Source organism: Pseudonaja textilis, chromosome Z (genome assembly GCF_049901715.1).
Source record: "Pseudonaja textilis isolate UNSWEBS1 chromosome Z, rPseTex1.2, whole genome shotgun sequence".
Lineage (NCBI taxonomy): Eukaryota > Metazoa > Chordata > Lepidosauria > Squamata > Elapidae > Pseudonaja > Pseudonaja textilis.
Window position 1 is genome coordinate 132097950 of NC_142008.1, and position 139344 is coordinate 132237293.

A 139344-nucleotide genomic window follows, 5' to 3' on the forward strand; every position below is an offset into this window, starting at 1 on the left:
GTTTTGAAGATGTCCGTAAGGTGAGATGTTTGTATGAGCCTAACTAATCGGTGTATTTACTTTGCATATTTTTTCTTTCACTTCCCGTGCGGACGGTGCAGGATTTGCAATGCATAGCAAATCACCGTTATTCTGAGGTACAGAGGTGGCACATCTGCAGGATCTCTACCGTTTCCCCTTATGAATGTGCCTGTTCCTTTATTAGAAGTGGGGAATGCCACTTGTGGGAAGGAATAAAAGAAAGAAAAATAATTTGAACGACTTAGATTTACTAGACCGCTCACGGGCTTGCAATCTGAAGCTGCAGCCGCCTCAATTTGGCTGGGTTGAATTTCCTGAAAGCACAGAAGACATGATTTAATTTCTCCCTCTGCAGTCACCAATGTATTTACTGGAGAATAAAGCTTTCTGCGTAGCAGTATCTCCCCCTTCTTTTTCCTCGCAGGCTGCAAGTGGGAGGGGAGAGAGCTACTTCCTTCCCAGGCTCCTTGTCTTGTTGTATAAATTTATGGGGAGAGAGAGGGGGGAAGGAGGGAGAGAGAGAGAGAGAGAGGGAGGGAGGGAGGGGCAGATGCATCTTGGTCTCTCGAGAAATGGGGTGAGGGTGGCCTGGCTATGAGCTAAATGGGAGGTTGCCTCCCTTTCTAGGATGAATCACTCAGAAGTAATTTCCAAGAGTGCTGCTAATGGATTGCAGAACAGGAAAAGAAAAGGGGGAAAAACAATTTTATGGCTGGAACGTTGGCCCAAACTAAGGCAACCAGCTCAGCAGGATGGCATGTCAGCCCAAGGTTGTAGCTGCATACATCACAAAAAAGGAAAAAAAAAACAAATTTCACTTTGAATGGAGGAATAATCCTCTTAATGGGGAATTATTGCAAAAACGTTTCAGCTGGTTAGACTTTGGACTAACCTTGTGAAGTAAATCACTTATTTAGAAACCTCGTAGCAAGGATTCTTGCCTTAGGACAGTGTTTCTCAACTTCAGCAAATTTAAAGTGCATGAACTTCTGGGAGTTGATCCCAGAATTCCCCAGTCAGCACAGTTAGCTGTGGGAATTCTGGGAGTTAAAGTCTACACACCTTAAAATTTGCTAAGGTTGAAAAACACTGCCTTAACTATCATTCTAGTGCTTTGTGATTTCAAACACAAGGGTTCGTAGAAAATTCTAGTTAAAAAAAAAAAAAGAGGAAATGACACAGTTTAAATGAGAAATTATAAGGATATTTTGTAACAATAATCTCAGTTCTTACATTACACCTTCCCCTTTTATTCCAAACTATATGAAATGTTAAAAAAAAACGCTAAAAAATATTGGTGCTGGATACTCTAATCCAGAAAGCAGCTAAGAAACCATAGATTCTCACATAAGAAACATTAAGTCGGAAACAAACAAATCACATTATTACCAAGTGCAGTGTGGGAACCCAAACTCTATTTCATAATGAATGGAATGCCACGACTGAATATTTCTCCTCCATCTCTTGAAAATTATTTTTTTTTTTCTGGTCAATATAAGGCAAAAATCCCCTCTAAGGTTTTTAGCCAAGATATATACTCAGAACATGGTGCCATAGCACCACCTTCTGGCTAGAGTTTCATAATCCATGCTTTTGAATTATTGTGACATGAGCATGCATGCTTGAATTCTTAACATTTTGCATGGAAGTTAAATTGAATTTGTTTGTAGGGTGGTTTTAAAATCATCCCTGAATTGACAGCATTTTCAGAACAAGAGGAAATTTGAGGAGCTTTCCAGCAAGTATGCAGCCTATCCCAAAAGACTTTGTGAACCCCAGAGCTGATAAATCATATGTCAGAGACAATTCACATGGACCAATATGTCTCCCTGTTTCTCGGTATACATATACCAGAACACACTGATCCATTGACCAACCCAGATTGGATCCTGCAGCATTGATCCTCAATTCCTGGCCAATGATAGGAGATATTCAAGAGATGCTTCAGTTCAGCTCTGCCAAGCAGGGCAAATAAATAGGACATGAATTCGTTCAATAGAGAGAGAACTATATCTAAATTTGACTCTTCCTTCTGCCACTGAGTTTTATTACTTGGACAACATTTAAACAAAATATCCAGCTTGCGTATTGACATGGACTAAAATTTTGAATGCTGGGTGATAAAATGTGGACATCAGAAAATAAAAAAAAATGAGGCTCAGGTAAAGTCCAGGATTTGCAAAAAATAAAAATGTTTTAAATTACCAGAGGACTGCATATACTTAATGGCCCTAAAATGACTTCCTGTGGAAGTCTTCAGTAGAGTTGGAAGGGACCTTGGAGTTCTTCTATTCTAACCCTCTGCTTAAGCCGAGGACCTTATGTCATTCTGGACAAATGGCTGCCCAATCTTCTTGAAAACCTCAGTGATGGAGCACCCACTATTTCTGAAGGTAATTCCACTGATTAATTGTTCTCACTGTCAGGAAATTTCTAGGTCAGTTCTCTCTTTGCTAAGTTTCCATCCATTACTTCAGTCTTGCCCTCAAGTGCTTTTGAGAACAGGTTGACCCCCCCGCCTCACACTTCTTTGTAACACTCCCTTAGATACTGGAACACTGCTATCATGTCACCCCGGTCCTTCTCTTCATTAGACTAGACATACCATTCATCAAATGATTTAGCCTCCAGCCCTCTAATCATCCTTGTTGCTCTTCTCTACACTCTTTCTAGAGTCTCAATATCGTTTTTATATTACAGTGATCAAAATTGGATGCGGTATTCCAAGTGTGGTCTTGCCTATGCAGCATAAAGCAGAATTATCACTTCATGTGATCTTGATACTATTCCTCTGTTGCAGAACTGCATTGGCTTTTTGGTACATTGCTGGCTCATATTTAAGTGATTGTCCACTAGGATTCCTAAATCCCTCTTACTGTTACTGCTGTTGAGCCAACTACCACATCTTCTATAACTGTGTATTTTGTTTTTCTTGCCTAAATTTAAAACCAAATCCCCTCATCTAAATCATGTCTGAAGATGTAGAAGAGTATTGGCACCAAGACAGAAACTTGGGGTGCCTCGCTGCATGCTTCCCTCCATGTAAATGCAGTTTCATTGAGAGCTACATGTTGAGTACAGTTTGTTATCCAGTTATGAATCCATCTGGTAGTGATGCCGTCTACCCTTCATTTTTCTATCTTATCAAGAAATAGGTTGTGATCTACTTTGTCTAATGCTTTACTGAAACATAGGTATACTATGTCCAGACTCCAGAGCATTTTTCTGGTTCGCTAATTTAGTCACTTTGTCAAAGAAATACATTATGGTTTGTCTAGCATGATCTGTTTTGACAAACCTATGTTGCTTCTAGTAATATACTTCCTTGTTTCTAGGTGTTCTCAGAACCGTTGCTTGGACAGAAGATGAGAAAAACAGGAAGGTCTGTCAAACCTTTGAAGTAGCAGCACTATTTTTCTGCAGATTTCATTTTGCAAAGTGATTTTTTGCATCATCGTTTCTGTAGCTTATGTAGATAACCCTGTAGTCTCCAAATCAGATAGATTGTGCTGCAATCTTCTGATATGATACAGGAATATATACAGAGCTAAAAATCATCCTTTTTCTTCCTGGATCTGCATTTGAGTTAATTTTTGAGCCTACATTTCCAATGCATATTTAAACTAGTTTCAGACTTCTCAATGAATAGTTCTGTAGCTCTACTATTAAGCTAGAAATTAGAAAATCAGATTTTTGTGGGAAGTCCCTGACAGATACGGGTTTCTCACCTGATCTCCTGGAGATGGTTCATAGTAACCACCGTTGGCTACTTCCAAGTCTGACTTTGCATATGCATAGGAGACAGTAGAAAAAAATAATTAAAAAAAAGCACTTGAATGTTGAAAGCTTGCTCAGAATCAGCAGAATCTGGTCCAACATACTGCATTTGTGTTTACATAGGATTTTTCCCCCCTGAATCTGCAAAGACAGCTGTTTGGCCTCATGGTCTGCAATCACGAATATGGTCGACCATCTCAATGCAAATCTATGAACATAACCATTGTCCAATCTGAACCTAGTTGTTTATCCAGAGATCCTTCACCTGAGGTCAGATTGGTCCTTTAGGAAACCTTTCCAAAGAGCTATAGGGAAGTAATTGACCTGCTCTTGGGTAACAGAGTCCCACCCCCTCAATTCCCCAATGATTTCACACTTTGTTCCTTTACTTTGGGCTTGTAAATCATTAATAAACCCAAGGACAAAATGGGAAACAACTCATGGAAAGGCCTCTATCAGATGTCCTACAACAATTCGCCAAGAGTAAGACTTTTATCAACAGGTAGAACAGCTGTCTTTTGCCAAATAGGAATTCTGTGAATTGTAATCCGGCACATATGGAGAGCACCAGTCCGTAAAATATTCTTCCAATTATTGTATTACTTAGAACTAACACGCATCAGGAGACCTTGCCTTTAAATCTTCCCTCCTATCCTGGCTGATTAACTTTTCCAGCTGTTGATGGTATAGAAGGTCAAAAATAAAATGTCCACAAACGGTATAGCAAGACCGTTTTATTGGCTTACAAGGTTACAAGGCTAAGCAGCACTGAAATAAGGAATGAGTACAGGAACATACCTAGCTGCTCTTCGTGTGATAGGAGATGGTTCCCCATTTTTTCCCCTAGTGACACGTCCATCAAAGCATCAGAATTCTTACATTTTCAGGATGTTTTTCTGCATGGGATCGTGACTTATCAGAACTTGTTCTGGGAAACTGTATTTGCTTATTGCATAGCCTGGTCATGTTGCATTAAATCAGCTCAGCTAATGACCTTCAAATATGCTTGCTATTCCTCCCCTTCTCCTGTGGAGTTCAACAGACTTCCTGAAATCCTTCAGGGCTCTGCTCTGCAGACAGTTTCCAGCCGTTGTTCTGTCCTCTATTTACGTAGATTGCATATGGACAAGGCTATCTTGGCTTACTGCCTCCTCAGATATGCCAGGCTGACTCCCATCATCCTTTTCCATGCTGGCTAGGAATTGTGAGTGCATATCAAGGGCAAGAGATTGTAAGAACTACCTCTGTCATTTTTTTGTACCAATCATTCTCTTATATATATTTTGTTCTCATGCATGGTTTCTATGGCGTCATTGTTCCACCAAACATCCTTTTTCATATGTTCACTATAACTCCACACACTTAACAGAATAATAAAGTTGGAAGGGACTTTGGGGGTTCCAAACCCCTCGTTTGTGAAATGGCATCGGTCTGCAACAGGTCAGAAACAGGTCGCATAGTCAGCTGTCAGAAGGGACAGCCAATCAGAACAAACCTCTCTTCCCACTTAAACAGTGGACCAGAGTGAAAACTTCACAACAGTTTCCAATCCATTACTTCATATCCTGCCTTCAGGTGCTTTGGAAAATAAGTTGACCCCCCTCTTCTTTGCAGCAGCCCATTAGATATTGGATCAATGCCATCATGTCACCATCCAGCCCTTCTTTCCATTAAACTAGACATGCCCAGTTCCTGCAACCCTTCTTCATATGTTTTAGCCTCCAGTATGGCATTCTGTGACAATTCTTATCACCCTTTCCCAAGCAACGTCAATGCTCTTTCCTTATCTCAGTTCCCATTCATCTGTTGAGAAATTAAGCTAGTACTTTTTCATTCTATTGCTGTAATTCTTCTACTTTATCCCTCTTCTTTTCCCCCTTTCCTTCCATTGCTGCTTTTTCTCAGATTTCACTCTTGACAATAGTTGTTTACTAAGATTTTTTTCACCCTTGCACCTTCCCTCCCTTAGTCTTTTGTCATAAACAATCAAATTGATCCTGTTTTTAGCATTATATGGGTAGTCCTTGAATTATGAACATAACTGGGAGTAAAAATTCTATTGTTAGACAAGGTGCTTGTTAAGAGATCCATGCCTGATTTCATAACTTTTTTTTTTGCCCATGGTTGTTAAACAAATCACTACAGTTAAGTGAATTGTAGGGTCATTAAGCAAATCCAGCTTCCCACACTGACTTTGTCAGAAACTGGCTGGGAAGGTCTCAAACGGTGATCAAATGACTCTGGGGTGCTGCAACAGTCAGAAATATACGTTGGTTGCCAAGTATCTGAATTATAATCATGTGGCTGTGGGGATACTACAATGGACATAACAGCAAGGACCAGTCTTAAGTCACTTTTTCAGTGCCTTTGTAAATTTGAACATTTGCTAAATGGAACGGTTGTAAATTGAGGGCTATTTATTCTTTTGCTTGTCTGTGCCAAAACCGTTTTTGTGCTCTGGTTTTCAGTTAGGAGGTGGTGGACGATATGTTTGGAAAACCTCTGTAAAATATTTCTTAATATGACGCCTTCCATAAATTCTGACCAGCAACTTGTGGTAATATAATTTATTTTGCAAGTCCTTGTATAGCTTTGCATAGATCTAGGGACTAAAAAATGCCCCTGGTGGGGGGGCATTTCCGCCTGCTATGGGTGTTTTTGTCCTGTTATGACCTGCAAAGCTTAGGGGACCAAATATGTCGGTGAAAGGTCATAGTATATAGCTGAGCCATTCCCATGGGAATTTCCGCAGATGTATATTCTCATCCTGTTTGTTCTCATCCTATATATCCTGTGGAAATAACATCCTGTTGAGGTCACTTGTTTTCTGTATATGCATTTTGTTCTCAATAAAAGCTGGTACCTGGGTCTACTCAGGGCTGGCATTTGCTCAGACGTTTCCCTGCGTCTCATTTCAAATGTCAGACCACCACAAGTGGTGACCCCGACGTGATAGCTTTGGAAGGCTATCGTTTCCGCATCCTATACTCATCGTCGCGGACGTCGACTGGGCCCTCATCTTCTTCGCTGGACGGAGACAGATTCTTTTCGTGAGTATGGGAGGAGATTTCTCGAAGGCTCAGACAGGGCACATTAGGGAAATGAGAGAGATCACTGGGAATAGGTTTAAGTTTGGAGTTCATAGTAGAGGACATGCAGTAGGAAAGAAAGAAATTGAGGACTTATTACAGTATGTTTGGAAACATATTCCGTGTTATCCAGAGGGAGGTAGTATTAAAGTAGAGTGCTGGAGAAAGATAGGGAAATTTTTGCACGAGGAGCCTCGTGCCCCTTCTTCAATTTTGTTAACCTGGAGGATGGTTATGGATGCATTAGCTACTCATGAACAACCGCTCCTAGCACCCCCTGAAGAAGGTTTGCCGCCTTACCATGCGGTACGTATATTGCCACCGACAGCACCTCCAGATAAATCCAGAGGACTGTCAGGCACTGAAAATACTTTGTCAGAAGAGAAGAGTTTGCCTTTAAGAGTTCAAGTAGATGCAGTTACTGCAGCTATTCAGGATGCAACAAATAGAGGGGAATTATCAGGAGATGATTTGGTAAAATTTGGAGTGAAGATTCAACTTAATCCAGTAGAAATTGGTGTAGATGCTGCTTTAAATCAACAGAGAGATAGAATGCCTGAGGAGGGGTTCGTTCTTCTCCCACAGTTAAATTTCCAAGCCGTGGGGGCTCTCCCTGACGGCGAAGGTGGTGAGAAGACCTTTACTAACATCAAACAAGGGAACAATGAACCCTATGAAAATTTCATTAGTAGATTGAAAGTGGCTATTGAAAGGCAAATTGACAATCAATTTGCCCGGAATGAATTGCTTTTGAAAAGTTAGCGGTAGATCAGGCTAATATAGATCGCAAAAGATCCTTAATCCACTTATTGCGAGTGGAAAGCGAGAGATCACAGATTTGATAAACGCGTGTAGGAAGGTGGGGAGTCAGACTTTTAACATGGAAACTTTAGCTCTGGCTCTCCAGGCAGGAAATGCTAAAAAAGAAACTTTTTTCAATTGTGGGAAGCCTGGACATTTTAAAGCGCAATGTTGGGCTCCTGGGGGGGGGGTCAAAGTCAGCAAAATGAGAGATCAATGGGACAGAGTGTGACCTAAATCAGTATATCAGATGCTCCTAAAGTTTTTACTGATGGAAAAAAAAAAAAGTTTTTGGTGCTTGTGTTTGGAAAGATAAATTTGGAATTTGGCATACAAAAGTGACATCAGAGCAGAAGTCTGCCCAGCAGGCAGAACTTGCTGCTGTAGTTTTGGCTTTTCAAAATTTTCAAAATCAGGATTTTAATCTAACAGTGGATTCTTTGTATGTATATAATTTGTTACCCTTTGTAGCAGGTTCTTATTTGTCTCCTGGAATATCACCCAATATTCTACGTTTGCTTTTGTTGTTGCAAGGATGTTTGGAGCAGCGTGTGAATGTGTGTTTTGTTGCCCATATTCGTAGCCATAGTAATTTACCTGGAATTTTATCACAAGGCAATGCCAAAGCTGACAGTGCTGTAACTTCAGTTCTCCCTGTCCAGCCATGGGACAGCCATAGTTATTTTCATCAAAATGCTAAAGCGTTGGCACATCAATTTAAGCTTACTGCTGCAGAAGCTGCTGCCATAATTCAACAATGTCCAACTTGTTCAAAACAGGGCATGGCTATTCCTATGGGAGTCAACCCCAGGGGTTGAAACCTTCAATGATTTGGCAAATGGATGTTACTCAGTATCCATCATTTGCACCTTGGAAGTATATACATGTGACTGTGGATACTTATTCAGGATTCCTAATGGCTACTCCTCAAAGAGGTGAAGCGGTTAAACATGTCATCAATCATTGCATTAAGACATTTTCAGTTGCTGGTACGCCTCAAACTTTAAAAACAGACAATGGTGCAGCTTATCGGAGCACAGTCTTTGATCAGTTTTGCAAACAGTGGTCCGTGGAACATAAATTTGGAATTCCATACAATTCCACAGGACAGGCTATTGTGGAGCGTTATAATGGCACGCTCAAGAACATGTTAGCTAAATTAAATAAAAAGGAGGGAAGCTCCTGGGGCTTCCGCAATTCAAGATCAATTAAATCTAGCTTTGTATACTTTAAATTTTTAAATTTGTCTGGTAACCCCCTGCGAGTGCGGCCAGCAGGCATTTTTCTTCTCCTTCTACAGATGCAGTGAGGCCTCGAGTGTTGGTGCGATTCCTTCCGGATCCGGCATGGGTTCCCGCTGAACTGATTACGTGGGGACGTGGTTATGCAGCAGTAGAACATCTTGGTCAAATTCGTTGGGTTCCTGGTCGATGTATTCGACCTGATCATTCTGAGCGTCTTCGCAGGTGCCAGTGAGGAGGTTCCTGATTCTCAGGATGGCGTTTCCGTGGTTCCTGATTCTCTTGATGCCGGCAGTCCAGGCGTGGCGCTGTGAAGGCTGGGAAAAGATGACTGCTTATCTGAGGTTATCAACTTGTTTGCAGCAGGTTCCTCTGGGGAATCAGACTAAATTGATCTGCAAACAGCGGCATCCTTTGATTTTCCAGCATATTGGTCCTGGCATAAGGGTCAAGACATTCTTTACTCGGGACCTGATAAGGATATTATATCTTCAGCCTGTGCTACAACTCTGATCCTGTTTAATGTTTCTGTTTCAGACTATGGACAATATAGATGTCAATTGGAGTTACCTAAGTTTCCTTACACAGACTCTCTTTCCATTCGTCTTATGCCTCCACGGACTCTAATACGGAGGCGGAGAGCTGCTATTATCTCAAAAACTAGAGACCTTGGTGATAATTTATGGAAAGAAAATTCCTACATCAAGGACATTCGGATGGCAGCTAAGGGTTTAAATGTAACTAATTGTTGGCTTTGTATGCATATGCCTGGGTCTGGGAAAGGTGGAGTTTTGTTACATGGTGTTCCTTTGAATGAGCGAACCAGTGCTAATTTTGATTATAATGATTTTAAACATTGGCTTTACTGGGGTCCAGACCCCGAAAAGTGGAATCAAACATTGTTCACAACAAAGGTAACTTTCACTACCAAAGCATCGGTTTGTTATTACCGCCCCCTGTAGGGACTCAATCTATTTTGCTAGGAAATACTACGCTCTGTAAGAAGGTGATTCCTTTGGAAGGAGGATGTATGAGATGTGTAAAAAGCATTACTAGTAAGAGCAACTGCATAAATCGGACATCTTCTCGTTATCCAAGGCTTTGAAAGTTTCCCATGACTGTTGTGTAAATCGGACAACCACTAAGAGGCCTGACATTGGTCACGGGGCATATGTTCTCTGTACTTGGATGTGGCTAATGTGGGGTTGGGAAAGTCAGGCCTCCAATAATATCTATCATAAGCATTTAAAATACTTCCCTCTTCCGGATGGGTTATGGTTGCTATGTGGGGGATACTGCTTATCAACAATGGCCAAAGGATTGGTCTGGGGTGTGTACGATTGGGCATGTCATCCCAGTAATATATAAGTTAGACCAACTGCCCAAGGCCGGATTCGTAACAGGAGGGAGGTGGATTCGGGTCTCACCACGGGAGGGTGGTGGTTAACTCAACTTTCCAGGGCGGCATTACCACCTTTGGGGTGGCTATGAATTATCGGGATCTGCATATTTTAAATAATTTCACTGTTGCTATGTTTAATAATACTGTTAAGAGCATTAAGATGTTAAATGAAGAAGTGTCTGAAATTCGCCAAATTACTTTACAAAATCGTTATGCTTTAGACATAATATTAGCTGCTAAAGGAGGAGTTTGTGCTTTAATTCATTCACATTGTTGTATTTTCATACATAATTATGAGCCTAACATTACAAGAACTGTTCACGATATGGAAGACCGCATAGCTGAACACGAAGCAGGAAAAGATGGCTTTGATAAGTCACCTTGGGCTTTGCTATGGGATTGGCTTCTTGACGGCTCATGGTTACGTTCATTGCTTCAATTAGTTGTGACAATTGTTATTATACTTATTATGTTGTGTTGCTGTATTCAATGTATTCCTAATCTATTTCAAATATGTACCTCAGTTTTTCAGCGTACGAGACGAAGTTGCAAGGGAACTGTGTATTATGCCACTAAAACACCCCCTATCTTTGAATAAATAAAAAAGGAGGGAATGTGGTAATATAATTTATTTTGCAAGTCCTTGTATAGCTTTGCATAGATCTAGGGACTAAAAAATGCCCCTGGTGGGGGGGCATTTCCGCCTGCTATGGGTGTTTTTGTCCTGTTATGACCTGCAAAGCTTAGGGGACCAAATATGTCGGTGAAAGGTCATAGTATATAGCTGAGCCATTCCCATGGGAATTTCCGCAGATGTATATTCTCATCCTGTTTGTTCTCATCCTATATATCCTGTGGAAATAACATCCTGTTGAGGTCACTTGTTTTCTGTATATGCATTTTGTTCTCAATAAAAGCTGGTACCTGGGTCTACTCAGGGCTGGCATTTGCTCAGACGTTTTCCCTGCGTCTCATTTCAAATGTCAGACCACCACACAACTTCATCTCCCCAGCTGCTCTGCTGTAACTCATCTCCATCTGTAGATGATTAGGATCACAGTTCAACACATCTAAGTAGCAATCTGGTTGGAAAAGTCTAGCGAAAAATAACGTTTCTTGGCAGCCGGCTGCAATTTTTGAAACTTTCCAATCATGCTTCCCATGCTCCTGTATACAGGTAGTCCTCCACTTACCACCATTCAAAGCACAAAGGCATTGAAAAAAGTTACCATTTTTCACACTCGCAAACGTTGGCGGAACACCACAGTCACATGATTAAAATCCAGACGCTTGGCAGTGGGCTCATATGTCTGATGGTTATGGTGTCCTGGGGTTATGGAATCCTTTTGAGATATCCTTGTTAGGAATCTGTCCACCAATTAGTTGGGTTGGCAATATATAAATCAACAATGTATGTTTGTAGCTTTAAGACAAAATCACTGTATTGATTTATACTATATTCCGATTGGTTGTTTATATTGCAAACTACCATAAGAGGGAACTAGAGATCATAGCTTGCTCTCTCTGACATTCTGTCTCTCTGACATTCTGTATCTCTGACATTCTGTTGCTATCTAAGGTTCTCTGTTGTATTTATGCTGTGCTTATACTTTGATATCTTTGTTTACAGTAAATGACAAAGACAACTGGTCAGAAGACTTTGTAATTGGATATTCTTTGGACTGTTAAACGTATATGACCTGGACCGTTTATTGGACTGTGCTATTTCTTAAAGTAAACTTTAACTCAATTTAGTGTGGCTGTGTGTGGCTGGATAATTATTCATAACTATTCTCATAAACGTTTCCATGTGCATATTCTTGTTACTCAAGGGTTATTCTGTACATATCATAACAATCCTGACAAATAAAATCAAAGAGGAAGCCAGATTCACTTAACAACAGTACTACAAACTTAACAATTGCAATGATTCTCTTAACAACTATAGCAAGAAAGGCTGTAAAATAGGGCAAAATTCACTAAACAAGTGTCTTGCTTAGCAACAGAAATTTGGGGCTCAGTTGTAATTGTAAGTCAAGGACTACTTGTATTTGCAGAAAAGATGCATGCTGGACACAACCTTCTCAATCATAAAGAGTGAGACTTCCAAGTTCCCTTCCAACTCTGTTATTCTGTCTGTTTATTAATTCTGGGGAACTGCAACGTCTCCAAGAGAAAAGATAAAATTTATCCCATGCAATACAGTCTCAACTCTACTGTGTTAAAACCAAAAACAGAAAATCATAAAGGAATGAAGTGAGAAGGATCTGGACGTTGTTCAACTTTCTAGAAATTCATTCTAAACATTTATTTATGAAGAGCTGGAGGAAAATAAAATCAGGGTCGTCTCTGATAAAGGGGAATATTTAAAGCATGTAACATCCTAATTATGATGAAGAGGATATTCACCCTAATCAAACTCGAGGGAAAAACTAGTAGATTGCAGAGAGTGGGAGACTCAAAACCGTAGTGAGCCTACACCAATGTTGCATTCAGAATGGGGCACTCCTGGCCACAGGGAGCCAATTTTTGACTGAGTCCCAGAGGAAAGCCATATTTTATGATCTGGCCAACTGCAATTGGCAGTCAAGAAGAAGAAAAAAATGAACTGATTACTGTCAATTGCCTTTCTATTTTTCCTCTATTCAAAACTACAAGTTATCTACACAAATAGTGTCAATTAAGTGTTTTCTTTAAAAAAAAACATATAAAAGCTTGCACATATGAACTTTGCTTGCTGGGATAGCTGTCATTTCTTACATCCGAGACATCACTCTCTGCTTTTTTCTTTCTTTCTTAAATAAAGCGGCCATTAGCAAGTCCAACTTTTCCAGTGCAAGCATCCATCATTTGTTGTATAGGTAGTTCAGGACTTACAACCATTGGTTCAGCAACTTTTGGAAGTTACAATGGCACTAAAAAAACCATCCACAAATTTACAACCCTTGCAGCATCCCCACAGTCACGAGATCAGAATTCAGGAGCATGGCATCCCGCACCTATTTGCAATGATCGCGTCCTTCCAAGATCATGTGATCATCATTTATGACCTTCCCACAAACCAGTTTCTGATAAATGAAGTCAGTGGGAAGTAGGATTTTCTTAATGACCATATTATGATTCACTTAAGAACTGCAGGGGTTTCCTTAAAAATCATGGCAAAAATAACATAAAATTGGGCATGACTTATTTAATATAAGTACTTTGCAAAATAGACAACTTTGCAGGCAGGAGGTCCAAGGTTCAAACCCTCAGTGATACTCAGAAAATCAGTATTATTCTGTTAAAAATAGTTTGGACTAAACAATCTGATTCCATTCTGCAATTTAATAAACGCATTGGCCAACCATCTCCTACCCATGATTCTGGATGGCCAACAGTTAAAACCAAATAAAAATAAGGAAAAAACCGCAAATATAGAAACAGCATTGTACAGAATATTCTCATGGCATGGTCTTCTTTTAGTTCAACAATGTGTTCTGGAGCACTGTGTCTGTCCAAGTTTGCAATGTTAGCTTTTTGATAAGTAGCGGATTTCCCTGAAAAGCAGTTGGCAGTCAACCCAATTGATATTGCTGATGGAGGGATGTCTGGTGAACTCCTGGCAAAATATGTTTAGATAGAAAGAATGAGGACCAGCCAGTGTTTTCCAGGGTGATTTGAACTCCGCCCCAAAGAAGTTCATTGAGCTAACCCAGGGCTCTCCAAACTTGGCAACCTTTAGATTTGTGCACTTCAACTCCAAAATTCTAGAAGTTGAAGACCATAGATCTTAAATTTGCCAAGCTTGGAGACCTCTGAGCTAATCTAGCAGGGGTAATTATACTCTAAGACAGCTCTCATAGGAAAGTGTTGTCACTTTTTCACACACCAGAATGAAATAAGCTCAGGGGAAATTATGGTTCATTGCTGTCAGGCAGATGTTCAGACTGGATTTGGCATTTTTATCCACCTATCAAGTACTACCTAAAGACCTGGGGTAGGCAGATGTTGGTTTAAGGGTGTTACAGTTGTCATCGCAGGATGTAAGCTGTTCCAAATAAAGCTGCCTTTTGCAATTGACTGGTGATGAAGTTGTCAATGCCAATGGTGCAGTTCGCCCACTTTTCAGGAAAAAAAAAATACAGGTGGCAGAGGAGAGACATTTCAGCATACCAACATAATAAGTTACATTAGCAGGTAGAGGTTTTTGGGGGGCAGGTCACCTTGTGTTAAGGGACACCAGTCAAAAAAAATAAAAATTGGTGACCTCTCCATTTTGGGAAATCCAACCCAATAACTACTTCACTCAGTTGAAGAATAAAATGGGAAAATTGACATAGTATTTACTGTTCTCGTTCTCTCTCTCTCTCTCTCTCTCTCTTTCTCTCTGTGTGTGTGTGTGTAATGTGCATTTATAAATATACACAACAATGCAGAGGATGTGCACTGTAAATCTAATAAATCAATGAAGCCAGCTTCACCTCGGAGACCCATCCTAGTTTTGAAGCACAAGATCACATTTTATATAACAAATTCAGTTTATTATATATAAATCAATCTACATAAGTAAACAGGAAAACATTTTCATATCATTCTTCTCGTAGGATCATTCTTCAACTGCCTTCCTTTTACCATCCTATTGTTCAGTCTGGACCTCAGGGTCCTGAACTAAGGGATAATGGGAACAATATACCAGTCTGGTATTTATATTATTTGATGATGTTACCTAGTCAGGAAACAGAACGTCTGCAAGAAAATGGCCCAGTTCAGAAAATGCCAAGGACTCCACAGTTCACCTCTAAGCTACAAATATTCTCCTCTATTAATACCATCCTGCCATAACTCTTCTAATCCCTCGCTGGGATATGTGAGTACTGTATACAGTCATAGGCTTTGGGAATTATAGATAAATAATTCACCAGCATGGTATGGAAATTGGCTCCAGCTTGTTTGCTATAGGATACCTAATCTGGGGTCATGTTTTTTGTTTTGTTTGCTCTTACGCATTTCTCTGAGTTCATTTGGGTTTACTGAACTCCGTGTTCAATAATGAATTCAATTGCAATCAGTCTGTTCCTTTTTTATTTGCTTGCTGCAGTCCCTTGTGCCCAAGAGGGATATTTTCTAAGCCTAAAGGGTGCTATGGTAGCACACTTCCAAAAAGAAAAAACTGCTAGTCAGGGACTTCATGCTCAAATTTATCTAGCCTCTACTACGGCTCTTAGCATTGTTTTTTAAGGCAGTTTCTCTCAATCTACTATGGTTTATTTAATTTTATTTAAATCCCACCTTTATTATTTTTTTAATAAACAATTCAAGCACGTGAACGTACCCAATGCTCCTTCTTCCTCCTATCTTCCCCACAATAACCTCACTGTAATGTGAGTTGGGCTAAGGGAGAGAGGCTAGCTCAAAGTCATCCAGCTGGCTTTTATGCCTAAGGCGGGACTAGAACTCATAGTCTCTGGTAATTGGCACAAAATTTCCCAACCAGCTTTCATGCCTAAAGAGGGACGAGAACATACAGTCTTCAAATTTCTAGTGCTTTAACCACTAGATCAAACTGGATAAAGGAATATTGCAGATTAATTCCTTTAGGATTACAAGGATATATGCCTTTTCTTGTTGTGGGCTTTAAATGAAACTTTCTTCGTGTTTAAAATCCTCTCTATTTAGAGGATAGTTTGGATGAATTTAACCATATGACTTGTGGAAGAAATGTTTTTTTAAAAAAAATACAGGAGAAATTAAGTTGTGGTTTGGGATGGCTTGAAATAATTTTGATGCTCACTTAATGAGCAACTGATAAAAATAAATAAAACATATACCTAACTATTCATTGTGAAGAATGCCAGCTGTAGCATTTTAATACAACAGCCCTGCCTTATCTTAACCCTTTGGTTGACATCTTTTCTTAGTATTAATCTTCTCATTTCCATTTCTCCCCTTGGACTTCCAGGATGTCTTTCAAGCTTGAACAAGGAGACAGATCTCATTGTTGGATGAGTGACTGGTCAGATGTTCAACAAGCACGTATTTCGGATACAACTCTTTTGGGGAAGAGATGGTATTGCAAGTATGTTGGTTCTGGAAGAAAAAGGAAGAAGAGGAATTATCAAAAAAAGTGGTTGAAAGGCAAATAGGCAAACTTTATCTAAAGTAATACACAAGTAAGTATAGAGGCCCTTTTCCTCAAATTATCTGTCTTTCTATCTTTCTACCTACCTATGGAAGGTAGAAGAAAGTGTGAAATAACAAGTTGGTTAACACACTTCTCAACTCAAATTCTTTGAGAGTAACAAACATTCTAGAGCACAAACCACCAATTAGTGACTGCAATTAATAATGTACATGAGGGTGTAAATGAGCACAGATTTGCTATTTGTAAAACTGTGATTTTTATGTCTGTTATTTTTGTTGGAATGAGGAACCAGGTTTTATATGACAAGAATTTAAAGTTATTTCTTTAAATTGGTTATTCTAGCAGAGTTTCTCAACCTTGACAACTTTAAGATGTATGGACTTCAATTTCTCCAGTGCTCTAGCCAGCATCTACTTATTATTTTAAATAAATAACAATAAATAGAATCTGAACATCTGGCTGACAAACCAAAATAATAATAACCATAAGCAATTAATACCATCATGCTTCCATGTCTGCCTATCTCCAATCCTTCGGAAGAGCTCGATAGGTGGATAAAAATGCTAAATTCAGTCTATAAACATCTGGCTGATTGTGCAATGAACCATAATAAATAATAAAGGTCCTTCCAACCAAATGATCCTCTTCTCCCCTCCATTCCATTCCATGTTATAGATATCCTTGACAATTCATTTAGTGACCTATCAATCTTACAACAGCATTGAAAAAGCAAGTTATGACTGTTTTTCACTCTTATGACTGTTGCAACATCTCCATGGTCACATGATCAAAATTCAGATGCTTGGCAACTGACTCATATTTATGACAACTGCAGTGGCCCAAGGTCACATGATCATCTTTTGAGACCTTCTGATAAGCAGTCAACGGGGAAGCCAGATTCATTTAACAACTGTGTCACTAACTTAGCAGCTTCAATGATTCACTTAGCTACTATGGCAAGAAAGGTCGCAAAATGGGGCAAAATTCACTTAACAACTGTCTCAATTAGCAACAGAAATTTTTGCCCCAATTGTGGCCATAACTCGAGGATTAGCTCTATTCTATTCTATTCTATTCTATTCTATTCTATTCTATTCTATTCTATTCTATTCTATTCTATTCTTTCTCAAATATCCCAATAAAGTTAAGAAGCTGTGATATAGTAATCTGAATGTACTATGTTGATCCCTAATACATCTTATTTTTACTCCTCACCATCATAGCAATCAGGCATCTTCAATACACCATCAAAACAACGGCTTTCAGCTTCATAATTACAGGTCTTATTCTGACTTCGGCAAAAAAACGTGACAGTTTCACCATGGTGAACAAGACCATTTGGGATCTCATAGGGCCAAACTTTGTGTCCATGGTAGATCAACCGGCTCCTTTGGGCAATGACGGGACAGCGAGCTAGGATGGAAAAGAAACAAGTAAAGGGATCATCATCTAGAAAGGCAAACAAAACTTGGAGGTGGAATTTAATGGGTGATTGATAAAATATTCTATATAACAGGAACGGGAGAGGGTGAAAAAGAAAGATACCTCTACAATAAGGCAGTTGGGACCAGCTTCCATTTTTCAGGCAGATGGCTCTGTTAGAACCATCTAGGAAGAAGTCCTTCTGACATAAGTAATAGATTACAGTTCCTACAGGGTATTCAGATTGGTGTACAGCCACCAGTGTTGCCTTTGCAATGTTGGGTGGCCGGGAACAAGTAATAGCTGATGAGAGAAAAAGAAAGTCTTAGATAAGTCTACAAATTAAATGGATGGATTAATTAAAAGTCAATGGAAGACAACTTATATCGATGCATGGAATGTGTTAGGAATATGAGTCACCTAACAGCTATTTGGGTTAGAAATATATAAACCAGGACAAACATTTTAAAACTGTAACTTTAAGAAAATGCAAAACTGTAATTAGGTGTGATTTCTCAAATGGCCATAAGATGGAGCCAGAAACCTGGTTTGTTTAGTCTGAGTCTCAGAAGAGTGTGATAGTATCTCTGTTTCCTTCTGTTGGAAAGTATTGCCGTTGCTCCATTTCTTCTAATTGACTGATATTACTGGATTTAATGTAAGTCTGATACCGAACTGTTTTTGACATTGGAATTTGATATTTGGATTATCCCTGGATGAAAACTGACTGATTTTACCTGTGAATGACTTTTCGATTGCTTATTTTGGACTTTGCTTAAACCTTTCTGGAAGTAAAAACCTACATTTACTGTACAGTGTATCTGTGTGCTCTGTGTGTATTATTCAAACACTCCTCTCAGATACGTCTCCCTGTATGCGCTCATTCTCCTAACGGGGAATTACCTCAACAGAATGATGTATGAAATGTTGATTTAGATGGAAAGATATGTAGAGGGGAGTTATGGCTTAATGGTTAAAAGGATAATAGCAATAGCAAAAGCACTTAGAGCAGTGGTGGTATGCTACTGGTTCGAACTTGTTCAGTTGAACCAATAGTAAAAAAAAGCCTCCCACGATCAGCTGAGGGAAGGAAAAAAAGCTGGACAATCAGCTGAGAGGATAAAGAAGAGAAAAGCGCAGGATTGGCCCTCCCACTCACCGCTGCACTTTTCTCTTCTTTATCCTTTCAGCTGACTGGCGTGGGGAAAGCTGCATTGTGCATTAGGTGCGTACATGATCACTGAACCGGTAGGAACAGGTAGGATCCCACTGCTGACTTACAGTTATATACCTCCCCATAGTGCTTTGCAGCACTCTCTGTGAGTGGTTTACAAATTTCAGCACATTGCCCCCAACAATCTAGATCCTCATTTTACCAACCTCGGAAGGATGGAAGGCTTGAATTGCTCTGGATCGAACTCCTGGCAGTGGGCAGAGTTAGCCTGCAATACTGCATTCTAATCACTGCACTAGCTCTTATAATGAATAGATGAATACATATGAATATATAGATCTCTCAGTATGAAAATGGACAGAAAGAGGCAAATGTTGACAAGTGTTATGTTTTGGATTACAGGTGGTTGATCTAGGTGTATATGCCTGGTCACTCTTATGTAAAGTTTGTGGTAAGACATATTACTACTATGGACATGAAACAGAATATTTCTACCTGACTACATTTAAGAAACCTGAAATAAGTTATAATTATCTTCCTTTGCTGTTGTGTCTTGACTACTTACGATGGCAAGTTGGAGCATTGTCTGACCATTCCTCATTTTCTTGGCATCGAAGTGAATTGGACCCCTGCAACCAATATCTATGCAGCAAGGGAGAGAGAAAAAGAGAAAGTTGGCACTATTAGGGAATAATCGTTCAAACTTTCAATTAAAGGCAGTCCTCTATTTACAACCATTTGTTTAGTGACGGTTCAAAGTTACAATGGCATTGAAAAAAAGTGATTTATGACCAGTTTTCACACTTGCTTAATATTTTAATCTGTATAGTTTTTAATGTTTTACTATTTTAATTATTTTTACTTGTTTTATAACTGGTAAGCTGCCCAGAGTCACACTGCAGTGGAGATTGTTGGCTTAAATATTTAATTAATAAATAAAACACATGAATTCAGTCATGACCACTGCACCATCCCCAAAGTCAGGTGATCAAAATTCAGGCGCTTGGCAACTGGCATGTATTTATGACAGTTGCACTGTCCCAGGTTCATGGGATTACCATCTGGGACCTTCCCAACTGGCTTCTGAAAAGCAAGCTCAATGGGGGAAGCCAGATGATCTTAATGAACATATGATTCACTTAACAACTGCAGTGATCTGCTTAACAACTGTGGCAGAATGTAGGCCACAGTTGTGAGGCTTACTGAGGCAAAACTCATTTAACAACTGCTTCACTTAGTAACATAAATTTTAGGCTCAGTTGTGGTCATAAGTCAAGGACTATCTATGGTGCTTTCCTGGAAAGCAAGTCAAGTAAACAACCAGGAGCCACAAAGACAAAGATTTCACATTCTGAGGTAAATTTTATGGTATGTGAGAATTCTCAAAGGGATGTTAGAAATTCAAATTTAGAAACTGAAAGTGGGCAATCATTATTCCTATTTGCTCATGGGATCTCCGGGGTCTTTCCGCAAGTTGAAAAAAGATATAAAATTGTTTGAGATGATGAAGAGAAGAGTCCAACTCTATTGGTATGCTAATACAAAAGTATTAACAAATGCTTCGTTGTTCCTACTTAGGTCTACTAGTTAGACAGCGTTTCTCAATCTGAAAAACTTTTAAGATGTATGGATTTCAACTTCCAGAATTCCTCAGCCAGCATGCTTCTGAGAGTTGTAGTCCGAACATCTTAAAATTACTGAGGTTGAGAAACACTGAGATAGGAGAAGTGGCAAGTATGCTGCTTAGAATTTTAGGATTGCCCTCACTGAAGAAATAGCGTACTGGACTCACCCAGAGTTGCACGTATATAGCACTTCCTTTCCTATGGTATAAGGACCATTTTCGTGGTAACCATTTTCAATCTCAGGAGGAGATTTGCAAGCATTTGAAAAACTAAGAACATCTGGAAAAGGTCAAGGATATGTAAAGTCAACTAGGTCAACCATTCATTAGCCTTTTGATGAAGATATTGAGGTAATGTCATAAGCTGTGAAAATCACCTTGAGGAACAGCAACCAAGATGACAGTCAGATAAGAGAAATCTGAGTCCAGAGCAGAAATTTAATTTGCAAAGCGGGTCAGATTTGATTCTTCCTATTTTTCTTTTCTTTTTTTGCATAAAGTTTTTTATTGCATTGATATTCATTCTATCATAATATTACTGATACTTGCTTATCCATTTTAACAAGCCTCCCTTTTTTCATTGATCCTTTTCTCATATTTCCATGTTTCTAACTTCTGTTTTTGTCAGCTAACCATTGATAAAATAAGTCCCAAGTCAAAAAGTATTCAGTTTCTTCACTTTCCTTAATTGTAAATGTCAATCTATCCATTTCTGCACATTCTAATATTTTTAAAATCACATATTCCTCTTTTTCTTGAACGTAAAAGCAGGGAGAGGGAAGACACATTCAGACTTGCAAGATTTTGTTCCTGCTACCTCATAATAAAATTAGTATCAGCATTCATATAACTTTAGTTTCCTAGTCAGGATCCTTTCAAAGAGTTGAAGGTGAGGATCAAAGATTGGATAAGGATTTTTAGACAAGACAAGATTATGAGATTGGTTGTATTGAGTAATTATTAATAACTAGGAAATAGTACCTTCACAGCGTGTAGTGACACTCCACTTCCCGTCTCCTTGACAACGGCTGACTGACATTTCTTGTCCATCCAGCATTCTATATCCAGGCTGGCAGGTCACTGTCATGAAATCTCCAAACACGTGGGATTCTTGGGCCAAGTGTGTCACGGCATTATCCACTATCACAGGCCATGGACATCTTAAGGCTTGGATGAACACAGAATGAATGACGCGGGTACAATCAGGAAGGAACTAGTCACTTAGCCCACCAAGGATGGAAGACTAATATAGGAGTGAGCTACTTGGCTACTCTACGACCTGAGCATTCAACTCCCAGAATTCCCGAGTCTCCGAGAAATTCTGGGAGTTGAAGTCCACAAGTCGCCAAGTGGCCATACTTGCCCACCCCGATCTAATGCTTGTTTACTGGTTTGAAAGATAAACTGGAAGATTCCTTATAAGATAAGGAAAGATGTAATGAGAGGAAACACAGAAGGGCTTTTACTTTGGCAGGATGTCCTGCCCTCCTCTCAGAGGCAGGCAATTCTTAACTTACAACCATTTTTTTAGTTACAATGGCACTAAAACAAGTGACTTGTGGTCATATGAGCAAAACTTGGGCACTTGGGAACCTGCATATATTTTTGACAGTTGCAATGCCTTGGAGTCAGGTGATCACCATTTGCGACCTTCTGAGTTAGCTTCCAACAAGAGTGCTGAAGAATACAGATAGTCCTTGACTTACAACCATTTGTTTAGCGATGATCTGACGTTACAACACCGCTGAAACAAATGGCTTATGATTGGCTCAAGGTTGACTCAGCCTTCCATCTTTCCAAGATCAATCAAATGAGGACCCAGATTGTTGGAGGCAATATGCTGATGTTGTAAACTGGTCAGAGAATGCTGTAAAGCACTATGGGGTGGTATATAAACCTTAAGTGCTTTTGCTTATGACTGGTCCTCACACGATCGTCGCAGCATCCTCATGGTCACATGATCAATATCCAGGTGTTTCGTAACCGAAACTCATTTGTGGTTGTTACAGTGTTCTAGGATCATACGATCACAATTTAACACCTTCCCAGCCTGCTTCTGACTGGAGGGGGTGGGGCATTAAAAGAATGGGGCAGGTGTGGGGACGGTTGTGGAGATGGTTGTCCGGCAGAACAATGCCCAGTTTCTCATGTGGGAAAATTAACTGCCAACTAGAAAAAGAATAATATCACTGGGATTATCTGGGAAATGAATGAAGACCGTAAACCAGTATTTCTCAGCCTTAATGACTGTAAGATGTTTAGACTTCAAGTGCCAGAATTCATGGCTGGCTGGAGGATTCTGGGAGTTGAAGCCAACACACCTTAAAGTTGCTAAGTTTGAGAAATACTGTTGCAAACTATTTCAGAATCTTGGGGCCCTAAAAGTAATGTCAGTATATGCTTACCTGGAGAAATGCAACTCAGTCCACATTTACCGTCGCATGCACACTTTCTGGTTTTTGAGCATTGGCGGCGTTCACAGCTCCTCTGACAAACGTGTCCTATACGCACTGCAAAATTCTTTTTCCGTGAAGGACACTTGGTTTCAGTGATATTCCTTGCTGAAGAAAGTCAGAAGAATAAATGTTTATAAGATGCAACTGAAAGAGATTGGAATGGGGCAGCAGGAGGAGGTGAAATCCAAATATATTACACCTGATTTAGAAAAATATTTTGTTTACTTAGAAAAAACCCACACAGAGCATTTACAGCAGCAACAGCAAAAAACAAATTATGAACAAAACCAGATTTTTAAAAATGGCAATAAACACCTGTCTAATGGATAATCTATTTCTAGTTTGGTGCAGTGGTGCTCCCCTAGAGCAGAGGGGTTAAACTCAAGGCCTGCGAGCTGGATCCAGCCCACAAGGTGCTTAGATCTGACCTGCGGAGTCGCCCTGGAAACAGGGAAGGACTGGCCTGCAGTGCCTCGGTCAGTGAAACAGAGCTCCGTTTTTGCTGGCAGAAGCTTGCAGGAGGAGCTGAAAATGGAGATCAGAATCCCATATTTGCTGGCGGAAGCCACCACAGGCGCCCCCAACATGTGATGTCAAGCTGGCCACGCCCACCCTAGCCCCTTGAGGTCCAACACAACCCTTTTGTGGCCCTAAATGAAATTGAGTTTGACAACCCTGACCTAGAGAAAAGGTGACTATGAGTTCTAGTCCCACTTTAGGTATGAAAACTGGCTGGATGACTGTGGGCTCCTTAATCTCTCTCTCAGCCCAATTCACCTCACAGGGTTGTTGTTGTGAGGAAAATAGGAGGAGAAAGGCATATTGGTATGCTATTGCTTTGAGTTGTGTATATGTGGCTATAGATACAGATGTACATACACACACACACACACACACACGTATATAGATACCTATCTGTATAGGTAGTCCTCAGAACCCTTTATTTAGCAATCATTTGAAGTGGCAACAGCTCTGAAAAAAGTGCCTTACAACTGGTTCTCACACTTATGACTGTTGCAACATTCCCATGGTAGCATCATTAAAATTCAGCTTAGCAACTGATAAAAGATACTAAGCTGATAAGAAACCACTTAGCAACTGGTATCTATTTGCAACAGTTGCAGCATCCCAGGGTCATGTGATCATCATTTGGGACCTTCCCAGTCAGGTTCTGACAAATGAAGTCAATTGGGAGGGAGTGGATTCATTTTATAACCATGATTCACTTAATAAACTACAGTGATTCACTTAACAACTGTAGCATAAAAGGCCATAACATTGGGTGTGACTTACTTAAGCCTTGCTTACCAGTGGAAATTGCAATCCCAATAGCAGTTGTAAGTCAAGGATTACCTCTATCTATCTATCTATCTATCTATCTATCTATCTATCTATCTATCTATCTATCTATCATCTCATAACATTTAAGATTGAAACTACAGGGGAAAAGCCAAAGTCCCATGCTGTCCAACATACTAAAAATAATTCTAGATATCTTCCCTTTTCATTGTGAGTTTAGAAAAGAGAGAAGAAAGTATCCCATTTGGCATTTTCCAATCTAGATGAGGCATCCGAGAACGATGGGCATTGTAGTGCATTAGGCCAATAGAACAAAGGCTAAAACAGAAAATTGCCAGGAATTACGCTGTCTATTAGTGTGACTTTGCCCCCAACTGGGCTTTCTGGTGGGAAGCGTGATTTTGCTTTCTCTCTCCATCCTGTGACACATAAGGTAATATTATGTGTTTGGGCTCATTTCCTCTTTGTGTACTTTTTAAATGTCCCTCAGCTGAACCTTTTAAGCTCTGCCTCATTAGCCTGTTGTTAGCTTTGATTCATTCCCCCAGAGCAAGTTCCTGCAGATTTTCCAAGAAGAAAGATGTCAAGCTGAAACTTAATCTAAATTGAAAAGAAAGAAAGCCAAACTCAAATCAAAGCTCATTTTTTTCCCCATAGTCTAGCAGAAGGCATGAAGGTGTGAACAGAACATGAAGGAACAAAAATTGGATTCCTGTGTAATAAATGCTGCTTAAAAGCAAAATGCTGTGGGGTATCGTCTGGACGGTCAGATGTATAAACCGAAAGAGTAAATAAGAATAAATAAGAAAAGCAATAGTAAAAAAAAAAAAACAGCCAGAAACTTCTTCCTCACCTGCTGCATAGTTTAATTTTGTATTGGTGATTTGAATTTATTTTAAGCTTCTTCACTGGTTGAGATGAATGGCCGTACAAATTGAATAAATGAATTAATTTTAAAAAACGATGGAGTGTTAACTCAAGTTCCACGGCAGGTTACGGTTAGTCCTCGATTTACAACCATTTGTTTCTTGACTTTTGTTACAAAAGCACTGAAAAAGGTAACATGACTCTTTTTCACATTTTTGTTGCAACATCCCAATGGTCACATGATCAGGATTCAGATGCTTGTGAACGGGTTCATATTTATTTATTCATATGCATGACGGTTGCAGCGTCCTGGGATCATGTGATCACCTTTTGTGACCTTCTGACAAGCAAAGTCAACGGGGAAGCCAGATTCACTTAACAACGAGGTTACAAACTGAACAACTATGGAAAGAAAGGTTGTAAAATGGGACAAAGCTTACTTAACAACTATCTCATTTGGCAATAAAAATTTTGGGCTCAGTAGGGGTCATAAATTGAGGACTACCTGTAATCATCTTTTTTTTTGAATATTTCCAGACCCCCTTTTCTCAATGTATTTCCCAAGCCCACTATCTGTAAGTAGGCAATAAATTATTTAAAATCCAATACAAAAATGAAGGAAACTTTTTTTTTTAAAGGTCAGAAATAAACAAATATGCTATACACACACACACACACACACACACACACACACACACACGCCCACCCCCACCACAAAAGCTAAAAATTAGTTCAATTCCCTCAGAAGCCAATAGATGTAGTGGACTTTCTCCCTCTTCTAATTCGAAAGGAGACTTTGGTCTTCTCTAAGAGGAAGAGCTAACGTCAAAAATTCTTCCCAGTTTTCTTCTGAGAAAAGGAACCGGAAGAGAGATGACAGGGAAAGGATATCTGCCACTAGATCAAACATACTCCAATTTGGGGAGGAAATTACTTGTCCCAGGCCCCTATTATGGATCTTCCATGAAGAAAGTACAGGTCGTCCCTGACTTACAACCATTCATTTAATGACCGTTCGAAATTATAACGGCACTGAAAAAAGTGGCTTATGACTGGCTTTTGCATTTAAGATATCCCCAGGGTCTTGTGATCAAAATTCAGGTGCTTGGCAACTGGCATGTATTTATGATGGCTGCACTGTCCCAAGGTCACATGATCACCACCTCCAACCTTCCCAGAGGGCTTCTGCCAAGCAAAGTCAATGGAGGAAGCCAGATGGGCTTAACAACCACGATTCATTTAACAACTGCAGCGATTCATCGAACAACCAAAGTCATAAAATGGGGTGTGGCTCACTTAACACTTGCTTTGCTTAGCAATGGAAGTGTTGGGCATAATTAGGACCATAAGGGAAAGGACTACTTGTAAAGAAAAACATGTTTTTCCACCTTGCTCTAAGAAGGTCCTGAATATCTCAGAGACATTTCAACTTTGGGGTCCTCCAAGCTGAATGGTAGAGGTGTTCAGCCAAGTTGTTTCTGAAGAGTTTTCAAGAAGGTGCGCGCACTATCACAGCTCTCAGAGGCCACAAGGGCACCTTCAAGTAAGCTGCAATCCAAGATTGAACATCTACCTTTTTGTTTTTACATAATTCTGATCAGAAGGTACTTGGAACCCAACATGAGTGAGCTACGTATCTTAAGGACAAAAATGCCTAAGTGTTTTGCTGAGGGGAAATGGTGTTGTGGAGTTATTCATTAAAAAGTTGACAACTAGGAATAACCTAGAGGAGATGATTTATGGGGCAAGATTATGAGAGTCTAGCAAACCCCTAAGTAGCCAGGTAGAACGTGTGAAATGTGCTGAAAGCTTTTCTGCTCTGTCAGTTATTAAGAGGGATTGAATATAAAGTAGCTGGCAACTGAAGAATTATTGTGGAGGCAAGGAGAAATCAGCAGGTATGGAAGAAGGACAAAACAGTGTTGCTGGGAAGGAATGGTCTCATCTATTACAACACTAAAATACAGGAACTTTACATTACAATACTTCCTAAAAGTACAGGAAGTCTTTCCCTTATGATACCAACGGAGTCCAAAGTTTCCATTGCTAAGTAAGATAGTTGTGAGTTTTGCCCCGTTTTACAACCTTTCTTGCCACAGTTGTTAAGTGAATCACTGCAAGTTCAATTAGTAACATGGTTGTTAAGTGAATCTGGCTTCCCCATTGACTTTGCACCAGGACACTGCAACCATCATAAATACATGCCAGTTGCCAAGTGTCTTAATTTTGATCTCATGACCACTGGGTTGCTGGCGCAGTTGTAAATGTGAAAAAGGGTCATAAGTCACTTTTTTCAGTGCCGTTGTAACTTTGAATGGTCACTAAATGAGTGGTTATAAGTCAAAAACTACGTGCAGTTTTATCCTTACATGACGTCTTACACCTTTTCTTCAAAGTTCAACTTGTCTGAGAAGTGAAACTGGTCCAACATACAGAACAATTATCAAAGCTTTCTGTTTGAGTATTTTAATTTTGGAAATCCTCATTAATATGGAAAATATATAGTCATATGAGAAGAAAATAATCAATCTACAAGCAAATTAGCTTGAGAACTAAGTTTTCTTGCATTTCCAATGAATTTTATTTTAGAATCCCAAGCCCAAGCTGGTGGGCGTCTCTCTGTTTTTCTTAGTGTTCCCAAACTGAATATCTAGGTCTCTGTGGCCCTAAACAGATCTTGGAAGTATTTGGCTACCAGCTTGCTCCAAAATCTTTGGTAATCATTTAATGACACATATTTTGCAATTTTGGAGCACTCTTGCTAGATGGTTGATGGATTCATATATCATGTTCAACCATCGTTTAATGAAAATTAAGTGCACCACAACTGGCTAGGTTCATACAATATGCTGCCATAAATCATGGTTTATAAACCAGAATGGTTGGGTGTAACACATCAAGCCAAAACCTAAATAAATCACCTTTTGAATTGGCTGGTATGTTCACTCAATCTACTATTACAGAGATTTAAGTAGCGATCATCCTGTCAGGTTTAAATATAATCCAAGGGAATATGTGTGTTGACTTTTGAAAAAAAAAAGACTGGTATTTAAATTGGCTTTATTTTTATATTTCTGGTCTATACCTCCTTCTGTAAACTAAACCACAGTTTGTCAGGATTAGTGTGTGTGTGTATGTGTGTGTGTGTGTGTGTATGTGTGTGTGATGGAAACAATCTCTATCAATACTTGTAAAAAAATACAGGTAGTCCTCAACTTATGATCACAACTCAGCCCTGTTATTAGGTGAGACATTTTGGCCCATTTTATTACCTTTCTTGCTTCAGTTGTTAATGAATAACTTCATTTGATAAGCTAGTAACCCAGTTGTTAAGTGAATCTGCCTTCCCCATTGACTTTGCTTGTCAGAAGGTCGCAAAAGGGGATCACATGACCCTGGGACATAGCAACGGTCATAAGTATGAATAAGCTGCCAAGCACCTGAATTTTGATCACATGATCATGAGGAGGCTGGAAAGGTCGTAACTGTGCAAAAGGGTCATGTCACTTTTTTCAGTGCTGTTGTAACTTTGAAAGGTCACTAAATGAACTATTGTAAGTTAAGGACTACCTGTAGTAGCTCAGATCAGTGTAATTTAACTATCGCCCTTGGGCCTGTACAGCATTTGCAATCCAAGATTGCACACATTTAAACATCCCTCATCTTCATATGCTTGAGCAAAAGAATGTTATTGATTGTGAGCAGGAGGCACAACTGTTGTTCCTGTGCTTTTAACAGCTTTTTAATGCCTAAGAAATTATCATGTCTATATAAAGCAAAATCACCTGCCCTTGCGCACAACCTTAATTTTGAATAAGGTGACAGTTCTTAATAGGATGCTAATAAGAAGTAACACCCATTTTCAAAAATCCCCGAGACTGCACTTTAAATATATCCTATATGGAAGGGAAAAGTGTGGCGGTTAAGAAAGAAAGTAGGTTTTGTTCATTAAGCAGATCTTTTTTCCATTTTCATTTAGAAGAGTCTAGCTGGAGTATACCCAACATGATTTTATTAAATTAAGCTGGGTCAGACCTAATCAGGTCTGTCAGGGAAAATTTAATTACTGTAAATATTAGGGCTAAAGAATTCAAAAATACTTGGGAAGAAGGTCAGTTCCGTATTGCTGCTTAAAGTTCTAAATTGACTGTAAAATAACTCAAGCTCAAACAAAAAATATATTTTTTTAATATACAAGAGGAAAGTTGCTTTACTATCAGTGGCCACCAGGTGGAGAAATATATTCTAAAACTGATAGTTTTATATTAATTTTCAAGAACCCCCACCCCACCCCACACACATATACGTCCTGTACCTATTTGTTAGCTATTTTTGTACTTTCACCCATTTCTTTTTCTCAAAGATTCCATTGCTGTGGAATCTCTGGGCAGTAATGTATTCTGGAGTATTTCTTCATATTTTGCACATTTATAAAGATTTTAAAGATAAGTCATTTGGGGATAAATAAACCAAGCATTGAAACATAATAAAAGTTATTGTGTATAATGTATACCAAACAGATAAATACAATTATTATTATTTTCTCAGTAATTCTATTGATTGAATGTTATTTTATGCAGTTATGAAACTAGATGCACGCTAAGCTGATGATCTGCAGCATGTTCCATTGTTTATTTTGTGTAGCCCCACAAATAAACAGTAGAACCATATCAATTGCACCACCCTATTACTTCATATAGCCACATTCAATCTAGACGAAGTGGCTAAGATATTTTCTGTGATGTTGGTGGAAAATGGCATGCACATAGTCTGATTTTATACACACACACACACACACACACACATTCTGAATACATGATGAAGCTTGTACTTCCCTAAAATAGCTTAAATATTTCTGGATCTTTCTCAAATGCATTAAATCTCTGTAGAAAATCAGTTATTATGTAACTATAACATATAATTACAGATACACACACACATAAATGTAAATGTGATTATGGAAAACACCTTGAGTATATCTGAGGACAAATGAATGCATCGATTTCATATACTGTTAGAAAGTTAAATGAGGCATAAATACCTTCATTTTAGAAATATTTGCATTTTAGAAATTAACCATTGGATGGGCAGAGAAAGAAAACCTGTGAAAGTGTGCAACGTAGAAGTTAAAAAGTACAGAGTGGCAATATTATTCAATGGTTAGAATGTGGCTTTCAGGATCTGGGACAGTTGAGTAGATAAATGTCACTCTGGGAAACTTCAATTTTCTATCTGTAAAATAGCTTGAAGAAAGCTGAACGTCTTTAATAGATTTTTCAGAATAAATGATGACATCCCCCCGTAAGATATTTTTATTCAGGGCAGTTTGCTTTGTGTGTTGTATCCTATTGCAGGGAAAGCATTTTTAAAAAGTATCTAATATCTCAAGTCTTTAATAAAAATATTATTTTTATTTATTTTATTATTTTATGATATATTTATTATTTTATTCATTTCCACCTGGGTGGAAGAAAATAAACAGGTAATTAAACACTTGTCCTTAACTTATCTTCTGGCAGAAGGACCCACAATTGATTTTGCTCCTATGTCCAACTTGAGCTACAAAGTTGATAAGGCAAATCAATGGAAGGTAGCTGTATTTTTCATCTGGCTACCTTTTAAATCAGGTATGCCCAATCTGCAGCCCATGAGCTACATGTGGCCCTGGACAGCTAGCAATGCAGCCTCCCACCCCGCCAGATAATAAAAACATGCCAAAAATAAATGAAGTTTACTGTTTATATACATTAATATACTATATATTTTATATGCGGCCCAAGATAATTCCTCTTCACTCAGTGAGGCTCAGGTAAGCCAAAACACGACAACTAATGCTTTAAACAATCCAGAAGCTTTTACTGTGTCACAGCTGATGCTCCATCAATGCAACTTAAAAATATTTAGGGCTGAATACGGCTCACTTAAGCTTGCAGTCAAGTTAGGATTGGTCAGAGCTGACGCTGATGTTGAAAGAATAACCAGCTCTGCTTTTAAGCCTTGCTTTGTTCAATTCATGGTCTCTTGAATTAAAAACCACAGCTGGCTGGCCTCACTAACGTCACAAAGTGGCTGGGTGCATCATGTCATTCGGATACGGCAATGAAAAGCAGCTCCTGTATTCCTAACCTAGCACCTTGTGTTAAAAATGAGCAATTGTAGACCCCCGCCCCCCAGAAGAGGTAGGAAGGAACTCACCTTCTGAGTTGGAGCCTTCTGAGATATGGCAGGAAAGCAGCAGGAGCAGGAAAGCGAACCCAGACATGGTGTCACAAGACACAATAAATTTCTTGGGAATCCTCAGTGTGGGGGAGGAAGGGGGCACTGCTTTCAGAGGGTATGCAGTGGTCAGGGTCAGCCCTGCGGAAGAAAGGGCTGACGGCCCAAGATTCCTGGGTGCCGTAGGGATTGATCTGGAATTCTCTTCTGAAGGGTGAAGAGCAGAAGGAGTCTCTGCCTCATAGGCTTAGGATAACTGCATAAAACCCATCTCCTTTGGAACTATATATCCATTTCTTCAGCCCTGCAGCCAAGTTATTCATTAATATGGCCCCTAGAGTGCCCTGCCAAAGGGCAGGATGGCTTCCACATTTGTCACCGGGAACTCTGAACTTAAAAACAGGGATCAGGAGATGAGGATGGACCCAGGACTTCTCCAACTTCTCCATTCATCGGATTCACCCCCCCACCCCCTCGACCCCATCATTTACCCAGGAAGAGGCCTAGGGAACAAACTCAGAACTTCCTGACCTGCCTGGTTGACGGTTGTTGTTGTTTTCCACAACATGCCATTTCCCTGCCCAGTCTTTCCTAATTCTGCTTCTTCTGCAACCCCATCCGGGTGATACTCTCTCCCCACCCGCTCAACCACTTTGCTTTAGTTGCACCTATTGATTTGTCTTTCAACATGCTCTGAAGAGACGGGCATTTGTTTTTTTGAGTGCGTGGGGTCTATTAACAGGAGAAGGCTGGGAACCCGGGTTCTCGAAGGAGATGCAATAAAAAGGGAATTTAGAAAGAGGTGTGTGTGCGGTGTGCGTGCGGGTGTCCTCCTGGCTCCTTGGAGAAAGACAACCGTTGTGCTTCCACTTTAAACTCTTAACTCCTCCTTCCTAGCTTCAGCCTCCCCCTCCAAACCTCCCTGAGGAAGAAAGAGAGGCAGCTCAGCCACAACCTGTTTCTCTCGCGCGCGCTCCGAACCTGTCCCTGCTGCTCCGCGTCTTCCTCCGTTTTCTCCCATCCCTTCTTCTCTTTTTCTTTCCCTTCCTTTCCTTCTGCTCCACTCTCTCCACTTCTTTGCTCTTCAACCCAATTGCTCTCTTCATCTCCCATCCCTTCCTCCGCATCTCTGGGTTTTCCCCTCCATCCTTTCTGCTACCCCCTTCTTTGCAAACTCTCTCTCTCTGCCAAGCATCCATTCATCTTCCGTCCGACCTCTTTCCTTGACCTTCACCGAGCCACATCTCCCGCTTCCCTTCTTTGGGTGGTGGGTCTTTTCTCTCCTCTTCCCCGCCGTCTGTTTCTCCGGCACCACTTTGCCTTTGCGGGTTAGAGAACGGGTGCTTCCCCCAGGGGGCAGCATGGCGCTCCTAAGCTCCCCCACCGAGACCGAGTGCTTAACCAAGCCGCTTTTCTGCCGCAAGGGGGCGCTCCGCCAGAAGGTTATCCACGAGGTGAAGAGCCATAAGTTTACCGCTCGCTTCTTCAAACAGCCGACCTTCTGCAGCCATTGCACAGACTTCATCTGGTGAGAGAAACCTCAGCGTCTAAATCCCTCCCTCCCACCCCCATTTGCCTTGACCCTTGTGGCCCGTTTCCTACTACCCAGCCTCATGTTCTACAGTCCTGTTAGCGATTCGGATCTTATGCCTTTGAAAAAGCTATCTTTTTTAAATTCCGTGCCAGATGCTGAAAAAGTGCAGAAGTGAGCAATAGATGCAGAATTTAGCAGGCTGGCTGTCCTATTATTATTTGTAGATCTATTTTTGAATGTATACATGCCTTCCTCTGCACATCTTAAGTAAGTTTCTACTCCTCTTTAGGGAGGTCCAACCTTACTGAAATCTCTAAATCAGAAGAAGGTTTGGCTTTTTGTTTGAGGTGGCTTGTGATTTTTTATTTTTTTGTGTGTCAATCAGTTAAAAGCCTGAATAAAAAAAAATGCAAGAAAATGCAGAATTTGGTCAGGTCACAGATTTTACTGATCCTTGCTGAGAATTTACAAAATGTCAGCTCAGAAGGATTTACTTGCTGCCCATGTTGAATTAAACCAGTGGTTTCTATGAGTGCTTCCAGTAATACAGGTCCTAGCACTCTTAAGCCAAAATATATTGAATGGTGATACCACCTTTCCATCTTTACAAGATTTTCTATATGGATAATGGATAATATAGAAAAACATGAGAGATTTACAAGAGGAAAAAAAACATTCTTAACTGGCTTGTAAAATTCTATAAGGCAAGATGTTTACACTTAAGGTACATTTTGCTGATATGGGAACTTTCTGTATTAATGTGTTGCCTTTAATGATCTTGTCAAGCCTAAGTTAATGGCTTCATGCCTGTATGTATCCTTCCTTCCTTCTTTCCTCTATGTTTTTCTGCAGCTCATAGATTTTTGAGGTGCAACCTGATAGTTTAAATTTATAATTCTGCTGCTTTAATTCTACCACATTTAACCTCCTTAGTTTTGCCTCTTGAGACTTCTGTTCTTCAAGCCATAATTTCATATTTCCATTTCTGTTCCAGTCCACAATTCTACTTCATTGACTCAATAATCCTATTTATTTGTTCTTCATTCTGATAGTCACCTAAACTGTGATACATTTGGCCCACTTTCTCTCCTGTAGTCTGTGGCTCTACCTAATTGTAGTTGATCCCATCTATGATTTCATCTTAAAGACTGAATTAGGTGTGTCCTCAGCTTCAGTCAGAGTTCTGCTTTCTGAAAATTTAATTATGTAACAGATATAGAAAGTATACCACAATGTATTATGATAAGATAATTTGCTTAAGAGGCTTCACTCTGGATACTTCATCTTATATCCCATGATTGAAGTACTAGATATTTCTGGTCATTTTTCTGCTCAGAATGCCATCTTCCATGTTATCCTCCATTTTATCCAACAGTATATAGTATATTTCTAGAGCTGATAAGCACACAAGTAAGGCAGTGGGAGTGATATGTTATTAATTAATCAGCTGATGAGCTACAGATACATTAACTGCTTTCATGGAGAAGATCATACAGAATGATACAGGCTTTTTGAGAGAATATGGGCTTCTTATCATTGAAAAAAAATCATGTACAATGAACCTCCCCTGTGTTAAATAGGGAAGTAGAAGACGGGCCCTTCCTTTCTGATGATCTGTGTATATTCCATTTCTACATGGATAGTTCCAGCATTCAAAGTGGGCGTGACAGATAAAATAAGAAGATTGCAGAATGCAAAGAACAATGTGACCTGATTATACATCCCTCCACGGGGCATCCCTTGGACAGCAAATCTGCACTGGGAAATTAATTCTAGCAAGTAGCATGTCCTTAAATTTTTTCCTCCCCCTCCCCAAACCCCAGTCGCTAACAAAATAGTGATAACCTTCACACATGTTTTATTTCCTCAGCTGATAGTGGATAGAGAAATGTAGGAAAGGCCACTAGGTAGATGCCAATCCACTGTTAGTAAGTTGGCAGGATAAATAAAAAAAACTGGATGGGTACCTGCAAGACAAGGAGCACAGTTGTCTGGTCCTCACTTAAATATCAGAGGTGATTATCTACTTGATAAACTTCCCAGTCCTCTCTTTTTCATCACTCTGCTTTCAAAGCAGGGTACACCCTCATGGTGACCATCACCTCTCTAGTTCTATTAAGATCAGCAATAAAAAAAGATCTATTCTTAAATGGTATAGCTTGTTTTGTTTGGTGCCTCTTGAGACCTTGAACTATCTCCAGATCATTGGTTTGATACTGTCTCCTATTGATTCTTCTAGTACAGCTTTAGAAAAAGCGTTTAGTACCCATCTCCCATTGAGACAAATAAGCCAGAATAGACCAAAGTGATTTGGGGAAATGTTAGCAGCTGTTCCTTTCTAATAGGTTCCCTTGGCCATCCCATTCTGCCACAAGCTTTCTCAAGCTTTGCTAAAGTCATGATCTGTAAAAATGCTGTTTATCGACTAAACTACATTGGGTGGCTAATGAATTTGGTGGCCAGTTTGCAGAGGCTAAGGTGGTGACCTAGAAACCAGGAGACGGTGAGTTCTAATCCTGATTTAGGCATGAAAGTTGGCTGGGTGAATTTGGACCAATTACCAGGAGATGGTGAATTATACTTTATCACCACTCCTCTTTGGAATCAAAGCCAGTTTGTTGACTCACTCTCTCTCTAGTTCAACCTACCATACAGGGTTGTTGTTGTGGGAAAAATAGGAGCAGGAAAGAATATTAGGCTGTATAAAAATAATAAAGGCAGGATAAAAATCTAAAACAAATTAAAATAGAAAAAAACCCACAGTAAGATTTAACATGCTATGTAAACCAGGGTGTTTCGCCCTTACTGAACACACATAGGTTTAATAAGGATTAGATTGTGGTTGTTTTTTTTAAACACAAAGCTGAAAACGTTTGGCTTTGTTGAGGTTCAGCCAGGCATACTGATGACTCCTTCTTATTTCACAGATACCTATAGTCACTTTTTTATTTAAAAGAAAGCAGCATTGGAGGCTAAGAATGTCAGTGGATAAAGTGTATGTGTGCGGGAGTGAGAGAAGTGTGTACAGCATGTGTGCGTGCGTGAGAGAGAATATAAACCTATGCAGCTTAACTCTTTTCATTGTAGAAGTTTTTCCCAACTAATTTCTCCAGCAACATTTCTCATTTGATAGAACACAAAATATAGAGACCTGCCTTGTCCACCCTCTATTGGCTGAAGTCAATATTTTCCTCCCCTTTCCCCCATTAAAGCTACTATTGCGTCAATATTGCTGCTTGACCCAGAGAGCAAACTTAACAGTTCATCATATGAGTACTGATACGTTTTATCTTGCTAGGACAAAAGCAGTTGAATCCATAGATTGCATCTGTTTTTGTGTCCCAGCATAGATCTAACTCTCTCCTTTTGCCTATCAGCTGCCACAGTTTATTCAAATTTCATAACACAGATCCTATCATAGATCTCTGACATCCAGTCCCAATTAGCCTTCATGCTACATCTCTTTTTTATTTCTCTATACCAGAGCTTCCCAACCGTGGCAACTTGAAAATGTGTGAACTTCAATTTCCAGAATTCCCCATGGCTGGCTGGGGAATTCTGGGAGTTCAAGTTCACATATCTTCAAGTTGCCATAAAACACTAGCATATAATTCTCCTGACTGCTTTCTGTCCATAGGGTATCCGAATAGGGCTCAGTGCAGAGTATATTTTATGATGGCTTCTTCTGGGATTCTTTATGCGACTGGCTCCACAACTCAGCAAGCGCCACTAAAGCAACAATAAAGAGGATTGGCCTAGTATGATGGGAAAAATGTTGGCGGAAGAAGCAAAAACTCTATTTGAAATGTGAGAGAAAGACAGCTACATGGCAGGAAGAAGCATTGAGTCACGTGTCGGGCCTTTGTTGAACCTCCCATCTTGGTTTGTGACTCACCTTGTAGACAGCATAGAAACAAGCCTTTGTAGTGATCAACTCTGCCAACCTGCCAACATTTCCATCTGAGGAGGGACAACTAGGATTTGCCCCTTAAACACCAGTTCTGATACTTCTGTACGGCTGTTCCTCAATTTGTGATCACAGTTGGGACAAGAACTTCCTCTCCTAAGTGAAGTAGTCAAGTGAATTGTACCCAGTTTTATGACCTTTATATTAAGGGTGTTAAGTGAATCACCATAGTTGTTAAGCGAATCGTGCATTCATTGAATCAGGCTTCTGCTGTTGACTTGTTGGAAGCTGACTGAGAAGGTCTCAAATGGCGATCACATGACTCCAGGGCTCTCAATTATCATAAATACATGCCAGTTGTCAAATACCTTAATTTTAATCATAAGATCATGGGGAATGTTGCGAGGATCATAAGTGCAAGGATAGTTTGTGAGTCTCTTTTTTCAGTGCTGTCATAACTTCAAACAGTTGCTAAATGAATGGTCGTAAGTTGAGGACTACCTGTAATTCATATTTGGTCCTCAAAGGGATTTGTATTACATATATAAATCTTTCATAGTTTGAAATTCAGGTAAATATAATGAAAAGGGAGGGGATTCTAAAAATCTGAGACAGAAGCAAAAATGGGATGACTTAATACCATAGCCTGCAGTAAAGAAAATGTGAAATGTCAGGTTTCCTTTTCCAGGAAAAGTCAGTGGAATAAATTTGGAGGAAAATAGCACAGTAGTGAACTTTAAAAGAGCGGATTGGTAAAGACAAGAGAAAGCAAAAGCATTTCAGTTGGCAGCAACTGCACATAAGAAAAAGCCTGGCCAACTTCTTCTAAAAAGGTGGAAGTCTAACTGAAAATTTACCACAGCTTTGTACTTATTTAATTTGCTCTTTTGCTGATGAGAAGATTAATAGAAATAGGATAGTTCCTGCCCTTTCTTGACAAGCCCCGAAAGATGTAACAGAAATGGAAAAGGTGATAGGGAATGAAAAAAGAGCCGAAAATCCACTTCTAAATTGCATCAGTTTCTGATAATGACTACTTGTAACATTGGGAGAAGTTATTAATGTTCATCTCATAAACAGCTATAATGGAAACCAGCAAAATTGCTGGTTTCTTTGCTGCCTGGTGACAGAGGGAGACGAATTGGAGCTCAGCGAAAGTGGTTGGCTTTTGAGCAGGGCTGTTGATGTCTCTGCCTCCCTTTGCGCAGCCTTGTAACATATTCTTGCATACTTAACTGGCCTAGAAGATGAAATATGCATGAGGAATTTGGTTATTGACTTTAAAGTGTAGCTGGAGGGACCTCTATTTTAGAAGTGTATTTTAACACACAAGCACTGTCCTCAGATTCTGCTGAAATTGTCACGGTTGGCAGCAAAATAAATAGATATCTATGCACGCTCATCCAACTATTTAAATACGCCTCCCTCCAACTTTTCTTTTTCTTCTCACAAGCTGCTAGAAAAAAAAATCCATAGCCTATTCTTCTAGCTTTAACAGCAGCTTTATCTTCAGATAAAAGCTGGTGAAAAAATGTTAAGGTGTGAAGAGAAACATTATCACCTGGCTTTAAAGTAAATTCAGGTGAATAAAATAGGAGCAATACAAACCACACAGGTACATGCAGGTGCACACAGGCATGCCAGTTTATTTTGGCATCACCTTTTAAAAACATGCAAACCCAAGCAAAAATAAGCCTCTATAAGTGAGTCAAACATCTGCCTGTGTATGGATTAGCATGACAAAAGAAATGTGCTCCACCTACTCACATACAGCCCAAATACTTATGTCTTGCTATTCTAAAAAAAGCATAAGATTTATAAAATCTGGGGTGGGGGAAAAGCCAGAAAGAAGAAAAACTTTGTCTATTCTTCAGTATCTCTTTAGGTTACTGACCAGGTAAGTGTAAAAGGAAGCTTGAGGGAAGACCTAGTTAAGATCTTCCTAGTTAAAATTGTATATCCCTCCCCCAAATAAGTTATAGGCAGCTCCTGAAATCACATCTATGTAGCAGACTCTTCCTTATGTAAATAAACATATATTTTGATTAAATAACTATTCTTTGTCTTTTATCTTAAAAGAACAGAATATACACATACAATCCCTTGTATGTATGTACAATTCTGCAGTGGCAGTTTGATCTAAAATATAGCTGCTTAAGGAGAGAATTGGAAATGGGAAATACTCCACTTGAAATGTGGAGTGAGATTCAAATTCATTCCACATTTTGCAAAAATTCACATCTTGCAACCACGGGAGTAGGAAATATTATAAAAGCCATGTTTTTTTTTTTAAAAAAACCATCAGTTCCAATACTGTAGTGCTACAACTGCAGATTCATGTTGATGTCATGTTTGCTTTTAAATCAGATTTGCAGTTTGTAAATGTACAGAAGCCTGGATTTTTTAAAAACAATGCCAAAATAAATGTATAAATAGCACTTATCTATTCAGTAATCTCCTGTGGAAGCAGTGCACATAGCTATCCGATCATTCTCTTGAGGATTTGCCATTTATCAATTTTACATCCTGATTTAACCACACAGTTGAACAAATTGTAGTGGCTTGATTCACTTATAATGTAAGACATAAACCATGGATTACAAACTGCTATAGTGTCTTTTCACATTGCATTAATCCCAAACTAAATAACTACATTATAGCTCAATTCAATGTGTGAACTAACCATGCACTTTCTATCCTTTGGCAGGCATCTCCATCTGTATGAAAATAGCTTTAGGATAGCTGTTAAAGTGATCAGTCCTGGATTTTTTACCTCCCAGTCAAATTTCATTTTTCATGCCATTCTTATTCCTCTAACTCTCATGCATGAAACCGATGTTCAGTGTGCAATTGTTTAGTTTTTCCACTTTTTAGAAAATTCCCCGGTTTGATTTTACCTGGTTTTAAAAGTAGTGCATATGGCAGTACATGAGGACTGCAATTGGGTGAAAGAACTTTCATAACCTAAGCTAGAGAGAAAATAGATTTTTGAGAGGGAAACTATTGTTAGGAGGGCTGGGTGAAGTGGAGTAGATTGTCTGCAATATGTTTTTGGAGAATAATAAACCAATGGATCATAATCCAATAATAATGATTTTAAATTTATTACAGCCACCCACCTCAATGGGCAGGTTACAAATACAATACTGTACAATAAAACAGTTTCAGTTTTCTTGGCCACTTCAAGATGTATGGACTTCAACTCCGAGAATTCTGGGAGTTGAAGTCTATATAGCTTAAAGTTGAAAAACATTGGAACATACAACCTAACAGGCAACGCAGACAAAAATAATAAAACACCAGCAACCCAACCCAACATAACCCAACCCAACCCAACCCAAACCACGGGCCCTGCATACATATCACCTCAGGCCTGAGACCAACTTCAGGTCTTTTTGCTTTTTGGAAATCTAAGAGGGCTGTCTGTGAGGTGGGATATCCTAAGACAAATTTTCTCAACCTCAGCAACAAAGATATATGGGGATTTCAATTTCCCAGAATTCCCATGCTGGCTAGAGAATTCTGGAAATTGAAGTCCACACATTTTAACATTGTCAAGATTGAGAAACACTGCCCTAGAGTATCAAGCCATACTAAACCATACAAACACTCTGGAGTTTTTAGGAAGATTGCTAACAGAAATGAGAAAGTCAAATCTTTCTTCCACTAATCTTTCCTTCCTTAAGAGAAAATGGGTTTCAAATCTGTCTCTTTCACAATGTTTGTCAAATCTGCAGAAATTAGCCTTATTTTAATTGCTCCATTCCATTTTCTTAAGATTACTGCCCAGAACCTGTGGGGTTTCTGGAGATGGACTGGCTGTCCCTGATCAAGTATTTAGAGACATGTTGATCTGATCTGGAATGCAATTCTAGCAGAAAGTGACAAGAAATGATATAGTAAGAGCAGTGACTCATTCAGAGACAAATGAGCAAACTCCTGTAGCATATGGGCAGTTTTAGCCAACGGGAAGGCTATAATTATTTAATTGAATTACTTCATGGCATAACACAGTTACCCTTTCAAATCTTTGCTGGTAATGATTAATAGGGACCCAAGGAAATGGTACTTATTTTGATTCATCGTACAATCCATTTTATGTCTTTCCAGAAGTAATTCTCATTTAATTCAGTGGAACTTTCTTCCAGGAAAATTCATATAGGATTGTACTTTTAATTAAAAGGAGGGCCAGCTACCTGTTTGTCATAGAAATCTTATCCCTCACATTTGCAGCCTTATTTATTTATGCTCTTTTCCCCACCTCAGTCCAGAAAGAGGCTAAGTAATTTACAGATAATGAAAAACGTAATAAAACAACAGGAGGAAACACTAATAAATTATGGTAATAATAGCCATGGTTTATAATCCCATTAATGCATTAGCTTATACAGACCACCAGTAGCTCCATAACTCAATCCCAAAAGCCTCCAAAAGAATAGGTTTTTATTAGCTTCTGGAAGGCCATGAAAAATTAGATTATTCTCTCAGGAGGCAAGCTACTTTTATAGGGTTGCTCCTACACACACGCTCCTCTCCCACTGTACCTCCTGATAGGTGGGAATCTTTATGCTGCTGTTCCTTCATAAAAGAACTCTATGCTTTAAATCAGTGTTTTCCAAACTTGGCAACTTTCAGATGTGTGGACTTCAATTCCTAGACTTCCCCAGCCAGCATAGCTTTCTCAGAGAAGAGGAGACGTGTTGGGCACTGAAATCACATCATAGAAAGTTAAACTAGGAATTCACTGGATAACCCATAGCTGGCTGGGAAATTCTGGGAACTGAAGTCCACACATCTGAAAGTTGCCAAAATTGAAAAACACTTGTCTTAAATCATAAAAAGGCAGACTTTTCAGGACAAATTGAAAATTCCTGGATTTGCTCTCTGTAATGTCCATGGAGATTCTCAATCATCTAGATAGTTGTTGTCCCAAAGATGCTTTTTCAAGAGGCAAGTGGACTTTCCTCTTTTTCTTTGAATATGTTTCGCTTTTCATCCAAGAAGCTTCTTCTGCTCTGACCGGATGGTGGGGAATGGAAGGAATATAAATCCTTCCTCTCAGGGTCACCTGAGTAGTGCAAATAGGTGTGGAGCCAACTATGTTATGAAGCTGTGCTTTCTGCAGGATGTTTTCTGCCCTGTGTCCCTTCACTGTTGAAGACAGGCACAGTCTGTTTTGGATTGGTCTGTGTTGTCTGCATCTCAAATTGAAATGCAAATGGTTCCTGTAGTCTGCAATTTTTCTAAAACCCAGTCATACTGCTGCACTATTTGAAGGGTGTTCATCTCAAAGTGTGTAGTGAGATGCAGACAACACACTCATCTCTAACGGCCTGCGTCTATGTTCAACAGGGAAAGGACACAGGGCAGAAAACATCCTGCAGAAAGCACAGCTCCACAACACAATTCTTTCAGTCCTTTGTTTTCTTCAAAGAAAAACAAGAAAGTCCAGTTGCCTCTTGAAAAAGCACCATTGGGACGACACTGTCTATGAAATGGCCAACAAGCTGGCGGGAGGCAGTGCACAGCATTAGCAGCCCAGCTGCTGAGGAGGGGGCTTCCCCAGAGCAAATGGGCTGAGGGTTAAATCTGCAAGTCAGGGGTTCCCCATTCCTGCTTTACTGTTTGCAGACATTGAACAACTAAATCTTAAGGTGAGATGATGAACGAAATTGACTTGTTGAATGTTGATAGTGTCACCCAGTTTCTGAAGGTCTCTATCAGGAGAGATCAAGATAAGCACTTATACACGGAACAGTGTTTCTTTCTTTAAAAATTAGGAAGCTGCAAGAAAATGTAGAATTAAGGTACAGGGCAAGAATTCATAGCTGTTCAGAGCTCCGGCAAATCAGGTAAGTGGGGCATATTACATACAGGAGAAGAAGCTGGGGGAACTTGCTTTGTGGGTTTAAGACATTTTGTTTAAGAAATTTTGGTAGAATCCAAGATCCTGTCATCTTAATTCTTCCCAACATGTTTTAATATCTTGCTATTTCTAAACGTGAGTTCCACCTCCTTTGACAGCTCAGAAGTTGTCCCTCTGAAGGACATAACCATTTAAAAATGCACCACAAGGTATCATGTGAGGTTCTTTGTGTGTGATTTTTAAATGCTTGAAACCTCGTTCTTCTAGCCTGTGTTTTTTGTCCGCTTTCCTTGGTGGAATTGTTTCTGTCATAACCTATTTGGCTTGCTTATTCCTTCTGTGCATTTCTAAATATAAATCCAAGTGCTGAAATTTAAGATGAGAGAAGCAAGTAAATACTGCATATTGATAAGTCCATAGAGACAAAGATAGGGAGATGAATTTCTCCTTGTGAGTTGACATAAGTTTTGCCAATTTATCATTCACCAGTCTGCCTCTCTAGGTATTGATTCACTAGCAAAATATTAAAAGAACCGACTTCTAGTTGCCAAAGATGGTGACAGGGAGGTGAATTTGACTAGCTGATTTCTTATGTAGCTCAGAATGCTGGGATCTTTGCAGTTCATAGCAACATAGATGTCAGGCGTGAAGAATCAGGACCATTCATTAAGTTCCAATTTATTGCTCGCCTCTATACACAACAATCTATTCAACTGATAGTACTAAATTAGCACTAGATAAGGTAATGGAATTCAAGTGGGGCTGGACTTGGACCACTTGTGGAAATCTAACTCTAGGCTGATTCCTCTCTTGACCCGGCTCCCATGCTCTGCCTCTCCTCCTGCAACAGGAAAAGCTATGTTAGATCAACCAAGATCTAGCATTCTGTTCCTACAGTGATGAGTGGTGTCTGGAAAATCCACAAAGAGTATGTGATCAGTGGCTCACCTTCCTGCCGATGACCTTCAACTCCAGTCTCTTAAGAACCATGCACTGTTGGAGGAGATATTTAGCCTTGGAGATGACAAGCCATCGATGAGACCTATCTTCTCACCCTGGTTGCTATATAGCTCTAAGCATGCCACATTGACCACAGTGGGACGACTAACTAAGCGTTCATATCTGCAACATCAATCACGAAGTAATGAACTGGTTGGTTCGGTCCTTTTGCTTAACTGAGTGTATAGAACCTTAGGCAGGTTTTATTAAAGATGAACAAGAATTGTCTTAAACGGATAAAAGGTATATAAATCTTTATTCTCCCCCTCTCAGATTTTGGCATTTCTGAATTCCATCTCCCCAACTGGTGCTCTTTAGTGGCGTTGCACTCCTGCTTGAGCAGGGGGTTGGACTAGAAGACCTCCAAGGTCTCTTCCAACTCTGGCATTCTATGTTTGATGAATTTTCTGAAAATATAAGAAATGACTGTTTTGGGGAATGCGAGGAGCTAACATCCGATACATCTGGAGGATAAGATTGGAGACTGATGCCATATATTTTCTCAGGCGTTCTAACTCCCTGAGTATTAATATCTTCTCCAGAATTTAGCAAAATCTTTTCTTTATCTTCCTTCTCTTTTACAGCGTACATGTGTATTTATTAAAGCCACATTTAAGACATTTGTTAGCTCATGCCTGCTCTTTAAACAGGCATCCTACGCTTTGTGTAAACTAACCATTTCTTTTCCTTTTTCTTTCCTGCAGGGGGATTGGAAAGCAGGGACTTCAGTGCTTAGGTAAGACCTTTCTTTTGACGATGCTCTTGGCATGGTGCTCTTTTCCCCATTAGAGTGCCACATGGTGTGAAAGCACAATCAGCCTTATGGAACAGAGCAGCAGGGTTTTTGGAGGGGAAGGAGAAGATGTGGGCGCTGCAGCCACACTCCTTTCTCCTTGAGTCCCCAAAACATGGGGCCGTTGTTTACAAGGAGAACTGTGCTCTGCACATGCTCAGAAGCTCTCCTGGTCAGTTTGGTTGGCTCACAGCTTGCTCTTGATTAAAAGAGGGTTTTTTAAGCAGGATTTGTAAATTTTTGGAAATGACAGCCTTATGTTGAGGGTTTGCAACTTAACAGATACGAGTTACTGGGGAAAAAGCTGAATAGGTTCTCTTGTTTGAGTAGAAAAGACTACAAGGAAGAGTAGGAGACAATGGTTTGGTTAATTCTTGGTTTTGGGACTTAGCCATATGCTGGCTGGGGAATTCTGGGAGTTGAAGTCCAGATGTCTTAAAAGTTGCCAAAGTTGAGAAACGTTGGGATATACTAGATATCAAGTTAACATCTTATTCAGAGATAGCTGGGACTGAGGAGTGCTAGATGCTGTGATGGCAAGGGAAGAGCAAAGGGTGTGGGGGCAGGGCCAGGCTGCCTCTAATTTCCCCAATTCCCATTTTAATCAAGCAATTTTTGCACACACAGAAGAGTCCCTGATCAGTTTTATTGTTTCTCTGAACTACATTCCTTTAGGCTATTTTAGGACTGTGAAATGTCTCTTTCTTGTATATTTTATACACACATCTACCACACCACCCTCGTGCCTGACTTTTCTGTCAAAATCTACCTTCATTTTTTCACTTGTCCTGTTGGCTTGAGATTCCTTTGTATTCATATACATGTGGTCCAGTGGTGGGATTCAATTTTTTTTACTACCAGTTCTGTGGGGGTGGCTTGGTGGGCCTGACAGGGGAAGGATACTGTAAAATTTCCAGCTAGAGGTGGTATTTGCCGATTCTCCAAACTACTCAAAATTTCCTCTACCAGTTCTCCAGAACTGGTCAGAATCTGTTGAATACCACCTCTGATGTGGTCAGGTATTCCTGTTTACCTTTTGTTATTTATTTATTTATATTTCATATTTCTAAACCACCCATCTCCCTGATAGATATTTGTTCATTTACTGTTCATTTACTTATTTTTATCATCAAAGGAAATTCTCAGTCAAACAGATTATAGTTGTTCCAAAGGTGCTTTTTCAAGAGGCAACTGGACTTTCTTGTTTTTCCTTGAAGACTTTTCCTTTTTCATCCAAGAAGCTTCTTCAGCTCTGACTGGAAGGTGGGGAATGGAAGGATTTATATTCCTTTCAGACAGTTGGTCACTTGCATTCTTTTAGAGAGTCACTGAGGCCACTTGGAGGTTTGTCTGTGTCCTCAGGGTCACTTGAGCAGTGCAAATGGGTGTGGAGTTTTTTTGGGAACTGCTGAAGGGACTGTGTGGTAGACTGGAGATAGAGAGAAGGCTGTTCCATTTTGACATAGATGGCCTCTTTGACCCCTCTTTCAAAGCAGTGGTCCTCTCTGTCCAAAATGTGGACTTAGCTGTCATCAAAGAGTGGCCTTTGTCTTTTAAATGCAGATGGACGGCTGAATCTTGTCCTGATGGGTTTGTTCTCCTATATAGTGCTATGTATTTATGAAGTAGTTGTTTTGTTTTCCCAATGTACAGATCTACACACCGCTCACTGCTTTGTACTGCACATATGTTGCTTAGTTTGTGTCTGTGTTTGTGTTCACCCCAAGGATAAAACACTTTTTAGCTTTTACATTTAATTTGTTTCATTTATTTCATTCACTCTTTGTTCATTTACAGGGGCCGTTTTATCCCACCAAGACTAGCAATTAATATGCCCCGCCCAATGCATACTGATTGGAGATAATGGGAGTGTATCAGGAGAATTTAGGAAAGTTTAATCTTTTGCACGTATCGATTGCTGCCACTCCAGCAATCTGCTTTTAACATATTTCATGCAGTTCTTTTTTCACCCCAAAAGACCATTGATAATAGAATAAATTCTCCAACTGTGATACACGTTTTTTCATGCCCTATTTTCAACTATGTACAAGGTAACTATGCAGATGCAGTGTGGATGAATTTGTCAATATGTAGATTCGCTTTGGGTAATGTGTCATTAGCTGCTCTACCTTCTTTCTCTTGGCCAATATGAGTGACCACTTCTCCTACTGAACTTTGGTGTGGTGCCAACACACTTTTTTTTTCTGTTTGGTGCCTTTCTGTTTTCTTGTTCTCGGCTACCATTGATTCTTTGCTTCTTCATAAATAAATCTCAACAGTTAGAGGAGCCAGAGACTCTGCATAGTCTAGCTATCCATCAGAGAATAAAACTGGAAGGGGATGCAGCACTATAACTAATTAGATGGTTTAATTAGGCATATATATTTGGGTACATGCTGGAACATTTAAAATTGGAAAAGTAAGACTCATTTGACTAGTGCTAAAGTAGAAGAATAAGAATAGTGAGAGAAATGAAATTTGATTAGCAGGAAAAGATCCTGGAATAGGGCTGATAACTTTAACAGCTATCCCAAGACGAGCCCTATATGGATGACAATAAAGAATTCTATTTTATCCTACTCTATATTTACGGATTGAATTGAATTGAGCTATAATGTAGTTATTTGGTTTGGGATTAATGCAATGTGAAAAGCTGCTATTGTAATTTCTAACCCATTATTTATGTGTTAGTATTATATGTGAATCAAATTACAATAGCTTATTCAACAGTGTGATTGAACTTGGGTTTAGCACAATGTGTGAATCCAGCATGAAACAATTTGATTATATTGTTCCTAGCAGGGTAGCTATTTTCAGAATTAGGAAATTGCGGATGGTAAATTCCAGGTAAATATTTACGCAAATATTATTTCTTGTTCATAAAGCTGATAAGAACTGTGAGACAGTGAGACCTTAGCAGGTGAGCAGATTCCCTTTACTGAAGGTGTTTAAGGAAAGGCTAAATGGTGTTGTAGGCACAGGTTGTCCTTGACTTACAACAGTTCATTTAGTGACCATTTACAATGGCACTAAAAAACTGATTTATGTCTGTTTTTCACTGTTGCAGCATCTCCATAGTCGTGATCAAAATTCAGATGCATGGCAATTGACTCATATCTGTGACGGTTGCAGTGCCCCAGGGTTACATGATCCCTTTTTGTGACCTTTTGACAAGCAGAGTTAATGCGGAAGCCAGATTCATTTAACAGCATGTTAACAACTGCAGGGATTCACTTAACAATTGTGGCAAGAAAAGCTGTAAAATGGGGCAAAATTCACTTAACAACTGCTTAGCAACAGAAATGTTGGGCTCAATTGGGGTCATAAATCAAAGATTACCTATATAGGATTCTTCAGTTGAGTTGGACTAGATGACCTCAAAGCCCTGATTTTATGTAGTATGTTATTTTATGTATACCATTTCCCGAAAAAGGATCCTAATTTTTAGAATCCCTGCAGATTAAAGTGAATCAAAAGTCGTTTCTACCAATATGTTTTTTTTTGTTTTACAATCATTTACATGCAAATTTTCTAATTCCTTGTGGAGGACCAGAGGAAGAGAGTCCCCTTCATTATTATCTTTTCAGAGATTTTCCTGCTGAGCTGTTTTTCATCCCACGCTGGGGGTTGGGATAGAAACCTATATATTTTCTTCCATTGCAGACAGGGTGAAGCTGTTTAAAAGGCATTTTCCCTGCACCAGTTTCCCATGAAAAATTATAGCTTCCCATCTGCATTTCATAAAAGAAAGGCGGGCGAATGATTCATGGGTTGGGAATTGTATGCACCTTGGAGACACACAACTAAGGTTCCTTTGTACATAAGGCAGAAATCCACTGAAATTTTATTATATATTTTGACGAGGAAGGTGTGATTATAAAGGAACCTTCCCTCTTTGCGCACAAATGTTGCCCTTGACTCATGAGATATTGCATGTTCTGCTCTCAGCATTGCTAACATCTCCGCTTTTGTGTGTCTAATGTATACAAAGCAGCTCTATATTTCATACGTTCAGCATCTTGCACGCAAACAGGTGAAAAAAAAAATCCTCACAAATATTTTTATGCCATCTGTCCCACTATACACCTCTGGGAGAGGGGCATGCTTCTTTTCTGAGGCCTGGCATCTTCTGCCCGTTCCCTTCTTTGCCCATTGCACTGACGGTGAACAGATTCACTGAGAGGTTCTCTTGTATAGTTCCACCTGAGGATTTAAAAAAATCTTCACCTTTCAAAATTGTATTAGTTGAGATATTAATGGCCATTTGGCTCTTATCATGTTCCTCAGGTTTGGGTTCCCTCCCTCTCAAACAGGCACTGCTGTTTGTGTGTGTGTGTGTGTGTGTGTGTGAGGCATCTCCTGTTGCCCCCCCGAACTGGGATGACGTTTTAGAAATCACTTCCTAGACTTGATGGTTGCTAAGAAACCACCCTAGGGCTTTCAGGGAGATCGCTAAGCGACCCCCCCACTCCTCACTTGCCACTTACATCACACCTGCCAATCAACTGTGGTCCCGTCTCATTCTGAATGTGCCTGACTCAAATCTGCCATCGGCATCTGAGCACCCAAATGTTGCCCCCCCTCCCCCACCCCCAAATTTGTCTTCTAACTTCCTGGAGAAGATCCACGGTAGACACCCCGAGCAATTCCCCTCCCAGCTCTTCTAGACCAGCACATATATCCCCACCACCACATTACTTGCACATTATGCTTACCTTACGGGAGGCTGGAGACCCACCTATAGAGGGGCTTCAGCTAGGATCTCTGTTACTATGGCAACCCAGAGATGTTTACAGAAATGGCTCAGCCAAAGATAGGGATTGGGGATCAGGCGGACTGCTGGTGAGGGGATCCTGATGCTGGCTTGTTTCTGAGGTACCTTTCCACAACTTCATACACAAGAAAGAGCTATGAGGGTCAGTTTTGTTTTGCAGCTCTTTAAAAACCCAAACCTCACAATAAAGGGATATCACTTGCTCATGGCCCCTTGTCAAATCTCTGATGAATTGGTCTAACTACAAATATATTTGTTTGGTGTGTGTGTGTGTGTGTGTGTGTGTGTGTGTGTGTGTGTAAGCTAGTGAGAACAACAGAGGAAAACTAATATATGTTACAGTTGTATGAATATAGCAGAATATTTGTAGCTCAGGGTTGAAATGAGGGGTTCATAGTGCTCTCTGAGCTTGGTTGTTTTCTTGCAGATGTTTTATTACCCAAACTAGGTTACATCATAATCACTAGTACTGATGATATTAGTTTGGGTAATGAAAAGTCTGTAAGAAAACAACCAAGCTCAGAGAGCACCAAGGACCCCTCACTAGAGTTATATGCTCTCACTGCAGAGCGACTCTGAGCGGCTAACAATTAAAATCGCGAATGTAAAAATATTAAAAGAATAAGTTGCCTCAGCCCAAAGAGATGGAGTTAAAGTTGGAGTTGAGAGCTCCGTAGCTAAAGTTTCCTATTGTTTTCCGGATAAAGCTTTTAATCTGCAGCTGCTTTGCCTTGTTTCTGGAACTTTTTGAGGTCCTGCAGCAAATTGTCTTATGTTTATAACCTTCTAGTGCTCCCCACCTTTTTTTTTTTTAATATACCACACAAAATCTGTTAAGGAGTGAGGTTTGGGTAACTGCAAAGTATCTTTTGATTAGACAGCAAGGAACTCTCCATCTGGAACCACCCTTTTGCAAACATCTTCTCTCCTGCCTCCAATGTGGTCCAATCTCTTCCCCCGCTGAGCTGGATACTCAGAGATTGTCCCTGCTTGTTTCCATAGAGACCCTCTTCCAAATCTCAGGCCTAAAGCTGCAGAAGGAAGAAGAGGTGGGGAGGGAGGGGGATTGTAGGTGAGAAGAAAGTCACTCTCTCGCCCTACACTTGCCTTCCTGGATTAGCATCTTGGCTTTCTCTCAATAGGTTCCAGTTGCTTGCATTGAGCAGGAGACTCAAGATCAATACTGTAAAATATTTGCTGACTTGCAGACAAACAACTGCAGGTGTCGTTTTAAAATGTCATGCCTTGCATGTTGGCTCAGAATTCATGCTTTCTGAGCAATTTGGTATGTTGCTCAGAATGTCTTTAGGCCTTTTTAAAGTTTCATCTACCAAAATAACACCTCAAATGCAGCCCTGTGTTCTTGGAATACTTTTTAAACTTGATTTCTTTTTTTTTTTTTGACATGTAGCAAAAATTGATGCATTCTTGAGTAAGACTAATCTGGAAGTTGAAAAACAGGATTTTTATACATGCGTATAGAGCACAGACCAATCTGTCTTGTGATTATAGTACAGGTAGTCCCTGACTTACAACCAGAGTTGGAATCAGACTTTCTGTTGCTGAGCAAGATTGTTGCTAAGTGAGTCGCATATGATTTTACAAAATATTTTTGCCATAGTTGTTAAGTGAATCACTGCAGTTGTGATTGAGTCTGGTTTTCCACATTGACTGCTTGGCAGAAGGTGGCTAGGAAGGTCACAGATGGTGATTCTATGACCCTGGGATGCTACAACCATTGTAAATCCATACCAAGATCCCAAACTGTGATTATCGGAATGTGGGGGTGCTGTAATGGTCGTAAGCCTGAGAACTGGTCGTAAATCCCTTTTTTTCCAGTGATGTTATAACTTTGAACGGTCACTAAATGAATGGTTGTAAGTTAAGGACTATGAATTATGACTTAATTTCTTTTTCATGTCTGGCACATCTTTGATTAGGTTTTGAAAATAATGTCCATCCACCCTGTCTTATGAGTGAAAAAAGGACATGTAACATGGAAAGAGCATATTATATTACGGACGAGAAGATTATACTGTAAGGTGAAGAGAGCAGGGCATATCTTTTATTGTAAATATTTGCAGTTCTATCATCTTCAGTTTTGTATGGCTGAAGATATTAGAGACCCACTATCTGCCTTCAAAGCAGGTAGTAATGAACTAAGATAACACAACTTCACATGTTCCTTTTCTCTGTTGTTAGGTTCTGTAATCTTACAGTAGCATTCTTCTTACAAATAATGTTTTTGACCCTAATACAGTATATTTTGGGCTTTTCCATTGTTTCTTTCTTTTATTAATTCCTTTGCCCAATTGCTTTTTTCCACATCAGACCTATATTTTTCATTAAACACTTTTCTTCTGTGTCCCCTTTCTCAGTATGCAGCTTTGTCGTACATAAAAGATGTCATGAATTTGTCACTTTTGAGTGTCCAGGAGCTGGAAAAGGGCCCCAGACGGATGTAAGTGCCCTTTTCATTACAGAATTCAGTATCTTTTGAGAGATGTCAGATTGTGGTGAGAAAAAAAAAATACTTTGGAGATATTTAAAAACTTGGACAGTGGGTCTCTCCATTCCAGGTGAACGTCCTGGTTTCCTTGCTATTTATACTGCTGACAGAGGGATACTTTCAGCAGCTGGCATGGTCCTATTTCTGTTGCCCTTGGCCTGAAATATTAGGGAATAAACTAGAAAAATTAGCCTCTTCTCTTTCAAAAGAACAAAATTTGCCAACTTTTTTTCTTGAATAAAATTTGGGATTATATTCAGCCATTCTGTGCAAAGGCAAACTTATGTTGTACAGATGCAGACGTATTTCTCTATGTACATCACTTGTTCTAGTGTGGAGAAAATACACAAGCATTTATACACACATATATACATAGACTGGTTGGATAGTGTAATGGGTAGAGCGCAACTTTTGATGTTATCTGCCATGAGCCATTTCATTGTCTCTTCTGTATTTATATTATTATTAGATTGTTTTATCCTGCTTTTATTACTTTTTTCTAAGTAACTCAAGACAATGAACATATGTAATACTTCTTTGTCCTACTTTCCTCACAACAACCCTGTGGGGTGGGGTGGACTGAGAGAGAGGAACTGAAGGCAGAACTAGAACTCACTGTCTCCTGGTTTCTAGGCCAATACCTTAACCACTATAACGAATGGGTTTTTTCTGAATGGTGAGAAAAGTGCATGTAGACTTTTTAGAGATGATGGTAAGAATTCAGATAAAACTGTGGCTTTCTGGCTGTCACACAGTAATGGATAATTGTCTTTGCTAATTACATATGTTCATAAATTTTCTCTTTTGCAGGATCCCCGGAATAAGCATAAGTTCAAAATCCATAGCTACAGCAGCCCCACTTTCTGTGATCATTGTGGCTCACTTCTGTACGGATTAGTGCACCAGGGGATGAAATGCACCTGTGAGTAACCATTAATTTTTCTCTAGGATTGTGTGAATTGTTATAAAAAAGAGAATTAAAATGCTGTTAGCTAAACAGCAGAAATGATTGTCACAAAAAGCTTCTTTCAACTAAGGGCTGCTGTGGCATGGAAAAAGTTCCAGCTCTTAATATTATATCCCTCCTGAATACACAAGGCAAGCAGATAAATCATATTTCTATTGTTAATAGTATGGTTGGTTGCACAATCAGTCAAATGGTTAGATTGGATTTTGCTTTTTTATTCCTCTCTCGAGTCCTTCCCATAGATCTAGGATAAGCAAATATTGTTCAATGGTATTAAAGGTATTGTCACAGGTTGTAAGCTGTTCCAAGTAAAGCCGTCCTAGAAGTTCTCCAGATATTTTGGGATTGCACCCAAAAGTGCCTTTGACTATGGTTACTATCATTGCTTTCTTTTGCCACAGTTGTTCTACTTAATGTTGGCAGGTCTTTGTATCTTGTGATTTCCTCCCATTCCTTTCTCTTTTCTTCTGTTGTCTCCATTGCTACCGCAGAGCCCACTATTCAGACTATTTTCTTTTTTATTGATATGTGTTAATTCTGGATTGTTATTTGGCAGGTGATAGTCTGTTTGACTTTAAAAGTCCCAGAGCACCTTAGCTTGTCCATTTACTATTACAATTGTTTTACTTTGTGGCCCCACCAATTCTTGCTTGCAAGCAAGTGGTATTTCTTGCAGACATTCCTATTGTGCCATTGTTCTACTTTGTCATGCTGTTGTTGGTAGTCAGTCTGTACCATCTTCTTACAGCAGCTAAGCAGGTAATCCACTGTTTGTTCAGCTTCTTTACAGAGACGGCACTTGCTATCTGTTGCTCTCTTCTCAACAATGGCTTTGTATGCATTTGTAGCCCCTTTGTTTCTTTCTTCAGCTTTCCTGGTTTTATTTATTGATAGGACTTGTTATTTGCTTTGCTTACTATTATTTTTTAATGTACTGGATATGTACGCCTTGCCTTGCCATGTCTCTTTTCTATTCTTATTTGGTCTTTCTTATAGGCCAATTTGATCTTTCTGATATTTAATAGTCCTTCAACTATACTTCCAATATTATTACAGTACTAGTAGTTTGTGTGTGTTTATCTGTGTGTAATAACACATGTAGTGCAACAATATAATTGCAAGAGAGTCTGCATTCATATGTGACATTCACATAGCATTCATCTAAAATGCTGTACATAGCATATGCTAGAAGAACTGCATGCTTTCAATAATCAATTTTAGTTCAGTGACTACCTTATTTATTTATTTTATCAAAGCCTTATTCTTTTATTCTTCTACACTTGATACACACTTTAAAAAGTGATGAAGAAGTATTTACTTTCTTCCTGCTGTTCCCTTTTGTGTGTCAAAATGAGTTTGTAAAGTAGACTATTGCACCTTAGATAGGCAAGAGATACAACTTTGGTGTGCTGCCTCAAGTAAACAATGTGATCAAGTAAACTAGAAGGGAGAAAGATTCTAGTACTTCTCTTGTATTGATATTGAGCCTATCTGCTTATTGGGAATTTTTTTTTTACATGAACAGAGCTTCTCAGGTTTCTTGAAAATATTAAACGGTGACCCTCCATCTATGATTTCAGTAGTTGCAGCCTGTTATTAATCTTACTATCATAGGCTTTTGAAAGTATAGATTAAGCGATTTTAAAATTGTAAGCCTTGTAGAATTCAGTGATAGTCAAATAACCATTAGCTGGATACATGACACTATTTATATCTGGCATACAAAGAAAATACTATTCAATTTTGTAACTTCATTACAGCAAGGCAGGTCTATAAATTCTGGGGTATAGAAGTAGAATCATCTGAAATTGCACCCCCGGGGATGTAGAAACATCAAAATACATAAATTAAAAAAGAAATTTTCTGTAATCTAGTGCAGCCAGTATTTTAAGAATTTCGGAATTATAACTGAGAAGCCATTGCATCAAATGTGGGTGCCTGAATGTGTAATTATGTTAAAGGGCAGTAATTGGTTTCTTTAATGGAAGATGTGGCCAATATTATGATTTTGCTTTCTCCCTAAGATTTAGAGTGGATCCCTGCAATCAGTTACAGAACAGATGGTGAACAGCCTTCAGCTAATTTGCTGAATCTGACCTATGCTTTTTCTGAGTTAGGCTTGCAAACACAGCCAAATGGCTTCTCCATTTCAAGAGCAATATCAGCAAGATGTTTGCATGTAGCAAAGAAGACTGTTATCTCATTAGAAGCATCTTAGTTAATTAATGATATGGATTTGCAGTGATTAATCTTTTTTTAAAAAAACGAAGTATACATTGATACAGTATATATGATACAGCGAGCCATAAACTGTAAGCTGGCATTCTCCTAAACAGGACGAGGGAGTATAAATGAATGAAAAAGGAATGCCTCTTTTTTAAAAAAGGTACCTTTTATCTAGGGCATTTATAACTTCCTGCACTAAAATATTTAACTTACAGGGAAACAAATGTGATTTCACTAACTGAAGGCATATTATAAAATTAGAAGTAGGGATGTGCTTGAAGCAGAAATGTGTTTTCTTTTGAACTTGGAACAAACAGACCCACTTGAAATATCCTAGATTGAATGTTTTGTTCTAGCGTGTCTGCTCTTTGAAGTAGGCAAGGTCAAGAAACATTGACATTCCAATAATGCTACTTTATAATAGTAGAATATATTAACAGAATCTTGAAATCCTATCCTAGTGTTTCTCAATCTCACTTCATCTTCCAGAATTCTCTAGCTAGCATGAAGTCCACCCATCTTAAAATTCCTGTGATCGAAAAACATTATAAACATGTCCTGCACTGCTCTCTATCTTTTATTATACTAATAAAACCAAAGTAGTTTTCTTAGTTTCTTTCTTATGCTTTCTTTATACTCTGGGAAATGTAAATGCTTCTACAAGCCCCTCCAGGACAGTTGCTTCATACCAAATTCATACAATCTCCTTTATTCAATCTTGGAATAAACTCTTAAAACACACATATTTTATACCAAGCTTACAACATTCAGAAGGTTGAATTGGTTGGATGTGAGGTTTCTTCCTGTGACCTGAACTGTAGAAATTCTAAAATATTGTTTAATTTTTGAAATAGGTAAAATTTGTTCTGATTGCTGTTTTTTCTGGCCTCAGAACAAAACCCTTGCAAATGCAAAGCTCAGAACATTCAAACTAACCATGTTTAAGTTAAAAGGTTTTGAAAATTAAAACCCCAAGATTTATTTACTAATATTTAGAAAAACCTTTCAATATAAGCAATAAATTGAACCTGTGTCTGAGTATGGAAATCTATTCTTTATGTCTATCAGCTTTGGGCTGATTTGCCAACCTCTGTTGCCCCCTGCAGGCTGTGAGATGAATGTACACAAACGCTGTGTCCATTGTGTTCCCAGTTTGTGTGGTGTTGACCATACAGAACGCCGTGGACGCCTCCAACTTAACATTGAGACATTTGGGAGCGATGAGATCCGGGTGACTGGTAAGGAAAGAGTGGCATTGAGGTGTAATGAAATTGGACATATGTGTCTACTCACTTATTAATATCTTATTAGATAGATATCCTGATGTCAACATTTCAGTGTTGAAACTTATATTGGTGGCATCATCAGGAACTGGGCCTTTTTGGTGGTAGTCTTTCAAAAACAATTTGCTTTGCTCTTCTGTCTTTTAGATGGTAAGTTACAGTAATTCAATTTACCCAGATTTTTGATGAGCTCAAATAATTCTAATATTCCTTTAATGCTACTACCGGTATTAACTGCCTCTTATAACTAAATGTGAAATAGAAAGTGATAGAATATGAGGATTGGAAACTTTATAAAAAGAAAGCAAGCTGAAGAAACTGGGACTTCCATTTTGTTTATGAATCAAATTTATATGGTTGTCATCTCTTTGGGGCCAAGCTAGTTTGAAAAGTGGGAGAAGGCACAGAAGTGGGGATGCAGTATTGTTTGCCCAACATAATTTATTTTTTCTAAGGAATAAAATTTGCAAATTTGGGGTGTATACTCATGAGGGCAAGCACACTTTTGCTAATGGCAGCCCTTGGGAAAATCTCAGGACTTTACTAAAATACCCAAGGCAAACAAATTATTTCTGGGTAATAGTTTTCATTGTTTTGCCATCTTTCAATATGCAGAGATAGCTTCTGAACTTGCAGTTTCTATATAAATTATTAGTTCTTTTTTTGTCTCAAGATAAGATCACTTAGTTTATTAACACCGCATGCTTGTGACTATCATACCTGAAAGGAGCTTGATAGATATTTTGAAAAGTCTACCTGGGAGTGACATAGATTTCATTAAATCGATCAGTTAGACACAAGTCTTCTGGTGAAAGAGCCCTAAGCATTTCAAATTTATTTCTTTATTTTACTTCTTTATTCCATTTCTCTAGCTGTCCAACTCAATCAGATGACGAACTACCTTCAACATGGTGGTGTAGCACTTAAAAACTACTCTTGATTTTTAATGTCACAAATTAAAAGGCCTCATTTTAAAACATTGATGAATATGCCTTTGCAAGCTTTAATCCATGAGTAGACTAACTAATCCATCTTATAAATATTTCTGTGATAAAAATTTCAGAATATAGGCAACAAAGTGAAACGTAGCAGACATCCACAAATCTGCTTTTCTCCTCCACTTGTTTCAGAGGGGGCCAGAATAAATTATATAAATATGGGCATGTTTGCTCATTTTGCATTTTTAAACATGCAACAATTTATTTAGGATCCAATATTCAGCTTTTTATTTGATTCTGATATCAGATGTAAAATCCCAGTGAAATTTCCTGGGCAAATATGCATATTAATTTCTGCAATTCCTTCTCCCTCCCCCTTTCTCCTTAAAGGATTCAATTTAGTTATGGTAGACTAAAGCTGGACCTGGAAGTCACGAAACCTCCCCTTTTCGTTTGAAGAGGGATTAACTTATTGTCATGAAAAATAGATGAAAATAATGCATAATGCATAATGCACACTAAAAATATTAAAGAATAATGAAAAACCGAAGGCAGCCCAGATGATGCGATTGGAGGGTTGAAGAATGGCTTGGGCTTTCAGAACAGAAGAATATTGCGGCAGTGACAACAAGACAGTCGCAGTTTTGATAGGCCGGGATCTGATTGGGTTGGTGAAGGCTGGGCACCTGGGTTCTATTCCTAGCTGCAAAACTTGACATTCCCCCCGCCTCTGCTTTTCACACCTTCCCCTGCAGACTTTCTTGCTGTCTTTCTCCCGCATTCTGGAACACCAGCACGTAGGTGGTGAGAAGAAAGCCATTGCTTCGTTCTTCTTGACAGAAGGGGATTTCCTCACCCACCCTACCATCCCCTTCACCCCCATGCACGCACACACACACACAAAACGCGCACAAGTTGCTGCCGCAGCGATTTTCGTGGCCTACAGCAGGTGGCCTGGGACAGATGCCAGAAGTTCCTCCTCCCTCAGCCCACCAGCAAACACAGGAGGTCTGCCTTCCTACCCACTCACTCTTCCCTCTGGTACAAGGACTCCGTTGGAAGTTAATAATCTTTTTTAGAAGCCGATATCACTGTTTCTATTTCCCTCCCTTCTTTCCGTATCAGTTGGAGAAGCGCTGAACTTGATCCCGATGGATCCCAATGGCCTCTCTGATCCTTACGTGAAAATCAAGCTGATTCCTGACCCAAAGAATCTCACAAAGCAAAAGACCAGAACCGTCAGGTCCACCCTTAATCCTGTCTGGAATGAAACCTTTGTTTTGTAAGTACAGGGAGGAGAGGTCTCAGGGAGCTATGTATTTTATTTATCAAATTTAGAAATGGCAGGAGGAGGAGCTTCGTGGTGCTAACCAGCCCCACGGCCGTATGCTCTTCTGGGAACCCCAAGCACGATGGCAGAGACAAGCCATCAGGGGAAGAATGTTCTAAAGGGTGGGAGCAACGGCACAGAAGGCTCTTTTCCTGACTGATCGGAATTCTTTAACCCGGGAGTCTCCAAACGTAGCAATTTTAAGGCTTGTGGACTTCAACTCCCAGAATTCTCCCGCCAACCATGCTTTAACAGAAGGTGTTGCAGCGGGACCAAGTGGGAAAGGCTGAAGTGTAATGGGACAAAGATGATCCAATAGGTAACCTGTCCCTATGCCAGGTGGGGCTTCAAAGGTCACAACCAACACTTGAATTGGACCTCGAAGCAACTTCAGCCCCGAGTGCAACTTGTGCTGCAGAGGGGTTTCATGCATCATTCTTTGGCTCCCAAGATTGATTGCGCAGCCTCATTCCGTACCAGCTGAAGCTTCTGGATACTGTTCATTGCAGTAATCCAGTTGGGAGATGATCAAGACTTGAGTGACTTGAGTGGAGAGCCTTCCTTTCCAGGAAAGGATGCACAACATGAAATAATAATTTATAAAAAAAATGGTTTATTCAGGGTTTTTTTTTTAATCTCCTCCTTTCCCTTTATCACCCACCAGCACCCTGCAGCCAGGTGACATGGACCGGCGCCTTTCCATCGAGGTTTGGGACTGGGACCGGACAACCCGCAATGACTTCATGGGCGCCATGTCCTTTGGAGTCTCTGAGCTGTTCAAGGGTCCCGTGGAAGGCTGGTAAGGGGAAATCTGTTGGGTAGGAAAAACTGGAAGAGAACAATGGAGCAACTCAGTGGGCCACCAGTGCTCATATTCTCTCTCTTTCTCCGTCTTGGCGTCTTTTTGGATTTTATCTGTTGCTTGATTGGCACCATCCTCTTTCTCTGTCTCTCACTCTCCTCTCTTTTAATTTAACCCCACAAATATCTCCCATTTTTGGCTTCCATCCATTCATTCTGTTCTCCTCTTCCTGTTTCCTTCCATTTTCTTCCCCATCATCCCTCTTGCTCATTCGCTCCCTCTTTTGTCCACTTCCGCCCTGCCCAATGTCCCTGTCTGCGTTGCTGTCCCAGGTACAAATTGCTCAATCAGGAGGAGGGCGAATATTATAGTGTCCCTGTGGCGGATGCAGAAAACTGTGGGCTGCTGCAGAAATTTGAGGTAACCATGTGGCTCCATGACAATGTTTGGATTGGTACCCCATATGCCTACACTGAGCCATACCCTGAGCTCTGCCGTACAACACCAGCAGAACTCTTCCCCTGGGGCAGTTTTACCCAGTGCAAGGAGCTCACTGAAAGAAGGGATGTGATGGGTGAGATGGCAAGAGCTCTTCCAGTCAGCAAACAAAAACTAGAAACAGCACTGTGGGGTATAGGGCCTAAAAAAAGAATCTAGTTTTTCAATAGAGCCACTTGCAATGTTTTTCGTATTTCGCTGTTATCCCATAAATGAGGTGCGTGGCTCAGTGGTTTAACGATGCTGGAGATGGTCTTTGCTTCAGCGGGTTTGAATCCTAGCACCACTTGGTGGGGCGAGCTCCCATCACTCGACTTAGCTTCTGCCCACCTAGCAGTTTGAAAGCATGTTATACGCAACTAGATAAATAGGTACAACTTTGTTGGTGAGACGAGACAGCACTTCATACAGATGGTTAGAATACTGCTGGCACTGGACCTTCCCAATTGCAATGCCCGTTTGCAAGCTGAGTGACAGCTTTGGAGGAGAAAAAGGGCCCCGGATGACGCTGCAGGAAAGTCGCTTGTCTTTCTTTCTGGTGTGGAACTAGCTATCCCCCTGTGGTGCACTTTGAAAAGTGTGTGACCATGAATCAAACAGGGCTCGCAAATCTTAGGTAGCCAAACTACTATTCTGCATTAGCATTGTATTCTCCTGGCTAATGTAACATTGCCATACGCTAAACAAACAACCCCATTAAAGTTACCTTTTAAAGGCAGTTTGGGCTATGTATGATACACTCACTGTGTTGTATCTAGCCTAATCATAAAGCATGTATGTCACAGCTCTACAATCTACTGTGACAAACACAGTGTTATTGAAGGGCAGGCCTGTTGATCTATATCAGAGGTAGGGAAACTTGGCTCTTTTATGACTTATGGACTTCAACTCCCAGAATTCCTGAGTGAGCCATAAAAGGTTCCCATCCCTGGCCTACTGGTTTTTCAGTTGTGGGGGAAATCAATTTTTGACTTGAATGGGACTGTTTAATATACAAACGTAGGACATATACTACATTTGTACTGTATATTAAACAGTCCCATTCAAGTCAAAAATTGATTTCCCCCACAATTGAAAAACCAGTAGACCAGGGATGGGGAACCTTTTATGGCTCACTCAGGAATTCTGGGAGTTGAAGTCCATAAGTGATAAAAGAGCTAAGTTTCCCTACCCCTGATCTATACGATCAGCTCTAATGTGAGCCAAAATGATAGATGGTTCAGAGAAAGAGGGCTTTAGCAACCTTCTCTAGCTATTTTGTGGGGGGGAGATCTGTGCGTTTTATTTTGACTTGAGTCTGCTGAAACGGCATTCAGTATCCCGCCATTAGACAATCTCAACTGTCTTCTCTGAATGGAGAGAAGCATCTTAGCCTTTGCCTTAAACAACTACATTTATTGAGATGGTCCTATAAATGGTGGGTGGGTAGTCCAGCAGAAATTACATTTTAATGAAGAGGCAGGATGGAACCGAGGTCGTATAGGCAGCTTCTTACATCTTGATGTTCTGTTTTCCAGGCTTGCAACTTCCCTCTGGAACTCTATGAGGTATAAAATTTTCTTCTGTTCCTTTTATTTTGAGAAGGAGCGAAGGAGGAATCCTTGTGCTGCCATAAAAGCAGCCATCAAAACTCACTTAGAGAAAGAGGGTAGTGCAGGACATAAGAACAGAGAAAGAGCCCACTTGATCCCTTGAGTCTACTGATGTTCATGCAGCCCTTTCCTTTTAGGACCAATTATGTTGCTTTTTGGCTGCTCGCAGTAAATTGCCCATCATTGACCCCTTCTAGCAGCCATTGATATGTTCCTACTGAACTTGGTAACATGTGCTTAGCTAACGTGCTTAACAGTCACAGATATGTCTCTCCTTGGGAGCTTTGTTGGCTGAATCTCAGTGTTTAATTCTGGAGAAAAAACATCCTTAGATCCATCCATAAGTTGGAAGGAGAAAAATGGAAGTGGTAAATACTTTTGAAGCAAAAGTATCAGAGAAGGAAAGATAACTGGGTATTACTGCTAGGATTTTCTGCCTAAAAAATCTGGGTCAGGAATCTTAGCAACTTTCTTAATTTACTGTGGATCTGCCATGTTTTTGTAATGCCTCCACAGGTCCTTTTGTGAAGAAAGTTGATTTGCAACTGATTATGTATCAAAGTTACTCCATTGTTCATGGAGATTCTCAGTCATCCAGGTCAAGATTGTCCCAAAGTACTTTTTCAAGAGGCGACTGGACTTTCTTCTTTTTTTTCCCATCCAAGAAGCTTCTTCAGCTCTGACTGAATGGTGGGGAAAGGAAGGATTTATATTCCTTGCAGTCAGATGGTCATTTGCATTCTTTCAGAGAGTTGTTAAGGCCACTTGGAGGTTTCCTCAGGGTCATCTGAGTAGTGCAAATGGGTATGGAGTCTTCTTGGAACTGCTGAAAGGACTGTGTTGTCATTAAGAAGTTGGAGCTGTGTTTTCTGCAGGAAAGCACAGAAAGATTGCAAATGACCAGCTGTCTGCAAGGAATATAAATCCATTCCATCCCCCACCATCCAGTCAGAGCTGAAGAAACTTCTTGAATGAGAAGTGAAACGTCTTCAAAGAAAAACAAGGAAGTCTACTTGCCTTTTGAAAACGCATCTTTGGGACCCTTCATTGTTCATTCTCAAACATTCTGTAATATCTAAGAATTTTACCATTTGTACTAAATGTAGCTTGTACCAGCTTCCATTTTAAAGGTATGAAGAAGCAGGTGAACACCCAAGGCACCCTCCTCAAAATGGCAGAGATTGCTGAAGTTTTAATGTAACTGTGGTTGCGATGCCCTTACTTCTGAATCTGCAGAAACTTCCATGCCTGCATTTCCTCCTTTTGTTCTGCAGAAGGTTCGCCATGGTCCTATCCCATCTCCATCTCCAAGCCCCACAGACTCTAAGCGTGGCGGATTCTTTGGCATCAACCGCTTCCACATCTCGGACTTCAACTTTCTCATGGTTCTGGGCAAAGGAAGTTTTGGCAAGGTGGGTCTGCCATTAGGCAGTAGGTCAGAGGTACACAAGAGAGGGAGGTACACAGGAGTGGGATTCAGCTGGTGTGCGCTGGTTTGGGTGAACCGGATGTTAAATTTACATCTGAACCGGTAGTTGAACCGACCGGCTGGCTCCGCCCACCCCCTCCCCTCCCCTCCCATGAGTCTCCACGCGGTCTGTGCGGAGGCTCTGGAAGGGCGAAAAACAGCCCTCCCAGAAGTTCCAGAATTTCGGAAATGGGCCTCTTTCCAGTTTCCAGAAGGCCTCTGGAGCCTGGGGGGAGGCAGAGGCCCCCTCAGAGGCCTGAGGGAAGCTTCCAGACTCTGGGGAAGGTGAAAAACAGCTCTCCTGGAAGTTCCAAAAGTCGAGAACCAGGCCTATTTCCAGCTTCCGGAAGGCCTCTGGAGCCTGGGGGAGGCAGTTTTTACTCTCCCAGAAGCCCAAGGGAAGCCTCTGGACTCTGGAGGAGGCAGAAAATGGCCCTCCCGGAAGTTCCAGTAGGCCACACCAACCATAGGCACGCCCACCCAGCAACCGGGCAGAGAACCAGTTGTTGGGATTTTTGAATCCCACCCCTGGAAATACAAGTATTGGCAGTGCCAAATTGTGGGCCCTTGCAAAGGTAGAATTTCCTTAAGTTAGGTGGGAATAAGACTCAAGACACTGGAATTCTTTCTCCACAGGTGATGCTGGCCGAACGTCGGGGGACAGATGAGCTCTATGCCATCAAGATCCTAAAGAAAGACGTGATAATCCAAGATGATGATGTAGAATGTACTATGGTGGAAAAGCGGGTCTTGGCCATGGGGGAACGTCCACATTTCCTAACTCAGTTGCACTCTACCTTTCAAACAGCGGTAATCCTTGTCTTCCAGAGTTATTTCATTAAACAAATATTAGCCTTTTAATTAAATAGATCGGGAGTGTCCAGCCTTGGCAACTTGTAGGACTTGTGAACTTCATCTTCATGAATTCTCCAGCCAGCCGTGCTAGCTGGGGAATTCTGGGAGTTAAAATGCACAAGTCTTAAAGTTGCCAAGGGTGGATATCCCTGAAATAAACTCTTTAATTGGAAAAAATAATTTCTTCCTGCCATTTACATTTGGACACAGGAGAAATCAATAGTTCTGCACTGAAAAACACCATGTGTCCTTGAAGTTTTTAAAATTATTCTTGTAAAAAAGGCTGCTTTTAAGACAATGCCAGTTGTTTTTATATTATAATTTTTTAATTTTATTATATTTTATAATTGTGTTCAAAATAATTCGAACAATGAAAAAAAACACTACTTTTTTATTAATGAGGGCTTATTTATATAATCAAAGTATGTTTTATTTGGTGAACTGACGAACTGATGCTAGAGGTTTTAGTCCCATTACATAAAAGGATGGTTAGGGAAATGAGAAAACAAGGTATTAGGGAATTCTGGAAGTCCACACATCTTAAAATGGCCGAGGTGGAGAAACACTGATTTAGGGAATACTTATAGATGAATTTATTTGTCTGGGGACATATTCTGCTCTTTTCCTTTAAGGACCGGCTGTATTTTGTTATGGAGTATGTCAATGGAGGAGACCTAATGTATCACATCCAGCAGGTTGGGAAATTCAAGGAACCCCATGCTATGTACGTGAGTTTTTTGGGGGGAAGTTGGCTATCTGTATGTCAACCACCATCAAACCCAAAGAAAAGTTACTCTGAAAAAGTTAAACAAAGATTTAACAATCATGATCAGCTCCCAAGAGTAGTAGGCTGATCATTTGCTCACCTGGTTTAATATCCTAGTCTAGTCCGGCAATGCACTATCAGCAAAAAACAGCACCGTTTCTTGTTTGACTTAAGAAAATTAGAGATATGAGAAAAGTTATCTCCCACTTCTCAGGTTATAAGTAGTCCTCGGCTTATAACTACAGTTGATCCTATAATTGTGGTTATAAGTTGTGTCTGTAATTAAACAGGTCATCATGTCATTGTGCTCAATTTTATGACTTTTTAATGGCAATTGTTAAGTGAACAATTGTTAAAAACTGATGTTCACATACCAGAGGTGGGGAACAACGTCCCCTTTATGACTTGTGGACTTCCAACTTTCAGACTACTGGGAGTTGAAGTCCACAAGTCATAAAAGGGCCATCATTTCCCATCCTTGGCATGTATAATGAAGTTAGGTGGGAAAGCAATAATTTATGAGATTGTGAAGTAAGATGATTGCATAATTTCAGACTGGAGGTAGAACAATGCTTTTATTTATAAAAAAAAAGACAAAAAAGAGAAAATTCTTGCAAAGAATGAAGTTTGTCGTTAAGGTGCCACACTAGAAACCAGGAGGTAGTGACTTTTACTCCTGCCTTAGGTACAAAGCCAAGTAGGTAACCTTGAGCCAATCATTTTCTCGCAGCCCTAGGAATGAGATAGTGCAAACCACATTTTACAAATCTTGCTAAGAAAACCAAAGGATCTTGGCCAGGACTCAAAAACTTGAAGGCAGTCATAGACAAACAAATAATTCTTAGCAAGTGATTACTGTCCTCTGGTGGAAAGGAGACGCTCTTGCTCTGCCGCTGGCAAACGTTTTTCCACCTGGCAGGGCAACTAGGGCCAGATCTTCATCACTGGGTTAAAAAAAGAAAGATTCTCTGGGGAAAATGTTGGGATGATTTGAACATCCCAACATGGACTGCCTTGGTTTAAGAATAGTCTTAGTCATAACCATCCAACAGAGCTAGAAAATGTGACCATTGAAACTGCCATAAAACACACTCTGAAAATGGTAGCAGTGAGCTATTTGCCACCCTCTTTCTAACCACCCTCTTTTCCTCTGTTCTTCTATAGGTTTTATGCAGCTGAAATTGCAATTGGCCTGTTCTTTTTGCATAACAAGGGGATTATTTACAGGTGAGCCTGGTTGCTGTCCCTTCTCCATGTCCACCCAAGCTTAGAGAAGGAGGTCTTGATTACAACTCTTTGGGCCTAACTACAAAATCCCAATGTTTTTGTAAGAATTGAGAAGATACAGCTCCAATCCTTTCTTTCCCTCCCATGAGCTCTCTAGCCTTCTTCTCCCCCACCCTGCCCCATGTCAAAATATGAATACAGATAATAGCAACAGACATATACTGCTTCGTAATGTTTTACAGCACTCTCAGAACAGTTTACAGAGTCAACATATTGCCCCCCAACAATCTGGGTATCATTTTACCTCCCTTGGAAGGATGGAAGGCTGAGTCAACCTGAGTCAGGATCGAACTCCCAGCAGAGTCAGTTTAATTCTCAATTTATGACCATAATTAAGCCTGGAATTATGGTCATAAGTCATGGTGCTCATCAAGAGGGTTATTACATGGCTGCATTGATTTTACAACTTTTTTTTGCAGTAGTTGTTAATTGAACTCTGTGACTGTTAAGCAAATGCCACCCTCATTAAGTGAACGTGGTGGTTGTTAACCTGGTTTTCCCAATGGGTGATTTTTATTGGAAATTGGCAAAAAATACTCAAAATTGCAGTCATGTGACCATGGGATGCTGCAAATGGTTGTAAAGCTGATTGCCAAGTGTCCAAATGCAATCACGTGACTGGGTGGAGGGCTCCGAACTCAAACTGCCTCATAAGTCGATCCATTGTAACTTCGGCAAGTCACTAAATGACAAGTTGTTAAGCGAGGTCTAGAGATTCTGGAGTCATATAATTGGAACCCTCCATTGGTCAGACTTGGTTGCAATTCTTCATACTATTGTCTCTAGGGATTTGAAATTGGACAATGTCATGTTGGATGCTGATGGCCACATTAAGATCACAGATTTTGGGATGTGTAAAGAAAACATTTTCCCTGGCATCACCACCAGGACATTTTGCGGGACACCTGACTACATTGCTCCAGAGGTACAGATCTCCAGTATTGATACTTAAAAACATAATGCACCCAGGTTCCTTCTACTTTCATCTTCTATTTCCAGTTTGTTTCTGGGCAGGATGTAAGGCAAGACTACCTGATCTCAAAGCCCACAATGACTTAGGGATAAGTCACTTAAACAAGCATCTTCAATTGCAGGTTCCTAATTTTGGGGTTGCCGTTGGATAGGAGTTTAGGTCAAGTCTTCTCTGCAATTCCCATGTTTAGGGATAATCTCTCTACTAAGAGCAGAGAAGTCTCATCTTAAATTCCTTTTTGTGGTCAAGCTAATCAATGGTTTTAGCTGGTTGGATAGTTTTGCTTGTATTTATTTTTTAAAAAGCAGGTTTTTAAAAAGGTTTAATTATTTTTTGTTTTATTTGCTATTGAATTTTTTAAATAAATCATCTCTCTACAGACATCTGGGGATTAATCTTAAATTACTTTCTGTGACCAGGCTTTGGGTAATAAGTTTAAATGTCTAACACTTTAGCTAGTTGGCTAGTTTTAATTGCTTTTATTTGTTTTAAAATCTGTAATAGTTTGGTGTTATTGTATCGTTTCATAAAATCATTTTCCCACAAATAAAGAGATAAGTGGAGCCCAAATGTAATTGCAAAACAAGGAAAGAACTGGATCTCTTTTTGGTCTCTGTATAAACATAAAGCCTACTGCTCTTTAAAATTTCAGGGTTTCAAATTCCTACACCATACGCTTACATACATACAAACTGACTATATCTATTATAGCTGGTGTATTTTTGCATCTGAAATCCAGTTTTTACAATTAAACATGTGAATTATTTCAATTCAGGAACTCAGCCTTGCTTTTTTCCCTCTTAGGCGCTATGTTCTCCCTAGGCCATTTCAGTTTTAAGTTTCGAAATGCTCCATCGTGTCTAGTTTGACTCTCAGAATATTTTGGATGGAGGGGACAGGGAATAAATGAAAACTCTGTTCTTTTATTGCATTTCAATTTTAATTGGTTGAAAAGCCCAGGATCCTAACTGTGTTGTGGCCATGGTTTTGAGGTTGAATCAAAGCAATGCTCTTTGCTTCAAACCAGCCTTTAAAAATAAAATTACGATGTCAAGAGTAGGATAGCAGGCTTTTATCAAGGTCAAACTGCATGGAATGTATCTGTCCCATTTAAAAATTACTGTTTTATTTATCAGTTCAAAATGCAACTATCACTGCTTAAATGCTCTATGCTCTAAGTATTTCATGAGCCACCTTCTTTTGTAATAACCAGCATACATATTTTATTTATCAATGGAAACTTTGCTCCAAAATTTCCACTGGAAGTATAAACAGAAATATAAGACAAAATCTTTTTTGGTGGTAATTCTTGGAGGATTGAGTTGATTCTCTACAGGGCATACTCTGTTCCTCATACAAGCAGTCTTTGACTTACAACCTCAATTTGGGGTTGTAATTTCTAAGTTGTTGCAGCTGTAAGTTGAAACAGACTTGATTTTTATGGTGTCATTAAGCAAATAACAGTTTTTAAGCAAATCCAGCTTTCCCAGTGGGTGTTTTTTGCTGGAAACTGGCAAAATAAAGGCCACAAATTGTGATGACGTGACTGCAGGATGCCACAACCAGTTGTAAATCCAAGCTGGTTGCCAAGCACCTGAATTGTGATGACATGACCATGGGAGTAGTAGGACAGTCATAAGTGTAAGTACAGGTAGTAAGTCACTTTTTCCAAGTCCATTGTAATTTTGAACAGTTGTCAAACGAATTGTTGTAAGTCGAGGACTATCTGTCAAGATTCCGGCAGTTACTCCAATTAAATCATGAGCCTCGAGCCACACTTCCAAAACTAAAAAAGATTTATTTGAAGGTAACATTCTATGTCCGGCATTTACCTGGGCCTACGCCAATTCTGAAATACGTAATTCACTGTCACCCTTGATCCTGCTTTTCCCCCAACCCCTCTGGTGTATCATCCAACGAAAAACGTTTATAGTTGACACTATCTGTACTTGCTTGCTTACTTTATTCATTTGTTTATATTAAATATGATTCCTACTTTGCAAACTTTGAAAAGATATTATTCTTTTGGTTAAGTATTTGGCCTCAGTGGAGATATATGTTTTTTTTCTCTTTGATTTTTTTTTTGGCTTTCTTGGTTATGTTTGGCTTGATTGTAGATAATTATATCTTTAATTTTGTTAGCTGCTCAGTTGGAGCTGCCCTGATCAAAATGTGAAATGAGATATATCTCAAGGGGCTGAAGTTCTCATTTTCCCCTCTCTTAAGATTATAGCCTACCAGCCCTATGGGAAGTCTGTGGATTGGTGGTCATTTGGTGTTCTCCTATATGAAATGTTAGCTGGACAGGTATGTATATGCAAGGATTCAGGTACGTATATGCAAGAATTCCTTACCATTTATTCCACTTCAAAAATGTCTTTACATTATCTGGAGAAATGATTGATAGCCATGAAGCTATGAGATCAGGAAACAAAGGCTATTAGGGATTAAACTCAGTCATTACCATTTCCTGGGTGTGCTTCAGAGAATTTTCATAATTTTCAAGTGGGGTTGAGATCTTTGGGCGTAGGGAATTTGTTGCTCATTGAATCACTGATAACAAACTAGCATTCCTTCCTGGATGCTAAGGTGCATCAGTCTCATATGAGAAACTAGGAGTCACCAGGGGAAGAAGATGCTTAGTGGCTCTTAGCCTAGTGGAAACCTTAAGAATTGAGGCTGAGAAAAAGAGGTTGCATTAAAGCTGAAATATATGTTTCCACTGAATTTAGTGTTAGATGAACAATTCTCCATTTATTAATTATGTCATTTATATAGCTGCCCACCTCACACAAGTGACTTTGGGCAGATGACGAGATTAAAGCAAACAACCCCTCCAAACATAACCACCCCCTTGGGGTCCAAGGAGAAATGATTAGCCATAGCAGCAGAGCCCACCCCCACGCTGACCCAAAGGCCTGGGGGAACAGTCATTGGGGCCATCTGAATTTTGGGCTGATGCTGTTCTATCAAAAAGACATTGTTTAATAAAAGGTACCTGGAACATACCTTCTCTGCTAGATCTGGTGGGGAGGGCAGAAACAATTGGAGAAAGGGCTTAGTAGACATTTTGAAAAGAAATGCACTCATGCGATTTCAGAAATGTAAAGTAGAAACAGGGAAAGAATCTTCTCGTTCTTCCAGAGGGCTTTGTATATTTCGATTGCCATGCATACTTTTGTTCTCTGTATGAATCCAAGTGCCACTCTGCAACTTCCTTTTGCACAAAAACCTGGAAATATGGCTCAAAGATGTAAGATTACGTGTGTCATTTATCTGTGTTATGTGTACAGCAGTTTTTTTACACTACTGAGACTTCCAAGTAGGAAAATGTATTTAATAGAGCAAACATTTCACACACATACATGCTATGCTTTCTGGGGGGCATAGAATCATTGTTGCTTATTTTCCCTGTGTTTTCTTGGTCTGCAGCCACCATTTGATGGGGAGGATGAGGATGAGCTCTTCCAGTCGATCATGGAACACACAGTATCTTATCCTAAATCTCTTTCACGGGAGGCTGTCTCCATCTGCAAAGGAGTGAGTCTTGTTTCAGAACTGTCACACCTAAGTGGAAGGGGCCCCTTGTCATATTTCCTGAGACAACATGAAAGATTGAACTCTGTCAGCCCTCCCAGGTAGTCCAGAAAAGAAACAGGACTAGTTCAGCTAATTCAACTTCATTGTAAGGCTACACTTACAAAATCTCACAAATTTCAAAGTACAGATCTCCCGCTGTTTTTTTTTTTTAACCACCTGATAAGTTAGGGTGGTTCTTTTCTATCCCTTTCTCTTCCTGTTATGCAACTACAGGCTACACCCCCTCTTATCTGATAGTTCCCTAGGCAGCTTTTCTTCTAGCTCCTATGTCCCAAGGTCATTCCCACACACCATTACATATCTAATGCTACAAGAACCATTTCTAAGATGTACAGTTTTGCAGGGAAGTGACAATTGATACAGAATTCCCCAGGGATTTCTAGATGTATTGAACTTCAGTTCAAATAATTCTCAGCATCATGTCCAACACATCTGGACTATATTGAGGAATGCCAAACTGATGGATTGTCTTTTGAAAAAAATCTGGCCTTTGAAACTTATATGGATTTGTTCCCTCCTTGGTTTTAAAACCAAAAAGTAATCCAAGTTTACATTAAACACTGCCAGGGGAAAATCAGTATGGTTGGATGTAGTTAAGTATTTATTTCATCTCTTTGCCCCGTGGGTGTTCCTCTGTTTCCAGTGTAAATGTGGGAACTCTTGTTTGCTTGGTTCAGTGTCTCCTTCTGTTTTGCCAAGTGTCAGAGCAAGTTCTGTATCGGATGCCCAGGCAATTGATTCTTTTGGATCCAGTGACGGTAAGCACACCAGTGGATAAAGGGATTTTTAAGATTTATTATTAGCTCAAGCAAACAGATTTAAAAGCATAACATACCAAGCAAAATGATACTCAAATTTCTTACAGCCTGTTAGCAGTTCTGAATATGTCTTCAAGAGGCCAAATTCCACAGTACCCAATGCTAGGGACTCTGCCAAAGCTCCCAACAGCAAAGCTCGCAAGGTTTTTACCAAAACCTGACACCACAACTTCGTGGCTGTGGTGATCAGACTGCAGGACCGGACCTTGACTGTGTGGCACATGCCTCTGGGATGGGAATTAAAAGATGGAGGCTTTCACAGAAAGAAAAACTCTGCAGCTGGGCGATGATTTCCCTCTCCTTCTCCTTTATTAAGAGTAAAAACAAACGAACAGGTTAGCTCAGAATGAGTTCTAAACTTCTAGACCTTTTCTTAATGTGAAGGATAAACCAAAATACGTTAACCAACTCCTTGAAATAACAGTGGTGTTCTGCATTGCGACTATATCTTCCCATCTGGTGCCAGATTGGATCAGATTCCTTAAAGTAAAGATGCAGAGCTAGCAAAGTTCTCCCTGTTCCTTAGTTCTTGACCAAGCATCCCCTGAAGCGCCTGGGGTCAGGACCAGAAGGGGAACGGGATATTCGGGAGCATGGATTTTTCCGTTGGATGGACTGGGAGAAACTGGAACAGCTGGAAATTGCTCCGCCTTTCACACCTAGGCCCGTGAGTAGTTGTTGGTTGTCACCAATTATCCCCCCGAGTAGAGTTTATATTATTCTGCTATCTGCCATGTTTTTAGAATAGAAAACTAAGAGAGGAATCACAAAGGAAGGTTATACAGGCAGTCCTCAACTTACAACCACAAGTGGGGCTCAGAATTTCCATGGCTATGTAAGGCAGTCGTCAAGTGAGTTACACCTGATTTTATGACCTTTTTTGCCACAGTTGTTAAGTGAATCACGAGGTTGTGAAACAAATCTACCCTTTCTCATTGATTTTGCTTGTCGGAAGCTGACTGGGAAGGTTGCAAATGGCAATTGTATTTGCAAAATATAAATACTGTACATGTCAGATGCCAAACAGTCAAATTTTGATCACATGATCGTGGGGATACTTCAGCGATTGTAAGTCACTTTTTTCAGTGCCGTTTTAACTTTGAACATTTGCTAAACAAATGCTTGTAAGTCGAGGACTATCTATATGAGTTCATATAGTTCTGGACGAAGAACTCTTTGCAGAAGCTTGTTTGTTTTTTCCTTCCTCAAAATCTATAAGTATCACTAGGTAGTCTAAGCCTTAGCTAGTAACAAGGAAAGAGATGGTTGTATTGACTGAAAAAATAACATTTTTCTTATCAACTTCTTCCCTCAATATCTCTTCCGTCCTTTTCTTTTTCTCTTTCTACATCTGCTCTAGTGTGGTCGCAGCGGTGAAAACTTTGACAAGTTCTTTACACGGGCACCACCAGCGCTGACACCCCCAGACCAGCTGGTTCTAGCCAGCCTTGATCAGAGTGAATTCCAAGGATTTACCTACATCAACCCTGACTTCGTGCATCCATCCACCCTGCGGCAGGGAAGCCTCTCCCCAACTGGCATGCCTCTCTCCCCAACTGGAATGCCTCTCTCCCCAGCGGCAATGATCCCTTCTCCTACTTCTTTAGTGTGAGAATGATCCATAACCACCCGACTTCCCCAACACCTTGGCTGTTGGACTCTGCTCCTGAGAGCATGAGTCCAAGTTGAAACCCAATCCCAACTGTGATTCCCCAGAAATATTTTGTTAATTGCATTCTCTGGTGTGTCGCTTCCCTCCTTCCTTCCCCCCCGCTTAGGTGCAATCAAACTGGTGAGGTTAAGAATGAGAAAGTGTGCGCGTGCATGTGGAGAGAGAGGGAGGGAGAGAGAGAGAGAAAGAGGGAGAGAGAGAGAAAGAGGGAGAAAGGGAGAGAGAAATATTCAGACCAGAATTCCGCAACCTTTCTGGCTTTGTGGACTGGTGGGGTGGGGGAAGGGGATGTTTCTGGGAGAGGGGGGGCAAGCACATGCTCACCCACTGCCTGGGCAAGTGGGGATGCGCTGCGCTCTCATGCCTCTTCTGCGGTCCGGTTCCAAACGGCTCCAGGGCCAGTAGTAGACTGTAGCCCAAGCATTGGGGACCTCTGACTCAGAAGCATGTACACACCCACAGACTATATAGATAGATAGGTAAATAAATATAGATATATAGCTACATTAAGGGAAAGAAAGTTTAAGAGCCTAGATAAGAGAGAAATTCCTCTTGTTGCAATCAACCTTTGGCGGGTCCTGAAATTTGATCAAGATTGTCCTCTCACATTATCAGACTACCGATGCAAGGAATTTTGTAAAAATACCTTCTGCCTTGTAATTTTTTCACCGGAATTCAGCTTCTCTGTGTCTTTTGTGATGGTCCTTCAAATGATGCAGGTTGGGTACCATGATTTGACTAAAAAATGGCGAATGAAAGAGTAAAAGACTGGTTCCAATAAAGTGGCCCTAATTTCCCCCAGGTAGTGAGGATACCGGACGACTCATTTGATTAGAAATGGTTAAACCATGGATTACCTAGCTAATTTTATGTCATACATATTTTGTGTAAAAATAACTGGCCAAAGGGTAACGGCTGTATTTTGTGAGAGGGGTATCATGAAATTTAACTCGGAGTTATCCAGGTTATATCTTCTGCTCTTATTTCAGGACTATAAAATGGCTGCCAAGCTTTAGAAAATATCCCGATCGATAATGCAGTAAAACGACAGCTATATAGTAAAATGTAGTTGTGCAATGAAAATGGAGACCTAAATATGAAGTGCACACTGAATCACTTAACTCTTGCAGTGGGATTCAAAATTTCCTACTACCGGTTCTGTGGGCGTGGCTTGGTGGGCGTGACAGGGGAAGGATACTATAAAATCTCCAGTCGGAGGGCTCTATTTGCCAGTTCTCCGAACTACTCAAAATTTCTGCTACTGGTTTTCCAGAACTGGTCAGAACCTGCTGAATACCACCTCTGGGCATGGCAGGGGAAGGATACTGTAAAATCTCCATTCCCTCCCCACTCCTGGGGGAAGGTTACTGCAAAATTCCCATTCCCTCCCCACCCCACTAACCTGCTTTCCAGCTCTGTTCTCCTGTGCAGGTCAACAAAAGAAGACCCAGCCGATCAGCTGGGACTTGGGAGGCAGATGGGGGCGGGGCCAGTCAGAGGTGGTATTTTCCGGTTCTCCAAACTACTCAAAATTTCCGCTACCGGTTCTCCAGAAGTGCTCAGAACCTGCTCAATACCCCCTCTGCTTAACTCTGCCTGAGAGTTGGGCTCCAGGAGGGGAATGCTGTGGCATGGATTTATTAAATTAGAGAACTCCATATTTAAAGAACTACCGTAAAGCAGGATATGTAATGAATGGAGAAAGAGCAATCTCAGAATGCTACATTGATATAGAAAGTGTTGGGGGAAGATAACTTACTCTTTAGTTGCTACTATTTTAGTGTATAGAGGAGATATTTCTTCATAGGCTTAAAACATTTGAGTCTCCTACACTTCTCCTTCGAAACTGTAGTTCCAGAAGTACCAATTTTAGCACATCTGGGGCAGTGGTGGGATTCAAATTTTTTTACTACTGGTTCTGTGGTGTGGCTTGGTGGGTATGGCTTGGTGGGCGTGGTAGGGGAAAGATACTGTAAAATCTCCATTCCCTCCCCACTCCTAGGGAAAGGTTACTGCCAAATCCCCATTCTCTCCCCACCTCACTAACCCTCTTTCCAGCTCCGTTCTCCTGTGCAGGGCAACAAAAGAAGACCCAGGTGATCAGCTGGGACTCGGGAGGCAGAGAATAGATGGGGGGCGGGGCCAGTCAGAGGTGGTATTTGCCGGTTCTCTGAACTACTCAAAATTTCTGCTACCAGTTCCCCAGAACTGGTCAGAACCTGCTGAATAACCACCTCTGATCTGAAGGATGCCAAGCTGGGAAACCCTATCTCAAAGGATATCTAGTTTACATTAAATGATTCTGAGTTACTCTCTTGAAATGCCTTTTAAATTGGGAAGCTATCAAGAAAGAACGACTGCCTTCTCTCTCCATTAATTAGTGGTTCAAACAATTTCTGATATTCATTTCAATTAATATCCATTTGCAAATTGTAATCTTCAGCTTCACCTCCATGGTGCTTTTCCTAGTCTTATCTGCTACAGTGAAATATTATAATATTTGATGTGTTTGTCTTCTTAAAACCTTGATTACTTGCACCTCACACGTTGCTAGTAAACTTTCCTTCCCAAAATCTTGTGAAAACCTCACCAGTCCTGCTTCTCCTTCCTAGGCATCGCATTAGTGTTTCCCAACCTTGGCAGGCTAGGGGATTCTGGAAGTTGAAGTCTGTACATCTTAAAATTGCCATAGTTGAGAAATGCTGCATCGCATCGTATGTGGCACAACCTCCTGGCCCTTAATTTCCAACATTAACACCTCCCTCTAACATGGCTTCCCATCACCAACACCACAGCTGTAAATAAAACCTTGAAAGAGAGCAATGATGATGGCAAATATGGTATTAGACTTTGGGTCAAATATGTGTCTTCTTCCACAGAACAGCATGTTGAGATGGAAACTTTGTCTTTTCTTTCATGCATTAACTATTATATAATGAACTGATTTATATGTACATAATGAATATGTGTACCTTCCATGTTTCCATCTTTCTAAAGGGACACCCATCTCTTCCAAGCTACACCTGACTGTCTTTACAGCTTTAAAACTGAGGTATGGTAAACTGAGATCTCACTCTCTATTCTGAGAGCATCACTAATGATTGGAATGTAAACATCCCCTCGTGATTCTTCCCAATTATTTTTTTGGTGCAAGAAAAACAACAACATCCTGGTATTTATTTAGCTGATGATAGAACTCTACTGGAAACTAAAATTTTCCTGCTGTGGCCTGTGTCAGCTACTGAATTGTCATGAGACGGCACATTGAAAGTGCAATGTTTATTCACACTCTTGAAGTGTTTACTCATACGAATTTGTGCTACAGATGAAAGATAACTGAATTTAATTGGCAGGTGGGGTGAGGTCAAAAAATGACTTATTCTGCTGACAGCAGGACATATTTAGGAAAGAGGAAATATTAACATGTTAATTCTTATACCCTAGAAGCAACTTCTTGCAGTTTTTTCCTCTCCTTTATATTAGTTGAAACCCATCACTTTATAACAACGTTTTGTACACTGGCCTACAATTTTGTGCCCCCTTCATTTTCCTCATCACTGATTGAGGAAAAATATAAACCAATACAACTGAAGCTTGGTACACTTTCATGTTCTCCCTCTCTGGCAGATAGAACATTTTAAAAATGTCATAGAATTCCACTATATTGAGCTAGTTACTGGAAGGGAGAATTCCCAAGCTTTATATAGTACCAGATGTTGAGATGGAAACGTTGTCTTCTCTTTCATGCATTAACTATTATATAATGAATTGATTTATATGTACATAATGAATATGTGGTTGTAGAATCCAGAGTTCTGGGTGTATGAGCAGTGAGCAAGATCTAGAGGGGTAGGGGAACTATAGCCCGTTTATGACCTGTGGACTTCAACTGGTTGGCTCAGTTGCTGGCTCAGGAATTCTGGGAGTCGAAGTCCACAGGTCATAAAGGGGCCATAGTCCCCCACCCCTGCTCTAGAGGGTGCCAATTTGTTCTTTTCCAAATATTTCTAGAGGTTTTCTTCCTTCAACCCTTACAATGCATAAGTCTTCCATCAGTTTCCTGCCTCGTTTTTCCCCCACTCTGCTAATTATCTTGCCTTTCCCCATCACCGCCAACACCAATTTGGGGATAATCAGACACCCCATGACTCCTACCTTCTCTTTGGCTTGTGATTCTCTGTAGCCAATATCATAATCGAATGGACTCACCTATGCATTTCAACATAAAAGATATTTATCCAATCCTCAGTTTGTGTTTGTTTTTCTGTCCATGTTTCGGGTGACAAGACTACAGATTTTGGGGGGGTGGCTGATAATGGGATTCCTGATGTGCATTTTGGAACATGCTTCCTAGATGGAAAAATCCCTTAAATCCCGAGAACTTTATTTTCATGCAATGGCTTCAACTGAATAATTTTAGATTGTAGACCTAAAGGTCCTGCAGGAATTCTGCCCTTTTGATGGCAACAGCAATTTTTCCTGGCTGCTAATGCTGGCAGTAGAACATGTAAGCATACACACAGGGCATTTCTACAGCTGCCTCTGCACCGTTCTCTAATCATTGCCTCGGCTCTGGGATGCCATAATGTCCCTGCTTAGCAGCTGAGCCCATTTATTTCCAGCTCAGCAGTCATGCCTCCAAATTCACAGTGAGTTTAGTTTTCCAGCTGAAACGTTAGAGCTCTGCAGAGCTGGTGGGTGGGTGGATTTTTTTTTTTTTAATTGGCAGGAGCTCTGAGGAAAGAATGAGGCTGTAGCAGCTCTCCCTGACTATGGCAGTGGCTTTTGACAAGCGAGCACATTGTTTATGCAAAGGGGCATTGGCTGGGTAGTTTTTGTTGTCATTACTATTTTACTCCACTGGTCAGCTGGAAGAAGCTGGTTGCCTTACTGCAATGCTTTTCAAACATGGCAACCTTAAGGCCCAAACTGTATGCTGGCTGGGGAATTCTGGGAGTTGAGGTATACCCAATGTTGTCTTACAAGTAATCCTCAACTTACAACCACAATTAAGCCCAAAGTTTATATTGCTAAGTGAAAGTTGTTAAGTGAGTTTTGCTCCATTTCACGACTTCTTGCCACAGTGGTTAAGCGAGTTACTAACTGCAGTTGTTAGTAACACCGTTGTTAAGTGAATCGGGATCCCCCATTGACTGTGCTTGTCAGAAGGTTACAAAAGGGGACTCGATGACCCCGGGATACTGCAACTGTCATAAATATGAATCAGTTGCCACAACCTTTGTAAATATGAACCAGTTGCCAAGCATCCAAATTTTGATCATGTGACCATGGGGATACAACAATGGTGGTGTGAAAAAGTCATAAGCCTATATAACAGAAAAAAACGGAAGGGACCTTAGAAGTCATCTAGTCCAACCTCCTCCTCAAGCAGGACACCCTATACCTGTGTTGGCGAACCTATGGCAAGCATGCCGGAAGTGGCATGCTGAGCCTCTTCTGGCATGTGAGAGCTCACCTGGGAGAGCCCCATTGTGCATGCATAGATGCTGCCACCTGACAGCCAATTGTTGGGTAACTGACGCACATACGTGTGGGTGTGGGCATGCATGGGAGACACGCATGCACAGGTGCATGGTGTGCATGGGGATCATGCGTGCATGTGCAGAGATGCGTGGTGTGCGTGGGGATAGTGCATGCATGCACAGATGGGGACTTGTCTGCATGCACAGAGATGCATGATGTGCAGGGGGAGCGCATACGCATGTGCATATGCAGGACACGCAGGGGAAATCGTGTGCACATGCATAGATATTCATGGCGCATGGGGGATCTTCTGTGCATGCGCAGGGGGTGTGGGGCCCCCCAGCATGCATTGCCTTCTGGGTGCTGGCATACGTGAGCGTGAGCACACGCACAATTATCAGCACAGGACCTGAAAAAGATTATTCACTACTGCCCAATACCGTTTGTGACAAGTGGCTATATTTTTTTTAATAGAAAAGTTTTACTGAATAAGCACTAAAAACAATTGAACATAGCGTGACTTTCCTGGCAGTTATTTTTCCATACATGCTATAACATATAATCACTTATAACAGTTAGTCTTTTCCTTATTTTACATTACTAAGTTGGTGCTATAAATGTATATAATTTCCTAATTACAACCCTAATTTCCTTTCACATTCTTTTTACATAGTCATATCCACTACATTACATTGTCTTTAGCTTAAAGTTCATCCACCTTCCATCTTATATAGTGTCACAATTTTTCCCCCTTTGTTCCGACTTCTTTTTTTCGAATCTAACCATTAACAGAGTTTGTTCCAGACTTCATAGTATTCTGTTTCGTCCTTATCTTTAATTTCCAGTGTTAGCCTGTCCATCTCTGTACAAATTTTCTTTATTATTTCACTTTGCTCAGGGATATCTACCTTAATCCAGTTTTGGGCATAAACCAATCTTGCTGCGATTATAACATACAACATTAGGTATATCATTCCTTTGCTATATTTTCCTTCAGTAATTCCCAGTAGGAACAATTCTGGTCTGAACTCTTATTTTTTGGCCAAGCATTTCTTCCAGTGACAAGTGGCAATATTCTTGAAAACCTCCAGTGATGGAGCACCCATTAATTTTGGTTCCATTGGTTGATTATTCTCACTATCAGAAAATTTCTCCTTATTTCTAGGTTGAATCTCCTTAATCAGTTTCCATCCATTGTTTCTTGTCTGGTCTTCAGGTTGGAAAATAGTTTGATCCTTTCCTCTCTGTGACAGCCCCTCAGATATTGGAAGACTGCTATCATGTCACCCCTGGTCCTTCTCTTCCCTAGACTAGCCATGCCCAATTCTTGTAACCGTTCATATGTTTTAGCCTCCAGTCCCTTAATCTCCTTTGTTCTCCTTTGTGCTCTTTTCAAAGCTTCTACATCTTGTTTATAAGGTGGTGTGACGCAAACTGGATGTAGTATTCCAGGTGTCATCTTATACTGCCATTGTAATTTTGAATAGTCACTAAATGAATGGTGGTAAGTCAAGGACTACCTGTATTTTTTAAGGTTTCTTTTAAAATAGAAGCCACCCGCAACCTAAAAAATGAATAGGTGAAGATGAAGGACTACCTGCACTGGATTTTCATGGCTGCTGGGGGGAAAGCAAATTATATCTTGAAAATTATGCCTTAGAAGTCTTGGAAATGCTCCTGAGGGCTTGGGTAGGAAGAAAAGGTTTTGGAAAAAGGACCTTTGCATTCATCAACAAACTCTTAATGGGGCAGAGTTGGAAGGAGAGGTAGAAGGCTGAGCAGGTGGGTGGACTAGAAGAGATCTCCAAAGTCATTTCCAATTCTGTTATTCTGCTCCCCCCATTAATAACTAGACAGCAAATGATGTGGGCTACCACAGCCATACGGGGTTCAAGGCAAAGCTCTTAATTTATTTTAAAGGATTTTCAAAGAGGAAGGGCAGCCAGTCATATGTCTGACTGTGAACACAGCCCAATATAAATGGGTTTTAACATCACCCCATGCTCCATTTTATTCCTTACCTAGGGTACCTTGCTTTGAGTCATTTTACAATATAAAATAATATGTAAAGGTAGTTCTAGGCTTAATAACCATTCATTTAGCAGCCGTGGGGTCCTTGCTGTGGCTCCTCTGAGCCCACCAAACTCAGAGAGCAATATTTGTAGCTCAAGGCTGAACCCCACAGGTCAGCCTTGAGCTACAAATATTTTCTTCTATCACATTTAACAATGATTCACACAATGGGACTGGAAAAAAGTGACAACTGGTCCTCACACTTATGAGTATTTCAGCACCCCTATGATCACACAATCAAAGTTTGCGTGTTTGGCACTTGGAAACTTGGCATGTATTCACAAATGTTGCAGTATTATAAAGCAAAGTCAATGGAGGAAGTCAGATTTGCTTAATGACCACATGAGTCACTTAACTGCAGTGATTCATTTAATTACTGTGTCCAGAAAGGTCATAAAATTGGGCACATCTCACTGAACAACACCTTTGCTTAATAATAGAAAATACAATTGTAGTTCTAAGTGAAAGAATTTACTTGTTACTCCCATGTGCACAGTAAGGGAGGAAGATAAGAACAATAAAATGTGGGTGGACATCATGTCTGGTTAGCTGTGCCAAGGACAATCCAAGATATTCTTATTGGTGGAATGTCTGGACTACCATTTTTATTCTGTGTATGAGACTGCTGTAGTATCACAGCATAATAAATACTTGGTGTCTCTCTGAAAAGATGATGGGGAAAAAAGACTCAAGTGGGGAAAAAACAAGTTTGTTTGATTTTACAGTTTCTAGTAATTTTGGAGGTTGGAATCCAGGGTTTTTTATTTTTTCTTAACTCTTGAACAAAAATATATAGTTTGCATTAGTCAGGAATGGAATTCTTTCCTCCTGGAACAGGTGTAATTAGGGCTTATGAACACTAGAGGGTACTGCAGGATAAAAACAGTATTCCCTCCACCTCTCTCCCCCCACCTGTTTGGGAAGAATTAATCCCTTCTGGGTCTTTCCACCTCTGAAAAGATTAGCTTTCAGAACAGCTACATAACAGAACCAAACAGGTGAGGATTTTCCTGCATTCTGGAAAGATTGATTTTCTAGCATTTGTACAAGGTATGTAACCATACCTGGCACAAGAATAGCGGGGGAAGAGAACATCGCTCTTTTTAAGAATCGTTCTCTTCAAACATTCATAAATTTATGTATTGTGGATTCTGATCTTGGCTTGGAAGGGCCAGGAAACCGAAGAAGGCAAAACAACAAGCACAACAGACAAAAAGAGCTCAGGAGGATTCTTGATCCTTGGTTATGCTGGCCACGACATGGTCTATTGTGCTGGGAGATGTTGAGCCAGCATGTGAAGATCTGAGATTCACTATAGTATACCTGTAACTCCCATTTCTTTACAATTTTAGCACTTGATGCTGTTCATCCTCTAAATCCTTCCACCACAGCCATAACTATAAGAGTAAAGTTGAGAAGAGAAACGAGAGAGTTGTGAAATTCTGTAGGGTTGTGTTGTTGGGCCTCCTCAGCCAATCAGGTTCTTATCCTTTGATAGAATAGAATAGAATAGAATAGAATAGAATAGAATAGAATAGAATAGAATAGAATAGAATTCTTTATTGGCCAAATGTGACTGGATACACAAGGAATTTGTCTTTGGTGCATAAGTTCTCAGTGTACATAAGAAAAAATAAAATAAAATGCATTCGTCAAGAATCATAAGTACAATACTTAGGGATAGTCATAGGTTACTAATAAGCAGTCAAATCACACAAGAGAACAAATAAACACTATAAATTGTAAAAATACAAGTGACACGGTTATAATCATAAGCTGGAAGAGATAGGGAATAGGAATGATGAGAAGAGTAATAGTAATACAGTCTTAGATTAGATAATTTTTATTAGATAACAATCTTAGATAAGATTGATGAGGCAATCTTAAAATCTTCAACCTGGGTGCAATTTTTGCAAACTGTTTGGACAGGCATTTGGGAGTACAATTATGTGTTGCATCACTGTGTGAGGAGTGAGCAACTATATATGATCACCAAATCCTTTTAAGGTAGCCTCTGTCTTGTAACCACAATAGCTGGAAATTGCTGACCCAATGTCATGCCATTTTCAGGCAGGGAATATGGGAGAACCGTATTTTAATCTTCAGAATAGGTTTTACAAAGGTCCCTTTCCTTAAAAGAGAAAGAAAAAAACATTGACCTCCTTCTGTGTAATATGATCAGTTATAGTTACTCCATGACTTGTAACTTTAATTGAGCTGGAATTAACAGTCATATTTGCTGTCATGTAGTGACTCACCATGTGACAACTCCTAATTTTATGACTTTTTCTCTAGTGGTCATAAAGCTAATACTGCAGTTATTAAACAAGTACTATGATTGTTAAGTGAACGCCATGGTTGCTAAGTGAATCATTGGGTATTTTTTGCTGGAACACTGGAAAACGGGAAAAAATGTCAAAAGTAATGGTCATATGACTGCAGGACTCTGCAAATGGCTGTAAAGGTTAGTGGGTTGCCAAGCACTCACAATATGATCACGTGATCACAGAAATGGGTGTGGCCATCACTACTTCAAAATTGAGTTGTAAGTACCTAGGTGGCAGGTAGAGTAAGCAAATGGTCATTAAGCAAAGTCTACCTCTAACTAGATGGTGTGGGTTCCTCTTTACTGCAGGTTCAAATAGAGATTGGATAACTAACGGTCTGGGATACTTTACTTTTGATTTTTGCACTGAGCAGGGATGAGCTTGATAGCCTCAGTTGGGCCCTTCCATTTTTAGTATGTTATGTTCCTGTGTCCACCCTACATCATTACCACAGGTACAGTAGATACCACCCTCCTCCCCAAAACTGTTTATTGCAAGTACCAGACACAGTTTTATTGCCTGTTTCTGCTAGGCGTGCAAAAGTCTGTTTGTTACGTGGAAAAGTCTGTTTGTTACGTGGAAAAGTATGTTTTGCTACCAGCAGCTTTTAAATTTCATGGACTAAATATAACTCTAGGGATTGTGCTACAGTACCCAGAGCTTGGAAAATGTTTGGCATATTTGGAAAAAGAAATAACATGGCTGCAGTTTTATGCTGAGTTTCAGGGAAAATGTGATAGAATTTGCTGAATTTTGGCTCAGAGAAGGAGGAAGAGAATGGTGAGCTGGTAAAGAAAAGCTCTGAGTCTTAGGAACAGAGAAAGTGTGAGAAAGAAACTTAACACAACTCCTTGATTGTGTTATGTAAGAGGTGGAATACAATAGACTTTCAAGATTTGGTTACAATTCCTTTACCATGTTAAAACACAGTCCAATCTATTCCCACATTATAGGTGGCCCTTGATTTACAATGAGCCCACCCATCATGGTCATAAATCTTGATGGTCATAAAGCAGGTGACCTAGGTGACAGACCCCAATTTTACAACCTTTTTTCCCCTGCAGCATTTGTTAAGTGGACAGGGCAGTTGTAAACAGAACCATTGGTTTACTTGGGGTTGGTTTTGCTAAAACCCGGAAGCACTGAAGGTAGCTATAAAGGCAGTCCAGTTGCTGAGCAGTTCACATGTGGTCATGTGACCCTAAGTACTCCCCAGGAGGGGTTGCTAAGCGACCAGTTGTAAGTTGAGGACTATTTGTATTTCCTGATCCTGCCTACATCAATGAGCTGAGAGAGAGAGAAAATCTCCATTAAACTATTGTTTACATTAAGTGAAAAATGCTTAGGAACATACTAAATGGGTGCAGTATATTATTACTGATACATACGTGTGCTTGTGTGTATTTGTATCATAAGTCATAGTGAAAGCAAAGAAAGCTCACCAGAGCAATGCTTGTAGTTAGATGCAACATTAGCCAGAGCTCATCTCAAATACAGGAGGCTGGTTTTCTGTTATGTAAATAAAGATAGTATGTTTATGTACATGTTGGCATGTATCTTGTTCTGCATTTTGACTGAGACATCTCCCCTCCTTCCTCCCTTTCAATAATCTCTCTATGACTGCCTGTAGTTTCCGTGGTTATTTTCATCCAGATGTTCAGGCTGAATGGGTAAAAGGGAGGAAATTTTTTCTGCCTGTGACATCACTCTATCTGCAATGGTTCGACATTCACATTCTAGTCACCAACTGCTTAGATCTACAGGGAGACAGCTGGGCATCCTTGTATCTTCTTTCATTTCCCTGGGGGAAAAATCCTTAAAGGTGGAAGTGAGTAAGTAATCGCAGAATAAGAGATTTCCTGTTTTTCAAGAAAAGTTCTGACAGGTAGAACAGGATCATAATTGAATATAATTCAGTTTTTGGGGTACTTTTAGCCTTACTATGTAGACCAGACTAAGAAATCAACTCTGCAGGAAGATTAAAATGACTTTTATTATGATTGTCTGTGGCAGTGTTTGTCAGATTTAGCTACTTTAAGATATATAGATTTCAACTCCCAGAATTCCACAGAATGGGACTATGTAATATCCAGTTTGGTCTAGTGGTTAAGGCATTAGGCTAGAAAGTAGGTGACCATGAATTCAAGTCCCACCTAAGCCATGCAAACCAGTTGGGTGACTTTGGGCCGGCCACTCTCATCCCAACCCACCTCATAGGGTTGTTGTAAAGAAAATAGGAAAAAGAAGGTGTATCAGATGTGTTTGCCCTGAATTATTTGTAAAATTAAAAGGTGGGAAAATTGAGACATAAGGAACGGCCTTGCTGCTCACAATGGCCCATGGTAAGTTTTATCAGAACATTTCCATAGCAACTCCTGAATCTCAAGATGCAAATGTTTCTTCTGAGACCATTGTTCTTTGTAGATAACAGAAGAGCAGGAAGTAACCTGATTTCTGTTACATTATTAGTTGTGAACATATACCTTGTTTCCCCGAAAATAAGACTGGGTCATATATGTGTGTGTGTGTGTGTATGTATGTATGGTATTCAGATTTGTTCGGGTATTTTCCCACGTCATTGTAGTTGTGCTTTTAAAGTTGTAGCAATGTTTCGGCAGAATCTCATCTGCCATCATCAGGCTTCTGTATTGTGTTCGTCTGTGAGTCAGATTTTCACAGCCGTTTCTGTTTTAAATTTGGTGCTAGCCTACTGCTGTGCCATTTCTGATTCACAGACGAACACTATACAGAAGCCTGATGATGGCAGATGAGATTCTGCCGAAACATTGCTACAACTTTAAAAGCACAACTACAATGACGTGGGAAAATACCCGAACAAAGCTGAATACCATACATGTAAGTACCCGCGAAAACTTAAGAAAACATGTGTGTGTGTGTGTGTGTGTGTGTGTGTGTGTGTGTGTATAATTTTGACCAAAAGAACTTATTTTCGGGGGATGTCTTATTTTGTAGCCACCTTCCTTCTCCCTCCCACATCTGCTTGCCCACGACTGCAGCAGTTAACAGGGCTTCCCAGGGCAATCATACTTTTTGCCTGGATGGAGAAATGATGGAGACTGGAAGCTTCATCTGCTTGCAAATGGGGCGCTTCGAAATGGAGCGATTAGCTCCAGTTCAAAGTGCCCCGTTTGCAAGCAGATGAAGCTTCATTTCCCTCTGGGTAAAAAGTGCATGGTGGCGCCAGGTGAAGGCAGAGGCATGGAAGGCGGGGAAGGAGGCAGGCAATCCCTACACAGTGACTCTTGGCTTGCTCACGGCCATGCTGGGGCAGGCACCTGTGGAGGGCATCGAGATTGCTTGCCTCCCCCGTACCTCTGCCTGCTGCCAGTGCCACCGTGCAAGTCTTCTGCAAGCCTCCAGTGAGCCAGGTAGCCACACAGCACCTCTGGATCGCCTGTCACCACCCTGCCTCTGCCTCCACCCTCAGACTTATCTGCACTGTGCCAAGGGGCTGGCAGGCTGCTGCTGCTGGCAGCCTTTGCATGCTCATCACTCTTCTGATGGCGATGCCCATCTCCCAGGCTTATTTTTGGGGTAGGACTTATATTAGGCCCAACCCCCCCCCCCAAAAAAAATCAGGCTAGGAATTATTTTCAGGATGGGTCTTATTTTGGGGGAAACACGGTATGCGTGCATCATTTCCCCCTCCTTCTGGAAATATATGAGAGATCTCTTTGTCTGCGGGATATATCTCATTCCTTTGGAGGAGACCTCTTCCAATATCTACCGTCAAATAAACATTGGAACAAGGCTTGATTATTAGTTTGGATTGGGGGTTTCCACCCATGGTAATGTTAAGAGTTGTGGACACCAACTCCCAGAATTCCCCAGCCGGCCATGGTGGCTAGGGAATTCTTGGAGTTGAAGTCCACAAATCTTAACATCGTCAAGTTGTCCACCCTTGCTTTGAGTCTTGTATCTTGGTTCCATGTTTATGCTAGAAAAGTACTAAACCATTCAAAATCAACCCGAGCAATAAGAGATAAACACAAGCAAATTTCAGCATGGAGGAGCAGGAAGGGAGGTTGGGGTCTGATCAGGGATCTGTCTTGGAGACTTAGAGGTATTATGTATGTAAATTAGGCCTGGTTCCATCAATAATTTGGCAAATTAATCCTTTTTGTAATGAAAAATTAGTTAGTGTAGCAATGCTTTTAAGAAGAAGATGTATTATATAAACAAAGATAACAACACCATGAGTTACACCAATGCCAATTAGATTGGATGCCCTGAAAGCTGCTGTATTACAAACTGTAAAATTTCAAATAGAATTGGTCTTCCTTATCATCCTGATTCCACAACTTCAGGATTTTGCTTTAAATAATACAATTTAATTAAAGTCAGATCGAAACTCTAGAGGAATGTACTTTGGAAGACTGACCAAAAAAATGCCCCTTCTGTCAAGACTCCGACTAATGAACTCAAGCAAATCAGAACTCTCAGACTGGGCTCCTTCTCAATGGTCTTGTTTAATGACTATATTATATCAGCATAGCTTCAATGGAAAACCAAATCTAAATCTTTCCCACAGTATAATTAAACTAGGAAATAACCCCATCCCCAAATCTCACAGGTCACACTGGCCAATTAATTGGCAAGCTTTCCAGGCACTCCTTCCCCATCCTTGTATGTTGCCAGTAGAGATAACCTTGGTTCTTACGAGAAAGCTTTTTGTTGTGTCTAGTAATACATTCCAATCTCCTTCCCCCTCTGTGTGGCAACTAAGGAACAAGGAACAAGAAAAATGGCTGTGGCCAGGTTCAGTTTGAGGTTGACCCCTTCCATATTAAGCTGGGTAATATTGCTTAATAATAAAAGGTCTGAAAATTTAGTCCTTGTTGCTTAACACAAAGATTTAAAGAGAGAAAAAGCTCTGAGTGCTTGGAAAGAGCCATTTTTTTTTCTTTATTAAACTCCCATCCCCACTCTTTGTGGTACAGTTGGTGGGATACACATCTAATTTAAACAATTGCAAAGACTTGTTCAATAAAAAGAAGTCTGAAAATTTAGTCCTTGTTTAACTCAAAGAATTGAATAGAGAAGGAGAAAAAGCTCCAGGTATGAATACTTGGAAAGAACCATTTTCTTTATTTAATTTCCACTCCCACTCTGTTTAATATTGTTGATAAGATACATATCTAATTTAAACAAGGTTTATTAATTAAGAGATGTCAATTGCAATTCTAAATTCTCTGGCCACATTTCTGATAAAAATTGGATAGACATTACACCATTTTTCTTACCAGAGTCATGAATACATGCACTAGCATGTGACAAATTTTCCCAAGCTACAATCCATAAACCACAAGAAATACCCGTGTTTTTCCAAAAATAAGACTCTGTCATATATAGAGAGATAGATAGATAGATAGATAGATAGATAGATAGATAGAGAGAGAGAGAGAGAGAGAGAGAGTTTGTGTGTGTGTATTGCCACAAAAAATGGTGCCAGGTCTTATTTTGGGGGGGAGATGCCATCCCCTGACTCACCTCACTTGCGTGTGTTGTCCCCGGCCTCCTTTTCACTGTCAAAGGCCTTCAGGAACTTTTTCTGTGGCTGGCAAGCCAGAGCTCTGTTACCAGCTGCAGACTTTCAGGAAAGCCTTTCTGGCCTTGCTGGCTGCAGAAGAAATGGGCCAGCAAGGCAGGGTCAGGGTGCACGCGGCCTGGTTACAACTGTTCAAAAGTAAGTAGGACAGCTCCATCCCCCCATCCCCCCACTTATTTTTTATCTGTTTACCCTGAAGTGGGCGGAATTTGGGGTTATTTTTTTGTGGGGGGGAGAACTTATATTGGGAACATGTGTAAAAAACAAGCTAGGACTTACTTTCGGGGTAGGTCATATTTTTGGGGAACACAGTAAGTAGAGATTAAGCTGTTCACTGAATGCTTAAGTCTCAGGTTTTCAGTGCAGTGCAGGAAAAATGTGACACATTAACTATAATATATGGGACAATTTAACAACCTTGTGAGCATGGGATACAGAAACTTTTCCCCCACACTCCTACTCCACCCCCTCCCCAAAGCTTGGATTGAAATAATGGATTCTTCCTGTGTGCAAAGAAAAATGGTCTAGGAAATCAAGGTGATGAGACTGGACTATCATCTGTCAAAAATGATATAAGGTATGCTTGAGGGGGTTGGACTAGATGACCTATAAAGTTCCTTCCACATTTGTTAATCTGTATTAGTGCGGGCTGATGGCTAATATAGGCAGTCCTCAGTTTAAAAAATTTGTTCAGTGACTGTTCACAGTTACTATACCACTAATATAAGTGATTCGCAACCAGTCCTTACATTTATGATCATCGCAACAACCTGTCATGTGAACAAAATCCGGATGCTTGGCAACAGCATGTATTTATGATGGTTGTAGCGTCATACGGAGGTCATGTGATCACCATTTGCAATCTTCCCCACTGGCTTCTAATAAACAAAGTCAATGGAAGAAGCTGGATTCATTTTAACTGCATGATTCATTTAACAATTGCAGAGATTTATAAGAACTGTGGCAAACAACTAGTAAACTTGGGTGTGACTCACTTAACTGCCTTGCTTAGCAACCTAAACGGCCCAATTGTGGCCATAAGTCAAGGCTTCCTGTGTTGATGCCATGGCCCCAGAGTTCACCTGACTATGACAGTGATGAAATGCTTGATGAAGTGCATTAAACTTAATCCATAGATTATAGTTTGATGTGGAAAATTCTATTTTAACACCCAATCTGCTAAGGATGACTTAAGATACCTGTCTCAGGTATGGGTTGGAGATGAGATGAAGGAAATGTCATGAAGATCTGGCAGAAAGAACTTGTCCACGTGCAGATTATGTCTCAGTAGGGCCTTTGATAAATTGGTAGAAACAGACACACGGTGATCCAAAATTAAATTTATCAGCCTTTTTGAAAGCCATTAATTAGGCTGTTTAACCACTGATCAATCTATCGATACATTTCTCCCTACCTTAATCTCCCTCACTTCTTGATTTTTGCATGACAAGATGTGGTCAAATGCATAAGGATTTGCACTAAATTAGTAGCCCTGTTTCTAATTGTTTGGACGGATTGTTCTAGTTTCATACTGAACCCTGGCACAGCTCCCAGCGTAGCGCCACACCCCTTAACCCCATACCGTCATGGATGTGAAGCAGCTGAATTGATTCGCCTCAGCTCAGCTGCACTGCAGCTCCAATAGCAAAATTTTATTTTTGCACCCCTGCCAATCCCACCCTCCCACGCTCTTTGGCTTCCTCCCTCCCTCCCTCCCTTCCTCCCAGAAGCTGCTAAGCTGCCATTGTGCTCTGATATTCTGGCATTGGGCTTTCAAGCAGCTTTGCAAATAGCGACCTGCTTTTTTAAAAAACGCTTGTTGTTGCTTTTGCTGCAAAAATTACTGGGTGTGAGCCCAGGCTGGGAAGAGGGGCACCCATTTTGGCATTGCTCTGTTTAGCCAGCTGGGAGAAATGCTGTTTAGCCACTGGCTTATTCTGGCTTCAAGGCAGTAGCCTTACAGCTGCAATTTAAACGATCTGCCCTTCAAAGGCCAGATTACTCTATCTTTAAACCTGAATAAGAAAGTGGGTGATTTCACATCGCTGCATCCTTAAAAAGCAAGGGGAAACTGTCTCTGGGAAACGCCTGCTCAAGCCCCCTTTGTAGGGGAATCCAAGCTAAGTGGTTGCTTAGAAGCAGAACTTTGAGCTTGTCTTTTTGTGACAAGTTTGTTTCCTTGCTGTGCAAACTCTGCAGAGATCAAAAAGAGAGACTAGGGCACTGTTTACATCCCAGCATGTAACTGGAGAGGCCCAGAGCAGAACGAGAATAACTGAGCAGAGAGTTGTAAGCGTTGCTGGAGGACCGTTGCCGTGGGACGCCCTGTCCCAAGGCTGAGATGCTGACAAGGAGGAATAGAAGCTGAACTCCTTGCGTAAGGCCAGCTGGATAAAACCCACATGTCATTTTGTGCCTTGACATTTTCCCCTTCTTTTGTAATCTCACAAGACTACAGACCTCTGCTTTTCATGGCCCAACCTCTAGGTCTTTGCTAAGCCTCAGAAAAGTCTCTTAAAAGGATTTGTTTACATTATATTTCACATAGACTGGTTTAAATTATCTTATAATGACTTGGAGATACGACAAATCAATTCAAAACTGACATTTAAAAGACTGCATCATCTAAATTAATATGCGATGGAATATGCAGGGATGCTAGCATATTATATTGGGTGTACAATAATAACATACCACCCGAACACTATCGTCATTGACAAAATCGTCATCAGTCAATTGCAAAAGGCAGCTTTACATGATGGAACAGTTTATATCTTGTGGGGATACTTTTAATACCTCCACATCTGGCTATATCAAGCCCTTGGGAAGGACTCAATAGGTGGATAAAGATGCCAAATCCAGCCTAAACATCTGGCTGACTGTGGGATGATAAATTATAACAGTCAAGCTGTTGGTCACAAAGTTCTGATTGAAATTCCTCTTATTTATTTTTTTAAAGGCAGAGTTTAAATTGCACCATTGCAATTCTTCTCTTTGACCATATTTTGTAGACACCTGACTGCAGCTGAATATTCAATGGTTTCCAGTTGTGCCCCAGAATAGTTCCAAATTAATTCACAGTTAATATTGTCCTATCAAAAAATTTCCATATATGGTAAAAAAAAAGGGAAAACTTTCCCAGGCAGTTTTGATTAAAGATTCATGAAATCTGGTCTAGCAATTCAAGAAAAAAGAAATTATTTCAATGAAACAGCCTGTCTCCTTGAATTATTCTGTAGAATCTTTTTATTGATTCTGTACCATCTGTAACAGGGTGTGATTTACCACAAATATCATCCACGATGATGGAATCCTTCAAACATTTATTTAGTTTTGCAAAAAAAAGCAGGGCTTTCTCTGGGAAACAAAAAAGTATGATTTCTCCCCCAGATAATTTTGCCACCTTTCTCCCCCATTCCTCAAATACAGCAAAGCAAACCAGCCAACTTTGACTCTGGTAAAAGAAATGGGAATGGCCCCTTCTGTCTCCATAGAAACAGAGCTTATCTTCAGAACAAATTGAGGCAGTGAAGAGAAATATTATCCATGCATCTTTATTGCTTATTTCAGTGTTTTCCAACCTTGGCAACTTTAAGATGGTTGGACTTCAACTCCCAGAATTCTCCAGTCAGTATGGCTGAAAAACTCTGCCTTCCTTCATCAAAGCAACTTGGCCTGCAATCCTTTCCAAACTCATTCATGCATTAATTCCTGTAAATTCAAGGCAATACGTGGATTTTGAGGGAAATCAACACAAAATAACAAAGTCCAATAGAGGTTTCTTATTGGCTCATTTCTATACCACGTTCATGGATGTTTTAAAACACTGTTTCTCAATTTCAGCCACTTTCAGCTCTGTGGATTTCAACTCCCAGAATTCCCCATGCTCACATGACTGCCTTCATGTGCTTTAAACACCATCATATCAAGAAGCTAAACATTGTCACTGGAGAGTGTCTATGGCAAGGGTGTCAAATTTGATTTCACTGAGGGCCACATCAGGGTTGCGTTTGACCTCAGGGGGCTGGGGTGGGTGTGGCCGGGTTGGGCATCGCCAACTCGACATCACTCATGTCGGGGGCACCTGTGTGGCCCGAGGGCTCTGCCAGCAAAAATGGGCCTCTGAGCTCCAGAGCCTCCTGCAACCCTGTGCTAGTGAAAACGGAGCTCAGGAGGGCCGCCGAAAGCAGAGCACAGGAGCCTGTTTTCACTGGCAGAGGCACCGCAGGCCAATCCTTCGCTATTTCCAGGGTGGCCCTGCGGGCCAGATCTAAGCACCCCACGAGCTGGCCCTGACTCCAGGCCCTTGAGTTTGACACCCCGGGCTATGGTGTCTAGAGAAGACAAAGGATGCTGGTTAGGCATCAACATATAAATTCATGTTGTAAACCTGTAGCTGCTTGCTTTCTCTCCACTTCTCTTCATAAGTTATTCTTAAATCAAGAAGGTTCCTGCTACACTATCTGTGTGATGCCTTCTCTGAGCAGAGAGCTGCAATTTATGTCATCTTATCAGCTTGACTGAGTTTCTAGAAGCATTACTCACTGGAAAAGTTGCAAGAAATATTTTTTTATATGATGACACTTAATTGGGGGGAGAAAAATTTGAGTTTTGAAAATCTGCCAGTCCATTGATTTCACTGTTGTAGATTTTGGCTAGTTAACTGGCAAGATGCTGGATGGAAATTCATCTGAACAAAAGTCCTCTGTTTTCAGGTTCCCCAAATGGTAGGTTAAGAATTCACCTGCGTTTGGAAAGTTAGGTTGGTAACTTCGGTGTCTCCCTATCATTCTCAAAGGACCTAGCTAGAAATCATATTTTTGGGTAAATCCGGAGGGTATGCAAAAAGAAAAAAAACCCTGAACATGTAAGTCAAATTGCAAGGTTCTTTTGTTCTTTTCATGATCTTTCAATTTTCCAACAGAAGAATTGTAATTTTTGTTTTGGGCGGAACTTGGCTACGGTGGGAAATTGACATGAAATTTTGTTGTCTGACCTCGATGTGAATTTAAAAGACTTTCAAGACACAAGTCCTCTTGTTGAGCTAAAAACAGCTATTTATAAAAACTGGGTTTTAAATACAGGCCTTTATCCTCTCTCAATTTGTTAGTGTCTCAGTTCACTAACACAACTGTCCCTTGTTCATCAACAGAGCCCTTTGCTTGCAGTCCCCCCCCCCTTGCTCCCCCACCCCAAATTAAAACAAGAGAAGTACAACTGGTTCTATTTACAAGTCACAAAACAGGGAAGAAAAGTGTGTCCAGAAGCTGGAGAAATAGGACAGGGGGTAAATTGGGGAAGATTGATTCATTCCACCTCTACGTGTAAAGGTTGCAGAGTGAGAGATAGAGAGACTTTGATTTTTCCTCGAACATTAGGAAGTATGTTCACTGGTGCTTCTCTTTCTGATGCAATATTCCCAAGGCTTTTTGGGCAAACCTGGCATAGACAATAGGATGAAGCAGGCTCCCCCAAATATCAGAATTGCCCCTGCAGACACTGCACAAGCCACAGACCAGGAATACTCATATTCTAGTGGGATGGTCGCATTGGAGGTGATCAGCCATCGGACCGATTGTCGGAAAATCTCCAAAGTCACCAACACCATCAGTCCTGGAAGGGAAACGAAAAAAGAGGCCTAGAAGAGCAGACGAAGTTGGAGAGCAGAGTTAAACGTCTCATCAGTTTAGAATCCCTGTGTTACCACCAGAAATCCAAGTCCAGCTCCTCCCCAAGAATTTCATTGACTTGTATTCAGTGGTGGGATCCAAATACTTTAACAACTGGTTCTCTGCCCTAATGATGGCTGGGTAGGCGTGGCTCGGTAGTCATGTGACTGGGTGGGTGTGGCCAACTTGACAACACACACGTCGAGGATGTCTCGTCGCCTGGGTGTGTCTATATGTGTGCGTGTGTGTTGTGGGTGGGGTGATAAGAGAAGAAAAGATACTTCCTAAGTCATAAAGAGCTACTGAGAGCATTATATGGGATGAACTCCTAATTTAGGAGGCTGTTATCCATTGAAGGCGCTGCACATATAAAGCTACTTTAGTCCTTGCAATGCTAAAGAACCTGTAGCCTCCTTGACATAGCACTGTTTTACATAAGATGCTTTTAAGATAAAATAAAATGTAATAAAATAAAATAAAAAGTAAAGGAATTTTGGTTGAGATGCCACCGCTGCTTCTTGTTGTTTTTCCCTTCAGAGGAAATGTTCAGGGGGAGGCAACTTTTAATAGCCTGTTTGAACCAGCACATGTTTTAGTTACCCTAGAGGAGAAGTATATCCACCGAGAATTAAATGAGCTCGTGTGAAACCAAGGGAAGACCGGAGAAAGAGAACGGGAGGGCGAAGGGTGTGTGCTGGCCCTCGTGGCTGACATTTAAAGAAAAGGATGCTTTTGGCACCTGGAGATGTCATCATCAGAAGGGTGAATCACCCACAGAAATGACTTAACTGTAACCCTGCGAGACGCTCGGGAGTGAGACGCAGGGTTTCTCGGGCTCCAAATAAAGTTCCTTTTAAACCTAACCTTTTTCCTCAACCATCACTTCCACACTTGTCCTTTCTACAACTCCACCCGCCTCTCGGGTTCACTCACCCTCAAGTACCCATTTCTCCGCTATTGGGGCTTCCTGCTTCTTCATCATCTCCCGTGGAGCACTCCACAGCACCCCAAAGCCTCCCGCCATTGCCTCCTCCCTCACAGAGAGGCTGAGATGCAGCAGGCGGAGGGCTGAGGGTGACATTGTGTGAGTCCCCCCATGCCATGGATTGATCATGAAGTCACTGAAACCCAGGCTGATAGGGATGGCTGGCGGCAGCACCTTGCTGCACGTTGCCGCACTGCAGCGGACTTGGCCCCAGCGCTGCACTCTCCCCCAAGGGCTGCCTCCTCGCCCACCCACCACCCGGGTGGACCCGGAAGAGGTATGTTCCCTTATTGCGGGATTCGAGGCAGATAGGAGGCGAGCAGGACTGAGCCTTGCCATCTTCCCCAAGGCGGCCTGCACCCTTTGCCTGAGTGCATCAGGCCCACTGACCCTCCCATCTGCCTTGGGTCCCACATCCATCCTGTGTTGGGGATGCACCGCTTCTGGGCCAGCCCAGCTGGCGGGTGGGTGAGCGGGCAGCCCTGGGGTGAATACGCTGCACTGGGCCAAATCTGCTGCTCTGCAGCAAGGTGCGTGCATGCATCCCCGAGACATCTGGTCACCCATCCATCTCCAGGTACTGGCCCTGTTGGGGTCTGAAAGGCAGGGCGTTTGGGCTGGTGGAGGCAGATGGAAACACTGGAGCCCCTTGAGGCCTTTGGGATGGATCAGGTCATCCAAGGCTTTTCTCCCTGGGGAGGGCTGTGTGGCCAGGCCAGGCACTTTCACTCGGACCTCATGGAAGTCAAGAGCCAGGCCCGAAAGGTGGCTGAGCCTCACCATGTCCATCCTGAGGCAACCCTTCGGCCTAGTGTGGCGGGCCCAGAACAGGTCTCCTTCCCCAGCTCTCAGCCCAAATTTCCAGCTCAAGGGGCTCGCACTGCTCTTCTCCCACGGCTGCCCACAAAGATAAGGTTGACAGAGACCTGTGCCCAGGCATCACCTCAGCCTAGGTTGGAGGAAAAAGATCCCAATCTTTACACAGGAGAAGGATAAGGGAAGGTTTTTCGGAGCAGGAGCATGACTCAGGCACACCCCTCACTGCTCATTGCTACCTGTTTATGGAGAGCAACTCCTTCATTGCTGGGCGTTAGCTAAGAGGAAGCAGCCAGAGCAGGGCATGACAGGGAAGCCTTGTGCAAAAATGCAGGGCTGGGGAGGCGAGTTGGCAACAGAAGAGACCATATCAGCATGGCTGCGATTAAGAACCCAGCCAGGGCTAGCTGTCTGTCCCCAATGGGGTGCTCTCCAGCAGCGTTGGCCTTAGCTTCTCAGGCCAGGTGAGGAGTGTCTGGGAGGTGAGAGGCGGGGCCAGCCAGCGGTGGGATCAGCTGGTGTGTTGAACTGCAGAAAAAGTTAACAACCGATTCGAGTGAACCAGTGTGAATCAGCTTTATCCCACCACTGCCTGTATCTAGTGGCAGTTTAGTGTTGATCATTAGTTGACTAGATTTTTGTCTATAAGTTTGAATAAATCTTCTATGATACAGATTTATGAATGTTCCCGATTCCTTGGGCCTAAAAAAAAAAAAAAAAAGACTGTGTAGGGCAATGTTTTTCAAATGTGGCATCTTTAAGATGTGTGGACTTCATCTCCAAGATTTCCCCAAAACATTCTGGAAGTTGAAGTCCACATGTCTTAAAGTTGACAAGTTTGAAAAATCACTGGTGTAGGATGTTACCCTTGAGATATTTCCAGCTGTGAACCAAGGCTACAAACAAGCAGTTTAGAGAGGGACATTGGATTAAGCAGGGCTACTCAGAAGAGTATTATGTGGCTCCTTTTATTTATCTTTAGGTGGATCTGTAGCCTCCTTATGTTTTAAAGCAATGGTGTCCAACCTTGGCAACTTTAAGATATATGGACTTCAACTCTCAGAATTCCTTAGCCAGCCATACTTGCTGGGGAATTCTGAGTTGAAGTCTGCAGGTCTTAACACTGTCAATATTGGACAGCCCTATTTTAAGGAATATCATGGGTAAAAGAACATCTCCCATTCCTCCCATCCCACATACTTCAGGACAGAAAAGAAGATTCTGCAGAAATCATACCTGATATTATAAAGAAGCATGATGCTGGTTTCAGGAGGAACTCAACTCCTTTGCTCAGGGCCATTGTGATGCAGAGGGATCCCATGGCCATCAAGATGATGCTGAGGAGGGACACAACGGCTGCCGTGATGTTCAGTTCTATGCAGTGTTACCAAGCAGGGGAGAAAAAGTCATTTCACTCCACCCAACATTTCACAGAGGAAAATAGGGGCAAGCTGGCAGGATAATTTGTGCCCTACCTCTGATGTGGCCGGCAAGAAATCATCAATATCTAGGCCAGTGTTTTTCAACCTTGGCAACTTTTAAGATGCAGTCACAGCCCTAAAGATTTCAATTAGCAGAATTCTGGGAGCTGAAGTCCACACATCTTAAAGTTGCCATGGTTGAGAAACACTGATCTAGAGTAGCTGCTTCCCTCTTTACATGTTAACCATCAAATCATAATTCTTGTTAACATGGCCACAGCCAGGCATAATTGGAGATATTAAGCTGGTGAAGCCAATTTAGAATAATACACAGGTCACATACCAACAAATTCACTCTGTCTATCTCTTTCTTTCTTTCTTTCTTTCTTTCTTTCTTTCTTTCTTCCTTTCCAACTCTCGGGGAAGGTGCTCATCTTTATTTCTTAACTGAGGGAGCCAGCAGTATGTCCAAAGATACTTCCATGGCCATGTGACCAATATATCTATATGCCAAGGTGAAATGGTACTTATTTATCTACTTGCGTATGCATGCTTTTAAACTGCTAGGTTGGCAGGAGCTGCTGAAAGTAACAGGAGCTCACCCTGTCACGCAGTGCTTGGGTCTCAAACCCAGACTATCAGTTTTTCAGATAGCAAGCTCAGCGTCTTTAACCATTGAGCCATCGTGTTCCTCACTATCTGTCTGTCTGCCTGCCTGCCTCCCTCCATCTAATCTAATCTAATCTAATTAATCTATCTGATCTGTCTATCATCCATCTATCTATCTGATCTGTCTATCATCCATCTATCTATCTATCTGTCTTTTGGTAATATAATCACATCCCCCAAAAGATAAAGAGCTATTTCTTCTTGGTCCCAGCAACCTTCCGTGTAATTTGAGATATTTTGAATAGTACCCTGGGAGCATTTTTCATGATCATTTAAATATCTTTTTTGATTGAAAGCTGCAGTTACAGCCCTAAAGGGAAAGCTGCAGTGATTAACTGTTTGAGATTTTTCAGAAGTATAATGATTAAAAGAATGCCCAGACTTATTGAGTGGTGGAGTTCTTAAATTTAAATCGTGAAAGGTGGCAGAAATTGATTTCAACATAATTTGTAACTAGCTTATTGAATTGTGACTATGCCATTTTCAATTCAATGTTTTCTATAGTGAGGAGAGCTATTTATTTATTTATTAAATAAATGCATATAGCCAACCAATTCACACAGGGTGACTCTGGGTTGTGGACAATTTTAATTTCCTCAGTTAAAAATTCACAGTTTAACCATTTAAGCCTCTTGCACTCTTTAAGATGATATAGTGTTAATACATTTGTGCATAGAAGTATAAACAAATTTATCTTTGCAACATTTAAACACCAGTTCATTTTCTGATTAGCTGTAATTAACTGGGCCTTTGCTTTTTTATGCTTTCCAAATGATTTGGACTTCAATTTTCATAGTCCCCAGCCAACATGGATGACAGTCCGAGAATTATGGGTTTAGTCCAATACATCTGGAGGACATTTAGGATGACTGCAACAAGAAATCTAGATAAAGCCAGGTTGGAAGCAGGAGCTGTAGAACCTGAAAAGCAGAAAAATGTTTATTCCCCAAAGTCGTTGTTGCATAGTTTAAGAATTTAATCCAAAAACAGAATAACAAGAGTTGGAAGAGATGTTTGAGGTCTTCTAATCCATTGCCCTGCTATACCATTGCAGAGAGGGGGCTGTCCAGTCTCTTCTTAAAAGCCTCCAGTGATGGAGCATTCACTACTTCTGAAGGCAAGCCATTCCACTTATTAGTTGTTCTATTTGTCAGGAAATCCCTCCTTAGCCCTAAATTGCTTCTCCTCTTGATTAGTTTCTATTCATTGTTTATTGTCCTGCCTTCTGATGCTTTGGAAAATAGGTTGACCTCCTCTTCTTTGTGGATATTGGAAAACTTCCCTTAGATATTGGAACACTGCTATCATGTTACCCCTAATTTTCAGCAGACTAGACATACTCAATTCCTGCAACTGTTCTTAGTATGTTTTAGCCTCTAGTCCTAAGAAAGCCCACTAAGATAGATAGTGGGTATTTATAGAGGAAGTCTTGAAGCTGGTGCAATGATTTATCACAATCATGACAATTATGAGCCAAACCCAGTGTCAAGCCCGAAATTGACATAAGCGTAGCCATTTTAGTTAGTCTTAGTATATATTCTTTTTCTTACTTACTCTGTGGTAGTCATGGGGGAAGGGTTTCGGGCTTGATACATTTCTAAGTGGGGAGGAGTGGAGATAAAGAGAGTTGTTTTGGCTAGGTGATTCTTCTTTCCGTGGAAACATGAGCTGTCCGTGCTTAGGCCCCTTGAGGCAGAGATTTAGGACATCAAGCAACATTGAATTACTTCTATTGGAGAATGTGACTTTTGGGGGTTGTTTCTAACTTGTAATATTGTGGGATAATTCCGGGTTGTGTCAGATCCAGAATTACCATGGACTTTGTCAATTTGATGCTTTCCTAAATAAAAGAAATCTTTTTTGGAAGGTGGACTTTGTACTTTTCTTTTTAAGTGGATTTCATCACTTAGAAACCTGATACCCAGAAAATCATGGATCTGACCAATTTGGATCTTGGCTTTTGCTTTGGGAAGTGACTACATGATTAGGATGCTGCCACTTGTCCCTTATCACTTTGGAGTTTTCCCTAACGTCCTTTCTCAGCAGGGAGGCTGAGGCTCTTGAATGAGCTCATTCCAGGGACTTAATTGGTTTGTGAGGAAGTTTATGTTTTTTCCGGATATTTTGATAAACATTTTCATTGACACCTCAGTTACCATTTGGAATGATGTGGTGGCAGTAAAATCTCTGAGGGAGATAGACAGTTGAGAAATACAAAATATAAACAAACAAAATTTTAGGTTGGATTCCAAGTATGCAGAAACTCTACATGCAGACTTTGGCATGTTTTGGAATTTCCCAAAGATGCTTTTCAAAAGATAACTGGATTTTCTTTCACTTCCTTTTTTTATTTCCTCAAAAGGCAACTGGACTTTAAGAAAGTTTTGAAAAAAGCACCTTTGGGACAACCATCACCTGGACAATTGAGATTTTCTATATATATTTGTTGTGGTGTGCAGATAAAGAGGATAAAGCAACAGAAGAGACACCTAAACCCAACTGAGAGAAAACAAGAATGAATCTAACCAGACCTAGATAAAAGCTTTTGTTAGAGCCTTCCACATAGTGATACGGGTGGCAAAAAAGATTTATTTCTCCACTCTTCTCTTCGGCATATTGGCCAATAGCCCTGTGCAGGGCAATCTAGACCCTTCTAGACCCCGGAGCATCTGCAAAACTACTGTGAGAGGTATTCGAATCACCCGGTGGATAACATTGCTCAGATTCACTGTGAGTTGGCCTTCGGCTAGACAAGTCCTGAATAGGTGGTGTTGGCAGTCTTGTGATGTTATCAGGAGGAGTTTGAGTCTGTTAGTCCTGAGAAAATGGACATGGTCCTTGTAGCTGTGGCTGACTGCGTATTAACCTCAGTGCTCTTCCTGATTGCTTGAGACCTCTGGGAATGCAGCATGTGCACCAGAAGTGGTATTCAGCAGGTTCTGACCAGTTCTGGAGAACTGGTAGCAGAAATTTTGAGTAATTCAGAGAACCGGCAAATACCAACTCTGACTGGAGATTTTACAATATCCTTCCCCTGCCATGCCCACCAAGCCACACCCACAGATCCGGTAGTAAAATAAATTGAATCCTACCACTGATGTGCAGGGATAAATATGTCTTTGAGAAGTGAGATTGCTCCATTGGCTTTGAAAAAAAAAAGTAGTGGTGTACCTCTTCTTCAAAGGACTAGTCTTGGATCCAGTTGACCTGGACAACTTTCATCCAGTCTCCAACCACAGGTTCAGAAAACGCAAACGTTAGCTCATACTCAAATTCTGCCTACAATAGCTCCCCACTGCATGTTCAGTCCACATTAGAGCAGCTGGTTAGGATTGTGCCAATCATTTAAAACAGGATTCCTCACTCAGCAACTTTAAGATGTACGCACTTCAACGCTCAGAAATCCCCAGTCAGCCCATTCTTGCTGGGGAATTCTGGGCATTGAAGTCCATACACCTTAAATTTGCTTAGATTGAAAAATACTGGTTTAGAGGAATGCTTTGCAAGGCGGAGAAATGGCTCACTCCTTTCTCCCTCTATTCAGCATGATTCAGCATGATTAATTAATAATAAACAGCTGATTCAACAAGAGAGACCTCTTAGAACAGCAGAAATGTAATGCTTTGCCTTAATGGTTTGAGGATAACTGTAGTGAAGACCTCTCGTCAATTCAGGTAGGTCCTCTCCAAACCCCCTTGAATCAGCTTATGAACCAAAACCTTTTGACAAAAATGTCAAAAGTATGGGATGCAGAAGCTCTTGACTGGCACACATAGCTCCTTACCTTCCTGTCACACAACGCTTCAACCTGAACGCCTGATGGACTTACCCTTTTTTGTAGTCCTTTGGAAGATGTTGGCATTCTCCCCAGTGGTGAAGAATTTGAAATAAGAACAATTAGCTTCTGAAAAGAAAGAAAGCGTTTAACTCGTTTATCATTAAGTTATACCACAGGTAATCCTTGACTTATGACCATTTGTTTAATCCCTGTTCAAAATGATGATGTTGCTGGAAGAAGTGACTTACAACCAGTCCTTGCACTCCCAACTATCACGTATCCCTCTGGTCATGTTTCTGTGGTCACGTGATCAAAACTTACATACATAGATACATGATGGTTGTAGTGCTCTGAATCACAAGATCATCATTTGTGCTTACCAAATGGGCTTCTGACAAGCACAGTCAATGGGGGGAGCTAGATTTGCTTAACAACCACGTAAAAATGTCTTAAAATCAGGTACAACTCACTTAACAGCTGTAAACAATTAACCAGGTTGCCCTCAGAAGTTATAAGTGTTTCAGGTTTTTAAGAAAAGACTGGACAGCCATCTTTCTGAAATAGCTTAGGATCTCCTGCTTGCGCAGGGGGCTGGACTAGAAGACCTCCAAGGTCCCTTACAGCTCTATTCTGTTTGATTGATGGTATCCCTTTGCAATGGACGGTTGGACAGTTCCAACTATAGTAATAAGTCAAGGAAACTTACTATATTCCTCCTCCTCCTAATTTCTTCAAATTATCTCAAACAAAATTCATTTCTCATAGATCTCTCAATATTTCCTCCACTTTAGGTACTAAAACAATAAAACAAAACCTAGTCCAAAAAAGGACATTATGTTTTTTGTTTTCTTTCCAAATACTGGCTATATAGATCAGTTCTAGCAATGAAACTTGAAAATAGCCGTGAATTTAAGAAAATCCTCGTAGGACGAGCCCTTTTACTTTATCTGTGGACACATTTTGCCATGCCATATAGACTACTATAAATTTCCCTCTGTAATCCTCTTTCAGAGTAATTCCTATCACCTGCCCAATTTCAGAAACAGCCACAACTCAGATCTTTCTATTGGACTGTACTGGCGACTGTTTCTGACATCAAATTTCTCCTCTGAAATAAAATCTCTTTCTCAGAGACCATAGAATTACTGCCCTTGTTACTATTAATAATTTGATTACCTACACATAACTATTTTTGTATGCCTTTCATGCCAAATAAACATTGGTATGCATCTTTGCCAAATATTCATGATAGAAGCGTTAAATATCAAACATAAGCTGATAAATTAAAACAATGCACAAGCTTACAAACATGTTTTAATTGAAGCCCTTTTAAGATAGGATGAAGGAAGGTTGTAGATTAGATAATAATTTGATTAAGTTTATTTTTATAAGACCATTTAAGATTTGCATGTAATCACATGTACTTTTGTGGCATTTTAACGAACATTTCATGATAGGAAATATTTTTAATATCAAATTCCAGATTATAATTTAGATGCAGCAAAGATTGAAGCAAAGAACGATGGCTGAGAAATTTTAACTTGTCGTTATTTAAGCTATTTAATCATAAATACTCATTCACTGCAATGACTGTATCTTAGGATATTTAAATTTAGTAGCTGGAACAGTAAAGTGCATAATGGGCCAGAACCTACAGTTGTAGGTGATTGGTTGGAGAGTGCGGGCTCCTGCATGAGGCAATCTATGCTATGATTGGTTGCTGTGGATTGTAAAGGGAGAGTTTCCTTTCCCCCCTGCCTTTTTTATTCTATGTGCTCTGTATGCTGTGATTTACCTCATGATGCTATTGAGTACTACACACCCAGAGCAACTAGACACAAGAACAGTTTTTTCCAAATGCCATCATTCTGCTAACAAATAACTCCCTCAACACTGTCAAACTATTTGCTAAGACTGCATTACTATTACTATTAATCCTCCCATCCTTCCTTTCACCCATCTCCTCCCACTTATGACTGTATGACTGTAACCTTGTTGCTTGTATCCTAACGATTTTTATTGACTGTTTCCTAGTATGATTTGATTGCTTGTTGCACCCTATGACTACTATTAAGTGTTGTACCTGATGATTCTTGACTCTCGACGAATGTATCTTTCCTTTTATAAACACTGAGAGCATTTGCGCCAAGACAAATTCCTTGTGTGTCCAATCACACTTGGCCAATAAAGAATTCTATCTTCCTATCTATGATGTCAGTGTGTTCCTGATGGTTGTAAATATAGATATTAAATATATTTATTTAATAAATATATTAAAAATACAAGTTTGTGTCAGCATCTCTGATTTCATTTGGACACTTGGTAAGCAATTCCTTGACACTGTAAAACTGAAAATATGCATTTCTTGATTTCATGAAACATCTGTCTAAAATTTTTACATTGAAAAATAAAGAAAATGGGCCTGTCTAATTTTATATTGAATGCTTTTTCATCATATAAAGCAAAGTACATCTTTGGTCAAAATCAGTTTAGTTGCTTATAGATCATTAAGAGTTTATAAGGTAAATTAAAGGATTTTGGATCAGGATTAAAAGGGCAAAGAGTACAATTAATTAGGTGTATTGATAGCTGAATACAGCGGTGAAATAGATGTATAGATAATCCTCAATTTACAACCACAATTGGGACCAGAGTTTCCATTGCTAAGCAAGATGGTTGTTAAGTGAGTTGTGACTGATTTATGACCTTTTTTGTCATGGTTGTTAAGCAAATCATTTTACAGATTAACAGAGTTGGAAGGTACCTTGTAGGTCATCTAATCCAACCCTCCCCACCCAAGCAGGAGACCCTACACCATTTCTGACAAATGGCAGTCCAGTCTCTTCTTGAAAACCTCCAGTGATGAAGCTCCCACAACTTCCGAGGGCAAGCTGTTCCTTTGGTTAATTGTTCTCACTGTTATGAAGTTTCTCCTTATTTCTAGGTTGAATCTCTTCTTGGTCAGTTTCTATCCATTATACCTTGTCTGGCCTTCAGGTGCCTTGGAAACTAGCTTGATCCCCTCACAGTCATTAAATGAATCTGGTTTCCCCCACTGACTTCAGTGTAATTATAACTAATCTTAACTCATATGAGTTATAGTCCAAAATGTTTTGATAGCACCATGTTGGAGAAAACTTGCACATTGTACTTATATTATTTAATTATTTTAATGAAAGATTCCCAAAGTAACTTCTTGGCAATTTCCTCTTGAATTAATTACAATTACAGTTATTTTTTTCAATTTTGGGGAGACATTACTTAATAACAACAAAAAAAGAGGAAGAAAAGAGAACAAAACAACAAAACCCTTTTATATGAGAATTCCTATGCATATGCACACAGATAATAAACCAATAATATCATTTTAATTTTACACAGTTTCAGTAAAGGATGAATGTAGTACTCTGTGGATTGAAGAACTGATGTATTTTATGGATTATGAATGAGCTGCTTTCAGATGCAAATTATGTAAAGCGGTTGCAATTAAAATAACAACTGTAATCCTACTGTATTTCTGCTGGCACATGCTTTTTCCAAGTTGCCAACAATTTCTTACAGCATTTCCCTTTATATCATTATATATTATATAAAAAATGTTGCCTGCCAGATGTTTCTGCCACAAAAACCATGAAAAATGTGAAAAGAAAACACGTTTTCTTTTTAAGCATTCTTTGGCTTTGTGGACTGACATGGCCACCAGGTTTTTTTCCTGCATATCTGCAGTGCACCGGCTGATATTTATTATATATATTAAATACAGTATATAAGGCTACCAGTAGTAGAAAGGTTAAGAAACCCAGACAATGAGAATGAAGATTCTGCAGTTGCTAATCTCTCCCTTTACATATGAACCAATTCATAAACTTTATTCAACAGAGAGGCAATTTCTACAATTCGGCAGCGGAGGGTTCAGAGCCCTTTCCTCTAAGATATTCTTTATGATTCATGCCTTAAGCCTTGTCTTTTCCAAGTTTTTTTTTTTTTTTTGCATGACCCAGTGGAGTGGATTTAATTGTGTCCCCAAAGGAAAGTTTGAGCAATAGCTGCATCTTTTTGAATTGGAGAAATTCCAAGTAGCTGCAGGGCACAAGTCCTCTGCGGGTACAGAGCAGAAAGACAGAAAGAAGATTGCACTACGATTTAAAATTACATTTCCCAAAGCAGAATTCCTTGCCCAACCCATCAGATTTTTGCCCAATGCAAAAATTATTTTTATGGGCCTGGATTGGTGAGAAAAGATACCCCCTTTACACAGAATTGTAAATTAGGAGCTGGCTGGCTGGAGATAATGCATTTGCAACATAGCAAGACTTGATAGCAAGGAAGTTTAACCCAGGAGGAAGTAGAGACTTGAGAAAAGGTTTATGCCATGATAGGACTGTCAGCAGGGACGCCATAAAAAAAGTCATGATGGCAGCAACAGCCATGCAGTTAAAGCCCTGCCACCTTTTTACCTACATCAGGATGTGTTTTTGATCTGCATGTTTATGCCATCATCCTCTTGACTGTGTATTCACCCCTCCCTGCAGAAACCCCTGAAAAAGTCATCCATTTTTACACAAGAGGAATTCTATGACAGATGTGTTAATTACAGGTAGTCATTAGATGTATTAATTACAGGTAGTCTTCAAATTACAACCACAATGGAGCCCAAATTTCTGTTTCCGAGTGAGACATTTGTTAAGAGAGTTTTGCCCCATCTTATGACCTTGTCATAGTTGTTAAGTGCAGTTATTAAGTTTGTTCTGCTTATTACGCTCTGGATGGATATAAAGCAGACAGAGCAACTCTACAAAGCATCCATACAAAGTCTTTTTTATTGATTCATCAGGCATCCTTATCAACTCACATTTATGACGAGGTTCTTTTTAATGTCCAATTCTTTGCATATCTGCATTACAGTGTAGAAAGATAATACAGTCTCATCCCCACGATGATTGGAGCAGCTGCATGGTATGGTGGATTCAGGCAAGAGTGAGGGAGCCTCCCCCAACCCAACAAGGGTCAATTCAGTGACCAATCAGGATTACAGATGTGACCACATGACATGGACTACATTTCCCAGGATACCTTAACTACATTTACCATGATGCATTCCCTTAAGGGGACAGCTCACAATTCCTAACTAACTATCCCAAATCCCATTAACTCTAAACTGTCTGGACAGCCCAAAGTTAGTAACGCTGTTGTTAAATTAATCTGGCTTTCCAATTGACTTCACTTGTCATGTCGCAAAAGGTGACAATATGATCCTGGGACCCTGCATACCAATATAAATAGGAGTCGGCTGCCAAGCACCTGAATTTTGATCACAGGATCAAGGGGATGCTGCAAGAATCGTAAGTGTGAAAAATGGTCATAAGTCACTTTTTTCAGTGCCATTATAATTTTGAATGATCACTAAATAAAGTGTTGTATGTCAAGGACTACGTACATGGCCAAATGCAGAATAAGGTAGGAGGAAAGAGAGATTTCGGGTCTGGGATCTACAACTTCCCCTTGTGTTTTGATATGGTTCACTAATGTTAATATCAGTACCAAGTGCAGGTAGTCCAGAGAGTTGGACCCAGCCCAGTCAAAGGCAAGGATGGTTGTTTTTATAGACAGGCCTATCAATTAGCAAGTGGCCCCAATTCCCTTTCGGCCAGGTGATATTCTTCTTTTCTGCCCACCCCGATAGCCCATGGTGGTGTCCTGCCAAAGGCACTCACTCAGCCTTGTCAGATTAAGAAAGAAACATTTCTGAATGTAGTTGTGGTGGCCTTCCTCCAAAGTCACACCAAGCTGTCTGATAAAAATCACTGAGTATCTTACTCATGACACAAATTAGCCAAGAGCTCTGGCAATTAAAGGCAACATTCTTGCCTTTAAGCCATAGAGACACATCCATGGATGCAATTTGTTTGTTTACTTAATCAATTCTATAATATGGATCTCCCCCCACTCTCTTTAATTCAGACCTTCTACCTAAGTTCCTTCTATACCTCAAGTTTCTGGTATAGCTTCCTGCCATTCTGAAGTGGTCAACACTCCAAAGCATTGATGCCCTAAATTTTTAAAATATTTTCTCATCTAGGAAACAACAAACAAATAAACAAAACCCTCAGAAAACCATGCCTCAGATTTGAAAATAGTAATTGCATTTTGCATTCTGAATTGTGATCTGTGTTATTCTTTCACAATATTAAGCATGATCCTTCCCAAGCATTTATCAGGGCGTTTACAAATCAGAATCAAGATGGTAGCCACAACTCCACAATTAAAGCCTTTCTTTCTGATGAAAGAGAAAATAAATTGGAGAAAGGCATCTGGTTTTGATCCAAAAGGCATCCAGTTTTGATCCATAATGCCTGATCTGTTTCAGAGTGTTCTTTTTGTTTGTCCACCATTTTAAAAAAATCCAACTGTGAGTCAACTAACAATTTGTACATATTTCCAGCACAGAATGATCCTTTCTTTCTACTAATTCATTCTAGTCTGGTGTAACAACAGATCTGATGAATAATCTTGTTTTCCTTTTAATAATCAAACATCTGTTCATTCACAAATCCTGTTCCATCAGATTGCAAAATTTGTGGTTTTCTTCCAAATGTATTTTCCACATAAGTGACAAACTGAATAACTTATGACTTGTTAGTTATAAACCACAAAAACAGCATGCTCCATCAAGAAAATGACAAAATGTCTGTTTCTCCTATTTGTTTCAATACAACAGGTATGGAAGTCCCTACAGATTTTATCAACTATCAACTATTGCTTTTAAGTCATATTCCCTTTATTTTCGATAATTCCTGCATTTTGGGTGGTTGCATGAATAAGTCAAATGTATTGAGTGGCATATTTGCAATTTTGAAGTTCATGATGACTTCACTTTATATCTGCCTGATTAACTCTATATTGTAAGGCACAAGAAATTAGGAAACAAGGGTTTGTTGTATATTTAACATTCTCTACAAGAATCTGAATTACTAATGATCATAGCAAATCTGTGATAGATAAGAGTAAACCGAATTCAAGTAATTCAATGGACAGCTGTTAAATGAGTTTTGCCCCATTTTATGATTTTTCTTGCCACAGTTGTTGTTTTTTTTAAAATAATTTTTATTAAATATAAACGTGGTGTATCTTCTTTGACATACATTTCTGTCCAATCTTTTAACAGTTAAAAATAAAGAAAGATAATTGTATGTATACATTTATATACATATATACATTTTTGTGTAACACTCTTGCCACAGTTGTTAAACGAGTCACTGAAGTTACTAGTCACCCAGTTGTTAAGTGAATCTGGCTTCCTCATTGACTTTGCTTGTCAGAAGTTCAGAAAAAGTGATCACATGACCCCAAGGCACTGCAACTGTCATAAATATGAACCAGTTGCCTGGCATCTGAATTTTGATCAAGTAACTATGAGAATGCTGTAATGATTGCGAGTGTGAAAAACGGTCATAAGTCAGTATTTTTAGTGCTGTTGTACATTTGAACGGTCACTAAATGAACTGTTGTAAGTCAAGGACTACCTGTAGTAGCTCCTTAACATGTAACCCAATTCATCGGCCAGTGTATATTTTATTACAGTTTCACCAATCCTTTGCAAGCATATTTGATTCTCGTTTTTCATTTCAATCTCCCTTTGTAGCCTTTATCGAGATATTTTTAATTTTTTTTGTCAAACCCCGGAGCAGCTGCTCCATTATGCAGATATCCCCCCTCCTTATCTCATCCTATTTCTTTCTCAGAATGTCCTGAGGTGTGTTCTGCACCTTTCAGATAAGGGGGATTTTCTCTAGCTTTCAAACCAGAAAGCTTGAGTTTACTCCAAGAATTTCTCTATTCTCCTTAGGGATTCTTGCTGATGTATTTTAGATCTTCCCTAATCCAAACTCAGGCTATCCTGAAGCATTAATGCTATTATTTCAGCATATTAAAATGTAGAGGCAAAGACATTTGAAGGGGAGCATTTGCACTTCTGTGCCATTATTTTTAAGAAGCCTTCTTGGATAAAATCTTTGGTTCATGTGGTTTGAGATTCTTAAAAAGTGCGTGCTTTCCATCAGACACCCAATGCAGCCGATAGTCTTTGTACGGCAAAATTTTCCTGTAAGTTATTACAAAGTTCTTTTGTGTCTCTCAGATCTGTGATTGAAACAAGCACATTGCAGCTTACAGAACCAGAGATATTTGAATGGGTGTGGCTCAGCTCTAAAGTCTTCTCTATTTCCAGAACTTCCCATAATTTAAAGGTTCCCAAGAAATCTCAATAATGATATGTCTATTTTTCAGAATCCTGGGAAGATTTTTTTTTAAAAAAAGGTAAAGGTAAAGATTCCCCTCGCACACACGTGCTAGTCATTTCCATCTCTAGGGGGGTGGTGCTCATCTCCATTACAAAGCCAAAGAGCCAGTGCTGTCCGAAGACGTCTCCTTGGCTGTCCCTATTTTTCTAATTGCATTTTTACATGCTTTCAACCTGTTGGCAGAAGAAGATAAAAATGGTCTGGGATATATTGCCTTGGGCAGGCTGATAATAATAATAATAATAATAATAATAATAATAATAATAATAATAATAATAATAATAATAATACCGTGTTTTTCACAAAATAAGGCTTGGCCTTATTTTTTTTTGAGCCCCGAAAAAATGGCTAGGATGTCTTTTCGGGGGTGATTTAATTCCCCCCCCCCGCGCACCGGCGCCATCTCCAACAACAGTGTCTGAGTCGCTCTGGCTTTTCCCCCTGTCCCTGTAACAATAGAAAAAAAAAGATTTTGAGCACCACGTGCTGCGTTTTGGTTTAATCCCGAGTGGCTGGGTGGGCGTGAGAAGAGTCGAGTGAGCGTCTCTGCTGCTGCTACCCTTGGTGCTCCAGCCTCGGGCTCTGCAAGTTTGCAAGAGTCCCGGTGCGCAGCCTGTTCCTGCATTCCAAGTGCCCAGGCCAAGCTGCAGCTGTCCCTCTCTCACCAGCGCCGTCTCCAATAACAGCGACAGCAGCGGCGGGAACCGTGGAAGTGTTTTAGCCACTTCTCGGGTGGGGGAGCCACCTCCATAACTTCCACAGTTCCCATCGTTGCCGCCGCTTTTGCAAACTTGCAGAGCCCGAGGCTGGAGCACCAAGGGTAGCAGCAGCAGAGACGCTCGCTCGGCTCTTTTCACGCCCACCCAGCCACTCGGGATTAAACCAAAACACAGCGCGTGGTGCTCCCAGGTACCTCAAAATCCTTTTTTTCCCTGTTGTTACGGGGACAGGGGAAAAGCAGGAGCGACTCAGACGCTGTTGTTGGAGACAGAGCTGGCGAGAGAGGCGCCAGCACCGGTGGGAATTGTGGAAGCTATGGAGGCCTGAGAAGTGGCTGAAATGCTGCCAAACATCCACGCCGACGCCGCACGCCTGCTGACCCGAGTAAGGGAGGGGTAAGGGAGCCCTCCGTGCTCCACCATGGTGTTAGGAGCGGCTGATGGCGAGGCATAGCTGCCCGCAGGGCACTCCTAATGGCAAGTTCCCCCCCGCCTTCCCCCCCAATGGCACATGTTTTAAACTAGGCCTAAATTTGGGGGGAGGGGCTTAATTTCATTTTATGCCTAGAAAACATGCTGGGTCTTCCTATTGGAGGGGCGTATTGTTGGAGAAACATGGCAATAATAATAATAATAATAATAATAATAATAATAATAATAATAATAATAATAATAATAGCAACAACAACAACAACATGAAAGAGACCCTCCCTCTCAATTTGATTCTCTTGCCTTTCTGCACTTTGTCAATTCAGAGACTGATGCACTTTGGTAAAATTGTATTCCTGATTAACCACCAGTAACTTGCAGCTTTGCAGCTCGGTTTGAAGTCAGCAAGAGCCCAGAGGATATGTTTCTGAATTTATGCAAAGTGCTGAAGTAATACAGGTGGTCCTCGACTTAGAACATTTGTTTATCAACCATTCAAAGTTACAACAGCACTGAACAAAGTAACTTAAAAACCATTTTTCACAGTTATGACTGTTGCAGCATCCTCATGGTCACATGATCAAAATTTGGGTGTTTGGCAACCAGAACATATACAGTGTCCTGGGATCATGTGGTTGCTATTTATGACCTACCTAGCTACTGTCCAACAAATAAAGTCAATGGGGAAAGCTGGATTTGCTTAACGACTCCATAATACCCTTAGCAATTGCACTGATGTGCTTAACAACCATGGCCAAAAAAAGTTATAAAATTGGGTGCAACTCACTTAACAATGAAAATTGTTAAGTACCAATTGTGGTTGTAAGTCAAGGACTTCCTGTACTGCTTCATTAAATTGTAGAACATCCCACTAAAAGGAATGAACTGCTCATAATAATGGATGCAGAATATGAGCCCAGCTATCACTGAATGCTAACAGGCTTTGTCTCGCTTCCACCGCAATTATATCTTGAAGACAGGAAAGGGTGGGGGGGCAGAGGCAGGGCGGGGGGAGAGGAAGGAAGCTCTTTTCATCTTGCAAACACAGGTACTCCTTTAACTAACAGGCAAGCCAAGCGAGAAACAAGCACAGAGACAGTGTGCAGACATTTTCTTTCTCTGTCATTAGCCCCAGTGGTTGAAAGCAGATTCTAGGACAGAAATGAGGCCCTTTCCAGCAATAATATTAATGTCACACTGTCTCTTATGCTTCTGCATTATGTGCATAGACATACGTGTAATCCTAGACTTTCAACAGTTCATTTAGTAACTATCCAAAGTTACAGTGGCACCGAATGACTGTCTTCCATACATGTCATACTTGTAGCATCCCAGTGGTCATGTGATCAAAATTCAGATGGTTAATAACTGACTCATACGTATGACCATTGTAATGTTCCAAGGTCATGTGATTTCCCCTTTTGCAAACTTCTGACAAGCAAAGTCAAGGAGGAAGCCAGATTAACTTAACAACCGTGTTACTAATTTAACAACTGCAATAATTCCCTTAACAAGTGTGCCAAGAGAGGTCGTAAAATGGGGCACGACTCACTTAATAATTGTCTCGCTTAGCAATGGAAAGTTTGGGCTCCATTGTGGTCGTACATCAAAGACTATCTGTAACAAAAAAACAGCCTGCATAGTTGGGTTGACCTGTATACCATCTTCGGTTGGCAGTAAAATATGCAGCATTAATTTGCATTGAGACAGTGTATGTATGCTAAATTCTATTCTGTCTCTGTTACCAGATTTTCATGCATGACAATAAATGGGCAGGGCTTGGAGGAGACCCCTGGCTATGTTTTCCCTTTCACCTAGGACTATCTATCAGCAGAAAAAACAACCAAATAACAGAGTTGGAAGGGATTTTGAAGGTTTTCTAGCCCAACCCACTCCTTAGGCAGCAAATCCTATACCATTTCAGACCAATGGTTGTCCAATCTATCCTTAAAAACTTCCAGTGTTGGAGCACCTGCAACTTCTTGTTGTTCCATTGATTAATTTTTGTAATTGTCAGGAAATTTCTCCTTAATTCTAAGTTGACTCCCGCCTTGATTCATCTCCACCCATTGCTTCTTGTCCTGCCCTCAGGTGCTTTGGAGAATAGCTTGACCCCCCTCTTCTTTGTAGCAGCACCATAGATATTGGAAGACTGCTATCATGTCACCCGTTAGTCCTTCTTTTCATTAAATACCAGTGCTGGTAAACCTGGACAACCCCATCAGTGGTGGGGTAAACCTGGACAACTGTGGAGTTAGGATTTCTTTAAAATAGCACTGAATCTGTGTTCATAAAATAGCCCAGCTGAGAAGTCAGACTGCCAGCAGTCATAAAACCAGTAAAAAGTATAATTATGCAAAACCTCTTCTTGCCAGAAGCAACAGGAAACCTGTTAAACTTTTATTTGGGACAGAACCAGCAACAAACAGCTGGAAGAATTTGGTTTTCTCTCCTGATTTAGCAGTAGTGATAGCAATAGCACTTAGATTTATATACCGCTTCACAGTGCCTCACAGCACTCTTTAAGCAGTTTACACAGTCAACATATCTGAGTCCTCATTTTACTGATTGGAAGGATTTAAAGTTGATTCATCCTTGAGTCAGCCTGCAATACTGCATTCTAACCATTGTGCCACCACAACTCTAATTTAAATTGACTGAAGCACCAGGTCTACCTTATTACTCTTTGAGAAGACTGCTAAACATTTTTGAAAACCAATTTGTCCACCTTTGAGAAGAGCACTAAACCCACAAATGTCCAGTCAGGCAGAAGCATTTTCAGAAGCCAGGAATCCCATCTCTTTAATACAGATAGTTCCCAAGTTATGATCATTCTTTTAGCCACTATTCAAAGGGATGACAGTGCTGGAAAAAAAAAAAGACTTATCACTGGTCCTCACACTTACAAGTATTACAGCATCCCCACACTCATCTAATTGCAATTTGGATGGTTGGCAACCTGGATATATTTGTGTTGATTGCAGTGTATTGGAGTCCCGTGATTGCCATTTCTGACCATCCCGACTGGCTTCTGATAACTAAAGTCAATGGGGAAGCCAGTAGGAAGGGTTACAAATAAAGATAGTGAGATGTCTTGCTTAACAATTGCAGCAAAAAAAGGTCATGATATCAGGTGCAATCATGTCATATCTAACTCAATGACTGCACTGCTAATTATGTTAAATTTTTAAATCCCAATTGTGGTCATAAGTCAAGGACTATCTGAAATCTAAGCTAACATGTAAACTGAGGGGAGCACCTAGTGGTCAGAAGGGACACCTCATGGGAGCCAGAAATAGCCATTGCAGAATGAACACATCCCTGCTCCTCCATCCTTGATTAGAGTGTTATGTCTGGGCAGTGGGTCCCAAGGAGAGACGAGACTCGAAATAGTGACAACAGCTCTTTATTAGGAAACCAGATATTGAGAAGAGACTCCCAGCTGAGGCAGCTCCTTTTATAGAGCTGGCTGCGGCTAGGCAGCCTATGACATGCATTTGAGCTTGCCGCGCTTGGTTTTACCCAATCACGGCAGCCGAATAAGAACCAATCAGAATGCTTAGTTTTGTCCAATCACGGCCTGGCTTTTCCAGACCAATAGGAATGCAGGCCTACAAGCCTGTTAGTATGGAACATAGGGTATTGTTTTTTTATTTGATTCCCTGCTTATCTGGGTGTAGACTGCTGTATAAAGTATGTTCTGGTCTTTTTCTTTCTTTTTTAACTTTGCTATTGTCTCTTTTGAATGGTATCTGTTCTATATTATCATTCTCGAAATCCTGAGTTCTAATTGGTCCATGCGGACCACAATCTGATTGGCTAACTAAACTACTGTGATTGGTGCGCTAAGAATCCACCGTGATTGGCCGAGCCGATCGTGGGAAATTCAAAGCGGTGCCATTGGCCGCTGAGCCGCCAGCTGGCTGAATAAAGCCAAGCGACTCGCAGGTCTTGGACCGAACTGCATATTCAATAAAGAGCTGAATGTGCACTTTGGGTCTCGCCTCTCTATGCGACCCGATCTACCCGGGACTGATCTCCCGGACTTAACAGTATCAAAATATGGCTTATCTCTACGTGTCCACCAAGAAGAAAGCTACAGCTCCACCAACACTGGCAATGCAAGCCACTACTGTATATAAATAGGGAGCAAATCCCACTCTCTTTAGCACTGATTATATTACCTAATGGGGTAATGAAATGTCTGCAAGCAAACAAGCAAGCTCGGACAGCAACAAGGACTCCACAATAAACTTAGCATGATATGAGAAGTGGGCTAATGTCTTGTCTCATATCTAAACAATTCAATAAGAGGAGTAAGCATTTCCCAGTGCAGATACAGAATGCAATTATTTCAGACGCCAGGGGTCTGAGCAATGGATATCCCGATCAGATGGCGTTTCTTTCCAGACAGATCTGATGTCTAGAAATATCTCTCCAACATTTCATTCTTGAAATAGAGATATTGAGGGCTAATCTGTTTGAAAATACCTGTGTGTCCATCCATCATTCCAAGTCATAAGGCTGGCCTGAGATTATTATGCCACCATGGGGAGAAAGGCCAGGAGAAAAGCCAGACAAAATAGTGCCCTTCGGCTGTCATTTGTGCATAAAAAGTGAATGGGGAATAGAAGTGTAGCATAAACTTGGAGGAGAGAATTAAATTGAGCTTGGTATCTGCTGAGTCCTTCAGTCAGGCATCTAATTTCAGTTTGATGGACTGTTCACTCTCTACCATAGCCATCTGGTCAGTCTGTGCTCCTGTTGTCAATACCAGAGGCCTCATTTCTAAACTGGAGTGTATCCAGATATAACTTTCACACTTTCATTTCCATGGCTCTGAGCAACCTTCACTTCTAGACAAAAGTTAGTTTAACGGCTTTTGTCCAAGAGTGCCCTGCCAAAACTGTGTTGTGGGATTATTTGTTAAACTGCAGGGAGGGGTCCCATTCCCATGGCTATTGCTAGCCTTGCCCTTATACAACTGACAATTGTCAGTCACATCTGGAGATTTGCAGCAAAAAGCTGGAGGAGTGAGGTGCTTAAAACAGACTAGAACTCACGCTTTCCCAGTTTCTAGCCTGATGCTTTAACGGCTACACAAAATTCATTCTTTCACATTTCATAAATGTTAACATTTTTGGGAGTGGGTGAAATTAAGCATTAACTTTGCAGAACTAAATGCAGGAATATAGCCATTTCAAAAGAATTTTTTTTTTCTTTTGGTGCTTCAGGACCTGTCAGATAGATACAAGGAAGAAGGTTGCCCAGATGAGATGCCATCATGGATAAATGTTCTCTTTTGCTGAATTACAGGTAGTTCTCGTTTAGTGACCATTTGAGGTAACAGTGGCACTGAAAAAAGGGACTTATAACTGATTTTCACACGTACGACCTTTGCAGCATCCCCATGGCCACGTGATCAAAATTCAAACGTTTGGCAGCTGGCTCATATTTATGATGGTTGCAGTCATATGATCACCTTTTTTAACCTTGTGATAAGCAAAGTCAATGGAGAAGCCAGATTCAGTAATCTATGTCACTAACTTAACAATTGCAGTGATTCACTTAACAACTGTGACAAAAATGTCATAAAATGGAGCAAAACTCACTTAACAACTGTCTCACTTAGCAACAGAAATTCTGGGCTCAATTGTGGTTGTAAGTCTCAAATTCTACACAGAGAGGTAGCTAATAAATATTTCACCATATGTATTTCATGAACCTCGGTTGTTTTAGGTCAGTCTTGCCACAGGTGGGAAACAGCAATTCTGCCCCAAATTTCCCAACACCAAGCTCCTCACAGACTCACGACAGATCATGAGGGTAGAAATGAGAGATACCAATAAAGGATTGTTGCCAAGGGTTGAAATGCTCTCTGAATTTGGTTGTTTTCTTGCAGACATTTCATTAGCCAAACCAGGTTAGCGTCACCAGTGATAGGCAATGAGATAATTATTTGTCAGCATCTCTCATCTATTCCATTTGCCTTTTAAGCACCTGAAGCCAATTACTTCACTGCTGCTTAATCTTTTTTCTTCCAATCTTTTTTCTTTTTTACCATTTCTTCCTGTCTTGGTTGCTAGTCTGACATTCAAAAACCTTTCTAATTTGTTTGTAAGATTGCCAATGGTGCACTTAAAAATGTGCTACCGGGGGAGGCTGAACATTGTCTCGATGTTCATCATTACCGCATCGAAGGTTTCTTCCTAAATTCTTTTCCTCTACCTGGTCACACTCAGTTTATAACCATTTCACCCACAAGCAATTTAAAACTTGCTTTTCAATGAGCAGAGTAGAAAAAGAGTTTGGGTATGAGGAAAAAACAGAAGCGTTTCTCAACAACCTAGGGCTAATCCAAAAGATGTTCTGGTGTCTCTGGGCAGCACAAGCTGGCTTTACACATCATGTTAGAACATATAATGATTTGTGTTTACTCCTGGGAATCCTGTGGGTGTAGTTTGTAAATATTTTTTTTTATTTTGATGCACCTAGATAACTATGAATAAGATTATTGACTCAGGAAAAAAGTTTGCACCACCTCAGGCTCAAGAATAAACAGGGCAACCTATATACATTTGGTGGCATTTCAACCTCAAGATAACCAAATTATGATTTTTTTTTCCTCTGAGAGGGATTTATTGTATAACTTAAAAGTATTTATTTGTAAATGAAATGATATTAATTTAATCTAACTTTTGCTCTGGTGATGATGCTATTGGAACAAGTCTCCAACTAAATGCAGTATACAATTTAGAATATTTCTACACCACTTCAATAGACCACGATGAAGAAATGATGGTTTAACAAGATGAGGGGCTGCTCACAAGGGCGGTGTCAAAAAAATAAAAAATAAAATCACAAGCACACTGGATGAAAAGAAGAAAAACTATACGGAACTTTTGCCAGTCTTGGCTGAACTGAGGAAGGTTGGATCTTCTGCAGGGCGTCTCTGGAAAGGGGATGGTGGTGACAAAAGTCAAGATGGAGGCCACAGCTGTGCCATCAAAGCCCCACCCTTTGGAGGTGTGCAGCGCATGTGATATATATTGAAAAAGGACAGGGCTTTGATCCACACAATTAAAACCCCACCCTTTTAAACTTTTTGCATTGTATATGTGACACAGAGTAAAAGGAATGGGCTATGATTGTTGGCCCTGGACATAAAGGAAAAATCAGGACTTGGTGCTTAAAGAAGTAATAAGGCCATGTGTCTGACTAGGTACATCTGCCCTTTTCAAATTTTGTCACATTCAGGTTGAGAGGCAGAGGTGGTATTCAGCAGGTACTGACCAGTTCTGGAGAACTGATAGCAGAAATTTTGAGTAGTTCGAAGAACCGGAAAACGCCTGGTACCGCCCCCATCTATTCTCTGCCTCCTGAGTCCCCACCACCACCACCGATTGGCTGGGTCTTCTTGTGTTGCCCTGCACAGGAGAACAGAGCTGGAAAGCAGGTGAGTGGGGTGGGGAGGGAATGGGATTTAGTAGTAACCTTCCCCCAGGAGTGGGGAGGGAATGGAGATTTTACAGTATCCTTATCCTGCCACACCCACCAAACCACATCTACCAAGCCACACTCACCAAGCCATGCCATGCCCACTAAGCCACGCCCATAGAACCGCTAGTAAAAAAAATTGAATCCCACCACTGCAGGAGACCCTACATCATTTCTGACAGATGGCAGTCCAGTCTCTTCTTGAGAGTCTCCAGTGATGGCGCTCCCACAACTTCCGAGGGCAAGCTGTTCCATTGGTTGATTGTTCTCACTGTCAGAAAGTTTCTCCTTATTTCTAGGTTAAATCTCTCCTTGTTCAGTTTCCATCCATTATTAAAACACAATTAAAACCTCACCTGTTTTTAAACCTGCATTGTATATGTGACACATAGTAAAAGGACTGGGGCTATGATTGTGTAATTGTGGGCCTTGGACATAATGAAAAAAATCAGGACTTAGTGATTAAAGAAGTAATAAAGCCATGTGTCTGACTAGACACATCTGGCCTTTTTAAATTTTGTGACATTTAGGTTGAGAGGATGTAAAATTGTAAATACAGGTACTCCTTCACTTAAAACAGTTCATTTAGTGTCCTTTCAAAGTTACAACAGCACTGAGTAAAACGACTTACAACCATTTTTCACACAATGATTGTAGCACACCCATGGTCACATAATCCAAATCCAGGCACTTAGCAATTGATTCATACTTATGATGGTTACGGTGTCCCAGGGTCACACAATACAATTACCTTTTGTGCCCTTTGGACAAGCAAAGTCAATCAGGAAACCAGATTCACTTAATAACTGTGTTGCTAACTTAACAACTGCGATGATTCACTTAACAATTGTGGCAAAAAAGGTCGTTAAAATGGGGCAAAACACACTTAACAAATGTCTCACTTAGTAACAGAAATGTTGGCCTCAGTTGTGGTCATAAGTGGAAGATTTCCTGTATTGCTAACATTATGGCAATTGTTCCGTTGGCAAGGATATATTTCTGCCCAGATATAGCCCGCAAGCTCACTCATGTATGATTGTCTCTCATTATTTATTCAACATTTGGCAAGGGGACTGAATGAAAAGACTAGCACAGGTAGTCCTTGACTTACAAGCGTTTGTTTAGTGACCATTTAATGTTGTAATGGCACTGAAAAAAATGACTTATGACTGATTTTTGCATCACAACATCTTCATGGTCATGTGATCAAAATTTGGGCACTAGACAACTGGTATGTATTTACAAGGGTTTGCAGTGTTCCTGGGTCATCGGATGGCTCTTTGCGATCTTCCAAGCTGGCTTCCAACAAGCAACATCAGTATGGAAGGCTGGATTCCCTTAACAACCACATAATTCACTGAACAACTGCAGTGATTTGCTTAAACCACTCTGGCATACAAGGTTGTAAAATTGGGCGTGACTCACTTTAAAGCTGCCTTGCTTAGCACCAGAAATTCTGTTCCAAACTGTAATCGTAAGTCATAGTTATAAGCCTGTATTTTAATGAGAACATGATCAGCCAAAATCAGTAGGGGAGATTTTTCATAATTGGTAGATGAACGTCAGCATCAGCTACGAGCAGCACATTAGTGTCACATTCCCTGAGGCCAGCGGAGGAATTGGCTTCTTTCCTGGCGGGGCAGGATGGTGTGAAATTTCAGCGTGCTGCTTTGGATCTGGGATAACTGTAGCACATATGCCAATTGTGGGGCAACAAGTAGAACTGGAGGCAAAGACTTTGATCTGGAAAGGAGAACAAAGGCAGCACAGCTGCTCTAATCAAACCGAAACGCCCCCACAGCTGCATTTCTTTGCAGAGAGAGGGAGAGAGAGGAACATCAGCACAGCTCAGCAGCCTTTTGTTAGAAGTCTGCTTCACTAACTATAGATAATTTAAGATGGAAGATGAATAACTTATCATCTAACTCAGAACAGGGAAGGAAAACCAGGCCTGGCAGTAGGAGGTGAGGTTGGGGTGGAAGGGGAGCTTCCCACAAATTTTTGGTTTAAGCTTACAGCATTCAGACAGAAAGGCTGCTATGGGATGTAGACAACTCGATTTTTTTTTTCTTTGAAGACGTTTTGCTTCTCATCCAAGAAGCTTCTTCAGAGCTGATGAGAAGCGAAACGTCTTCAAAGAAAAACAAGAAAGTCTAGTTGCCTCTTGAAAAAGCACCTTTGGGGCTGCTATGGGATATGCCAGTATGTGCAGCCATGCAAAAACTGGCAATATGCAATGCAGGTAGTCCTTAACTTATGACCACAATTAAGACCAGAATTTCTTATGCTATGTGAAGCGGTAAAGTCAATAGTGCCTGATTTTGTGATTTCTTGCTCCTGCTTTATTTCTTCCTTGGTCCTCACAGCTAAATACCTTTCTTCTTAGTAGCTCTACACTGATCTGTACTTCACTGGACCACTCAGTACAGGTAGTTCTCAACTTTCAACCACAATTGACCCTAAAATTTCTGTTGCTAAGCAAGGCAGTTGTTAAGTAAGTTACACCCCATTTTACTTTATTTGACACAGTTGTTAAGTGAATCATGCGGGTTGTTAAACAAACCTGGTTTCACCCATTCACTTTGTTTGTCAGAAGGCAGCTGAGAAAGTTAAAATGGTGACCATATGACCCTGGGACAGTGCAACTGTCATAAATACCAGTTGCAGTTGTTAAGTGTCCAGATTTTGATCATGTGGCCATAGGGATGCTGCAATGGCTAATAATTGTGAAAATCAATGATAAGACACTTTTTTTCAGTACAGTCACTATACCGGTAGGGGCTAACCTTCTTGGGCTTCTGTGCCGAAAATTGTGCTCGCGCTTGCATGCCAACACCCAGAAGGCAATGCCCGTGGTCCCACCCCACCCTCTGTGCATGCGTGCGCAACCCCCCACCCTCTTACCTGCACTGTACATGCATGTGCCTCCCAGCTGATTTTTGGCCCATTTGAGGCCTTTTTCGTATATATAGGAAGTGATGAAACGGGCCTGTTTTTCGGCCTCCAAAGGCTGCAGAGGCTTCCCTCGAGCCTCTGGGAGGCTGCAAAAGGCCTCAAATGGGCTGAAGTGCACAGTGCAGGTAAGTTTGGCTGGGACTTGCATGCCTGCACAAATGCTCTGCGTGCCACTTGTGGCACGTGTGCCATAGGTTTGCCATCACGGCACTATACAAGTGATTGTAAGTCATAAATGATCGCAACTCAAGGACTACATGTAACATTGGAGACTTCCTTTGACCTTTTGTGACCTTAGAGTAACTCAAATCAGTCCAAGCCAAATGATTCAGCACCACCTCCATACAACCTCTTTCTGCATTAAACCGTGGCTAGAATGCAGTACTTCAGGCCACTTTTTCTGATCACCGGCTTTCAGCAGTTCAAATCCCACCAGGCTCAAGGTTGAGTCAGCCTTCCATCCTTCCGAGGTGGGTAAAATGAAGACCCAGATTGTTGGGGGGGCAATACTCTGACTCTGTAAACCATTTAGAGGGGTTGTAAGGCATTATAAGTGCTATTGCTATTGCTAAGTTACCAAAGAAAATACTCTAATTGGAGAGAAAAGCTCAAATGAGGCTTTCTCACCTATTGGAGAAAGCAACTAGTTGACATTGGGTTCAAAAGTGAAGTAAAATCAGGTGTGGTTGGTTGGTTGAAAACATGCCCTAGACTAGAGGAAGGCAGAACCAGTTCTTTCTGCTAGAAAATTTCATGTGTATGTTCACCAAGTCAAACTGAATGAAATTCGACTCAATTCGACTCTTACCTTTTTCACAGTATTGAAGGAAATCCTCCTTCTTAATTCTGTGTTCCCAATGTTTTGCAAGCCACACATACTGGAATAATTTTGCAAATTCAGTAGCATGTATCAAATATAGAAAAGTAGACCTTAAAAAACAGGAAACCTGTCAAAATAAACTTAAATATTTGGCCTGGCTTTAGTTGTTAAGTATCACTCAGTTGGAATGATAAATTTGATTGCATCTTAAGTTTTTGAACTCTCCTCTTTGAATTTGGCATTGATGGCAGAAATTATACATTGAGATGGGAGATGCATGGGTATTTTTTTTTAAAAAATATTTTGCTGTGACATCTCAGCAATGTCCAAAATTAAAAACTGTTGAAAGTGATGAGATTAGTGTTAGTCCAGGAATTAGACAAAAGAGATGCATGCTACAGATGATACTTGGCTTAGTGATAGAATTTAGCCCGATGCAAAACAGCCTATATGTGAAATTGCAAAATTCCTGGAGAACGGTTGGGATATAAATGGAATGGTATATAACTGAAAGTTATGTACAAGTGTCAACATTTCTGAAATAACAGATGCAATTAAGAAGTTTTAGCCCTGGCAACACCTGTTCCTTCAACGGCTGAAGTACTCCAAGATAATCTTGTCTTTTAATATCCACCCCAGCTGAAGATCTCTAAGAATTTCTGTTGTGCTTCAAATGAAATTTAGAAACTGCAAGCATTAGCTAGCTCTAAAACTCACAATGTCTTAGCAAACAGTAAAGGAAAAGAAAACGTGCTTAGATTATAAAAGGAGATTTTAGCAGAGGCCAAGTTGTATGATTTTGCAAGACAATCTGCACTTATCTTAAAGTTGACAAGGTTGAGAAATACTGCTTTGGTTAATATGTAAGGTAAGGAAATCCAGAGATGGTAAAATCCTTGCACCTTAATTAGTAGCTTCTTGGAAAGATGAAGGCAAAGGAAGAGCAGAACTGGGTGGTGGAGTGAAAAGTGGGATCATCAGCCTAGAATGATTATGCAGTCACAAGTGAATTAGGTTTAATGCTTCTTGAGCCCCATAGGCTTTCATCTAACTCTAAGTATTTGTTTACCATTAGCTGAGGAGATTCCTGTGCATGGTCTTTAGCAATAAATCAATTTGATTGAATCCTCATATGTGGACCTGGTCTTTCATGCCTGACAAATCATGTGACAAGGACCGCTTTTGTGACAAAAGATTGAGAAGATTAAGATCCCTTTGTGCATTGTGTGCCATCACGATAACCCAGATCTGTTAAGATTGGACCGTCTAAAATCCAGGAAAAGGGTTGTCTGAAGGTACATCAGGAGTGTCAAATTTGATTTTATTGAGGGATGCATCAGGTTTGTGTTTGACTTCAGGGGGCTGGGTTGGGTGTGGCCAGCATGACTTCACTTGTGTTTGGGGGCACCTATGGTGGCCCGAGTACTCTGCCAATGAAAATGGGCTCCTGAGCTCCATTTTTGGCTGGGATGACTTCCTGCAACCTTCTGCCAATGAAAATGGAGCTCGAGGAGAGCATTCCTGGCTCTCACGAACTCTGTTTTCACCTGGGACAACCTCCTGCAACTCTCTGTCAGAGAAAATGGAGTCCAGGAGGACTGCACGCAGCCCTAGCGAGTTCCCTTTTCACTGGCAGAGGCCCCGTGTGCCAGTCCTTCGCTGTTTCCTGGGTGGCCCCGTGGACCAGATCTAAGCAGCTCACTGGCCAGATCCAGCCTCCGGGCCTTGAGTTTGACATCCCTGATGTACAGGAATGTAATGCAACTAGTCCTCATTTAGTGACCACAATTGGGACCAGAAATTCAGTTATTAAACAAGGCGGTCACTAAATGAAATCAGGACTGTATTTACAATTTTACTTCAGCTTTTGTTTGTTTTACAGACCTGCACAGGTTGAGAATAGTTTCTTTTTGATCACTGTTTTATCTGTGGACAGTTGTTCTATGAGGCAGTTGCTAAATGAGGAATACTTATACATTTTTACTGTGTTGTAGGGAAGCCTCAGAGGTAGAGACCAAGAGACTTTTATGTCTTTATGCTGTTTATATTTATGGAGAAAGGAAAGAGATGCAGTAAATAATGCTGAATTATTTTTCCAATCCGTTTCTTTGTACATAAATAAATAATTTGGAGATGGATAGTTAAAAACTTTTGTATTTTCATCCTATTCACAGGAGAAATCCAGTAAGCAACAGGTATCAAAATCATCCCCTAACATGTTATCAAAAATAAACAGCTTATAATGGTTTGATTTCCTTAGGAAATTTGGCAAACTAAGAAGAATTTAGGCCAGTGGTTGACAGTTTCAAGTAAGGCAGAAGAAACAGTGACAAATTAGAGCAGTGTTCCCTAATCTTGGGAACTTGAAGATGTTTGGACTTCAACTCCCAGAATTCTCCAACACGCATGCTGGCTGGGGAATTCTGAGAACTGAAGTCCGTGTTTATTTCGGCAACTATCCTCCCTGTACTCCCTGGTTCCTTTTGGGCAGGGGATTGGACTAGACCTCCAAGGTCCCTTCTAGCCTATTCCATCTGAAGCTTTACTTATGTCCCTGACATACCAGGAAAATTTCCCTATTAAACCAAGATCAAACTAGAGCCATGATGGTGAACCTATGGCATGCGTGCCACAGATGGCACGCAGAGCCCTCTCTGGGGACACAAGAGCTGTCACCCCAGTTCTGCTCCACTGCACATGTGTGCGTGGTAGCTGATTTCCCGTCTCTGCTGCCCATGCGTGGGGGCGGGGCGCCTGAGGGAGACACAAGCACATGCACGGGGATGGGGGAGCACTGGGGGTGGGAGAGTGTGTGGGGTGGAAGAGTGTGGGGAGGTTGCGTGCACATGCGGGGAGGGTGGAGGGACCGCGGGGAGTATGGCACGCCCCTCCCATGCTCCCTATTTTGGGCCTAGTAGGCCTCCCTGCAGCCTCCTGGAAGCAAAAATGGGCTGTGGAGGAGCCGTGCTGCACCCACCGGTGCCTCGGTTTTTCTCCCAGAAGGCTGCAAGGAGGTCTAGTAGGTCCAAAATGGGCATGGGGAGGATGTGTGCACATGGGTCTCAGCCAGGGGTGGGATTCTACCAGTTCGCACCTATTCACTAGAACCGGTTGTTAACATTCTAAGCAGTTCAGAGAACCGGTTGTTAGAAGAAATTACTGGCCTAATCCTGTAAGGAAGGCAGGAAGGAAACATTCTGGTGTTGCTTCCAGAAACTGCCTCTCCGTTAACCCTTATTACATTCTTGGCAGGACTAGACTTCCTGTCTCTGGAACTTCTCTGGAGTTTTTTCCCCCTCTTTTGCTAGTACTTTGCTTGTGTGGAGTGACCATTCAAAGTTACAATGGCACTGAAAAAGGTGACTTATGACTATTTTTCACACTTATGACTGTTGCAGCATCCCCACAGTCATGAGAGGCCAGGCGAGGAGATGAGTACCTCAATGTGAGTGATATTGAGTTGGCCACGCCCAGCCAATAACATGACCACCAAGCCATGCCCACCATCTAAGTCATGCCCACAGAACCAGTTCTTAAACATTTTGAATCCCACCCCGGCTGGGGTGGGTGGGGGGAACATGGGCATGTGCAGGGGAGCAGGGAGAGTGGGAGAGGGTCAATGCATGCATTGCATTATGGGTGCAGGCACGCTCATGCACTGACAAAAAGATTAGCCATCATTGAACTAGAGGTTACCCAGCATGGCAAGGCTAAAAGCATAATGAATGAATGCACTCATGTCTGCTGCACCAACACATTCATTTGTTCTTCTGAAGTGTGGATCTCTGACAAGCTCTTTAGAATTAAGGGACCCAAATAGTTTGGAAGCAAATTATGATGGCAAACATCCATCTTTGAGTTACTATATGGTTGGTTACTTGTCTAGAATCAACCCCTGACCTGGTTAACACATTACACAAAGCCATAATTTTTTGGAGGGGGTTTAATGTATGGTTTGAATCTCATGCATTCAATTCCAAAATAATGGCTTTCACAGCACACTTTTGTTCATTTGAATTCCAGCACCCCAATCTGCTTTCTTCCCTGACCCTTTCTCTGAGATTCAGTTTTCTAAAAAGGCTGAGGTTAAAACAGGACTGAAAAAAGTGATTCATGACCATTCTTTATACTTACAATTGTTACAGAATCCCCACAGTCATGTGATCAAAATTTGGACTCTTGGCAACTGACTTATATTTATGACCGTTATAGTGTCCGGGGGTCATGTGGTCACCTTTTGCAACCTTCTGACAAGCAAACTCAATGGAGAAAACAATTGCACTTAACAATAGTGTTACTAACTTAACAACTGCAGTGATTAAATTAACAACTGTGGCAAGAAAAATTGTAAAATGGGACCAAATCAGAGGTGGTATTCAGCAGGTTCTGACCAGTTCTGGAGAACCGGTAACGGAAATTTTGAGTAGTTCAGAGAACCTGCAAATACCACCTCTGACTGGCCCTGCCCCCATCTATTCCCTGCCTCCCAAGTCCCAGCTGATTGGCTGGCTCTTCTTTTGTTGCCCTGCACAGGAGAACGGACCTGAAAAGCAGGTTAGTGGGATGGGGAGGGAATGGGAATTTTGCAGTAACCTTCCCCTGCCATGCCCACCAAGCCATGCCACACCCACCAAGCCACACCACAGAACCAGTAGTAAAAAATTTTTTGAATCCCACCACTGGACCAAACTCACTTAACAAATGTCTCATTTAGCAACAGAAATTTGGGGTTCTATTGTGGTCATAAGTTTACCTGTATATATATATATATATTTATATATATCCTGGCTCTTTTACTCCCCGAAAATATCATGCCTCTGATTAAAACTTCCTTCCCACACAGCCTTATTTTCTTAATCTAGCTATCAGGTATCTGTTTATTATTACCAGATTATTTTAAAAAAAATCGCTTTTAATGCCAAACGGTGTTGGTTTCTGTGGGTACAGATGCTTGTATGAATTTCTTTACAGTTAAAGATCAAACTAGAAAGGACAATGGAAAATCTGTCAGCTAAGGTATCAACACATAAATATAGGAAACAAATAACTTTGTAAGACAGTAGAGGAATCACAGAGACATTTATAATTGAGCTAGAAATATGCAAGAGGAATCAACAGAAATAGTCTGATATAGACAAACTCCGGGAAGAAGAGCTATAGCCGTGAAGGTGAACCTATGGCATGTATCCCTTAGCCCCACCACACATCCACGTGTGCCACCCGCCTGACAGCTGATTGTCAGGTATCTGGCGTGCATGCGTGGGGGGCTGGGGATGTGCAGGAGATGTGTGCATATACGCAGATGTGTGGGGTACGTGGAGGCCTCGTGAACACATGCTCAGGGGCGTGGGGGAGGCCACGCGCATTACCTTCTGGGTGCTAGCATATGACCGGCGTGTGTGAGCATGCGCACAATTTTCAGCACACAAGCTGAAAAATGTTAGCCACCGCTCAGGGATGGGATTACAAATTTTTAACAACCAGTTCTGTGGGCGTGGCTTGGTTGGTGGGTGTGGCTTAGTGGTCATGTGACTGGTGGGCGTGGCTTGGTGGTCATGTTATTGGCTGGGCGTGGTCAACTCAATATCACTCACATTGAGGCACTCATCTCCTCCCATGGCCTCTCATGACTATGGGGATGCTGCAACAGTCGTAAGTGTGAAAAATGATCATAAGTCACCTTTTTCAGTGCCACTGTAACTTTGAATGTCATTCCACACAAGCAAAGTACCGGCAAAGGAGGGGGGGAAAACTCCAGAGAAGTTCCAGAGACAGGAAGTCTAGTCCTGCCAAGAATGTAATAAGGGTTAACGGAGAGGCAGTTTCTGTAAGCAACACCAGAATGTTTCCTTCCTGCCTTCCTTACAGGATTAGGCCAGTAATTTCTTCTAACAACCGGTTCTCCGAACTGCTTAGAATGTTAACAACCGGTTCTAGCGAATAGGTGTGAACTGGTAGAATCCCACCCCTGCCACCACTGGACTATACTAAAACTGTAGAATGATAGAAATATTCATAGAAATATTATATTCTCAAATATCAAATATATATGGGAAAAAAATCATACATTCAAAATCCAACTCCACTAGAAAATGAAGTACTGAAGGTAATAGGCCACCTGTCAAACAGGGGAGCACCAGAGCAAATATCAATGAAACCGCATAAAGCTCCAGAAAAAGAGGCAATTAAAGTTCTCATAATTGTATGTCAATGAATATGTCAGTGAATATGAAATGAAATTGTGCGACCTAAAAATTAGGAAAGATCGCTGTATATGCCTACGCTGAAGAAGACATGCAAGACAAGGTGCAAATTACTGAATCACTGCCCTAATTTCTCACACAGCAAAGTAATACTCCCCCCCCATAGATGGGGAGAGATGGAACCATAGATGGGGAGAGAATTTCCAAGCTAACATGAGAAGGATAATAAAGGAAAGAAGAAAATACAAAAAAGAGGTGGATTTCCCCCCCACCCCAATTGAATTGTAGGCTAATGGTGTGTCTGAACAAAGTGATTCTTCTAAGGCAGGGGTGTAAAACTCAAGGCCCATGGGCCTGATGTGACCCATGTGGCCATCCTGGAAATAGTGAAGGACTGGCCCGCGGTGCCTCTGCCAGTGAAAACGGAGCTCGGGACAGATCTCCTTTTCCCTGGCAGACTGCTGTCACAGCCAAAAATGGAGCTCGGGAGGGCTGGGTGTGCCCCTCCTGAGCTCTGTTTACACCGGCAGAGGCACTGCTAGCAAAAGCAGCCTTTGATCACAGGGCAAGGAGGCCTCGTGCATTTGAGCACCCACGAAGGGACAGGAAAGGAGAAAGGGAAAGAGGAAAGACCAAAAAAAAAGAAGAAGGGAAGATGGGAAGAGGGCAAGGAAGGAAAAATAAGGAAAGAGGGAAAGGAAGAAGAAAGAAAGGAGAAGGAAGAGGGAAGGAAAAAGAAGAAAATGGAAAAAGGAAGGAAGGAAGGAAGAAAAACGAAAGAAATATTTTAATGAGAGGGAGAGTCTGAGGGACGTCCTGCCTTAGCACTTGGTCACCAGCAGCCATGCTGCCTTTTCACCACCCCCTTATCTCCTCCTCTTGACCTCTCCTGGTTGTCTCCCATCCTGTTGCTGAGGATGCTTTGTTACAAAATCAGGTCTCCTTGCGTGGAGAGGGAGTGGGCCTCCCTCTGACCTACACACTTTGTCCTCCCGCACACACCTGAGCAACCTGGCCAAGGAGAGCAAGAACAGCAGCCGCCGCCTCGAGGAGGTGGTAAGCGCAGCCTGGCACCCTCTCAGGGAAGCGGGGCTGGGCTGGGCTGTGAGGTCATGGTGCCCTGGGAGCTCAAGGGCTGGGCTGGGGGATTGCTGTCCGTTGCCTAGGGCTTTGGACAGCCCACGGCACCATCCGGGGGCTCCTCCATGTGGCCGAAGAGGGATGTCGAGGCTCCTCTGGAGGATGAGTTTGGTGCTCTCCCTGGTCTCATCTCCCCCCCTGCTATAGACAATGGCTCCTCCTGGGCCACCACAGGTGCCCCCAAACAGTGGTGGGATTCAAAATTTTTTACTACCGGTTCTGTGAGTGTGGCTTGTGGGCATGGCAGTGGAAAGATACTGTAAAACCTCCAGTCAGAGGTGGCATTTGCTGATTCTCCGAACTACTCAAAATTTCCGCTACCGGTTCTCTAGAAACTGGTCAGAATGTGCTGAATACCACCTCTGGGCATGGCAGAGGAAGGATACTGTAAAATATCTATTCCCTCCCCACTCCTGGGGGAAGATTACTGCAAAATCCCATTCCCTCCCCACCCCGCTAACCTGCTTTCCAGCTCTGTTCTCCTGTGCAAGGCTACAAAAGAAGATCCAGCCGATCAGCTGGGACTCAGGAGGCAGAGAATAGATGGGGGCGGGGCCAGTCAGAGGTGGTATTTGCTGGTTCTCCAAACTATTCAAAATTTCCACTACTGGTTCTCCAGAACTGGTCAGAACCTGCTGAAGACCACTTCTGCCCCCAAACAAGTGACCTCGAGCTGGCCACATCCACTCCTTGCCTTGCCCACCCTGGTCATGCCTACCTGACACCACCCCCCAGGTCAAACACAACCCTGATGAAACCCCAATGAAATTGAGGATGACATCCCTGTTCTAAGGAGTCTTTAGGAAGGAGAAAAGGGAGGAGGAGGGTGGGAGGGGAGGAGGAAGAGGAGATATAAGGACAGATTTCGGAGAAACAGAATAGAATATAGAATATAATAGATATATATTCCCAGAACATACAGCGAATGGAAGTGCTGACAGCTGTAGTTAAAATCCGAAGGTGAAAACAATGGCTTGAAATATTCAGATCATATCAATTCCTTAGCTGGAAGTAAAGAAAATGTAGATGAGCTCTTAATGAAAGTAAAATGGAAATTAATATTTGAGATTGCAGTTAAATATTAAAAAAAACCAAAATCATCTCAACCTGCAAGCTTAATGAATAAAGAAATGAAGTTGCTAGATGATTTTATTTTCGTGGGTCTATGAATAGATAAAGAAGGTTTATCTGCTGGAACAGAAAAACAGAGTTTAAGCTTAGAAATATAACCAATAACAAGATTAGGCAAAATCGTTAAAGAGTCATGGTTATTTTATTACGAGATGGTTTCAAGTAAAAATTGGGCAGCCATTTGTCTGGGATGATATGAGGTTTCCTTTCCTGGGTGGGAAGTTTTAATAAAAAGAAAAAGTGAATAAAGAAAACAACAGTTAGACTTCGACTTAGGACCATAATTTAGCCCAAAATTTCCATTGTTAAGCAAGACAGTTATTAAATGAATGTTGCCCTATTTTACAACTTTCCCTGCCACGGTTGTTAAGTGAATCATGCAGTTGTTAGGTTAGTAACACGGTTGTTAGGTGAATCTGGCTCCTCCATTGACTTTGTTCATTAGAAGGTCGCAAAAGGTGAAAAAAGGTCACATGATCCCGGGACATTGCAACCGTCATAAATACAAGTCATTGCCAAGCCTCTGAGTTTTGATCACGTGACCACGGGGATGCTGCAGTGATTGTGAAGAACAGACTGACGGCATGGAAAACCCCTGCCAATCAATCCTGAATTGAACAAAGGCGGTGACATCAGCAAATAAAATACTTGGGGCATGTGACGAGAGTGATGATGGAATAGAAAAAGACTCTGCATGATGAAAGTTAAAGGCGGCACAGTGGTTCAGTGGTTAAGATAGTGGGTTTGTTGGCTGGAAACTTGGCAGCCCAGGTTCGAGGCCCAAGCGCCTTGCGCCGGGGTGAGCCCCCATCTTCACCTTAGCTCCTGCCTACCTAGCAGTTCAAAAACATGCAAATGCGAGTAGATAAATAGGTGCCACTTTGGTGGGAAGGTATCAGCCCTCCATGACGTCATGCTGGCCACATGACCACGGAAAGGTCTTCAGACAGCACTGGCTCAATGGCCTTGAAATGGAGATGAGCAGGGGGCCCCTATAGCTGGCAATGGCTAGCTGAGTAGGAGGGACTCCTTTGCCTTTATGATAAAGTTTGGGGGGAAATGATGACGTGGATGGATGGGATCGAAGAAAAATGTGCTAACTAGGAAGGTTTGCTTCCTGAGACCCTACAAGGGCTCTGAATTTAGACACTCGTGAACTGATACACTCCTAATTTAAACAATCATTTGTACCAATTCAGTGGCCTCTAGATGTGTTGGGCTATCAACTCCTATAATCATCCAGACAACAGGGCAACTGATTGTAATGCAAAAGGATGGGAATACACCTGGATGCCAAAGGCTGCTGTTAAGACAATTCTACATTCAAAGAGGGAACGTGCTTATGGAAACCGGTATCTGAAAAAATGTGCTGGCAGGGCCTTAGTCACCCATCATTAGCCGAAGGGAATAAATGCTTCAGCAATTCTTCACAGCAAGCTCTTTGCCTACCCTTGCAAAAAGATGCCAAGCCTGAAATCATGAGCCTTCATTATAAACAGTCTTGGTATATGTGGAACGGAAGGGAAGGGGAGAAAGAGAGGAGAGACAGATGCTGTGCATCAGTTTAGTTTTGTGAATAAAAGATCAGAGTGAATATGTCTAAGTAGGGAAATTAGCATTGCTGTCAAGGCAGGAGTGCAACTACGCCCTTCATCCACTGGTCTTGCTAGCTGGAATTGCTGAAAAGTGTAATTTAGTAAGCCCTGCAGTTATTCCATTACATTAAGGAGAAGAGCCCCAGATTTACTGGTGGCTGCTAAAATCTCATCTTCAAACTAGCATCATGACCTTGCCTGTGCCATGCCTTGTGGTTCTGTGCAAGATGCGCATGTTATGCTTCCATATAAAAACACTATAAGGAATTTTGTGTGACATCAGTGCCCACAAACTGCATGCGAGAGCTTCAGTGATGTCCCTTCCCCCATGCGCATTTCCCTTCAGCTGCAAAATTCTCCCCATGAGTGGCAGCAACATCTTCATAAATTGCCAAGTGGCATAATAGTTATGAGGAAGAAACCACTCAGGAACAGCAGCTGTTTGGCTGGCTAAGAGGAATCCACTGGTGACGGAGTAGAGGGTGAATGGCTATAGAAGTGCAAAGTCTTTCCAATTACACAGGTGTGCACGTGTATTTAGGTGAGACAGAAAGAACGTGTGTGGAAAGTTGGACTGGCTTTTCTGGAGAGATGAGCCGGACAGCGGTCTCACCTGTCTACTGTTGGCCTCATCCCAACTCCAGCCACATCTGGAACACAAGTACAAGTATAAAGTCTTCCCAGTTACATAGCTCTGTGTGTGTGTGTGTGTGTGTGTGTGTGTTTGTGTGTATGTGAGGCAGAAGGAATATGTGTGGAAAGATGAGTTGAGAGGTTGAGCGGGAGAGTGATCTCATCTCATCCATCCTACCTCCAGGCATATCTCCTGGAACAAAGTACAAACGCAAAGGCTTTTCAGTTACGTGTGTGTGTGTGTGTGTGTGTGTGTGTGTGTGTGTGTGTGCGTGTGTGAGACAGAAAGAATGTGTGTGGAAAGTTGAATTGGGTTTTCTGGGGAGGTGAGAAGGGCAGCAATCTCATCTGTCTCCTCTAGGGCTGGCCTCATCCATCCCACCTCCAGGCACATTTCTTGGAACAAACTCCTTGCAACAACAAAACTGTTTGTATGAAGGAGCAGTAACAGGACATGGAATAGAAGGAGACCAGCAGAAAACACTGGAGAAGTCTACAAAGTTGACTATCCCGAACAGAGTTGGAGAACAGGTTTCGAAGAATTGCTGAAACTTAACAAAGAGAGGAAGAGCGGATAGGAAGGGGATTCAAAACATGCTTACCACCGGGCAGCTCCGCGGGCCCGCAGGTGTGTCTCTCTTCTCCCACATCGTAGACCCAGAGCTTCTTGTAGCAGAATTTCCACAAGCCGAAGTGGGCGGCCTCGCAGATGGCGGAGTGGTTCTGCTTGTAGGTGTTGAGTTCCACCCAGAATTCTGTGCCCACCGCCAGCACCGTCAGGGTCATCCCCACAATGGCCACAAAGAAGGCCAGCTTGATCTTGCCTTCCTGCTCGTCCGTCAGAACTTTCTGCCGTTGGGTCTCCCCTCTCCTGCGCATAGCTATGCGTTGCTCCCGGTCCTGAAGGAAAAAGTTGGGCCACATCATAGCCCCTTTTCCTGATCCCTGCTTGTTGAGGGAATCTATTTTGCCTGGGAAGAATAAAAGCTAGTGTGTCCGCTGCCTGTTAAACACCCAAGCTCTGAGCCAGGTTTTGTGCTTGGGTCCGTTGCCCAGCTTTTTCTAAGTTTTATCTAGGTCAACACACTGCAAGCAGTGCCGAAAAGTTGTCGAGCGCTCTCCCAGCACCCCTGTCTTTTCGAGGCAGTGCCCCCAACTTGGCAACAAGCACAGCAGCTACCTCAGCCACCCTGGTGCCTTGGCAAGCCTACAGCGCACCTGTTACTGTTTCTCAGCCACCATCCATGCAGCAAGGGTTATTTTAAGCTGCAAGGTTCATAGACAGTCTGGATGTGTTTGTGTGCAGGGGTACGGCACTCTTAAAAAAGCAGACGCTTAAATTGGATCCTTTCAGGAATGGGGGAGGCGCCAGCTGCCCACTCCCACAGCGACCCGTTAGGCATGGAAGAGCTCAAGGCACCCTCCTCTGTCCCTCCTCTGTCCTTCTGTGGAACTTGGTTTGCTTCCAAATAGGCCTGGAAATCTTCTCAATGTGCCTGCTGTTTATCATAGGTAAACGTATTAAATCCTTTCGCGTGCGCTTGGAGGGGTTGACTTGAAGCAATACATTGTCCTGGTCTGGTTTATTATTTTGAAGTCCTATAAAAAAAGGGTTAGACGTCCCCTGGGTAAAGCACTGATTTATTTTCAGAGCAGGATGCGTGCATGTCCTGATGCGGCACTCAGTTGTGAATGTTGCCTTTACCACACTGTAAATTTAAAGCACGTTGTGTGGAGTTCTCGGTGCTGTCTTAACTTGGCTGCTTGCTTGCAGATGTTTTATTACCCAACTAGGCAACATCATCGCCAGTAGTCCCAAAGGTGCTTTTTCAGGAGGCAACTGGACTTTTTTGGTTTTTTTCTTTGAAGATGTTTCACTTCTTATTCAAGAAGCTCCTTCAGTTCTGGCAGGATAGTGGGGAATGAAAGGATTTATACTCCCTGTAGACAGCTGGTCATTTGCATCCTTTTAAAGGGTCTTTAAAGCACTTGGAGGTTTATCCGTGTCCTCAGGGTCACCTGAGTGGGGCTTCTGGTTCCTGTAGTCTGCAATTTTTTTACCCTCTGGGAATCCATTCTTACTCCCACACCATTCAAAGGGTGTTCATCCCAATTGCATAGCTAACAGTCTGTAGAGATTCTTAGTCATCCAGGTCAGTCTAAAAGGATGCAAATATATGTCTGCAAGGAGTATAAATCCTTCCATGCCCCACCATCCAGTCAGAGCTGAAGAAGCTTCTTTTATGAGAAGCAAAATGTCTTCAAAAGAAAAACAAGAAAGTCCAGCGGCCTCCTGAAAAAGCACCTTCATGGGACAATCATGACCTGGATGACTGAAAAATCTCTATAGACCAGGGGTATCGAACTCATGGCCCAGGGGCTGAATCCAGTCCACAGAGTGCTTAGATCCGGCCTGCGGAGCTCAGGAGCCTGTTTTCACTGGCAGAGTGCTCAAGCCACCACAGGCGCCCCCTGACACGGTGACATCATGCTGGCCACGCCCACCGTGGCCATGCCTCCTTGCCCCCCCCCCGAGGTCAAACACAACCCTCATGCGGCTCTCAATGAAATCGAGTTTGACACCCCTGCTATAGACCTGTGATGGCGAACCTATGGCACGCGTGCCAGAGATGGCATGCAGAACCCTCTCTCTGGGCATACGAGCCGTCACCCCAGCTCAGCTCTGCCACACATGCATGTGTGCGCCTCCCACCGGCCAGCTGGTCTTCAGGTCTCTACCAGCATAACCAAGGGGGTCGTGCACGCATATGCAGGGGGTGGGGGGATGGGTCACGTGTGCATACGTGGGGGAGGGGCGCATGCACAGAGCATGCATGCATTGTATTTTGGGAATGCACACGCACTTTGGGCATTTTTGTGCCAAAAGGGTTAGCCATTACTGCTATAGACTATCATCAGTGATAATGAGTGTGAGGCTTGCTCATTTTTTATATACAGTAGTTTGCCAGTGTTGGTGGGGTTAGATAATTCCTTGTTTAGGGTATTGTTTCCTCAGGATACAAGGAGTCTTTGAATTACAACCATTTGTGTGGTTACTCTTCAAAGTTATAATATTACTGAAGAAAGTGACTCACAGCCACTCCTCGCACTAACAATTACAGCATCCTCATGGTCACATGAGGGATGCTTGACAACCCGCATGTATTGTGTGACTGTAAGCCGTCTTGATGAGTCACCTTGACGAGATGGTAGTGTGCTGTCTAGCCAGGTATAGTTAGTTAGGAATTGGGAGCAGTCCCCTTAAGGGAATGTTATGTTCGAAGGGTTGGTTTCACAAAGACAAGAGACTCCGGTTCAGTAACAAAAGCTCTTCATTTATCAGTCAATTCAGCTCAAAAGAATAGCAGTCGCGGCAGCTCTTTTATAGAGTTTGCTGGGGCTTTTGTGGCCAATGACTTCGCTTCGAGTCTCCCGCTCTTGGTATCGACCAATTGCGGCAGACTCTTAGCGAGCCAATCACAGTCGCCCGGGTTGTCCAATCAGGTAGCGGTTAATTGAACCAATAGGAACGCAGGGTTTCAAGTCTATCGAAATGGAACAGAATGCATCATGGTAAATGTAGTCAAGGTATCCTGGGAAATGTAGTTCATGTCATGTGGTCACATCTGTAACCCTGATTGGTCTCTGAATTGACCCTTGTTGGGTTGGGGGAGGCTCCCTCACTCTTGCCTGAACACAGCCTCATGGTAGCAACTCTACCCCTTGATTCTACTACTATGGGATGAAATATGGGATAGAAAGATTACCATCATTTACACTACGATTTCAACTGTGCAAAGAATTGGACATTAGATGCATCTCGACATAACTGTGAGTTACCTTGAGGATACCTGATATAATCCATTAAAGGAAACTTTGTATGGAAGAATTTGTAGATTTATTCTATCTGTCTTTATATTCAGCAAGTGAACCAAAAGACAGAATAGGTGGCATAGACGTTTAACAAACAAATAAATTTGCAATATTAGCAACACCTCGGTGTCATGTGATCACCATTTTTGACCCTCTGAGCTGGTTTCCAGCAAGCAAAGTCAATGGGGGGAAGCTGGATGCGTTTAATGACTGCATGATTCACTTAACAACTGCAGTGAATTGCTTAACAACATTGGTAAAAAAACAACTTTGGCAAAAAAAGGAGGTAAAACCAAATGAAATTCACTTAACAACTGTCAGGCTTAGCAACAGAAATTCTGGTCCCAATTTTGGTCGTAAGTTGAGGAGTACCTATATTAGGAGAGTGAATCCTTAAGATATTGAGCTATGTTTCTCTGTTTCTGTTTCCTCCTAAAATTCTGTGGAGATCATTATGGAGTTATAACAGTGGCCACAGTAAAGTACAGGTAGGCCTTGACTTACAACAGTTCACTTATTGACTGTTCAAAGTTACAACGGCACTGAAAAAATGACTTATAACCATTTTTCGCACTTATGACCAATGTAGCAGCCCCATAATTGTCACATGATCAAAATTCAGATTCTTGGCAACTGTTTATGACGGGGTCATGTGATCACCTTTTGCGACCCTCTGACAAGCAAGTTTTTGCTTGTAGAAGTTTGCAAAAGGTGCTCACATGACCCCAGGACACTGCAATTGTCATAATTATGAACCAGTTGCCAAGCGTCTGAATTTTGATCATGTGACCAGGAGGATGCTGCAATGGTCATGTGGAAAAACTATCATGTCATTTTTTCAGTGCTGTTCTAATTCAGTCACTAAACCAATGGTTGTAAGTTGGGGAGTTTTTTTAAAAAAAGATTTTTTTACTTTTAAAATAGAAACCACCCATGGAATTTTGGATCTGGGTGGCTTCTAAATTATATAAACAAATAACAAGAGCTGTTTTTTGTCATGTTGATGGCAATAGGTCATCAGAATTTTGTGTGTGTCTCCATTAAATCTCTCTCTATAAGATATATATATATATATATATACGCAAAATACCACTTATGCATCATCAAAATACCACTCATACATCACCATTAAATCTCCAGAACCGTAAAGCCTACAAATTTGAAATTTGGCATTTATGTTCCTTGTGCTCACTAAGAAAGGATTTTTCGAAATGACCATCAGAGCATTAGTATTTCGTATATTATTATTATTAACACGCTCTGATGCTAAGGAGTTCTACTCCCCATCCCTACCTGAAAGAGATCTGTTCCAAATGCAAAACACAAGCAGAGGAGAGGATGTAAAGTTGTAATTGCAGGAATGTTCCAATCTCGGATGGCAAATCTCAGACAAAGAATGTTTCCAAGCAAATACAACTCAGGCAAACAAAGTCACTAATCTAAAGGAGGATTAGGGAGAGGAAGTAAACATATGTTAGACTTTAACTAGAGATAATTAATTGTATGGATTACTGTGCTAAACAGTAATGAAAGTTAACCAGTAACCAAAGTTAACCAATGATGGAGGATAACTAAAAATGTATATAAATGCAAGACTAGACGCCAATAAAGATCATTATGATTCAGTTGTTCATGATCAAACAACTCGACTGCCTCGTCATTACAACAAGTGGTGCATGAACAGGGACCCTCTTACTTCATCTGGCAAGGATTTGGTGCACCTTCAACCCTTTGTGGTTTCTTCAACCTTTTGGTTTCTGTAAGTATGGGGTCTTCGCTTTCTGAGGAACAAAGGAAGCATGTAGATGAATTAGGCTATTTGTTGAAGAAAAATAATACCGAGGTACCATAGGGAAATCTCTTAAGGCTGGTCCAGGAGATTGCAGCTCAGTGCCTATGGTACCCAGAAAAGGGGTCTTTAAAATTAACTGATTGGGAACGTATAGGGAAAACTTTGCATTTTGAATCTCGAGCAAAAATAGAAGTTTTGCATGTGTGGCATTTATGTAGGCATGCAATTGAAAAATTTGGTCACAATGAACTTTCTCTTTTAACACCTCCACCTTCACGTTATACTAATGCTATCATTTGTCCCCATTCTTCACCTGAATATATGTCTTCAATTCCCTCAGCTCCTGCAGATACAGGGCAAAAGCCTCCTGACTCTATTGTTTAGTCTTCTTTTCAGAAAATGGTAGAGACTTGTAAAAGGGATGCCTCTGTCTCAGGAACAGAACTTGCAGAATTACTGTCTGTTTGTCCAGTATAATATCGTCCTGGTCAGGGGC

General features: G+C 41.0%; 4 protein-coding genes and 1 long non-coding RNA gene across 5 annotated transcripts in view; 2 read left to right on the forward strand and 3 right to left on the reverse strand.

Annotated features, from left to right (window-relative positions):
* EMP3 (epithelial membrane protein 3 (MAM blood group)) overlaps positions 1–3890 on the reverse strand; it is a 105086-nt gene extending 101196 nt beyond the window's left edge. The window contains exon 1 of the mRNA XM_087918484.1: positions 3750–3890. The gene's annotated coding sequence lies outside the window, so the exon portion shown is untranslated. The remainder of the gene's footprint in view (positions 1–3749) is intronic.
* On the forward strand, positions 2027–12065 carry LOC148124411 (uncharacterized). The gene is made up of 3 exons (XR_015740466.1): positions 2027–2414; positions 3357–3403; positions 11962–12065. It is a non-coding gene; the product is annotated as an uncharacterized LOC148124411 (long non-coding RNA).
* Positions 12066–14832: 2767 nt separating this feature from the next.
* On the reverse strand, positions 14833–32257 carry LOC113443672 (beta-2-glycoprotein 1-like). Its single transcript, XM_026712050.2, has 8 exons — positions 31493–32257; positions 23081–23236; positions 21657–21842; positions 20844–20955; positions 19617–19693; positions 18001–18180; positions 17671–17868; positions 14833–16400 (listed from the first exon to the last, which is right to left on the reverse strand). Exons 1-8 carry the CDS (start codon positions 31557–31559, stop codon positions 16336–16338), a joined length of 1041 nt encoding a protein of 346 aa, XP_026567835.1. The 5' UTR covers positions 31560–32257; the 3' UTR covers positions 14833–16335.
* A 559-nt stretch (positions 32258–32816) lies between these two features.
* PRKCG (protein kinase C gamma) lies at positions 32817–77212 on the forward strand. Its single transcript, XM_026711889.2, has 18 exons — positions 32817–33041; positions 44524–44555; positions 51765–51847; positions 52706–52817; positions 56195–56326; positions 58435–58591; positions 59304–59438; positions 59774–59861; positions 61457–61486; positions 62806–62943; positions 63636–63809; positions 64487–64578; positions 65785–65847; positions 66694–66832; positions 69107–69187; positions 70313–70420; positions 71825–71965; positions 72659–77212. Exons 1-18 carry the CDS (start codon positions 32875–32877, stop codon positions 72908–72910), a joined length of 2124 nt encoding a protein of 707 aa, XP_026567674.1. The 5' UTR covers positions 32817–32874; the 3' UTR covers positions 72911–77212.
* A 14436-nt stretch (positions 77213–91648) lies between these two features.
* Positions 91649–134375, reverse strand: CACNG6 (calcium voltage-gated channel auxiliary subunit gamma 6). Its single transcript, XM_026712062.2, has 4 exons — positions 133786–134375; positions 101813–101887; positions 97130–97267; positions 91649–94036 (listed from the first exon to the last, which is right to left on the reverse strand). The coding sequence occupies exons 1-4, from the start codon at positions 134108–134110 to the stop codon at positions 93798–93800; spliced, it is 777 nt and encodes a 258-aa protein (XP_026567847.1). The 5' UTR covers positions 134111–134375; the 3' UTR covers positions 91649–93797.
* Between the last annotated feature and the right edge of the window lie 4969 nt (positions 134376–139344).

Coding starts and splice junctions, on each gene's coding strand:
- LOC113443672 (XM_026712050.2), bottom strand. CDS start 31,559: ATGTCTGGGTTCGCTTTCCTGCTCCTGCTGCTTTCCTGCCATATCTCA. Junction 23,237..31,492: donor AGAAGGCTCCAACTCAGAAG/GTGAGTTCCTTC, acceptor GACTTTCTTCAG/CAAGGAATATCACTGAAACC. Junction 19,694..20,843: donor CTATATACGTGCAACTCTGG/GTGAGTCCAGTA, acceptor CTTGCTGCATAG/ATATTGGTTGCAGGGGTCCA.
- PRKCG (XM_026711889.2), top strand. CDS start 32,875: ATGGCGCTCCTAAGCTCCCCCACCGAGACCGAGTGCTTAACCAAGCCG. Junction 52,818..56,194: donor CCAGGGGATGAAATGCACCT/GTGAGTAACCAT, acceptor TGCCCCCTGCAG/GCTGTGAGATGAATGTACAC. Junction 64,579..65,784: donor TTCAAGGAACCCCATGCTAT/GTACGTGAGTTT, acceptor GTTCTTCTATAG/GTTTTATGCAGCTGAAATTG.
- CACNG6 (XM_026712062.2), bottom strand. CDS start 134,110: ATGATGTGGCCCAACTTTTTCCTTCAGGACCGGGAGCAACGCATAGCT. Junction 101,888..133,785: donor GCCCGCGGAGCTGCCCGGTG/GTAAGCATGTTT, acceptor CTTTCTTTTCAG/AAGCTAATTGTTCTTATTTC. Junction 94,037..97,129: donor ATGCTTCTTTATAATATCAG/GTATGATTTCTG, acceptor TTTCCCTTCCAG/GACTGATGGTGTTGGTGACT.